The 125,116-nt window shown below is 43.9% G+C and overlaps 2 protein-coding genes and 1 long non-coding RNA gene across 5 annotated transcripts; 2 read left to right on the top strand and 1 right to left on the bottom strand.

Moving 5' to 3' along the window:
- The first annotated feature begins 13,784 nt into the window (after window positions 1-13,784).
- LOC116356537 (uncharacterized) lies at window positions 13,785-21,007 on the top strand. The gene is made up of 3 exons (XR_004204938.1): window positions 13,785-14,286; window positions 15,694-15,885; window positions 20,668-21,007. It is a non-coding gene; the product is annotated as an uncharacterized LOC116356537 (long non-coding RNA).
- A 10,581-nt stretch (window positions 21,008-31,588) lies between these two features.
- snx18b (sorting nexin 18b) lies at window positions 31,589-39,224 on the bottom strand. Its single transcript, XM_020457941.2, has 2 exons — window positions 37,295-39,224; window positions 31,589-35,414 (listed from the first exon to the last, which is right to left on the bottom strand). Exons 1-2 carry the CDS (start codon window positions 38,775-38,777, stop codon window positions 35,176-35,178), a joined length of 1,722 nt encoding a protein of 573 aa, XP_020313530.1. The 5' UTR covers window positions 38,778-39,224; the 3' UTR covers window positions 31,589-35,175.
- A 2,880-nt stretch (window positions 39,225-42,104) lies between these two features.
- arl15b (ADP-ribosylation factor-like 15b) lies at window positions 42,105-112,079 on the top strand. Of its 3 annotated transcripts, none has more exons than XM_020457942.2 (6): window positions 42,121-42,512; window positions 54,837-55,091; window positions 73,393-73,537; window positions 73,829-73,888; window positions 80,996-81,204; window positions 109,526-112,079. In XM_020457942.2, exons 2-6 carry the CDS (start codon window positions 55,038-55,040, stop codon window positions 109,676-109,678), a joined length of 621 nt encoding a protein of 206 aa, XP_020313531.1. In that variant the 5' UTR covers window positions 42,121-42,512; window positions 54,837-55,037; the 3' UTR covers window positions 109,679-112,079. The 3 variants fall into 3 exon arrangements, with proteins under 3 accessions (XP_020313533.1, XP_020313531.1, XP_020313532.1); XM_020457943.2 differs by lacking the exon at window positions 42,121-42,512 and adding an exon at window positions 54,388-54,446; XM_020457944.2 differs by lacking the exon at window positions 54,837-55,091 and having other exon boundaries at window positions 42,105-42,512.
- The last annotated feature ends 13,037 nt before the right edge of the window (window positions 112,080-125,116 follow it).

Genomic DNA, 125,116 nt, shown 5'->3' with positions numbered 1-125,116 from the left:
GGAGGGAACACTTGGTCTATAACGGACACACACTGGTCTCTCTCTCTATCACAGGATACAGCTGAGGCCTGCCTTACGTTGTGTTAAGTTTGAATAAGTCAACGGTCGCGCTGGTCTTAACCTCCTGTGCAGTGCAGTGGCCTGTTTAAGCTGTTCTCTCCCACACTCTCGTTTTGAAATGTGCCAGGCTACTTTGAGTCAACACAAATGAAAATGCCCCTCTGTTACAAAACACAAACATGTTTAAGATTATATTATGGGATTAAAATAGATTTTCTCCCCAAATCTACTGTTGTTTTGTATGTCCCTAAATTGTATAATACCTCAAAACATCAAATACCTGTTATATTTTTCAAATATAAAGTGTTTCACCTGCTGTAGAAGACTTAATATTACAGTATATCCAGTTGTCTTGTACAGTGTAACATACGTGAATGACCATGGAGTTAATGATTGAACAGCACTCTCTGATGGCCATATGTGGAATTGTCAGAGCAATGTGAATTTCTTGAACTACACAGATGTCGGATCTTAATTTGAACTCTCTCGTCGAAGGAGGAAAATAATCCTGCAGCAAGATGATTTGAATATCGAAACATATTTTTTAAATCTCTGCCAGGGGCCAGCTGGAAGCGGCGTTTGTAGGCTACATTCAGGTTACAGGGCATCTTGTGTGAATTCATATTTGCAGGTGGTAGATGTATTTTTGGGCACAGGCACTATGGCGTATGGGCAGTATTGTGCTGTTAGTGCTATACTATTAGTCTTAGTCCTGTATTGACACTTTGCCTGTTTGATTTTATTTTATTTTATTAGGATCTCTTTTAGTCCCCATTTGGACTAATCTTCCAAGAGTCCTTAACATTAAAATACAATTTATAATACAAACACACTTTCACATATAACACACTATTACAAACATACATAATACACTAGCATAATGTTTGATGGTTCGTCGGAGGGCATAGTGGGATTTCTTATAAGCTTCCGGGTTAGAGTCCCGCTCCTTCAAAGCAGCAACTCTGCTTAGCTCAGTAGGGTTGTTGCCTGTAATCCATGGCTTCTGGTTGGGGTATGTACGTACGGTCACGGTGGGGACGACGTCATTGATGTACTTATTGATGAAGTCAATGACAGATGTGGTGTACTCCTCAATGCCATTGGAATCCCAGAACATATTCCAGTCTGTGCTAGCAAAACAGTCCTGTAGCTTATCAGATCTGCTTCATCTGACCACTTTTTTATTGATCTAGTCACGGGTGCTTCCTGCTTTAATTTTTGGTTGTAAGCAGGAATCAGGAGGATGGAATTATGGGCAGATTTGCCAAATGGAGGGCGAGGGAGAGCTTTGTATGCATCTCTGTGTGAGGAGTATAGGTGGTCCAGAGTTCTTTTCCCTCTGGTTGCAAATTTAACATGCTGATAGAAATTTGGTAAAACTGCATTACAGTCCCCGGCTACTAGGAGCGCCGCCTCTGGGTGAGCGCTTTCTTGTTTGCTTATGGTGGAATACAGCTCATTCAATGCTATCTTAGTGCCAGCCTCTGACTGAGATGGTATGTTGGGGCGGCAGGGTAGCCTAGTGGTTAGAGTGTTGGACTAGTAACCGGAAGGTTGCAAGTTCAAATCCCTGAGCTGACAAGGTACAAATCTGTCATTCTACCCCTGAACAGGCAGTTAACCCACTGTTCCTAGGCTGTCATTGAAAATAAGAATTTGTTCTTAACTGACTTGCCTAGTTAAAAAAAAAACATGTAAACAGCTACAAAGAGTATAGATGAAAACTCTCTCGGTAGGTAATGTGGTCTACAGCTTATCATGAGAAACTCAACCTCAGGCGAGCAATAGCTCAAGACTTCCTTAGATATTGTGCACCAGCTGCATGTTGATATTGTCGTCGTTCAGCCACGACTCTGTGAAGCATAAGCTGTTACAGTTTTTAATGTCCCGTTGGTAGTTTAATCTTCCCAATAACTCATCCATTTTATTGTCCAAAGATTGCATGTTTGCTAGCAGAATTGAGGGGAGTGGGGGTTTATTCAAATGCCTCAGACTCCTCAGAAGGCAGCCTGCCCTCCGGTCTCTCTTTCTCCGCCTTCTCTTCACACAGATCACTGGGGGTCGGGGCCTGTTCCCGAGGGAGCCGTATATCTTCCCGCCTCGTCAGAGTCTTGAAAGAAGAAAAAGGATTCTGCTAGTCCGTGGTGAGTAATCGCAGTCCTGATGTCTAGAAGTTATTTTCGGTCATAAGAGATGGTAGCGGCAACATTATGTACAAAAATAAGATACAAACAACGCAGATAAATGAACACAATCGGTTTGGAGGCATGTAAAACGTCTGCCTTCTGCTTCGGTGCCATCTTACTATTAATGATGACAGTTGTTGATGCCTATCTACTGTACATAAAATGACGGTTGTTGATGTGTATGGCTGCATTTCAGATACATTTTTGTACATTTGAATGTTGCAGTAATAGGACCTAGGCCTAGCTTTTGAGCAAGTGAGCAAGAGAAAATCATTTTGATTGCAAGCCATTATCCCTACGACTCGACTGCCCCCGCTTGGAGAGAAAAATAACTGTTAATTTTCAGGGACTAATGAGGCTTATTTGAATTTCCTGATGCAGCAGGAAAATTCTCAGTGACAAAAGAGCGATCAAGTTAAGATTAGACACCTGTAGTAGGCTGATGTACACTACTGCATCTTTTACCACAATAATGTTCATGGCTGAGTGATTATGCAGTATATGTCACTGGTGAAAACTGAATAGCAGTAGGCTAATTTGCATGTCTACCGGTATGTAATAACAAAATTAATGTGTTTCAAGGGCGGGATTTTTCAAATGAGTTGTATTTAGTGCAATAATGTTGTCCATGTATCAGTGGACTGCACTACACCAGTGCCTAGCAATTTATATTTACTGTCTATGGTCTAGCCCTAGGTGAAGTAGCAGGGCGGGACTATAGTCTATGTCCCTCCCCCGATGTTGTTTTGCATGATAGACGCACAGGTAGGCTACACAGTGCACTCTGCCATTAAAAGTTGTGAATGAGGGGATGAATTGTAGTGCCACTTAGTGAAAACAATGGAGTTTTATCAAGTATCCAGAATTGTCCAGAAAATAATGAAAGAATAAACTATGGGGACCTTCCTAATTTTATTGATATTATTATTATTATTATTATATGATTATTATCAAGCTTTTTCTTCTGTTTCTCTCCAGGGGATAAGTCCGCGAAGGCAAAGTGCAGAAAACCTGTGGTTTTTTTTTGTTGCCTTATCAAAACATTATCTCGAATTTTCCATGACTATTATTATGGTATATAATGTGATTTGCATCTATCTATTTCATTGTTGACTCACTTGTATGTTGCAATGTAGGCCAACTGTAGAAGCGATGTAATCTTTGTTTGCATGCGATTGCTTGCATTTAGGAATTTCGATGTTTAGATCAAACCACGTTCATTTGTCAGATTGTAATAATACATTGCATTATCCGTTATTGTTATGCTGCCGTTATAACAGTAGGAGAATACGCTTATAATTCAATATGGGGTTAAAGTAGACAGATTAGAACTTCTTAGGGATCAGGCTCCTTTTTTCTCAAAGGAAACTGCCTGTTGTTCAGGCCCTGAAGCCAGCATATGCATATAATAATTGGTACCATTGGAAAGAAAACACTTAGAAGTTTGTAGAAATGTTAAAATAATGTAGGAGAATATAACACAATAGATATGGTAGGAGAACATCCTAAGAAAAACCAACTGGAATTGTCTTTTTCTGAGAGACCATCCTCTTAGAAATGCAAGAGAATGATAGCATTTTGTAAAATATGGTGCAATTCCTATGGCTTCCACTGGGTGTCAGCAGTCTATGTTCAAGGATTCAGGCTTGTATCTTCAAAAAACGAATAAGAAATAACAGTTTTTGTGAGGACACCGTCTTGGAAATCCGTTTCATGGCGTGCCAAGATGAAGTTGCGCACCAGCTAAAATTGGTTTCCTATTGAACATACTTCTTTCCGAAATAAATATTCTAGTTTGATTACATTTTAGGGTGTCTGAGGAGTAAAATACAAACGTATTTTGACTTGTTGAAACAAAATTTAGGGGTAGATTTTCGGATTTCTTTCTCTGCAATTTGAATGAGTGGATTACTCAAATCGATGGTGCCAACTAAACTGACTTTTTGGGATATAAAACATTATTTTATCTAACAAAACGACACTACATGTCATTGCTGGGACCCTCTGGATGATAAATCAGAGGAAGATGTGAATGTATGAAACTTGTGCCGGGGGAAAAATATTTTGATGTGGGGCGCAGTCCTCAAACAATCGCATGACATGTTTTTTTTCTCGCTGTGATAGCTACTGTAAATCGGACAGTGCAGTTAGATTAACAAGAATTTAAGCTTTCAGCCGATATAAGACTGGATTTAGGTACCTATAAGTGTATGTTCCTAAATGTTTAATCGCTATAATAACTATTAGAATTTATTTTAATTATGTGCCCTCCAGTTTCAACAGAAGTTGTCCCGCTATCGGAACACCGATCCTTATATGAATCCAATTAATTAGGATCTATAGACAAGGTAGGAGGACAACTCTGACACCGACCCTGTCAAGAGCATGGCACATTATTTCTGTATGCATAAGTCTCCATCCTCTGAAAACATTGTATGAATTTGAAAACTGGACAGATGGTAACTAATAATAAACTGTTTATAAACTAATGTAAAGTGTTATCCTTCTGCTGTTTCAATAATAACAGATGTAGGCTATAGTGTCAGTGAGTTGCAACTGTCTGATAGTGTTTCCCCAAATAGACCTAGAATAGTCAATCAAATGGGTGCTTTTTTTATGATGCTAATGTGCTGCCAATGACTAACTCGTGAAAAACATGCAGTTCTGACTTAGACTACATGTTTTAGGTCAGCGTTTGCAAAGTTGTACTGTCTGACCTTATTAAATGGCACATTTCCACTATTCAGTGTGCAATCATCAAATACCAGTTGTCACCATTAGTCTGGCCTTACCTGATCCTTTTACCTCATGGGGACTGGGTGGGGAGCATACTGTAGGTCGTCCACAAATGTTCTCTACACACTCTCACGTTCCTACCATGAGTACTTAGTGTCACATATGCTCTCTCTCCGGCCTCTAGGTCACCAGGCTGCTCGTTATGGAGCACACCTGTCACCATCGTAACCCGCACCTGCGTGTCATCAGAATCACCTGGACTATCACTTCCCTGATTAACTTCCCTATATATCCCTTTGGTTCAATACCCAGGTGTTATTGTTTATGTCTCAGTTTCCTGTCTGTTGTTTGTGTTTCTTGTTTTGTTCATTTGTTTATTAAATGATACACTCCTTGAACTTGCTTCCTGACTCCCAGCTCACTCGTTACACTTCAATTCTTCCATCCATTGGCCTACTGCTCCAGATATTCAGAATCTGAATGATGTCTGGTCAGCACAAGATGTCAAGTTTTCCAGTTAGGCCCCAGTTAGAATAACACTCAGGGCACGAGAGCTTACATTCATTTAATTCAGATACAGGCGACAAAGGTCACATGCACAACAGTAGCGAGCACTTAGTCCTTCTAGCAAAGAGATCAATACTGTTAAATGCAACCTGGTATCAGAGCATTTCGTATCATTATGTACGTAAACCAAGACCCTCCATTTAGTGTGGTATGTGTAGGCCGTCATTGTAAATAAGAATTTGTTCATATCTGACTTGCCTAGTTAAATAAAGGTTAAATAAAAACATGTTATATTTCATATTAATTTGTCCATCGTCCATTTCATATGAAATGTTACGAATTACAATTCATATATGTTACCAGTTGCAATTTCTAAAATGTGTTACTAATTTGAGAAATGTACAATATGTTACGAATTTGCAAACGTAGCCTGTGATATGTTACAAATTCCAATTTGCTGTTGCTAACGTTAGCTAGGTGGATAACGCTAACGTTAGCTAGCTTTAGGTGTTAGTACCTAAAAAGTACCTAAAAAGTAGTAAGTAGATGCAAAGTAGCTAAAGTTGTCCACGAGATTCAAACATTCAACCTTTGGGTTGCTAGACATTCATGTTATATGCCGACCCATCCACCCCACCCTTCTTTCGTTATTGCCTCATGTAACCATACCAAACTAATTTGAGTGTCCAGGATTTACATTTACTATGTTTTTTTATTTAAAAGGCAAGTCATTTAAGAACAAATTCTTATTTACAATGACGGCCTGAGAACAGTGGGTTAACTGCCTTGCTCAGGGGCAGAATGGCAGATTTGTACTTTGTCAGCTCGGGGATTCAATCTAACCTTTTGGTTACTGTCCCAACACTCTAACCACTAGGCTACCTGCCGCCCATGTTGGCTCTAGTCTATGAGACCAGGCTGTTAAATGGGATGCTGCAGAAGAGCATACCTAATTTTGCTGGCTGCAGTAAGCTAAATGTTTGTTGTTAGCATTCACATGTGCTTTAACAAAGGGAAAAATAAACTTGGACTAAATTGCTACACTTGCATACAGTGTTTTATGCAATAATTATGAATATTTAGATATTATTTTTTACCCCTTTTTCTCCCCAATTGGTAGTTACAGTCCTGTCCCATTGCTGCAACTCTTGTACAGACATGCATCCTCTGAAACACAAACCAGCCAAGCCACACTTTTTCTTGACACAGTGCCTGCTTAGCCTGGAAGCCAGCTACACCAATGTGTCAGCAGAAACACTATGTCATCATGCATTTCATCTGTCTGGCCTGCCACAGGCGTCACAATGGGACAGGAACATCCCTGCTGGCCAAACCCTCCCCTAACCCAGATGATGCTGGGCCATTTGTGTGCTGCCTCATGGGTCTCCCGGTCTCAGCTGGCTATAACAGAGCCTGGACTCACACCAGGTTCTACTAGTGGCACAGCTAGCACTGCGATACAGTGCCTTGGACCACTGCGCCATTCGGGAGGCCCCCAGGCTGGAATACCTTCTGAATGGTTATTATGGACAGGTCTCTTTTTCAAATGGTTATATTAATTTATATTAGACATTTTTTGAGTGCGGACCAATCACACCTTTAATTCGTCTGAATTCATGTGTTTACACACCAGCCAAACTTCTGGGAGAGCACGACGGTCCCCTTTTGATGATCTTTTTAAAATGGTACCACCAAAATGGTGGCACAGTGGTCTAAGACACTGCAGCTCGGTGGTTGAGGCTTCACTACAGACACCCTGGTTTGAACCCAGGCTGTACACAACCCGGTTGTGATTAGGTGTCCCATAAGCGGCGTACAATTGACCCAGTGTCGTCTGGGTTTGGCCGGTGTAGGCCGTCAATGAAAATAAGAACTGACTTGCCAAATAAAATATTTTAAAATGATCTTCAAAGGAAAAATAATGAAATCAACGTAGGCCGTAGTGCAGATGAACCGTAGTTCACGTGAAGAATGGTCCGTGGCAATCGTTCAGAGTTCTAGGGGAGTCGCGTCAAGGCTACCCACAACATCTGCATAAGAAGAGCCAGAGAAAACTGGTGACAGTATGATGTCTGAATCATGAATAGCTTTGTCTGTCAGTCTATGTTAAATTTGTGGTATTTGTCCGTAGGTCTACTTAGGCTCAAAAAGTCCAGGGCCGCTATTTTTAGGGGTAACAACACTGAAATGGGCCTTCTGCCACTTGGGTTGAAAGCAGTTTGCACTTATCAGTACAGAGCTTCAGGCCATGTTTCCAGTCTTTCAAACACCTCCTCGCACTGCTGCAAGTGAGAGTCAATATCTAGGGAGAACACAATTATATCGTCATGGTAAACCAGTAGAGACTGCAATTTATCCACTCAGGAAATGTTGCATTAACCCAGTCCTTCTCAAATAGTGGGGCGCTCGGAGCGATGCCAAGGGAATGCGTGTGACCCCGGGGAACATGCTTTTTTTTGCAGCAGGGAGTAGAGTTTTTTTGCACTGAACAAGAGCACACAGCACAGAGCAGGAAATAAGAAGTGCAGATAACAAACCCTTAAGAGACACCATGGAAAAATATTGAACAGGGATAAAAAGAAAGGCGGAGAGAGACGGAGATAATGAGACAAACGTAAGTCTCCCGAAAGCTAAGACGAGGAGATATGAGGAAGTGTATGTAGCGCTTGGCTTCACTGTGACTACGGTGGGAGACGAGGAGATATGACGAAGCGTATGTAGCGCTTGGCCTCACTGTGACTACAGTGGGAGACGAGGAGATATGAGGAAGTTTATGTAGCGCTTGGCTTCACTGTGACTACGGTGGGAGACGAGGAGATATGAGGAAGCGCTTTGCTTCACTGTGACTACGGTGGGAGAGGAGGAGATATGAGGAAGCGCTTGTCTTCACTGTGACTACGGTGGGAGATGAGGAGATATGAGGAAGCGCTTGTCTTCACTGTGACTACGGTGGGAGAGGAGGAGATATGAGGACGCGTATGTAGCGCTTGGCTTCACTGTGACTACGGTGGGAGACGAGGAGATATGATGAAGCGCTTGGCTTCACTGTGACTACGGTGGGAGATGAGGAGATATGAGGAAGCGCTTGTCTTCACTGTGACTACGGTGGGAGAGGAGGAGATATGAGGAAGCGTATGTAGCGCTTGGCTTCACTGTGACTATGGTGGGAGACGAGGAGATATGATGAAGCGCTTGGCTTCACTGTGACTACGGTGGGAGAGGAGGAGATATGAGGAAGTGTATGTAGCGCTTGGCTTCACTGTGACTACGGTGGGAGACGAGGAGATATGATGAAGCGCTTGGCTTCACTGTGACTACGGTGGGAGACGAGGAGATATGATGAAGTGTATGTAGCGCTTGGCTTCACTGTGACTACGGTGGGAGACGAGGAGATATGATGAAGCGTATGTAGCGCTTGGCTTCACTGTGACTACGGTGGGAGACGAGGAGATATGAGGAAGTGTATGTAGCGCTTGGCTTCACTGTGACTACGGTGGGAGACGAGGAGATATGATGAAGCGTATGTAGCGCTTGGCTTCACTGTGACTACGGTGGGAGACGAGAAGATATGATGAAGCGTATGTAGCGCTTGGCTTCACTGTGACTACGGTGGGAGAAGAGGAGATATGATGAAGCGTATGTAGCGCTTGGCTTCACTGTGACTATGGTGTGAGACGAGGAGATATGATGAAGCGTATGTAGCGCTTGGCTTCACTGTGACTATGGTGGGGGACGAGGAGATATGAGGAAGCGCTTGGCTTCACTGTGACTACGGTGGGAGATGAGGAGATATGATGAAGTGTATGTAGCGCTTGGCTTCACTGTGACTACGGTGGGAGACGAGGAGATATGATGAAACGCTTGGCTTCATTGTGACTACGGTGGGAGACGAGGAGATATGATGAAACGCTTGGCTTCACTGTGACTACGGTGGGGGACGAGGAGATCTGATGAAGCGCTTGGCTTCACTGTGACTACGGTGGGAGACGAGGAGATATGATGAAGCGTATGGAGCGCTTGGCTTCACTGTGACTACGGTGGGAGACGAGGAGATATGATGAAGCGCTTGGCTTCACTGTGACTACGGTGGGAGACGAGGAGATATGATGAAGCGTATGGAGCGCTTGGCTTCACTGTGACTACGGTGGGAGACGAGGAGATATGACGAAGCGTATGTAGCGCTTGGCTTCACTGTGACTACGGTGGGAGACGAGGAGATATGATAAAGCGTATGTAGCGCTTGGCTTCATTGTGACTACGGTGGGAGACGAGGAGATATGAGGAAGCGCTTGGCTTCACTGTGACTACGGTGGGAGACGAGGAGATATGATGAAACGCTTGGCTTCACTGTGACTACGGTGGGGGACGAGGAGATCTGATGAAGCGCTTGGCTTCACTGTGACTACGGTGGGAGACGAGGAGATATGATAAAGCGTATGTAGCGCTTGGCTTCACTGTGACTACGGTGGGAGACGAGGAGATATGATGAAGCGTATGTAGCGCTTGGCTTCACTGTGACTACGGTGGGAGACGAGGAGATATGATAAAGCGTATGTAGCGCTTGGCTTCATTGTGACTACGGTGGGAGACGAGGAGATATGAGGAAGCGCTTGGCTTCACTGTGACTACGGTGGGAGACGAGGAGATATGATGAAACGCTTGGCTTCACAGTGACTACGGTGGGGGACGAGGAGATCTGATGAAGCGCTTGGCTTCACTGTGACTACGGTGGGAGACGAGGAGATATGATGAAGCGTATGGAGCGCTTGGCTTCACTGTGACTACGGTGGGAGACGAGGAGATATGATAAAGCGTATGTAGCGCTTGGCTTCATTGTGACTACAGTGGGAGACGAGGAGATATGAGGAAGCGCTTGGCTTCACTGTGACTACGGTGGGAGACGAGGAGATATGATGAAACGCTTGGCTTCACTGTGACTACGGTGGGAGACGAGGAGATATGAGGACGCGTATGTAGCGCTTGGCTTCACTGTGACTACGGTGGGAGACGAGGAGATATGATGAAGCGCTTGGCTTCACTGTGACTACGGTGGGAGACGAGGAGATATGAGGAAGCGCTTGGCTTCACTGTGACTACGGTGGGAGACGAGGAGATATGATGAAACGCTTGGCTTCACTGTGACTACGGTGGGGGACGAGGAGATATGATGAAGCGCTTGGCTTCACTGTGACTACGGTGGGAGACGAGGAAATATGATAAAGCGTATGTAGCGCTTGGCTTCACTGTGACTACGGTGGGAGACGAGGAGATATGATGAAGCGTATGTAGCGCTTGGCTTCACTGTGACTACGGTGGGAGACGAGGAGATATGATAAAGCGTATGTAGCGCTTGGCTTCACTGTGACTACGGTGGGAGACGAGGAGATATGATGAAGCGTATGTAGCGCTTGGCTTCACTGTGACTACGGTGGGAGACGAGGAAAGACTGGTATGTTTACTGTGTCTAAAAATGTTGTCAGCGGACAGCATGAAGCCAAATAAATTAAGGCGTCACTTAAAGACATTACACCTCAATCACGCTGATAAGCCGCTTGAGTTTTTTTGGCGAAAACGTGCCGAATATTGCCAACAATCGTCCCGCTTTGTGAATGCTACTTCAGTAAACCAGCGAGCACTGTTAGCATCATATAAGGTGGCGTACCAAATTGCTCAGTGCAACAAAAAAAACACTCCATAGCAGAGGAGCTGATACTGCCTGCAGCATTAGACATGGTCTCTGTCATGCTGGATGACGCAAGTGCTGCAAAAATAAAAACTATCCCTCTGTCCAATGACACTTTCGCCAGACGTATAAATGACTTGCTAACGATCTTAAAGAACAGCTGGCAGATAAACTCAAAGACAAACGTTTTGCCTTACAGTTCGATGAAGCAACTGACAGCAACAAAGACTGTTTGTTTGTCGCTTATGTACGTTTTGACATGACAAACTCCCTGTGTGAGGATCTACTTTTTTGTAAATATGTCAGAGACAGAGCCACAGCTGAAGAGCAATTCAAAATGCTGGACTGCTTCCTGACTGAGAATGGGCTAAAGTGGGAGAACTGCATTGGTGTTTGCAGTGATGGTGCACAGACCATGGCAGGGATGAGAAAAGGACTTTGGGCACTCATCAAGAAGGCCTCGCCTAATGCTGAGTGGACACACTGTGTTATACACAGAGAAGCACGGGCATCAAGGCACCTTTCCTCTGAATTAAGTGAGGTTATGACTGACATTGCAGGTGTAGGCAATTTTATAAAGACCAGACCTCTAAAAACAAGAGTCTTCTCTGCTATCTGTGAGGAAATGGGAGCTGAACATCAAGCTGTGCTGTTTCACAGTGAAGCAAGGTGGCTGTCACGAGGAAAAGTCTTGTCCCGAGTTTTTCAAGCTCAGAGAGCAGATAAGAATGTTTTCGGAGCAGGAGCACAAGTATGACCTCACAGAAAAATGGCAAAACTGGCCTACCTGAGTGACATATTTGGAAAGCTAAATGAACTAAATCTCCAGCTTCAAGGGGAACATAAACACCTCCCTCAGGTCACAGACAAGATCAGCTCTTTCACTCGAAAGCTTGCAATGTGGGGCAGGCGACTTGATGAAGGAAATACTGATTCATTTGAGAACCTGCATGAATTTGTTGACACTACTGACTATGATGCCACCTCAGTGATTCCATATATTAAGGAGCATATTTCATCACTGATGGGATTCTTTAAAAAGTACTTCCCTGAAAACAGTTCCCAATATGACTGGGTGAGAGATCCTTTCAATGCACCAGCTCCAACTGGTTTCAGCTCTGCAGAGGAGGACCAGTTCATTGATATGACGTCTGACTCCACATTGAGACTGAGGTTCACATCACAGACACTGAATGAATTCTGTCTGAGTGCCATGGGCATTCTTCTTCCTTTTGCAACATCTAATCTTTGTGAGACTGGCTTCTCTGCTGTTGCTTCACTGAAGACCAAGTACAGGTCCCAGTTAAACATTGAGCAGGAGCTGAGAGTTGCAGTATCATGCTTCGAACCCCGCTTCGAAAAGCTGTGCTCTGCAAAACGTGCTCATTGTAGCCATTAATCCTCACTTCCTCATTTTGATTTTTAAAAATCAGCACAAATTGTTTTATTCATTTTTGTTTTATAGGTCAAAGTGTTTCATATATTGTGCTCCTGAGTTAATGCTGATCAATTTGAATTTATTATATTTAATTGTATTTTTCAGTATCAAATGGTCAAAAAATGTTTACAGTTTAAATACATTTCAGGCAAATTGATGCACTTGAAGTCTTTCCTGTTACAGACTAAAACCAATGTTAATAAAGTTATTCTTTGTTGTAAAGTTGATCTATATTTCTTTCTTCTTTCTTTTCTTTAATGTTAATAAGGACACAATGTTATGCAGAAGTGTACTTATAACAATTTTATAGACAAATGATACTATTTACAAATCCTATACTATTTACAAGTCTCGTCTGATGGCCATTCTGACAGTAGTGGACCGGTTTTCCAAAGCCGCCGACTTCATTCCTCTCACCAAGCTACCCTCTGTCAAAGAGACGGTGCAGCACGTATTCCGGATCCATGGTTTCCCAGTGGACATGTTCTCCGACCGGGGTCCTCAGTTCTCGTCCCGTGTCTGGAAGGCGTTCTGCACACTCATTGGGTCATCAGTTAGCCTGTCCCAGTCCAACGGCCAGTTGGAGCGAGTCAACCAAGACCTGGAGACGACTCTTCACTGCCTGGTCTCCGCCAACCCCACCACCTGGAGCCAGCAACTAGTGTGGGTGGAATATGCCCCCAACACCCTTCCATGCTCTGCCACGGGTCTCTCGCCCTTTGAGTGTTCCCTGGGGTATCAGCCCCCGCTCTTCCTGGAGCAAGAGGAAGAGGTCGGCATACCCTCGACCCAGATGTTTGTCCATCGCTGTCGTCGTACCTGGAAGAGAGCTCCGTTGCGTCTTCTCAAGACCACCTCCAGGTGTCGACGACAAGCAGACCGCCACCGGACCCCGGCTCCCGGGTCTCGTCTCAGGCAGAGGATATGGCTGTCCACCCGAGATCTGCCCCTCCGGGTAGAGTCCCGCTGACTTTCCCCCTGGTTTATCGGCCCTTTCTCCAAGATCCTTATCCCCTCTGCTGTTCGTCTTCTGTTGCCCCGTACCCTCCGTATACATCCCACTTTTCATGTGTCTAGGCTCAAACCCATGTCTCACAGCCCTTTGTCTCCTGTTTTCAGTTCGTTTTGTTTGTCAAGCCTACCAGCTTTACCCCCTTGCTCCTGTCTTTTTGATTTAGCCCACTGCAGTAAAAGGAAAACAGGAAAACAGATCATGTCTTGCAGAGGAGAGCTAGTTAGAACTCTTCTGTGAGGAAGATACAGTAGGTGAGAATGATCAGAGGGCAGGCAAATTGTTTGTATGAGGGGAGAGGCTCTCTCATTCGCCACTCGACCTGTCTGTCTCCAACAGATGTGTATGATTGGTTCTTAGAGCTATTTAGATAATCTAGTGAATCCCACTGGCGAGATGTCTAAACTAATAACTGAAAGATACTACTTTTTGCTATTGTAAAACGCCAAACTTCCCAAATACCACCAAATAACTGAAGTAATCTCACCTCTTTTCTCCAGGTAACCAGAATCAGCCTCCCCTCTGAGATAGTGTTCACGGTGAAGATGGCTCCATTCCATGGTTTCCTGGATAGGTCAACACCTGTGAGAAGATCACCACTACCAGGGGACCAGAGAGTTTCTCCCAGGAGCATGTCAACACTGGCCACATCCAGCACCTCCAGGTAATGGATTATATGACCAATGAGGACCACTCTGGCCACATCCAGCACCTCCAGGTAATGGATTATATGACCAATGAGGACCACTCTGGCCACATCCAGCACCTCCAGGTAATGAATTATATGACCAATGAGGACCACTCTGGCCACATGCAGCACCTCCAGGTAATGGATTATATGACCAATGAGGACCACTCTGGCCACATCCAGCACCTCCAGGTAATGGATTATATGACCAATGAGGACCACTCTGGCCACATCCAGCACCTCCAGGTAATGGATTATATGACCAATGAGGACCACTCTGGCCACATCCAGCACCTCCAGGTAATGGATTATATGACCAATGAGGACCACTCTGGCCACATCCAGCACCTCCAGGTAATGGATTAAATGACCAATGAGGACCACTCTGGCCACATCCAGCACCTCCAGGTAATGGATTATATGACCAATGAGGACCACTCTGGCCACATCCAGCACCTCCAGGTAATGGATTATATGACCAATGAGGACCACTCTGGCCACATCCAGCACCTCCAGGTAATGGATTATATGACCAATGAGGACCACTCTGGCCACATCCAGCACCTCCAGGTAATGGATTATATGACCAATGAGGACCACTCTGGCCACATCCAGCACCTCCAGGTAATGGATTATATGACCAATGAGGACCACTCTGGCCACATCCAGCACCTCCAGGTAATGGATTATATGACCAATGAGGACCACCCTGGCCACATCCAGCACCTCCAGGTAATGGAATTACCTGTAATAACAGAGATGGAAGAACTGAAATCCGCATTAGAAGGAACTTGAGAAACTGGCCCAAAACAGAGTGGAGAATGTATTACCTAAAAGTTGCTTTAGTCATGGTTTTGTGGATGCGATTTATGAGGAAAATGTGTCATTGGATTCTATCTTTAGGTGAGTTGAGGAAACTGTGTCACTGGATACTTAGCAACATCTTTTACTTTTTACTTCTGTCATGGAAAACCATTGTGTAAGTGCAGAGTGTTAGAGTTTAAAGTTTGCCCTAATTGATCAAATACTTCACATTCTCACAGCTACACCTCTTTAGAGTAGCTGAGTATGATAATAAGAATGATCTATGGAGTATAGCGATCTGGGAAAGGAGATAATCCTAGATTTTTTGTTCACATTTCTGAGCCACCATCCAACAGTTCAATCTGTGTTAATGAAGTGCCCAAAATGTCCACCAGGAGGCGCACATGAGCCACATTTATTTCCACCTACAGATCATTCAAGGGCATCATAGCACTCTACCCACACAGATATAATTGTGTCACCATTACCTCCAGGTGTGTGTTATGTTATGCCATGTTTTGTCAGGGTTTGGGTAATGCTTTAACCCTCTGTCCTCTACTGTACCTTTCCCCCATACAGGTGTGGGTGAACTCAGTCACAGAGATCTGCGTAGATGACCTGAGTGTTAAGGACAGTGACTCTCCTCCTGAGGACCTAGAGTTCACCGTAACCCCGCCTAGCAACATACACCGGGCACTGAAGAGCTCCCCCTCCAGGCACATCCTGAACTTCACCCAGACACACATCCTTTGGGGACAGCTGTGCACAGTGGTGAGAATGCTACAGTAGATAAATATCATTAAGGGTGTAGCTTTGCCCTGAGACATGGCTGTAGATTCTACAGTCTTAGAACCTGTGTAACGGCTTTCTTCCGTGGAAGGAGAGGAGGACCAAAATGCAGCGTAGTTCGTGTTCAACATGTTTAATAAAAGACGATAACGTGAACACTATACAAATACAAAATAACAAACGTGGCAAAACCCGAAACAGTCCTATCTGGTGCAGAGAACACAAAGACAGGAAACACAAAAGAACTATGGTCAGAACGTGACAACCTGGAATTAAAATATATATATTTTTTTTATGGGGGGGGGGTTGTATCATTTGATTTACACGACATGCCTACCACTTTGAAGAGGCTACAAAAAACAGAACTTGAGCGTGCATAACTATTCACTCCCCCCAAAGTCAATACTTTGTAGAGCCACCTTTTGCAGCAATTGTAGCTACAAGTCTCTTGGGGTATGTCTATAAGCTTGGCACATCTAGCCCCTGGGATTTCTGCCCATTCTTCAAGGCAAAACTGCTCCTTCAAGTTGGATGGGTTCCGCTGGGGTACAGCAATCTTTAAGTCATACCACAGATTCTCAATTGGATTGAGTTCTGGGCTTTGACTAGGCCATTCCAAGACATTTAAACGTTTCTCCTTAAACCACCCATGTGTTGCTTCAGCAGTATGCTTAGGGTCATTGTCCTGCTGGAAGGTCCCAGTCTCAAATCTCTGGAAGAATTTCCCTGTATTTTGCAGCATCCATCATTCCTTCATTTCTGACCAGTTTCCCAGTTCCTGCCAATGAAATACATCCCCACAGCATGATGTTGCCACCACTATGCTTCACTGTGGGGATGGTGTTCTCTGGGTGATGGGAGGTATTGGGTTTGCGCCAGATATAGCATTTTCCTTGATGGCCTAAAAGCTAAATTTGAATCTCATCTGACCAGAGTACCTTCTTCCATATGTTTGGGGAGTTGCCCACATGCCTTCTGGCGAACACCAAACGTGCTTGCTTATTTTTTTCTTTAAGCAATGGCTTTTTTTTGGACACTCTTCTGTAAAGCCTAGCTCTGTGGAGTACAGCTTAAAGTGGTCCTATGGACAGATACTCCAGTCTCCGATGTGGAGCTTTGCAGCTCCTTCAGGGTTATCTTTTGTCTTTTTGTTGCCTATCTGATTAATTCCCTCCTTGCCTGGTCCATGAGATTTGGTGGGTGGCCCTCTCTTGGCAGGTTTGTTGTGGTGACATATTCTTTCCATTTCTTAATAATGGATTTAACGGTGCTCTGTGGGATGTTCAAAGTTTATGATTTTTTTATAACCCAACTCTGATCTGTACTTCTCCACAACTTTGTCCCTGACCTGTTAGGAGAGCTACTTGGTCTTCATGGTGTCGTTTGCTTGGTGGTGCCCCTTGCTTAGTGGTGTTGCAAATTCTGGGGCCTTTCAGAACATGTGTAAATGTACTGAGATCATGTGACAGATCATGTGACACTTAGATTGCTCACAGCTGGACTTTATTTAACTAATTATGTGACTACTGAAGTTAATTGGTTGCACCAGATCTTATTTTGGGGCTTCCCAGCGAAGGGGGTGAATGCATATGCATGCACCACTTTTCAGTTTTTTATTTTAGATAATATTTTGAAACAAGTAATTTTTTTCCATTTCATTTCACTAATTTGGTCTATTTTGTGTATGTCCATTACATGAAACCCAAAGAAAAATCAATTCAAATGACATGTTGTAATACAACAAAATAGTAAAAACGGGGGATGAATACTTTGCAGGGCACTGTATGTTTGATAGTGAAATATATCACACCTGAGAAGACTTACAATGGTTTGGGATTGTTTCACCATAAATTAATAAAGATTGATTATTAATGCAGGTCCCCTGTCAGGATGGGGTGAACTTTACCCGCGTCAGATCTTCAGTGGTTCTCAGTCTGGAGAGTAACCACGCCCTCACGGTGTTCCCAGGTAACACAACAGGAAATGGATATATAGACCTTGAACCAGACACTTAAGGTATTCCCAGGTAACATAATAGGAAATCGAATCTCATTCTCTAGCCTGGTCCCAGATCTGTTTGTGCTGTCTTGTCAACTCGCGTGACAGTGACCATAGGTGTTGGCAAGACAGCACGTACAGATCTGGGACCAGTTTAGTAAAGCCTTAGTCTTTCTGCTGCATAATAGAGTCATTCTCAGCCTGTCAAATGATCATGGTGCGAGCGGCCAGCCTGTACCAGCTGGTAATGTGGTAGACTACTAAATAACTTAACCATAATCAAACTTAATGTTTCAGTAACTACGGCTACTGGTCAGAGTTCTGGTTTATTAAGGTTGGACGATAAAGAAGGGGGCATAGTCCTACATTATACAGTAAAGCAGTCCAATCACCCTTGAAACCATTCTAATAGTGATACAGTATGTGATGCTTCCTGTTATCTATGCATACTTCAACAACAAGGCTTATCACATGATATTCTCAGTTTGTCTGCCTCCTGTTTATGTTTTCAATAGTGTAATCTTCCTAGATATCCTGCCTAGCAGATGAGGCTTGTGGGAGGAGCTATACAGTGAGGGAAAACAGTATTTGATCCCCTGCTGATTTTGTACGTTTGCCCACTGACAAGGAAATGGTCGGTCTATAATTTTAATGGTAGGTTTATTTGAACAGTGAGAGACAGAATAACAACAACAACAATCCAGAAAAATGCATGTCAAAAATATTATAAATTGATTAGCATTTTAATGCTAACACTGCATCTCACAAAGACATGGTGGTTGGAACCAAAAATCAATTTTGGACTCATCAGACCAAAGGACAGAGTTCCACCGGTCTTATGTCCATTGCTTGTGTTTCTTAGCCCAAACAAGTCTCTTCTTCTTATTGGTGTCCTTTAGTAGTGGTTTCATTGCAGCAATTCGAACATTAATTACATTATTCATGCTGACTCCTCTGAACAGTTGATGTTGAGATGTGTCTGTTACTTGAACTCTGTGAAGCATCTATTTGGGCTGCAATATAAGGTGCAGTTAACTCTAATGAACTTGTCCCCTGCAGCAGAGGCAACTCAGGGTCTTTCTTTCCTGTGGCGGTCCTCATGAGCGACAGATTCATGATAGCGCTTGATGGTTTTTGCGACTGCACTTGAAGAAACTTTCAAAGATCTTGAAATGTTCCATATTGACTCATCTTCATGTCTTAAAGTATTAATGGACTGTAGTTTCTCTTTGTTTATTTGAGCTGTTCTTGCCATAATATGGACTTGGTCTTTTACCAAATAGGGCTGTCTTCTGTATACCACTCCTACCTTGTCACAACACAACTGATTGGTTATCTTCTGTATACCACCCCTCCCTTATCACAGAACTGATTGGCTCAAACGCATTAAGAAGGAAAGACATTCCAAAATTTTTTCTTTTAACAAGGCACACCAGTTAATTGAAATGCATTCCAGGTGACTACCTCATGAAGATGGTTGAGAGAATGCCAAGAGTGTGCAAAGCTGTCATCAAGGCAAAAGGTGGCTACTTTGAAGCATCTCAAATATAAAATATATTTTGATTTTGTTTAACACTTGTTTGGTTACTACATGATTTCATATGTGTTATTTCATAGTTCTGATGTCTTCACTATTATTCTACAATGTAGAATATAGTAAAAATAAAGAAAAACCCTTAAATGAGTAGGTGTGTCCAAACTATTGACTGGTACTGTGTATCCACACAATGAGGTTGGAATAATACTGTGAAATTGTGGTAATACCCTTTAAGTGTAAGAACATTTATTGAAATTTCAGCTTGTTTTCCATGGGTGGAGTTTTGGCCTGGCTGGTGACATCAGGCCGGTATAAGTTAATAGACCGATAACAAAGAGTTTCAAACCTCTCTGCCAATAACATCAAGTTTTCAGGTTACATATCCCTCCCATTAATTAGCCTCTTTTCTTTTTTGAATTGTACCCCCTTTTCACCCCAATTTCGTGGTATCCAATTGTTAGTAGTTACTATCTTGTCTCATCGCTACAACTCCCGTACGGGCTCGGGAGAGACGCAGGTCGAAACACAACCCAACCAAGCTGCACTGCTTCTAAACACAGCGCGCAGCCAACCCGGAAGCCAGCCGCACCAATGTGTCGGAGGAAACACCATGCACCTGGTGACCTGGTTAGCGTGCTCTACGCCCGGCCCGCCCCTGGAGTTGCTAGTGCGCGGACAAGGATATCCCTACCGGCCAAACCCTCCCTAACCCTAGGCCAATTGTGTCATGGGCCTCCCGGTCGCAGCCGGCTGCGACAGAACCTGGGTTCGAACCCAGAGTCTCTGGTGGCCTTAGACCACTGCGCCACCCGGGAGCCATTAGCCTCTTCTAATTAGGCCCCTCACTCAGACCACTTCTATACAATCCTTCCAACATTATTGCTTGAGAAATTGCTTTGTGCTAAGATGCTATATGTTTAATTTCAACCATTTTGATAAAAATAAAAAATCAGACTAAGATACTTAACTGTTACCCAAAATGATTTAATATTGAGATAAAGAAAGCTGCATTGGACCTTTAAGAGAGAGAGAAACCACTGTATTTATGCCTGGAATGGGTGTTTTCTTTATCATATTTAGTCATGTTGATTACAGTGACTATAATAGCCACTTGGGTGCTTCTACAGGTAAAATGTACATGATGCATTTATAGTGTACTTGTAACTGCCCCTTGCATTTTGAAGTTACAATATCCCTCTCTTTCTCTGTTCTATTGTTATTTTGATTAGTTATGAGCCATCCTGAATCGGTGGGATGGACTACTACAGACTCCTCCACATTCACAATGTGGTTACCACCTGCCCCTCTTCAACCCCACATCTTCAGGATCCATGTTTCCTATGAACCCTCTCCCGCAACATCATCCTCGCTGCTAACACTGGCGAGTTCTGTATTCTGTGCTGTCAGACAGAGGGTTTGTTATAACGCAGAATTCCTGTAGGGGAAAAGTCCATATTAAAAGTCCTTAATAGCAGAATTCCTCCTTTGCAGAATTCTATTGCGTGTGCATTCATTGTCCAAATACATCTAAATCTATTGTTTATTTATTTGTTTATGTAGCCATTTATTTCCCACATTTAAAATATAAAATCTGATTAGCAATGACAAATCGGATGTTGATGGATGTTAAAATAAAGCTGTGTGTTCTATTCTGTCTCGCCAGGTGCAGTGGTGACTGAGGGTGGTTGCGTTGTGATAGACCAGATGAAGCAGCATTCCCCAAGAGAGGACGGCTTTCACTTCAGCAGTGAAGTCATAAACTTCTTTGAGGAAAAGCTCATGATCATTGGAAAGCTAATTTTGGACTCCTCTTTAAAATCTGCGTATTCCTCCAAAGCTCAGCTGAGTCTGCACAACTCTGCCAGGACCTAGGATCAAGGCAGACGCTCAAGTTTTTTAATACTATATCGCTTGACACATTTATGAAAATAGTCATGGCCCCTAAACCTTCAAGCTGCATACTGGACCCTATTCCAACTAAAAAACTACTGAAAGAGTTGCTTCCTGTGCTTGGCCCTCCTATGTTGAACATAATAAACGGCTCTCTATCCACCGGATGTTTACCAAACTCACTAAAAGTGGCAGTAATAAAGCCTCTCTTGAAAAAGCCCAACCTTGACCCAGAAAATATAAAAAACTATCGGCCAATATCGAATCTCCCATTCCTCTCAAAAGTTAGAAAAAGCGGTTGCGTAGTAACTCACTGCCTTCCTGAAGACTAACAATGTATATGAAACGCTTCAGTCTGGTTTTAGACCCCATCATAGCACTGAGACTGCACTTGTGAAGGTGGTAAATGACCTTTTAATGGCGTCAGACCGAGGCTCTGCATCTATCCTCGTGCTTCTAGACCTTAGTGCTGCTTTTGATACCATCGATCACCACATTCTTCTGGAGAGATTGGAAACCCAAATTTGTCTACACGGACAAGTTCTGGACTGGTTTAGATATTATCTGTCAGAGAGATATCAGTTTGTCTCTGTGGATGGTTTGTCCTCTGACAAATCAACTGTAAAATGTTGGTGTTCCTCAAGGTTCCGTTTTAGGACCACTATTGTTTTCACTATATATTTTACCACTTTACCACTTAACTTTCACTGCTGTGTGGATGACTCACAGCTGTACATTTAGATGAAACATGGTGAAGCCCCAAAATTGCCTTCCCTGGAAGCCTGTTACAGACATAAGGAAGTGGATGGCTGCAAATGTTCTACTTTTAAACTCAAACAAAAAAGAGATGCTTGTTCTAGGTCCCAAGAAACAGAGAGATCTTATGTTGAATCTGACAATTAATCTTGATGATTGTACAGTTGTCTCAAATAAAACTGTGTAGGACCTTGGCGTTACTCTGGACCCTGATCTTTCTTTTGACTAACATATCAAGACTGTTTTTTTCCATCTAGAAAAATTCTAGGTTAGACTACTGCAATGCTCTACTTTCCGGCTACCCGGATAAAGCACTAAATAAACCTCAGTTAGTGCTAAACACAGCTGCTAGAATCTTGACTAGAACCAAAAAAATGTGTTCATACTACTCCAGTGCTAGCCTCTCTACACTGGCTTCCTGTTAAGGCAAGGGCTTATTTCAAGGTTTTACTGCTAACCTACAAAGCATTACATGGGCTTGCTCCTACCTCTCTTTCCAATTTGGTCCTGCCATACATACCTACACGTACCCTATGGTCACAAGACGCAGGCCTCCTTACTGTCCCTAGAATTTATAGGCAAACAGCTGGAGGCAGGGCTTTCTCCTCCAGAGCTAAGTTTTTATGGAATGGTCTGCCTACCCATGTGAGAGACGCAAACTCGGTCTTAACCTTTAAGTCTTTATTGAAGACTCATCTCTTCAGTAGGTCCTATGATTGAGCGTAGTCTGGCCCAGGAGTGTGAAGGTGAACGGAAAGGCCCTGGAGCAACAACCCGCCCTTGCTGTCTTTGCCTGGCCGGTTCCCCTCTCTCCACTGGGATTCTCTGCCTCTAACCCTATTACAGGGGCTGAGTCACTAGCTTACTGGTGCTCTTCCTTGCCGTCCCTAGGAGGGGAGCGTCACTTGAGTGGGTTGAGTCACTGACGTGATCTTCCTGTCTGGGTTGGCGCCCCCCCTTGGGTTGTGCCATGGCGGAGATCTTTGTGGGCAATACCCGGCCTTGTCTCAGGATGGTAGGTTGGTGGTTGATGATATCCCTCTAGTGGTGTGGGGGCTGTGATTTGGCAAAGTGGGTGGGGTTATATCCTGCCTGTTTGGCCCTGTCCGGGGGTATCGTCAGATGGGGACACAGTGTCAGCCTCCAGTATTTATGTTGCAGTAGTTTATGTGTCGGGGGGCTAGAGTCAGTCTGTTATTTGGAGTATTTATCCTGTCTTATCCAGTGTCCTGTGTGAATTTAAGTATGCTCTCTCTGATTCTCTTTTACTCGCGCTTTCTATCTTTCTTTCTCTCTCCCGGAGGACCTGAGCCCTAGGACTATGCCTCAGGACAACCTGGCCTGATGACTCCTTGCTGTCCCCAGTCCACCTGGCTGTGCTGCTGCTCCATTTTCAACTGTTCTGCCTGTGGCAATGGAACCCTGACCTGTTCACTGGACGTGCTACCTGTCCCAGACCTGCTGTTTTCAACTCTCTAGAGACAGCAGGAGCGGTAGAGATACTTTGAATGATCGGCTATGAAAAGCCAACTTCCATTTACTCCTGAGGTGCTGAACTGTTGCACCCTCGACAACTACTGTGATTATTATTATTTGACCCTGCTGGTCAAATGAACATTTGAACATCTTGGCCATTTGAACATCTTGGCCATGTTCTGTTATAATCTCCACCCAGCACAGCCAGAAGAGGACTGGCCACCCCAGCCTGGTTCCTCTTTAGGTTTCTTCCTAGGTTCCGGCCTTTCTAGGGAGTTTTTCCTAGCCACTGTGCTTCTAAACCTGCATTGCGTGCTGTTTGTGGTTTTAGGCTGGGTTTCTGTACAGCACTTTGAGATATCAGCTGATGTAAGAAGGGCTTTATAAATACATTTGATTGATTCCTCTAACCTGCTGGATAAGCTATTGGAACCCCAGCAACATTCTTATGAGGTCTGGTCACCTTTCTACCCCAGCACGGAGTCATTATTGTGGGGGTAACAACCTGACCAGCACCAAACCCAAATTATTTTAGTTCATCCTGGATAAGTTCGGCATTGCATACCAGCATGACGACTCCGAGACGATCCAAGACGTGTTCACCTTCGATGCTTGACTGAACAGCATAGGCCGTCCTCCCCAGGGACCCTCAGACCACAGCCTGATAGTCCTTTGACCTCACGGTGACCCCTGTCAATGACCAGCCACCCATGCTCCAGACCAAAGCCCCCAGTCTGAGGTTGGTGCAGGGGGACACACGGTGGTCTTCCAAGTGGAGGATCTGGATGCCCCTCCAGAGGAGATCCACTTCAAAGGTCTATACTCGTTTTTATTTTCCCTTCTTTCTTTTCCGTCATATGCTTTGTGCCTTGCTTTACACCCGCCCGTGCATTATTTATACAGGACTCACAGCCCCTCGTTGTTTATACCCTACTTATTATTGTTGTCATTATTACAGTGATTTTATTTTCACCCGTGTCGTTTACACTATCAATGTTTGTGATCGAATCAACGTAATATTAGCTCCTTTAAATGTGCGGTCGAGTGTAGATGCGCTTGTTTTGAGATCAAAGCGCAGATCCACGTGGAGTCGCGTGTGCACCTTTGTTAGTTAGTGAACTATTAGCCCGGTTATAGCCCCTTTCTGGATAGCAATGGGGGAGTGATTGCTTCCTACGAGAGCACAAAACGTGTACATTTCTAGCCATCTTTGAAAAGCTTTATGTCTTAAAGAGGCAGTGTTGTATTTTGAGACAGGCTTGAATAAGCTAAGAAGCCAATAGGCAGAGGGTAGCATAGAGAACCGTACAAAAATGTAGGCTGTCATATTAATGGCATGGAAATAATAATATATTTTATTTTGTAAAGAGGTTTCTTGCGTCACACAGCATTTTCAGTCACCTACTTGTCTGTAGAACAAATCGATAAAAAGGTTGTCAAGCCCAATGTTTTTAAAAAGTCTTATGGAATTAGGCCTACATTGAACACATGGCTGCGTCTAAAGGCTGTATCATAGAAGAGCTATCTATTTCCATGTGAAAATGTCATGGGATGAATAAATGGTAGGCCACTCTGATAGGCCTTCATTATGATCAAATAGCCTCAGTAGCCAACTTGGCCACTGTTAAAACGAACTTAAAGCGTGTTCACAGTAAACGCTCGCCAGAAGTTGCACAGAATTTTCACAATGTTTAAGTTTCCACTCGGCCTGAAATCAGTGACGAAAAAAAGGAACATTGTTTTCCCTCCCTCCTCTTGCTGTGAAGTGTGTTGCGACGTCTGTGAAATGCACTTGAAATAAGTGTACATTCGTTGTGATTTTATTTAGGTGATCAACAAACCCACCAATGGCTACCTGGGTCTTGGAGAGCACCTGAAAGAGACGGTCTCGGCCTTCTCCTAGGCGGACATCCACGAAGGTAGGGACCATTTCATCCAGGACGGGAAGTCATCTTTAGGAGTGTTTATCGGCCTCTCTACAAGCTCTTCAACCTGGAAGTCGCTGTGGCAACCGTATCCATGGTGAACAACACGGGCGTGAAGCTAGTTCAGGGTCAGACCACCGCTACCTTGACAGCAGAACATGTGGTTGTAGAGACCAATGGGAGACAGCGTGACCATCCACTACACAGTGACCACACTGCCACACTATGGCTTTCTCCTCATGTCTGACCTGCCAGTCAGTGAGTTTAACCAGGAGGATCTCCACTCAGATTGTCCTACCACATGATAGACCTCACTTCCTCCTCGGATAGCTTTGAGTTCACGGTCTCAACCCCGGAAAGTAACCTAACTGCTGTGACGGCAGTCCCGGTTCGACCGCTCATCCATCTCAGCAAAGCGCCTCCTGATCCCCAGCTGCATCGCCGTAAAGCCGAGGAAAAACGCTATGGACACCACAGAGCTTGCCACACTCAGCGGCAGCGACCCAGTCTTCCACAACTTGCCACCTCCCAAACACGGCAAGCTGGTCAAGGTGACCTTTGACCTCTTGGATGGATCCAATTACTCTGTGGAGAGCTTTACCTTCCGGGACATGGTCCAGGGCAGGGTGGCCATGGAGGAGGCCCTGGTACACAACAACAACACTGCCAATCAACATCTTTCCTTTCCCAATTAGGATATTTTGCCGACCACAACATAACAGAGGTCCATGTGTCCATGCTCAATTACTCATTCACATACCTTCTGAGGGCAGATAATGTCCAGCCATCTGTGGGAGAGTTTCTGTTTAGCATCGTGCCATTTGACGAGAGTTTAAACCTCACGACCAGGTCACCACACACAATCAAACCACAGGCGACACAGGGACTAAAATGCACTCTGCTACCCACCCTCACAACACGAACCACAAAACCCATAACAAAAATACCCTAGAGAAGCAGTTCAAAGGAAACCAGACAGAGGTTTAACCTCAGCTTGTTCCCAATGTGACTATTGACACATTCCACATTTGTGACCCGTTTCAGGAAACTAGGTGTATGTGTTAAGTCACGACTTCACAGGAGAGCCATTTTAAAATGTTTCTTCTTTTATCAAAATGCGTTTTTTGGCAGAAATACCTTCTGGAACATGTGAACTTTCATGTGCTTTAATAACAAACATGATTAACAAACTCTGTAAATATGACTAAAATTGTTAAATTACGACAGCAACTTTCCCACTAGCAATGATTGGCTGAGATAATGAGTGGGCTGGACATGTCGACAGAGGAGTTTGGATTGGTCTGCCATATAGAGGGCTTCTGTCTATTTGAGCTGGTCAGTCTGTGTTGGTGATCCTGTCGAACACAGCTTTTTTTAATGTAGGAAATGTGTCTTGTAGTGGAGCTGCATAAGTGTTGCTCTCCACTTTCTGGAGGATCAAGTCAGTGGACTTAGAGTATGATAGCTAAAGAGGTGGAGAAAACACTTGCCTCCGGATTACATCTTCAAACTAAGGGCTAGTGTTAGCTGGCTGACTCCCTATTCGTATCCCAGAGTTGTTTGCTTTGCTAGTTAGAGCCTAATGTTAGCTAGCTAACATTGAACCTGGTTGATTAGCTCCCAGCATATTCATGCAGTGTAGTAACGACATGATGTGGCACTATGTTCATTGTAGTTTAACTAGCTAACATTAGTTGGATGGCTCGTTAGCTAACATTATATGACGTGTGTGTGATCTTACACGTTGCTTACCTAGCTAGGTTCATTGTTTACCTAGCTAGATAGCTACATGTCTTAAGCTAAAGTGTACTGTTAGCTAGCTAGTTAACGTTAGCTGGCTGTGCTCCCTAGCTGACATTATTATTCGTAACCCAGAGCTGTTTGCTTTGCTAGTTAGAGCCTAATGTTAGCTAGCTAACATTGAACCTGGTTGGTTAGCTCCCAGCATATTCATGCAGTGTAGTCCCAAATCATGTTTTTACTATGTTCATTGTTGTTTAACTAGCTAACGTTAGCTGGCTGGCTCGTTAGCTAACGTTACATAACATGTGTGATCTTACATATTGTTTACCTAGCTAGGTTAATTGTTTACCACCTAGCTAGCTAGCTACATGTCTGAAGCTAAAGTGTACAACACCCACTGAATGTGGCCCGTGTCAGCAAACGTCTGCAAAAAGGCAGAATCATGTTGTTGCCAGCAGAGCTGGTTAGGCTGTTTTCATGTTATCCATAGGTAAACAAATCATCGGCCAGGGTGTCAAGTGTGGGCTCTGAACGCTCCGAGAGCAAAACGAGATGGGTGGGGGCTAAAGCTTAAGAGGGTGTCAACGATGTTGAATGGGTGTAGACTAGATACCAAAACATTCAAAGGCCATTTTCTCAGTTTATCAACTTAAAGTTTATCAACATTCAAAGCAGAATTACTTTCCCATTGTTACTCAGAAATGCGGTGTATGATATACCATTTTGTATTTCTGAGTCTTTACTTTTATCCAATGTAAAAAATACAATTTCAGATTTTGCTACATAAGACCGAATCCAGGTGGTGAGTCACATTTTGACATTTTCAATGCTGCTGCTGCCTGCTGTTAGCTGGCAGCAGGGCTCTTGTTCCCAAGGTGTTGTTGTTAAACCTGCTTCAATGACCCATTTTGTGTGAATAGGGCAATTTCTTATATGGAAAGTTCTAAGTTGGTTCTACTATTCGCCCTTTGTTACAATGTTTTACTTATGGTCGGACTTAGGCTTGATTACCAACAATAACGAGATAGCCTACAGGGAGGAGGTAAGGGCTCTGGGAGTGTGGTGTCAGAAAAATGACCTCTCACTCAACGTCAACAAAACAAAGGAGCTGATCGTGGACATCAGCAAACAGCAGAGGGAGCACCCCCCTATCCACATCGACATGACCGCAGTGGAGAAGGTGGAAAGCTTCAAGTTTCTCTACGTACACATCACTGACAAACTGAAATGGTCCACCCACACAGACAGTGTGGTGAGGAAGGCGCAACAGTGCCTCTTCAACCACAGGATGCTCAAGAAATGTGGTTGTCACCAAAAACACAAACTTTTATAGATGCACAATCGAGAGCATCCTGGCGGGCTGTATCACCCCCTGGTACGGCAACTGCTCCGCCCACAACCGTAAGGCTCTCCAGAGGGTAGTGAGGACTGCACAATGCATCACCGGGGGAAAACTACCTGCCCTCCAGGACACCTACACCACACAATGTCACAGGAAAGCCAAAAAGATCATCAAGGACAACGACCACCTGAGCCACTGCCTGTTCACCCCGCTATCATCCAGAAGGTGAGCTCAGTACAGGTGCATCAAAGCAGGGACCGAGAGACTGAAAAACAGCTTCTATCTCAAGGCCATCAGACTGTTAAACAGCCATCACTAACATTGAGTGGCTGCTGCCAACATACTGACACAAATCTCTAGCCACTTAATCATAAAAAATTGGATGTAATAAATGTCTCACTAGTCATTTTAAACAATGCCACTTTATATAATGTTTACATTACTCATCTCATATGTATATACTGTACTCTATACCATCTACTGCGTCTTGCCTATGCCGTTCGGCCATATATTTATATGTACATATTCTTATTCATTCCTTTACACTTGTGTGTATAAGGTAGTTATAAGGTAGTTGTGAAATTGTTAGATTACTTGTTAGATATTACTGCATGGTCGGAACTAGAAGCACAAGCATTTCGCTACACTCACATCTACTAACCATGTGTATGTGACCAGTAAAATTTGATTTGCTCAATTCAACCTGTCAGTGGTTAGAATGACAGACCACAGGAATAGTTGTAGCAAGAGCCATATGCAGTATATACATACACACACACACACACACACACACATACTTATTTTCCACCATAATTTGCAAATAAATGCATAAAAAATCCTACAATGTGATTTTCTGGATTTTTTTTCCTCATTTTGTCTGTCATAGTTGAAGTGTACCTATGATGAAAATTACAGGCCTCTCTCATCTTTTTAAGAGGGAGAACTTGCACAATTGGTGGCTGACTAAATACTTTTTTGCCCCACTGTATATGGCTCTGTTTTTAGACTACAGTAGATCTGCCTTCAAGGTGTCTTTTAGTTTAAATGCAGTCAGCCAGCCATCATGTGTTAATGATACACGTCTTGTTAGGAACAATAGACTTGACTAACACACTCTTTTGTTTGGAAATAATAATACATCCAGTATTTTAATGAAATGATAACTGTATCATGCCTGTGATTCGCCATACCCGAATCAGTGTTTTAAATGACTGAATGCATAGTAGCCTACTGTACATACAAGTAAATACAGTCTGCGGTCCACTATTCCTATGGAAATTAATATACAGCATTTGATAAGTATTACGTCTGTACTGAGATCAGATCTACACCCTCGAGGATAGCTAGGATGAGAACACCCAGTGTCTTTTCACACGTACTCCACCCCCGTCGATGAGCATTCTGTGCTGCAGCTTGCAGAAATCACATTGTCATTTCAGAAGTTCTGCGTATATTGCAAAAGACACAGATATCCTATACATTATATACGGAATTATATGGCAAAAGCTCTGTGTATTTTTTCAAATTAAATATACATGATATATACAAAAGTATGTGGACACCTCTTCAAATGAGTGGATCTGTCTATTTCAGCCACACCCGTTGCTGACAGGTGTATAAAATAAGCACACAGCCAAGCAATCTCCATAGACAAACATTGGCAGTAGAATGGCCTTACTGAAGAGCTCAGTCATAGGATGCCACCTTTCCAACAGGTCAGTTTGTCAAATGTCTGCCTTGCTAGGGCTGCCCCGGTTAACTGTAAGTGTTGTTATTGTGAAGTGGATATGTCTGGGAGCAACAACAGCTCAACCACGAAGTGTTAAGCCACACAAGCTTACAGAACTGGACCGCTGAAGCGCGTAGCGCATAGAAATCGCCTGTCCACGGTTGCAACACTCACTACCAAGTTCCAAACTGCCTCTGGAAGCAATGTCAGCACAATAAAAGTTTTTGGGAGCTTTATGAAATTGGTTTACATGGCCGAGCAGCCGCACACAAGCCTAAGATCACCTTGTGCAATGGTTGGTAGTAGTGTAAAGCTCACCGCCATTGGACTCTGGAGCAGTGGAAACATGTTCTGTGAAACACCATCTGGCAGCACGGCGGACAAATCTGGGTTTGGCGGATGCCAGGAGGAAGCTACCTGCCCGAATGCATAGTGCCAACTGTAAAGTTTGGTGGAGGAGGAATAATGGTCTGGGGCTGTTTTTCATGGTTCGGGCCCCTTTAGTTCCAGTGAAGGTAAATCTTACGCTACAGCATACAACGACATTCTAGACGATTATGTGCTTCCAACTTTGGGGGAGGCCCTTTCCTGTTTCAGTATGACAATGAGATACTGTCATATTGAAATGGTTTGTTGAGATTGGTGTGGAAGAACTTGACTGGCCTGCACAGAGCCCTGACCTCAACTCCATAAAACACCTTTGGGATGAATTGGAATGCTGACTGCGAGCCAGGCCTAATCGCCCAACATCAGCGCCCGACCTCACTAATGCTCTTGTGTTTGAATGGAAGCAAGTCCCCGCATCATTGTTCCAACATGTAGTGGAAAGCCTTCCCAGAAGAGTGGAGGCTGTTATAGCAGCAAAGGTTGGGACCAACTCCGTATTAAGTCCCATGATTTTGGAACGAGATGGTCAATGAGGTCATGTAGTGTAGGTTATGTTGATGTTTTATCCTTTGCATGTTGTTTATTTTGTAACTTGTGCCAACCCAGTATTGTATACCTTTAACATCATCTTAAATGAGTAGCCTATGTTGGTCTTGACTGACCTTTTTAGTTTCCTTAAAGACTTTAGTACATCTTTTGTTTCTTTATATCCTTCCATTAAGCACTACACTTTTCCACCAGACAAGTTCATGGGGGTGATGTGGGCTGGACTGGGGAAGAGTGAGGTACACACGAGGGGGAGGATATGATTTCACATACACAAACTCTGTTTAAAGGGAACTCAACAAGGTTTAAGGAAGATTCAAAAGTAACATTCCACAAACATTGCAATATGCTTTTGATTACTATCAGAAAGGACATCGGGCCCATTTTGTTTTATTTTACAGTTAGGAATATTATTTAAATCAAGTTCTAACAGGCTTAGTCTGTTTCCACAGAGAGGGACAACCCAAGAGCCCCAGCCAGTGGAAATGAAATGTCTTCCTTTGTTCTGGGTAATGAATGGACTTATACTTCTTTGTGAGCATGAACAGTAACTTCAAAAAGGTGTCGCCACAAAACAGTCTTCAATGATTGTGGACTGTGGACATTACATAAACTGTAAGTTCGGATCACATTAATAATTAAACAGGTATGATGGTAGCGGAAATCCCTCCAACTGTATAGAGAGACCGTGTGTTTGACATTGATGCCATTGCAGTTTGGCTGCACAGTTCAGAAGATAGTCTATAATAGTCTGAATTTCACATTTAGAAACACCCTTCACAGCCGGACTGCAATGTAGTCGATCTCAAACATGCAGTCCTTCTGAGAGAGAGGAACAACCAGCCTGTGTAGCAATGAGTCATGACTGAATCAGCTGGTTGTGCTGTGAACTTTGCTCTGAGAGAGAGAGCGTATGACCAAAAGCTGTTTGGTTGCTGCTTTTCCGGACTAACTTAACCCACCCAGGTGTTTGTGAATGTGAACTTCCATGAGGATAGACTTGAATAGGGATCTGGAGGATGACTGTTTCCCTCTATAAAACAAAGTAGCCCATCACCAGCCCAGAGCCTGGACTTTAACAAATTTTTCTCTGCAGATCCTCTCATGCTCTGTCAGGTTGGAAGGGGAGCGTTGCTGCTATTTTCAGGCCTCTCCAGAGATATTCGATCGGGTTCAAGTCCGGGCTCTGTCAGGGCCACTCAAGGACATTCAGAGATGTGTCCCAAAGCCACTCATGTATTGTCTTGACTGTGTGTTTATGGTTATTGTCCTATTGGAAGGTGAACCTTCGCCCCAGTCTGAGGTCCTGAGCACTCTGGAGCAGGTTTTCATCAAGGATCTCTCTGTACTTTGCTCCGTTCATCTTTGCCTCGATCCTGACTAGTCTCCCAGTCCCTGCCACTGAAAAACATCACCACAGCATGATGCAACCACCCCCATGCTTCACCGTAGAGATGGTGTCAGGTTTCCTCCAGAAGTGACGCTTGGCATTCAGGCCAAAGAGTTCAATCTTGGTTTCATCAGAACAGAGAATCTTGTTTCTCATAGTCTGAGAGTTTAGGTGCCTTTTGGCAAACTCCAAGCGGGCTGTCATGTGCCTTTTACTGAGGAGTGGCTTCCATCTGGCCCCTCTACCTTAAAGGCCTGATTGGTGGAGTGCTGCAGAGATGGTTGTCCTTCTGGAAGTTTCTCCCATCTCCACAGAGGAACTTTAGAGCTCTGTCAAAGTGACCATCGGGTTCTTGGTCACTTCCTTGACCAAGACCCTTCTCCCCCGATTGCTCAGTTTGGCCGGGCCCACAGCTCTAGGGAGAGGCTTGGTGATGGAGGCCACTGTGTTCTTGGGGACCTTCAATGCTGCAGAAATGTTTTGGTACCCTTCCCCAGATCTGTGCCTCAACATAATCCTGTCTCGGAGCTCTACGGACAATTCCTTCGACCTCATGGCTTGGTTTTTGCTCTGACTGTCAACTGTGGAACCTTATATACTGTAGGGAAAGGAAAAGGGGCTACCTAGTCAGTTGTACAACTGAATGCTTTCAACTGAAATGTATCTTCCGCATTTAACCCAACCCCTCTGAATCAGAGAGGGGGGGGGGGGGGCTGTCTTAATCGACATCTACGTCTTTGGCGCCCGGGGAACAGTGGGTTAACTGCCTTGTTCAGGGGCAGAACGACATATTTTTACCTTGTCAGTATTTATTATAGATCCACTCTTCCTGGGGTCCGGTAAAATGAAGGCAGTTATACTTTACAATACATTCATTACATAATACTTTACTATTTACATTTTTGACAACTTTTACTTCAACTACATTCCTCAAGAAAATAATGTAATTTTTAATGTACATTTTTTTCTTTAGGAATGTAATGGAGTAAAATTTGTCAAAAATGTAAATAGTAAAGTACAGATACCCCAAAAAACAACTTAAGTAGTACTTAAAAATATTTTCACTTAAGTACTTTACACCACTGAACTTCGGTAAACATAATCTAATGGATGGACTTGGGAAAAGACAGCTCCTGCACTTCTTTCATCCCGAGTCAAGCACTGGACATGGGTGAGCAAACACAACAAACCCAGTTCAGCAAGATAGCTGTATGTTAACAAGAACAACAAACCATTTAAATTCCCTTCAAGTGTTTCAGATGTAACTTGACCCAGAGCTAGTGGAAAAGGAATCTGGTCTAAATAATGGACGCATTGGAGGTGGAGTAACTTGACCTATTGGGAGAGGAGAAGAGATGGTGTCCTATATCAATAACAGTGGGCCTGGTAGTAGTACCTGAATTGCAGCCATGCTGTCTGCTAAATGTAGACCAGGCAAACATGAGAAAAAGGACTACACAGTGTTCCTTGTGTGATCAAGTGAATATACTGTGATAAAGGTCCCTTCTACATGTATTAGGCTGTTCAGGGGCGATGTGTGTCAAGCCATCTAGCACTACCCTAATCAACCGGGTAAAATAACTTACATGCATTAGACTTTTGGCTGTCATCCGACAACTGTGTTTTGGGAGGATACCAATCAATGGTCCTTCAATCGTCAAATTCACATGCAGAGTACATGTGTAGGAGGAAGGATTTAATTTCAACAATGTCCTTCGACACCAGGGAATCCCACAGAGACATCATTTGCAGTATTATTCTGGCTGAGTTATTTGTGCCTCCCTCCTCCCTCTCCATTGGGAACAATAAGAAGGAATAGAAAATCAGGTGTTCTGTTCTTCTCCAGTGTTCTACAATCTTAAAGCTTGTTCCTTGCACAGAGCTCTCTGGGAGGTCTCAAATAATGAGGTTCAGAAACTACAACAGAATATTGAAATACCAACCCCCCCTTGGTTGCCCCCTCTATGATAAGATACACACACACACACACACACACACACACACACACACACACACACACACACACACACACACACACACACACACACACACGTCATTCATATTTGCCATGAAACTGAAATTGTTACATTTGTTCAGAGAAAAAGGCAAATAAGGGGGATTCAATGCAACAGGTTAAACATGTATTTTAAAAGATGTCTTTGCAATTCTATACAGTTCCTTATGGAAGACATCCCACTCATTTCATGAAGTGACACGTCTTGTATGTGATGACTTAACATATCCCGTCAAGCTAGACTACGCGATCAGGTTTTGCGGACAACAACGTCAACGAAGGAGTGTCTTCAGTATCTTTCTACCCCATTTTCCTCCATCCGTCACTGCATCACCTGCATAGATCCACTCACTTCCGACTGTAGAATGGATGAATAATCTGGTCACGGAGAACTGAACAAGTCATTCAAGTGCCCCATCTCCTCCGGGCACTTTATTTATCATCTCTAGCCATCTTTCTTTCTCTCCCTCCTCTCTCTCCCTCTGTCCCCACCATCCTCTCTCCATCCCTCTGTAGCCACCCTCCTTTCCTCAGGTCCCTTATATTATGTATTCGTCGTACTTCTGCAGTGCCTCCTCTAACTTCCCAGTGATCTTCTGGAAGAAGCTGATCTGCTGCTGGAGGTGATGTTGCATCTGGCTCTTGAAGTCACGTACGCGCGTACGGTGGAAGTGCTGGATCTCAGCCAGCGTGGCGCAGGAAATGATGTTACAACGCTCGTTGATGGTTGATCCCTCCCCTTCCTGCTTCTGGCACTCCTTCACTTTGGTAAGGGCACCTGAGGAGAGAGGTGGCGGAGAGGGGGAGGGGGAAAAACATGGGTGGGAAAGGGGGCATGGAAAGGGTTTCGAGAGAAGGGGTGTCAAAACTATTCCTTAAAGTGGGGGAAAGGAAAAAAGGATATCTTTTGTCATGCAAACTCTAGTTGAATCCTACATTTGTCTCTGAAAAGTTTTTACATGACTCAGGGAAAAGAGTTGACCGTGGTTTCATGCCCTTTCTGGCCAATAGAGTAGTAGACTGAATCAAATGTTCTACTGTCCCACTCACACAGAGTTATAATCGTCTAACTACAAGCAGTCTGTCTAATTTACAACTTATTGCACTGTGGAGTATTCAGGCTAAGAGGTTCTCCAAGGCCGCAAACACAGAGCAACCTTTTTCTAAGTGAATAGCTAAGAGCAGCGATAGTTTTACAAGTTGTAAATGAGATATGAACCGTACAAATGTTGCAGTGAAGGACACATACTTGAGCTTTGAATGTGTAAGTGGAAGATCTGACTTAAGACTTGGCCGCTGCCTTACTGAAATAACCTTCTCTACAGCCATTAGAATAGACCCTTATCTGGGGAATACAAAATACCACACACACGTCACACTCACGCAGGCAGTCTCCCACACAAACGTGGATGAATAGACATACTGGTGATGTGAAATGAACTTGGTTATTTTCAGCGCTCGCATGCGATTACAGTTCCAAAGCACCAATAAGTTGAACTGTTTCACCGGTGCCAGTGGGAAGAGATTTGCCCAGGCATATTGTGGAGCAGCTCCCCAGATCCCCACCCTTGGAGAGGAAAATAATTTAATCCTGAGGCTGCTTCCATTCCGACATTCCGACATTCCCAGGGCAACGCCGGACAAGGGGCCCCGGAATCTCCTCCTTCTCATTCTATTCAGATGTAGGATAACCTAACCTTCGACGTCTCAATTGAACTTGGACTGCATAGCGTGTAACAAACAGTTCCCCGTATTTATGTATCTCCTGTGTGATAAATCAAAGTGACAAATCAGAGAATGTTGTCTTACTTGGTAAAAAACGAGAATGAGAGAGTTCCGTTGAACCGTGTGTCCTTCCATGAGGACTAGGCCTATCTGCAGTATCTTCGAGCCCTGCGCTCTGATTGTAGGCTCCTTTATCAGAGTTCTATTCAAAAAGTTACTCCAGCATTTGGCAGATGTCCGTGGTTTATGTGCCAAAGCCCCAACCTCTGATCTCACTCTCTAGAGTGGGTGTGAGACAAAATTTCTGCAAGGACAGGTAATTACATATCATGCCTTCCAGTCATGTTCGAGTGCATTACTCAACAGCATAAACTGTAACAGCAAACTTTTGCCAGCAAGCACAAAAGATGAACATAATACAAAACATATGTGCATCAATCTCCCGAGTGGTGCAGCGGTCTAAGGCACTGCATTGCAGTGGTAGACGTGTCACTACAGACCCTGGTTCGATCCCGGGCTGTATCACAACTGGCCGTGATCAGGAGTCCCATAGGGCGGCGCACAATTGGCCCAGTGTCGTCCGGGTTAGGGGAGGGTTTGGCCGGGGCAGGCCGTCATTGTAAATAACAATTTGTTCTTCACTGACTTGCCTAGTTAAAGAAAGGTTAAATAAATAAATGTCACATGAACTGACGTAACATTAAAAACATAAAGGATCTCGATGCAAGGGATTTCACGGAATGCCAGGGCAACATTTGTTTTTGCTCAACATTAACATAACATCCGCGTGACATGACCCCTATGAGGGTAGTGACCAAAGAAATCAAATACCTATGAGGCTACACTCAAATGGCCATGGTCAGAGGGGACTGGTCTATGGACTATGGCATTTATATGGCATAGACCAGAGACAGCTGTGACACCATACTGTACCTTTCTGAACATGGATGATATCAGGGTAGTTGGCCAGGTGTCCCTTGTACAGGTCCAGCAGGTCCGATATGGGGTCCAAATCCTGTCTGGGCTGCTCGGCAAAGTAGTCTCCTATAACCTCGTAGGCCTCTCCTGTGAATGCTATGGCACGGTTCAGTCCTACGGAATAGGCCTGTTGGTCCATCTCAAAGGCTTGGCCCAGCAGTTTGAAGGACTGGCCCACTTTCTGATACTCTTTCTTGAAGCCGGTGATCTGCTTCCTGGCGAACTCGTTGATGGTAGCGTTGACTAACAGACAATTCTCATCCATCTTCTTGGTGAAGGCTTTGAAACCGTCTATTTTGCTCTCCACCTCCTGTAGGTCCAGTGGAACGGCCGGGGTGGAGATGGTCAGGAAGAAGTTAGCGCCAGTCAACTCATCCTTCTCCGCCTTTCGCTTGCCCATCTTCCACGTCTTCTCGTCTGTGCTGGGGCAGGTGAGGAAGTGCTGGAAGACGTCACACCTGGCCAGGACAGGATGGCTCGTCATGTGATTCATCCACCATATTAAACCTTTTCTGCGCTTGGAGACAAAGTCCTGTTCGAAGCGCCCCGTGGCCTGTTTCTCGGGCAGATGGGGGACTGATATGACAGGGAATCGTTCCACTAGGCGGGCATAGAGCCAGTCAAAGTGCTTGTACCTTCTATTCACCTGGCTCTGGGTATGAGAGGGAGTTAGTCTGTATGACATGTAACTCTTCATGCCTTTGAATTTAGTCTGTTTGGTGGGGTCATCGATAGAGCAGGCAAATGGATATGGGTCTTCTTGCCACTCTGGCCCATACTGGCCCATGACAACACAGATCTTGTCCCCGTCCTTGACAAAGGCAGCCGCCTCGCCCAACACAAAAGCCTCTCCACCTGATTTCACAAAGGTTGAAAACCTGTTGAGGTTTTTACTCACTGTGGCTGAACTTTTGGCTTGGGCACTGCTACGTCTCTCAGGTAAACTGGTAGTGACCGTGTATGCTGTGGAACTAGTTCCATCATTGTCATGTATCGTTCCAGGTTCATCCGCCACAGTCGAGCTGTCATCCCAGTCATCATCCCAGTCGTCATCGCTACCTTGACTGGTTGGGTAACTGTGGTGCTGTGGAGTTTGCACAGGATAAGCAGAGTGGGAAGGGTTCGGGACTGTAATGCTCTCAGCACGAGAGTGGGACTGGGAATGGTATGATGAATCATATCCACTTGATGGCAACTCGGCTTGACCATGATCTGCCGACATGCCATTGTTGTTGGAGGAGATGTCAGATGAATCATTTGTGAGAATCTCCACATATGAGGCTGGAAAAAGACCAGTCTCCCCTCTGCTGTTAGTCCCCTCTAACCATCCCTCGACATCTTGTTCGCTGTACAAAGTAACAACTTCGTTCTCAGTAATCGATATCTCTCCTGGATTTTCGGAACTAAAGTCGTACAACGCTCTCGCTCTAAACGCCATAGTTTATATTGAAAAAATAGGAGCGCGCGAGACTGAGTACTGATATTAATTAGTCATGCGAGCGAAACATGGGATCACCGTGTCACTTTGTATTCAGCACCAACCTCTTTAGTTTTTAGTTTTAGTCCTTTGCAATCAATGCGGCTGTAGAATCTCGTCCGAAAATAAGTTTCGAGTTGTAAAGCATGCGCCTGTAGTCTTTAAATTCATGCGTAAAAAAAAAGAACAATGTCTTATTTTTCTTCATGAATAGGTAGGAGGGAGAAAGTCTTATTCCAGATGCTTCAGGCTCGTAACAGGACTAGTCCTCACACGTAATAAGCCTGAATAGTCGAGGGTGGAGCTAGTTCTAGGTTACATTCAAACTGGTTTTAATGTCTATGCATCCAACAGGCAACACAGCAGCAGTCACCAACAGATTTGGTCAAGTTGCCATATTGTTGCCGTATTGTTACAATGTTGCCATATTGTTATGACGTCGTTATAATTATTACTATTGCACTATGCATGCAGTGTGCATTGGGATTTTGGCAAAATAAACGTAACCATTTCATGCAACTGGAGTCTGTCTGTTTTACTATTCTGAGAAGTTTTAGGCATTTACAACATCTAGGTAGCCTCTACTGCGAGATTTTCCCTGTCCCCGTATTTGTTATATCATTCAAATTAACCAAGAATAATCTAAACCTAAAATTATACCAATAATGTACCAATAATGTAACATAGGTCTGTGAAGTGTGGCCTAACATTGGTTGTTTCTCTGTTATCTCTGTTATCCCATAAGGTACACCTCATATTCATCGTTTATATATTGTACATTTTCATTAGGCTACAATGCAGGAGTGTAAAGTACTTAAGTAAAAATATGCCAAATCAAATGTATTTATAATTAAGCAATAACGCAGAGGGGATGTGGTATGTGGCCAATATACCACAGCTAAGTGCTGTTCTTATGTATGACGCAACGTGGAGTGCCTGGATATAGTGTTCTACAAGCTGTACCATCGAGAGCATCCTGACCACTTGCATCACCGCCATGTATGGCAACGGCTCGGCATCTGATGGCCATACAGAGGGTAGTGTGTACGGCCCAGTACATATATACTAAGGGGTGTCAGAGGAAGGCCCAAAAAATTGTCAAAAACTCCAGTCACCCAAGTCATAGACTGTTTTCTCTGCTACCGCACGACAAGCGGTACCGGAGCGCCAAGTCTAGGTCCAAAAGGCTCCTTAACAGCTTCTACTCCCAAGCCATAAGACTGCTGAACAATTAATCAAATGGCCACCCCAGGACATTGACTCGGTACTGGTACCCCCTGTATACAGTCTCGTAATTGTTATTTTATTACTGTTTACTTTAGTTTATTTAGTAAATATTTTATTAACTCTATTTCTCGAACTGCATTGTTGGTTAAGGGCTTGTAATTAAGCATTTTACGGTAAGGCCTTTAAAATATTTTTAAACCTTTATTTACTAGGCAAGTCAGTTAAGAACAAATGCTTATTTACAATTACAGCCTAGGAACAGTGGGTTAACTGCCTTGTTCAGGGGCAGAATGACAGATTTTTACCTTGTCAGCTCGGGGATTCGATCTAGCAACCTTTCGCTTACAGGCCCAACGCTGGAACCACTGCTGGTCTACACCTGTTTTAATTGGCTCATGTGACAAACACAATTTGATTGGATTTATTGCTATTAAAAACTGGTTACCAATGTAATTATAAATGTTTTGTAATACCCGTGGTATACCATGGCTGTCAGCCAATCAGCATTCAGGGCTCGAACCACCCAGTTAATAAAGCAATTTTTACATCAGTAGATGTCACAAAGTGCTTACACAGAAACCCAGCCTAAAACCCCAAACAGCAAGCAGAAGCATGGTGGATAGGGAAAAACTCCATAGAAAGGAAGGAACCTAGGAACAAACCTAGAGAGGAACCAGGCTCTGAGGGGTACCAATTAAGTCGTTTTTGAGGGTATCTGTACTTCACTATTTATATGTTTGACAACTTTTACTCCACTACATTCCAAAAGAAAATAATGTACTTTTCACTCCATACATTTTCCCTGACACCCAAAAGTACTCGTTACATTTTGAATGCTTAGCAGCACAGGGAAATGGCCCAATTCGTGCACTTATCAAGATATCATCCCTGGTCATCAATCTGCTGCCTCTGATATGGCAGACTCACTAATCAAAATTGCTTCATTTGTAAATTATACTGAACAAAAATATATACGCAACATGTAAAGCGTTGGTCCCATGTTTCATGAGCTGAAATAAAAGATCCCAGAAATGTTCCATAAGCACAAAAAGCTTAATTCTCTAAAATGTTGCACACACATTTGTTTACATCTGTTATTGAGCCTTTCTTCTTTATCAAGATAATCCATCCACCTGACAGGTGTGGCATATCAAGAACTGTGCAATGGGTGTGCTGACTGCAGGAATGTCCATCAGAGCTGTTGCCAGAGAATGTAATGTTAATTCCTCTAGAGAATTTGGCTGTACATCCAACCTGCCTCACAACCGCAAACCACCTGTATCACATCATGTGATCGAGCGGTTTGCTGATATTAACATTGTGAAGAGAGTGCCCCATGAACAGAGTGCCCCAAACACAACTTGTATCGTCACGTATAAACCACTAGAGGTCAAGACACGCACATTATTGGAGGGGGGAAATTCTCTTACTTTGATGATACAGTTAATTGTCATGTTTTTCAAATAATAAAACCCAGATGTAACGATGGTGACTGGTTTAGTGTAGCAAATGGGACAGCCTTGCAAAAATGTTTAATCGTTCAAGTAAATGAAGCAAATACTGTACAAAGGTCACGCGACGTCCAATGACGAGTGGGGGAGGTCATAAAATTCAAGAAAACCAACTTAAGTACGTTTCCGGGTTTCGACCAAGTTCCAAAACGGTGGTTGAGGTTTTGATTTGAACCCATCCAACTTTAATCGCTGGTATAGCATCAACAACATTTATTTTGATGTATAGGGTTTCAAATGTCTGCGATATATCATATAGTCAGGTGTATCCAAATTAAGACTATAGCCGGATATCACCGTTTCGCTCGAATATCTTTCATAATGCTACGCCTGATAAAGGGCTATCACTAGTTACCACAGCTACAAAATGGCTATATAAAATGGCTATATCGTAAAAATCCATGAAAACACAAACGTGATTTTTGGTCTTAATATAAGGGTAGTGTTAGCAATAAGATTAGCAGTGTGGTTAATGTTAGGTTTAGAATAGGATTTTACGAAAATAAATTATAGAAATGGGCGGGTTTAGCCATAATTACGAATTTGTGTCTGTGGTAACTAGTGAAGACCCTGAAAAAACTATCCATACTTCCTGCAACATATCCTGTACAGCCCAAAATCGGATTCTTGCTAGGGAATAAAGACCAAAACAAAGCCAGGTGAAAAGAAGGCCGTGCATAGAATATCATGTTTAGATTTATGTTAGCTAGTCTATAAGAAAATAGCAATTGCATAACCCACAGAGCTTCAACGCGTCGAAACCAACACGCTCTGCACACATTGATTATACTGCTGTTTTTGGCCAAGGTGGGGAATACAAAGGCTAAATAGTTTACACCAAAACAAGATTTGAATGCATCCATTTTACCTGGAATACGCCGACCCCAACCAACTTCGTAGTTGAAATCTCTCTTTTTTTGAAGAGCACGTCAAACTGAAGAATTTCATGGATTATCTGGTATGGTATATTCCTCTGCTTTTCATGCTGCCATGTGTGACTTTAGTTTCCCTTAACTTCAGACAATTAGCCAGTTTTGGTGTTTTGTAATTGATTAATTGAACACCGTATAAAGGCTTTTGGGGTCAGTCTATCGATCTGATCTGCTTGGAGGAGCGCTAGTTTATAGACTATTTTACACCAACAAAAATTGCACCCATTAAAACTGGGCCAACAAACAATCTTGGACTGCCTGTAGTTTTAGCCATAATAGGCTAGTAGCCTAGTCATAATGGCTATTAGACCAGCTGTTTAAAGCTTGAGCTCATTCTAATATTTTTTTATCACATTATATGGTCCTCATCGTAATGTATGTATATATGTATGTACACTACCATTCAAAAGTTTGGTGTCACTTAGAGATGTCCTTGTTTTTGAAAGAAAGCACTTTTTTTGGTCCATTAAAAGAACATAAAAATGATCAGAAGTACAGTGTAGACATTGTTAATGTTGTAAATGACTATTGTAGCTGGAAACGGCTTATTTTTAATGGAATATCTACATAGGTGTACAGAGGCCCATTATCAGCAACCATCACTCCTGTGTTCCAATGGCACGTTGTGTTCGCTAATCGAAGTTCATTTTAAAAGGCTAATTGATCATTAGAAAACCGTTTTGCAATTATGTTAGCACAGCTGAAAACTGTTGTTCTGATTTAAAGAAGCAATTAAACTTGCCTTTAGACTAGTTAAGAATCTGGAACATCAGCGTTTGTGTGTTCAATTACAGGCTCAAAATGGCCAGAAACAAAGAACTTTCTTCGGAAACTCGTCAGTCTATTCTTGTTCTGAGAAATTAAGGCTATTCCATGCAAGAAATTGCAGAGAAACTGAAGATCTCGTACACAGAACAGCGCAAACTGGCCCTAACCAGAATAGAAAGAGGAGTGGGAGGCCCCGGTGCACAACTGAGCAAGAGGACAAGTACATTAGTGTCTAGTTTGAGACAGATGTCTCACAAGTCCTCAACTGGCAGCTTCATTAAATAGTACCCGCAAAACACCAGTCTCGACGTCAACAGTGAAGAATAGGCGACTCCGGGATGCTAGCCTTCTATGCACACCTGGAATTGTGTAACATTTGCCTATTTACTCTTTTCAAAATTCTTCAAGCTCTGTCAAATTGATTCTTTATCATTGCTAGACAACCATTTTCAGGTCTTGCCATATATTTTCTAGTAAATTTCATTTCTCATTTCTCTCAACTTGGCCACTCAGAAATGCACTTCTTGGTAAGCAACTCCAATGTCAAATCTAATTTTATTTGTCACCTGCACTGAATACAACAAGTGTAGACCTTACTGTGAAATGCCAAATGTGCATTTGGCCATGTGTTTTAGGACATTGTCGTGCTGAAAGGTGTATCCATATCCCAGTGTCTGGTGGAAAGCAGACTGAACCAGATTTTCCTCTAAGAGTTTACCTGTGCTTAGCTCCATTCTGTTTCTTTTTTATCCTAAAAAAACCTCCCCAGTTCTTAATGATTACAAGAATACCCATAACATGATGCAGTCATTACTTGGCTTGACAATATGGAGAGTGGTACTCAGTAATGGGTTTTATTGGATTTGCGTCAAACCAAGCACTTTCTATTCAGGACCAAAGCTTAATTGCTTTGCCACATTTTTGTAGTATTACTTTAGTGCCTTGTTGCAAACAGGATCCATGTTGTACAATAAAAAATGATATTCAATGTCAGCTTTTTAATTTTTTCATCTACCAATAGGTGCCTGCCTTTGTGAGGCATTGTAAAACCTCTGGTGTTTGCTGTTGAATGTGTTTTTGAAATGCACTACTTGACTGAAGGACCTTACAGACAGTTGTATGTGTACAGAGGTGAGGTAGTCGTTCAAAAATAATGTTAAACACTATTATTGCAACTTAATATGTGAGTTGTAAAGCACATTTTTATTCCTGAACTAATGTAGAGTTGTCATAACAAAGGGGTTGAATACTTATTGACTCAATACATTTAAACTCTTCTTTTTTTAAATTCATTTGTGACGTTTTTGAAAAACATAATTCCACTTTGACATTCTGGAGTATTGTGTGTAGGCCAGTGACAAATCTAAATGTAATCTATTTTAAATTGTCTGTAACCCAACAAAATGTGGAACAAGTCCAGGGGTATGAATACTTAATGAAGGCACTATTTCCAAATATGTATGAAAGTTAGCTGGCTGACTCATTGATTCTGCTTTGTCGAAGGAGATGGCCACCCATAAGGTAAGCTCATGTAAATGTCTGAAGACATTCTAGGGGTCAGAATGGGGTATGGTGGACATCGCAAGATTGTGGCCATCGAGGGGGCTGTCTATACCAGCCCTGTTTGTGTTTAGGGGCTATATGGCTAATGCTTTTGACCTGTCTGTCGGTATGACTGTCTTTTTCTTAGTTTACAGGCATAGCCACGAAGTTCAGTACTCCTGCATGAATGCAGAATCATTCATTAGCTCGTTGTCCCTTGAACTGTAAAGGTCCTTGTGTTTTCTCCCATGGGAAGAACTGATAAGAAGTTGTCGTAGGATGGAGCTCTTCCTGAAGAAGTAACTAGGCTGAAAATATCACTGCAAATGTTGGCTGCAAACCAACCAAGGGAGGGAGAAAGATAATGGGCTTGCAGTGAAATCAAATCCATTAAACAACAGGTGTGGACAACAGGGGCCCTTCCCAACAATGCAATAATAGATACACAATGAGTAACAATAACTTTGCGATGTGCAGGGGAACCAGGTAATTGTGCAGGGGAACCAGGTAATTGTGCAGGGGAACCAGGTAATTGAGGTAGATGTATATATTTTTATTGAACCTTTATTTAACTAGGCAAGTCAGTTGAGAACAAATTCGTATTTACAATGACTGACGACGCTGGGTCAATTGTGCGCCGCCCTATGGGACTCCCAATCATGGCCAGTTGTGATACAGCCTGGAATCGAACCAGGGTCTGTAGTGACTCCTCTAGCACTGAGATGTGGTACCTTAGACCGCTGCGCCACTCGGGAGCCATACATATAACTACGAATAATGTGACCGATAGTAAACTGTAGCAGTAGTAAACTGTAGCAGTAGTGTATGTGATGAGGCAAAAAAGTTAGTGCAAAATGGGTCAATTCCGATAGTTAAATAGCTACCCGGACTAACTATTTAGCCATTTTATGGCTTGGGTAGAAGCTGCTCAGGGTCCTGTTGCGGCAGCAGAGATAACATTATATGACTAGGGTGGCTGGAGTCTTTGATCATTTTTAGGGCCTTCATCTGACACCGCCTGGTATAGAGGTCCTGGATGGCAGGGAGCTCGGCCCCAGTGATGTACTGAGCCGTCCGCAGTACCCTCTGTAGTGCCTCACTGTTGGATGCCATGTGGGTGAAAATGGAGTACAGGAGGGGACTAGGCACGCACCGCTGATGGGCCCCCCATGTTGAAGGGTCAGCGTGGTGGATGTGTTGTTGCCTATCTTGTCAGGAAGTCTAGGATGCAGTTTCATAGGGAGGTGTTCAGTCCCAGGGTCCTTAGCTTAGTGATGAGATCGGAGGGCACTATGGTGTTGAACACTGAGCTGTAGTCAATGAACAGCATTCTCGCATAGGAGTTGCTTTGTCCAAGTGTGAAAGGACAGTGTGGAGTGCAAGAGAGATTGCGTCATCTGTGGATCTGTTGGGGTGGTATGCGAATTGGAGTGGGTCTGGGGTGATGGTGTTGATGTGAGCCATGACCAGCCTTTCAAAGCATTTCATGGCTACAGAAGTAAGTGCGACGGGGCAATAGTAATTTAGACAGGTTACCTTTGTGTTCTTGGGCACACGGACTATGGTGGTCAGCTTGAAACGTAGGTATTACAGACTGGGTCAGGTAGAGGTTGAAAATGTCAGTGAAAACAGTTGCCAGCTGGTCAGCACATGCTCTTGAGTACACATCCTGTTAATCTGTATGGTCCTGCAGCCTTGTGAATGTTAACCTGTTTAAAGGTCTTACTCAAATCGTCTACGGAAAGAGTGATCACACAGTCGTCCGGAACAGCTGGTGATCTCACGCATGGTTCAGTGTTGATTGCCTCGAAGCTAGCTTTGAAGGTATTTCACTTGTCTGGTAGGCTCATGTCACTGGCATGTCACTGGCATCTCGCGGCTGAGTTTTCCTTTGTAATCCATAGTAGTTTGCAAGCCCTGTAACATCCGATGTGCTTCAGAGCCGGTGTAGTAGGATTCGATCTTAGGCCTGTATTGACGCTTTGCCTGTTTGATGTTTTTTTGGAGGGCATAGCAGGATTTCTTATAAGCGTTCGGGTTAGTGTCCTGCTTCCTGAAACCTTAAGCTTTTCGCCTTTAGCTCAGTGCGGATGTTGCCTGTAATCCATGGCTTCTGGTTGGGATATGTACGTACAGTCACTGTGGGGACAACGTCGTTGATAGACTTATTAATGAAGCCTGTGACTGATTGGTAAACTCCTTTAATGCCATCGGATGAGTCCCGGAACATATTCCAGTCTGTGCTAGCAAAATCGTCCTGTAGCTTAGCTACTGCTTCATCAGGCCACTTTCATATTGAACGCGTCAATGTTACTTCCTGTTTTAAGTTTTTACTTGTAAGCAGTAATCGGGAGGATAGAGTTATTGTCAGATTTGCCAAATGGAGGGTGAGAGAGAGCTTTGTATGCGTCACTGTGTGTGGAGTAAAGATGATCTAGTTGCACAGGTGACATGCTGGTAGAAATGACATAAGACTGATTTCAGTTTTCTGCGTTAAAATCATCGGCCACTAGGAGCGCCGCCTCTGGATGAGAATTTTTGGTTTTGCCTATGACCCTATACAGCTTGTTGATTGCGGTCTTAGTGCCAGCATCGGTTTGTGGTGGTAAATAGACAGCTACAAAAAATCTAGATGAAAACTCTCTTGGTAAATGTTAGGGATGCATGATATATCGGTGAACATATCGGAATCTGCCAATATTAACTAAAAATGCCAACATCGGTATCGGCCCGATGTCTAGTTTAACACCAATGTGAAAAACCGATGTCAAAGCTGACGTGAATACCTATAGAACGTAGGTACATGACGTAATGACGCCACATAAAATGTAGCGCTACATGTGCAACACAGCATTCCTAACCTAGCACACAACGTCTGCTGTGTGGCTCGAGCAGTCAACAAGTCGAGCAGACATTTGAAAGAGTAAGAACATTTCAGAGAGACAACTCAAAGGCGAAATCCATTAACGTCAAGATACTGGAATCCATTGCGCTTGACAATCAATCGGTCTCTGTTGTGGGGGATGTTGGCTTTCGCCGACTGGCCGAACACCGGTACACACTACCAAGTGCGCTATTTTTCAGATGTTATCCTACCGGAGTTACACAGTACTAGCATCACTGTTATTAACTTCACAAAATAAATACTATGGAACACCGTTTTGAGCTTTGCTTGTGTCAAAAATACAGTAGCACTGTCAAAGCTGTACAAAAAAGTCTGCAAACACCAGCCACAAACGATGTGTTTACAATACCGTGTTGGTAGTAAAGCATCATTTGCTCGACCTAAACTTCTGGGGTAGCTAGCTTTAGCTGGATAACGTTACCTAGCTAGCACCAATACAACCAGCCTGAAAACAATGACCAATAGAAACTGCAGTCATTTTCATTATTCTTAGCAATGATTTAGGTAACCTTGTGAGTAAGTATTAGCTAGGTTGCCGCTTGTTATTCGCCTATTGAAATTGAACTTCAGTTCACTAAAATAAATAGCTAGACAGCTACTTAACCCTGTTTCCCAAAGCTAATGTTATAAGCAGCCAGCTAGCTTCATCTGTCTAGTGAGGCTCAACCGGAGTTTGCCTTCAAAATAAGTGTCATTGACAGTGATGCAAATTAATACAAATGGTAGAATTGTGCCATACTTTTATTTTGAAGGCTAACTGCAAAGTCCACTATTTTGGCTAATCCTTATTGTGGCTAGCTTCACATCGATGGGTCCGACAACCATTAATCAAATAAGAACTGTGTTATAGATTAGGGTATTTTAGATGTTGACACCAAGCTATATAGTTAGCTAGCTAACTATAGCTACTGGAACAGATTTTTGCTTTTGGGGAAGAACATTGTTTGCATCCATCAGCTAGCTAGCTTTTTTAAAATGACCAGCACTGTAGGGTCTTTACCAGCATCATAGCTTTACCAGCATCACAACATCATAGCTTTACACTATCACAACTTTACCAACTTTACCAGCATCATAGCATACGTATCGATGAATCCTTGTGACATATGAAATACGAGTGATAGTGTAATCAATGTGTAATAACTACGTAAAAAAATGTTTGAACGAGTTAAATTATTATGTGACGTGCAGTCATATTCAGGTCCTGATTGGTCAACAAGCTTATTTCACACGTCAAATAGTGTTATTTGACATGTATCTTTTCTGACACGCAAAGACCCAAACGGCATTCCATAGAAACCCTGTTTGACAATGAAACGACTGAACAATTGAACAACGAAACAGCACAGCAAGTAAGTGAAAGAAATAGGTTTTGATTATGTTTTACAGGTAATGGGGACATACGTAAATGCCAACAAAATAACTTTTTGGTCAGTGTGGTGTGCGTGTAACCTTTTTAACTAGGCAAGTCAGTTAAGAACATATATTTATTTACATTGACGGCCTATTTATTTACATTAACGCTGGGCCAATTTTGCGCCGTCTTATGGGACTCCCAATCACGGCCGGATGTGATACAGCATGGATTCGAACCAGGGACTGTAGTGACTCCTCTTGCACTGAGATGCAGTGCCTTAGACCACTGCGTCCGTGTGTGTGTGTTAACTATTTAACTGTGCTAAAATGCTTAAAAGGCCGCAACATTTTTAAATATCGGTATCAGGTTTATTTGGCAAGGAAAATATCGGATATCGGTATCGGTGTATCACTAGTAAGTAGTATGGTCTACAGCACGTGCCAAACTCGCTCCACGGATGGCAGAGTGTCTGCGAGTTTTCGTTCCTCCCTTTTACTTGATTGATGAATTTTAAGGTCACTGATTAGTAAGGAACTAGGGCTGAGCGATATATCGAATTAATTTGATGAATCCTAATATATGTTTTTTGCGCGATATTCCAAGAGCGTTTATGTCCGCTTGTTCTCATGTTGTATTTTTGGTCTCGTTTCTCGCTCCTTTTTGTCCTGTGTGCATCTCCCCAATGGGAGTCATTGTCCCAAAGGTGGGAAGGCAGGTGACAAGCTTAGAAAAAAGGGATTGTTTGGGTAGGCCTTCTCTTATTACTGTTACAGATGATGAGGTTTTATCTTTGGTGTTGTGGTATGGGCAATTCCACGTTCACTTAAAATGTATGCCAAACAAAAAAACATTGATTTCACAGTTTAACAAACCATACAGTTCTATGCACAATGACTACTTTTAACAATTTACACTGAACATTTGACAAAAAACACCATTTACTGGAAGAACTGTTCAGATGCCAACAGAGTTTTGGTAAAATCTCCTTCAGTTTTTTTTTATTTTTATTGTTTCCACATTTTTCAAAAACACTGTTAAATATCTGCTCCGAATTAAGATTCAACGATGTCTGCAGAAAAGAATGGGGTGTCAGCGATGACGTGACACTGACTAAATGTATGTAGATCATTGAACTACAGTGTAGTGGATTTACACCCTGTAACTCCTGATCTGTGCAACACAGAAATGCATAATTATGGATATGGTGATGAAGCCTAAATAGGAACACAAATGTATAAATATGCAATATCCACCTTTGCATATTTGAGGTATTATTTTACGCACTGGCTATTATTTGCCCCCAAGCATGACGACATTTGGTTGCGCCGGACCAAATCTGAACGTAGACGTCTGTTTCACAAGATTATATTATTATTTGCCCCCAAGCATGACGACATTTGGTTGCGCCGGACCAAATCTGAACGTAGACGTCTGTTTCACAAGATTATATTATTATTTGCCCCCAAGCATGACGACATTTGGTTGCGCCGGACCAAATCTGAACGTAGACGTCTGTTTCACAAATTTGGACGTCAAAGCACAGCTAAGTAGAGTACAGCACATAACAGTACAGTTCAGTTCAGTAGGGTATACTAGTGTACAGTAGAGTAGGGCTGGGCGATATGGCCTAAAACTCATATCTCTATTTTTTTTCTAACCTTTGGGCGATTCACGATATGCATCTCGATTTAAAACAAATTAGAATTATCTAAATCAACTTTGTACAATTTTCAAAGTCAAATATACTGCATTTTAAACAGCAATAATCTAATTAATTCAGAGTTTGAAATTATACCTAGGCTGAAATATATGCCTTCCACAACCGTAAGACCCCACTAATCAGTAAACACTGATCTGGCTTTCAGGTCTGTGTATAAAAACCACGCATAATGCACATTCAGTAATAATCTAGCAGGCATTATAGAAAATGAACACCGGCCTCATTAACAATCTTTCAAGCACAAGCCCACGTGCTAGTGAGTAGCCAGCTAATATTTATAAATCAAGTTTAGCCAAGTTGGATCTAGGTATAATTTCACAAGCTCTGAATTCAGCTAACAAGGTAAAACAGTTTAATTGTAACGAACACACCCTTCTGTCCGTCTCCAACAGCATGCTAGCCTGTCCACTTTGTTCAGATGATGAAATAAAGTGGCCTACCTTATTTCTCGGGATGAGAAGCAGTTGCCAATTCCTTATATAATTGTTTTATCCTTATTGCACATGTATAAAACACAGACTAAACCGCTAGTATAACAATCTTTATTTGATTAAAATGTTGCTAGCGATACGTGGTACCGTAATTGTGCACGAAACAGAGTGTTAATTTTCCAGAATGAATGTTCATTGGTACATGCGTTTTATTATTGTCTATTATGATTGAAATTTGAGGAGTTGAAGCATATACAAGGAAGGGTTAACTTCTCCTCTATTACAGTCAAAATGATGTTTCGGTGTCCAAATTGCGAGTTGAAGCTGTTTGTCAGAGAGGAAGAAGTGATCTCTCATCTTTGTTGTTGTGAGTGGTAGAGGGAGGGGCTTGGGAGAAAGAGGCGAAGAGAGAAGTTTCAATCTCCTAAAAATTTGTCCCAAAATAAGCCCAGTGCGCTTATTTTGAACCTAAGCTTGTCGCCTGTCGGGGTGTAAATGGGAAGGTGCCCAGCACAGAAGGAGCAGACGAGACCAAAAAGACAACATGAGAACAAGTGGAAATGAACGCTCATAAAAACTAAATTTACAAACAACCTCGATTCTGCGATACAGACATTTGGAATATCGCACAAAAACATACATAGGAATGAATCAGCTTCATTCGAAATATCTCTCAGCCCTACAGTAGAGTTCAGTGCAGTAGAGTATAGTTCAGTACTCTACTCTAATGTATAGTACTGTACCGAACTATACTTACTTACTGCGCTCTACTGTGCTGTACTGTATAGTATTGTGCTGTCCAAACTTATGAACTCAACTGTGGTTTGTAACTACTTTAATTTCCCATTGTAGCCAATGAATTTGCAGAAGAATTGATAAACAAAATTGATATCAGTAAAAACACTACAACTAACTGATAAGTCTACTTTTACCTGTTACTTGTGTGAACTTTCATTATCCTCCTTCCTTATGATGGAGAGAAATGAGCAAATATCTTAAAGATACAGTCAGTGCCTTGAGAAAGTATTCAGGCCCTTCTCCACATTTTGTTGTTTTACAAAGTGAGGTTAAAATGGATTGAATTGTCAAATTGTTTTGGCAACAATTGTACACAAAATACTCTTAATGTCAAAGTGGACGGAAAAATGTAAAAAAATAAATAATGTAACTAATAAAAAATAATACACTATGTTTTGATTAGATAAGTACCCCACACGCAGATCTGGCATCAGGATAGTGATATTACTGTGCATGGAGAGGGACTAAACCCCACTAGACTGGATCACAGGCAATAAACAGTTAAATTAAAGATTAGCTACTCGCTCTCCACTCTCCAGTCCACTCTCTACTTAACCTCAAGGATTACAATTTTCCATAGAATTTGTTGAGGGAAAACATTATTGGAGCCCTGCAGTGCATCACAGCTGTTATGATGGAAAAAAAACCATCCACGGGAGATTTTCAGCTTACATGGAATGGGTGGACCCCTTGCCCTTAGCGGTTGGCACGGAGACGAGTGTTCTTTCAACTGCCAGTTGTGTTTTTTCAGAGAGTTTGGCTTCCTCCACTGTGTGAGGTGGAGGAGAGGGTGGGCGCTTCTTTTATTGTTATTTTATTCACATTTTACAACTTCTGTCTTTTCCCATCACCACAGTCCTTTCATTTGTTGTATTATGGACACGGATTCATTTCTGGATTTGGCCTGACATTGTCAAATTCATTTTTTTGGAATGGCACAACGTTATCTGCTCTTAACTCACAGAAGGAACAGGTCACCTCCATGAAAGAGGCTGTTGATTCGGGTCAAGAAATTTATATAGTGCACTACTTTTGACTAGAGCCCTTTGAGCTCTGGTCAAAAGTAGTGCACTTTATAGGGAATAGCATGCTATTTGGGATGCAGCACCACCTGTTTAATGCAGATGATCAGATGGTGACCTTTGATCACTGAAGAGATTTGAATGTCCACAACGCCTGAACAGGGCAATAGGACGAAATATCCACGAAATATCCACGCAGTTCAGTTGACGTCATGGCCACACTTCATGCTAGAAGCCAGGCCTAGTTTTGTTACCCGGATCTTGGGAAAGATCAGCGATATCACAAAGGCTGCGTTCACACCAGCAGCCCAATACTGATCTTTTTTCCCCACTAATTGGTCTTTTGACCAGTTACCTCAGATCTTTTCACAGCAGATCTTTTTCTGAGCTGATTGGTCTCTGGGCGATTTCCACGCCAGCATAATCTAGTCTCACGTTGAAACATCATTGGGAGGAAGGATGTTGTATCACATATTATTTTATATTGTTCTAAGCAATATGTTAAAAAAAAAGTGTTTTTTAAAAGAAATAACAAAAAGGGTACTTTGAGCTATTAATAATAATATATTTAATCTTAAATAAATGAACGGGAGAAGTTATATTTCACAATCTAAACACAGTCCTTATTTTAAAGCATGCTATGAGGAGTATAACGACACCAAGATGTCGTCTGTACCATGTAGCAATCACAGATCACTAACTTTTTTGCTTACGCTGGTGGGGAATCGCCCATATGGCCTATTTAGATATAATTTAGATTACATTTATGTAGGCTGTTATCTGAATATACTGTATGGGTCTGATAGTTTTAGCATGTGGGGAATTAGTCACCCTGTATCATCGTTATTATATAAAAATACGTCTGTGTACAGAAGGCTACATTATCTCGAGCTGCCTACTCATCGGATAAACTAGGCCTACATCCTCTTAAGGAAGTGAGGTCATTTTGGATCTAGAAGTCTTAATTTCAACTCTCTTTCTTTGGATGGGATTTAGAACCACAGGTGAAAAACAGTTCAGTTCTAGAGTCTCAAACATTCCACTCTCACTTTCTGTCCTCTCAATGATTTTCTAGGCCTATTACAATAATAAGTAACTTTTCTTGACTAGTGAGTTTTGAGTCAAGTATCTGTCCTTTTTTTATGTCTTCTGTTTTTCACAAGTCAGTCTTAGTAAGACATCCTTATAATAATGACGTGTGGACTTTTCCAAGTGCCTCTGCCTCCTTTCATCCAACAGTGTAGCTTGCAGTCCAAGAGTCACTGAAGAACTCTGAGAAATTGGTTATTGGTGAGCGGTGTGGAAACCAGTTTGTAAAACATTACCAAGACAGGAGTGGAAGACTAGCCTATTGGTTCACATTCATAGGGAAAGGTTTTGAGGATAGGAGTGTGACACAGACCGTGAGAGAACAGAGGTACCTTTTCCAGATCTGCTTCTAATAAACTCTTCTGCAGGGCCTTTACAGACTTGACCAGCTTACTGTAGCTCAGTGGAATCAGGTTTTGGAAGGCCGGAGGACGGTAGATGTTTTTTTGCATGTTGACTGTATTATAAGGATTTTTTTTTTTAAACTGGACATGCTGACTGTATTGTGAAGACCTGTTAATCTTCAAACTGGACATCGAGTTGACGGGACCGGTTATGTGGGATCCGCTAGTCTAACCCTTTGTAGATCAGACATAGCCTAGCGGCCATAGGCCTCGTATAGTCTGCTGAATCACCAGTGTCATAACTGTCGTTTGATCGAAATTAGTGTGAACAGATTTCCTGTCTCTCTCTCTCCTCTCTCTCTCTCTCTCTCTAGCCTCTACTTCCCAGATGAAGTTGCTGAGAGCTGGCGATGGGCTTCGTTGGATCATAACTCTGACTAGAGTCCTGTCGCTTTCCTCCTGCTGCTGCTCTGTCTCACTCTGTTCTGTCTCCCTCTCTGACTGTGTCCTCTTGTCTGTTGCTGTCGGTGGCTCGTTAAGTTGTTGAGGAAAGCGCTTGCCTTTAGCCGTGGACAATGTCTGAGTGCATGCATCTCACCCTATGCATTTGCAGGATTGGCGCCTATACGGTAAGGACAACAGCATGTGTCTTTAGCATAATAGCTTTGAGTGCACCTTCCTCCGTCTCCTCTGTCCTGTCTGTTGTTACGTTGGTGATAAGTCTCATGTCGGTTGATAGGATTGTGTGATCTTCCAAGACCCCCCCCCCCCCCCCCCCCATGAAATGTATATGAACTATTTCCTTCCACTCCACCCTTGGAATGTGCGTTGATTGTATACTTGGCCTATTTTGTGCTTGTCCTGTAGCTAGAGAGAGCAGCTAGTGCTGTGGGCAGAGAACCACCTCTGCTCCAAGGCCTCCTCTCACCCTCTAGGCAGGATTCCAGAAGAGAACTCTGATCAGGCATGTCCAGTCGTGCCTTCCTTCAGGAATGCTCTGCTCTGGTCTGTCTGGCACAGAGTGATCAGCTGGTACCCACCTGATCTCTGACATTCCAGCTGTGCTGGGAACATATCTTTTGATCCCAGAAGTCGGGTGGCAACGCTTCCCCTGCTGCTGGACTGAAGTACATCAGATGTGTGTTAAAGGAGCTAGAGTAATATGAGTGTGGTGGTTTGCTGGGCTTGTCTGTTTATGTTCAGTACGAGGTTGCAGTATGACATGGAATCCAACCACTGCCAGAGTGTGGAAATGTCTTAGATGTTGTGCTTGGACTCGAGTCAGTTGTTTATCACGTGTGTTTTATCAGATGTTCCTGGGCCAGTTGACCTTTTGAAAGATGATGACCTATCAGCAAGCCATCCGATGGAAAAAATGTTATGACGCTGTTATTACAGTACACTGGCTGCTTCGTTTAACACTTTTCAGCAGTTATGTTTGAGTGGTTTCGAGCAATTTTTCTTTTGGGGGGGGGGGGGGGGCTCTGGTTAGGCCTAGGCCGTGTGATAATAGGTAGGTTTGGTTGAGTGGCCAGCGCTCGTGGCTGTGGGTGTTAATGTCTGTCATTAGAGCTCACTGGTCTTTAGTGGAAGTGGTAATTGCTTTTATCGGCCTGATCTCTCCCTAAAGGGGGAAACGGGTTAACCGGAACCTTGTTCTAGAAGTTCACAGATATCATCATTATTCAACAGCCTCGGGGAACTGTGCTCATTGAACTGTGAAAAAACAGACATATTAGGCTACTTCGAAGACGTGTCACATGCAGTAGGCAACTAGGCCTATTATTATTAGTATTATTTGACCCTGCTTGTCATCTATGAACACTTGAACATCTTGGCCATGTTCTGTTAGAAGAGCCAGAAGAGGACTGGCCACCCCTTATAGCCTGGTTCCCCTCTAGGTTTCTTCCTAGGTTCCGGCCTTTCTAGGGAGTTTTTCCTAGCCACTGTGCTTCTACACATGCATTGCTTGCTGTTTTTGGGGGTTTAGGCTGGGTTTCTGTACAGCACTTTGTGACATCAGCTGCACATCTCAAGTTTCCTACGACAGGGAATTTGTAAAGGCCTGAAAGCTGTCAGTTCAAGCTTGAATGGTGAGACTTAGGCCTATGGTGATTATTAAATATTTATGTGGTCTCAAAACCCAACCCCTGTTATGTGTTGGTATACAGTTGATGGGTCATACAGTGGAGTGGAGATAGGTGAAGTCTGGACTCTGGAGGGAGGGGGATGCTGAATATAGGCTACTGGGCTCCACCCAGCTCACTGCACTTCCTCACTTTGATAAAGCAGGATGTGGCAGGCCGGCCTGTCGGTCGTTCCACCCCACCAAGGGGAATATCCCACGGTTCAGTTATTCAGCTGAGATTGACCCTGCCCGTTATGCGGCCAAGGCAACCACCCCTATGGCCTTCTGGGAAATGAGGGCCTTAACAAGCCCAAACAGGAAGCTATTGGAGAAAAACATCCACTGAATGGGCTGTTTGAGTTAGGGGAAACAAAGATTGACGTCTGCTTTGTGCTTCTCACGGGTCTGGAACATTAACCCATAGGCCATGGTGGAGGCAGCCTTGTTTGCCAGATGTGAGACAGGGTGGCTGCGGGAAGAGACGTTGGTGGAGGAGGTAGACTGACCAGTCAGTTACCCAACATACTGACTGGCCATTCTACACTTAATCAAATGTTTATCCAACCCCTCTCGTGAACAGATTCTATCCATCCCCTCTCGTGAACAGATTCTATCCAACCCCTCTCGTGAACAGATTCTATCCAACCCCTCTCGTGAACAGATTCTATCCAACCCCTCTCGTGAACAGATTCTATCCAACCCCTCTTGTGAACAGATTCTATCCAACCCCTCTCGTGAACAGATTCTGATTTACTCAGCTGATGATTTACAGATTTAGCTCATGATTTACCCTCTCAACAGCTTTTTCTGTTTTGCTCAGAATTTGAGTTCCGATCATGCACTGTGTGTACAAAACAGTAAGGACACCTGCTCTTTCCATGACAGAATGACCAGGTGAACGCTATGATCTCTTATTGAGGCCACTTGTTAAATACACTTCAATCAGTGTAGATTAAGGGGAGGAGGCAGGTTAAGAAGGATTTTTAAGCTTTGAGACAATTGAGACATGGATTGTGTATGTGTACCACTCAGAGGGTGAATGGACAAGACATCATATTGAAGTGCCTTTGAACGGGGCATAGTAGTAGGTGCCAGGTACACCGGTTTGTGTCAAGAACTGCAACGCGGCGGCGTTTTTTCACACTCAACAGTTTCCCGTTTTGTATCGAGAATGGTCCACCACCCAAAGGACATCCAGACAACTTGGCACAACTGTGGGAAGCATTGGAGTGCAACTCAATTAGGACGGTGTCCTTAATGTTTTGTACACTCAGTGTAGATTAGCCAGAGCTCTGAGCCTTAGCAAGACTGTCTGAATGCAGGGCCAGCCAGGGAGAAAAAATGCAATGCTTCCCAAATGGCACCCTAGTTTCTCTAGTCAAAAATAGTGCAATATATAGGGAATAGGTTGCCATTTGGGATTCACACTAGCTTTCTCTGCCAAACCGAACGAACGGATGGCATGTGAATGATACTGGGCTATAGACAGCAGGGGACCACCTCACAGTTTAGCTCTTAGCAGGAGCTTTGTGGAGTCTGACACTAGTCGTAACATCCTGAAATATGAATACAGAAACATCCCTCTGTTGCATCATGTAGCACTCTACTTCACCACTGAGTGGAGAGAGAGTACGTACTGGAGAGGGCTAATGTCCTCATGTACACTTCTCCAGGTCTATTGGATGATATGGCATCTATACTGTACAGATTTCCTGATTTCCTTGGGGTAGGGTATCTCAAAGACATATATAATCTCTTTCAGACATGTCGTGTGAAAAGAAAGGGACCCAACTTCTTTCTCGTAAAGGTGCGTCTATAGATCAGCATTGATGATATGTCCATTCACAGCAGACAGGGATTTATAGACCAAATATAGTTTGAAGTGATTTAAGCATCTCTGCTATGTGTTTGTGTGCTGTTAATGTGTATTTCTGTAGCCTTCTGAATGTTTTCAATTCCAATTCTGCACTTCCTCAGTTCAGTTGAGTCCCAGTCTTTATAACCTCCAATTCAAAGTCCCTTTCCTGTTTCCTGTTGTTCCCCCGGCCCCGTCCAGTTGTCAAACTGGCCGGATTCTCTGGCCTTGGCCTGGCACTGCCCACGGTTACCATGGTGACCAGAATAGGAAAACTCACTTCACGCTGCGGGCTACTTCCTGTTGTGATTCTGTACCTGTGGTTTTGCATTAGGTCTAGCCTCGTGGTCCAGCCTGTTTGTGCTTTAGTGGCCAGCCAACGTTCGTTCATTGCATGATGATGATGATGTATCATAAATAGCTGTATGTTACAGCTAAGAGCCAGGCTAGTTTTGCATTAGGTCTAGCCTCGTGGTCCAGCCTGTTTGTGCTTTAGTGGCCAGCCAACGTTCGTTCATTGCATGATGATGATGATGTATCATAAATAGCTGTATGTTACAGCTAAGAGCCAGGCTAGTTTTGCATTAGGTCTAGCCTCGTGGTCCAGCCTGTTTGTGCTTTAGTGGCCAGCCAACGTTCGTTCATTGCATGATGATGATGATGTATCATAAATAGCTGTATGTTACAGCTAAGAGCCAGGCTAGTTTTGCATTAGCGAAGCTCTTCCCCCATGTGCAATACAGGATGTTTGTTCAGTCTGAATCATTTAGTGTGTTTGTAACCAGGGTTCCATCCAACCTTTTTATGCAACTGAATTACATGTCGGATAAATAAAAACTGTCACGGCAGGCCTGGATGGAAACAGCAAATTTTGTTGGATAAATAAAAACTGTCACGGCAGGCCTGGATGGAAACAGCTAATTTTGTCGGTAAGCTTTCCAAATGTCTTTTCTATTTTATTTGGAATATGCTAGACAAGGTCTGCTCTTTTTGTCTCGGCAATATTAATTCTGCGAGAAATGGCAGTGGAAAGGACATGTCGTGTGGACCTCCCACTTACGCCTCAGGAAAGCATGCAGTTTATTAGGCTACAGATGAAATACATTATGATGCAAGTGCAAGGGGGGGAGCTTGATGCTCCTTTCCAATAAATATTGAGGGTCTTATTCTGGTTCATCTCCCAGTGGCTGGTAGAAAGCAGATTGAACCATGTTTTACTCTGGGATTTTGCCCGTGCTTCGCTCCATTCCGTTTATTTTTATCCTGGAAAAACTCCCTAGTCCTTAACAATTACAAGCATACCCATAACATGGTGCTGTCAATTAGGTTAGTATTGTGGAGTAGCTACAATGTTTTTGATCCGTCCTCAGTTTTCTCCTATCGTAGACATTAAACACTGTAACTGTTTAATAGTCAACATTGGCCTCACGGTGAATTCCCTGAGCGGTTTCCTTCCTCTCCGGCAACTGAGTTAGTCTGCTTTTTAAAATGTTTTACCCATATGGTACACCCAGTTAAACATCTGTCTCCTTGTTCTGTCTGTGGCTATACAAGTATGGTTGCAACACACATTGCTGTTGTGTTATCAATAGACATTGTTTGATATGACAATGTTGAATCTTGGTTTTGTATAGCTCTGTAGCTAATGAGTGTATGCATTCACAGGGGAAAGCTACAGAAGCCTGTCCTACCTGTTCTGTGCTGGGGGTTTTTAATTACATTTTTATTTAACAAGGTTTGTATAGCTATCATTCAAGTAATTGTCCTTGAAACCGGTTAATTTTTTTTATATAGTTGGACTTAAGACTGTCAAAATACCAGCAAATCAGCTACAAGTGATTTAATTTATTAAATCTGTTCCAAAGTATTCCCACGCATAATAAAGAGATGTTATCATATACAAATGTAAGCAAGGCTTGAAATGATTGTGTTTTAGTCAAATAGTATAACTGTTTGAGCTTCTTGCAGGCCAATTTGCAGTCTACAAATGATTTGTAATTATGTTCCAGCCCCCAGACCATCTGCTCAAGAAAAAGTCAGCCCTGTTTTGCTCAGTGCCTATAGAAAGTCTACACCCTTGAACTTTTTTCACAATTATATATTTGTTCCAACAGATCTACACAACCTACTCACCATTTTTTTTCGAAGTTAAAAGAAGAAGAAGAAGTTTAAAATTGAAATAAAGTTATTCAACGTATTTGGTTGGAAGCACCTTTGGCAGCCATTAAAGCTGTGAATCATGTTGAATAAAACTCTTTGCACAACTCACTTCTGTCATCATGAAGTGCTTTCCGAGGCTAGTCAAAGACCACATCACCTCCTCCCTCACAGACACACTCAACCCGCTCCAATTTGTCTAATGCTCGACAAATCCACGGACAACGCAGTCGCCATTGCACTGTACACTGCTCTTACCCACCCGGACAAGGAATGCATATATGAGGATGTTGTTCTTTGACTACAGCTTGGCCTTCAATACCATAGTGCCCTTTAAACTCACAACAAAGCTCACAGCCCGGGTTTAATTTCACAAGCCCTGAATTCATTAGATTATTATTGACTGTTTGAAATGCAGTGTATTTTACCTTTAACCTCTACGGGATCGGTGTCGCCCCCCGCGGGACGGTTGAGCTAACGTAGGCTAATGTGATTAGCATGAGGTTGTAATTAACAAGAACATTTCCCAGGACATAGACATGTCTTATATGGGCTGAAAGCTTACAATCTTGTTAATCTAACTGCACTGCCCAATTTACAGTAGCTATTACAGTGAAATAATACCATGCTATTGTTTGAGGAGAGTGCACAGTTATGAACTTGAAAATGTATTAATAAACCAATTAGTCACATTTGGGCAGTATTGATATAACATTTTGAACAGATATGTAATGGTTCATTGGATAAGTCTAAAACTTTGCACATACACTGCTGTCATCTAGTGGCCAAAATATAAATTGTGCCTGGGCTGGAATAATACATTATGGCCTTTCTCTTGCATCTCAAAGATCAGATCTAATGTGTTATATTCTCCTACATTAATTTCACATTTCCATAAACTTCAAAGTGCTTCCTTTCAACAGGTATCAAGAATATGCATATCCTTTCTTCAGGTCCTGAGCTACAGGCAGTTAGATTTGGGTATGTCATTTGTAGGCGGGAAAAAAAGTGTCCGATCCTTAGGGGATTTTTGTTGTTGTTGAGATATATATATTGTTTATTGTCCATACGCTTTTGAAAAAATTGAGATATGAGTTTTAGGCTATATCGCCCAGTGACTGAACTTCTCCCTATGCAACTGGGTCCTGAACTTCCTGACCGGCTGTCTTCAGGTGGTGAAGGTAGGCAACATTACCTACTCCAAACTGATCCTCAACATGGGGGCCCCACAAGGGTGCATCCTAGGGCTGTTACGTTGTCAGTATCACCACCACACCGGCGGTCACGAGTAATGATGTCAGTCAAATTCCACGTCACCGTTTAGTCACGAAATTAGGCTCTGATGCCGCTGATGATCATTAGTAGCCTACCAAACTGCCTGGTAATCAGGCTCCTCCAAGCTCTGATGCCGCTGATGATCATTAGTAGCCTACCAAACTGTCTGGTAATCAGGCTCCTCCAAGCTCTGATGCCGCTGAGGATCATTAGTAGCCTACCAAACTGCCTGGTAATCAGGCTTCTCCAAGCTCTGATGCCACTGATGATCATTAGTAGCCTACCGAACTGATAATCACCACTATATTGTCCCTCTAATCACTCTGACTTTCCTTGCTTTGTCTAACAACTTCCTTGCTTTGTCTAACAACAAATAAGTTGTGTGGGTCAGAGTGCAGTATTTCTTTAGTTGAATAGAAAAACTGTTGTTGCCTATCAACTTGACTCGGAGGGAGAACTTCTTCATGTCTCGACAAATTCCCATGATTTGTGAATCTGTTTTCGAACCGAACAGCTAGCGCTAAGATTTCTAATGCTTCCCCTGTCTGGACGACCTGGAATGATAAAGAGTCGATTTCTAATGCTCACTAGCTTCGTCCTCCTCCTCAGAATCACGTTCATTGCGCTAAATAGCTCAACTGGCTAGTTTGCCTGTCTGTAAAGAGGAATGGTGAGCTGTATGCCTCTGATTGGATAGAGCAAATTTAGGAATAAAAAGGTAACCGCTGTTTGTTGGAGTTTAGAGTGACAACATGGCTAGATAACGCCAGCTAACGGCTCTCCCTGTCATCATTGAGCAGCCCAAACGGAGCTGTTGCTATGTATACTCAGACGCAGAGGGCAAAAATTATGACCAGGGTGAAGAGTGACTACAATTACTTAACACAACTACTGACCGCAATTACTGACCACAACCACACAACTACTAACCACAATAACGCAACTACTTACCATAACACAACCACAGACCACAACTACTGACCACAATCACACAACTACTGACAACAAGCACACAACTACTGCCCACACAACTACTGACCACACAACTCTTCACTTCAACCACTGACCACAACTATTGACCACAACCACCGACCACAACCACACAAATATTGACCACACAATTACTGACCACAACTACTGACGACAAACACAACTACTGTCCAAAAATACTGACCACAACCACACAACTTCTGACCACAACCACACAACTGCTGACCACACAACTACTGACCACACATTAAATCACTATAACTACTGACCACACAACCACTGACCTAAGCTTCTGACCACAACCAAACTACTGACTACAAATTACAACTACTAACCACAACCACACAACTACTGACCACTACTACTGATAAACTAAAGACCACTGCTGACTAGGGATGGGCATATGAAATGATTTCACTATTCTAGTAATATAATTATTAGTACAACTTTTTGTTTTACTTCTTCCACTACCACAAAAATTATTTTAAAAAGCTTTAGCAAGCCCCACAACTTTACTTGTAAAATTACCATCTAGTTCAGAGTAGATATTTAAGAGTTTTTGGAAAACTGAGGGAGCTTTTTACCGTCATTCTGTCACCAAACTTTACATCTGCACTTTGAATAAATATGTATTTTTTGTGTGTGTTTAAAAAAAACTTTCAGTGTAAATTCTTAAAAGTAGTCCTTGTTCATAGAATTGTATGATTTGTTTAACTTACAATCAATGGTTTTTGTTTGGCGTACTTTTATAGTGAAAAATGAGTCCGCCTCATTCTGTTACCGTGGAATTGCCCTCCTTGATCATCTTCTTTACCTATCATCTTTACTATCAACACAAAGCAAAAACAAACCTTTACATACTAAGATGAGGCATTACAGTTATTGTGTATATCTGACAAAGGTATTTTCCACATTCAGAGAATGTGACCCACAGCCGCTTGTATTCAGTCAGGTTGATGCTGACTAACAAGGTGTCAATATTTTAATAACAGAAGGATAAAGTCCATTCTTCACATTTTTTGTGTTTCCATGGCATTGATTTCTTAAGTTTACAGCAATTGGGGGCATGGGATAGGATGGGTAGTTTTTAACCCCTGTTTTGAAAAGCCTGCCTTCGAGGGTGGGAACAAGGATGTATGGCTCCCTTCAGGCTGTAGTCTTTACAAAGCCAGGGAAAATGAGTTAACCTAGATATCCTGCAATGTCCTGGCAGAGAGGAACATCATTGAGACAAATCCAATGGCTCTATTGGACAAGGACAGCCATATCTACTCGCGTGATCGGCGAAACAAAGGCCACAAAAATTGATACAATACATGACTCCATTCATTTTTAGATCAGACAGCAATCTCAATCAACCAATGACATCATTGGTTGAACTCTCCCGGCACGAAAATTCAAAAATACAGCTATTGTGCATATTAATGTCTGAAACGCCCTCTCATCATTCATAATTATGTAGGGAGACTGGAACAACACCCCAGATTGTCTAGCTGTGAAGTTTCCCTTTGAAAAAATGCAATGTCATTGTTTGAAAAGATTTTATGACCTATTTTGATGTTGATTGTGAAGGGTTGGAGAGTGAGCTCGGCCCAGTCCCTACCTACAGTTGATTGTGCTTCAGTCTATGGAACATACAGGATATATATATATTTAAAAAAGATTTTAAGCACTAGGCCTATTTTGATGTTGATTGTTAAGTTTTGAAGAGGGCTTTGCCCCTACCTACACTTTACTAAGTTTGTCATGGACCAGGCTTTTCCCACAGCCATTATGCCTTTGACACTCAGGGGGTGGGTGTGCCATGAGTCTGGCAAGGGAGTCTTTCCTGGACCCTGTGTGTCCTCAAGGCAGCATTTTTCTGTCAGTGAGGAGGTAAAAATGCTTCCTTAACAAAGCCTGGTGTCATCCGCTCCGATGACATGGAAGCAATCTCACACGCCTCAATTTCCTTCTTTCTGGGATATTTTCAGTCGGCTAAGAATAGGCCAGAGAAATCTCTCCGGTCACAGCAAGCAGCCTACACAACGTCTATTATTACACGATTAAGGCAGCCTTTGTTGTTGTGTAGTACTGTGGACTCAATGCATGTGGTTCATCACCTAGGTAACCACATTGGCTGGATGTCCTTTTCGGTGGTTGACCATTCTTGACAGACACAGGAACGTGTTGAGTGTGAAAAACCCAACAGCGTTGCAGGGTGACTTCCGGCGCCGACAGAGATGGCCGCCTCGCTTCGCGTTCCTAGGAAACTATGCAGTTTTTTTTGTTTTTTTACGTGTTATTTCTTACATTAGTACCCCAGGTCATCTTAGGTTTCATTACATACAGTCGAGAAGAACTACTGAATATAAGATCAGCGTCAACTCACCATCAGTACGACCAAGAATATGTTTTTCGCGACGCGGATCCTGTGTTCTGCCTTACAAACAGTACAACGGAGCGGATCCTATGCAGCGACCCAAAAAAACGACTCCGAAAGAGAGGGAAACGAGGTGGTCTTCTGGTCAGACTCTGGAGACGGGCACACCGTGCACCACTCCCTAGCATTCTTCTTGCCAATGTCCAGTCTCTTGACAACAAGGTTGATGAAATCCGAGCAAGGGTAGCATTCCAGAGGGACATCAGAGACTGTAATGTTCTTTGCTTCACGGAAACGTGGCTCACCGGAGAGACGCTATCCGAAGTGGTGCAGCCAACGGGTTTCTCCACGCATCGCGCCGACAGAAACAAACATCTTTCTGGTAAGAAGAGGGGTGGGGGCGTATGCCTTATGGCCAACGTGACATGGTGTGATGAAAGAAACATACAGGAACTCAAATCCTTCTGTTCACCTGATTTTAGAATTCCTCACAATTAAATGTAGACCGCATTATCTGCCAAGAGAATTCTCTTCGATTATAATCACAGCCGTATATATCCCCCCCCAAGCAGACACATCGATGGCTCTGAACGAACTTTATTTAACTCTGCAAACTGGAAACAATTTATCCGGAGGCTGCATTCATTGTAGCTGGGGATTTTAACAAGGCTAATCTGAAAACAAGACTCCCTAAATTTTATCAGCATATCGATTGCACAACCAGGGGTGGAAAGACCTTGGATCATTGTTACTCTAACTTCCGCGACGCATATAAGGCCCTGCCCCGCCCCCCTTTCGGAAAAGCTGACCACGACTCCATTTTGTTGATCCCTGCCTACAGACAGAAACTAAAACAAGAGGCTCCCACGCTGAGGTCTGTCCAACGCTGGTCCGACCAAGCTGACTCCACACTCCAAGACTGCTTCCATCACGTGGACTGGGAGATGTTTCGTATTGCGTCAGATAACAACATTGACGAATTCGGTGTGCGAGTTCATTAGAACGTGCGTTGAAGATGTCGTTCCCATAGCAACGATTAAAACATTCCCTAACCAGAAACCGTGGATTGATGGCAGCATTCGTGTGAAACTGAAAGCGCGAACCACTGCTTTTAATCAGGGCAAGGTGTCTGGTAACATGACCGAATACAAACAGTGCAGCTATTCCCTCCGCAAGGCTATCAAACAAGCTAAGCGCCAGTACAGAGACAAAGTAGAATCTCAATTCAACGGCTCAGACACAAGAGGCATGTGGCAGGGTCTACAGTCAATCACGGACTACAGGAAGAAATCCAGCCCAGTCACGGACCAGGATGTCTTGCTCCCAGGCAGACTAAATAACTTTTTTGCCCGCTTTGAGGACAATACTGTGCCACTGACACGGCCTGCAACGAAAACATGCGGTCTCTCCTTCACTGCAGCCGAGGTGAGCAAGACATTTAAACGTGTTAACCCTCGCAAGGCTGCAGGCCCAGACGGCATCCCCAGCCGCGCCCTCAGAGCATGCGCAGACCAGCTGGCCGGTGTGTTTACGGACATATTCAATCAATCCCTATACCAGTCTGCTGTTCCCACATGCTTCAAGAGGGCCACCATTGTTCCTGTTCCCAAGAAAGCTAAGGTAACTGAGCTAAACGACTATATCACTAGCACTCACATCCGTCATCATGAAGTGCTTTGAGAGACTAGTCAAGGACCATATCACCTCCACCCTACCTGACACCCTAGACCCACTCCAATATGCTTACCGCCCAAATAGGTCCACAGACGATGCAATCTCAACCACACTACACACTGCCCTAACCCATCTGGACAAGAGGAATACCTATGTGAGAATGCTGTTCATCGACTACAGCTCGGCATTCAACACCATAGTACCCTCCAAGCTCGTCATCAAGCTCGAGACCCTGGGTCTCGACCCCGCCCTGTGCAACTGGGTACTGGACTTCCTGACGGGCCGCCCCCAGGTGGTGAGGGTAGGCAACAACATCTCCACCCCTCTGATCCACAACACTGGGGCCCCACAAGGGTGCGTTCTGAGCCCTCTCCTGTACTCCCTGTTTACCCACGACTGCGTGGCCACGCACGCCTCCAACTCAATCATCAAGTTTGCGGACGACACAACAGTGGTAGGCTTGATTACCAACAACGACGAGACGGCCTACAGGGAGGAGGTGAGGGCCCTCGGAGTGTGGTGTCAGGAAAATAACCTCACACTCAACGTCAACAAAACTAAGGAGATGATTGTGGACTTCAGGAAACAGCAGAGGGAACACCCCCCTATCCACATCGATGGAACAGTAGTGGAGAGGGTAGCAAGTTTTAAGTTCCTTGGCATACACATCACAGACAAACTGAATTGGTCCACTCACACAGACAGCATCGTGAAGAAGGCGCAGCAGCGCCTCTTCAACCTCAGGAGGCTGAAGAAATTCGGCTTGTCACCAAAAGCACTCACAAACTTCTACAGATGCACAATCGAGAGCATCCTGGCGGGGTGTATCACCGCCTGGTATGGCAACTGCACCGCCCTCAACCGTAAGGCTATCCAGAGGGTAGTGAGGTCTGCACAACGCATCACCGGGGGCAAACTACCTGCCCTCCAGGACACCTACACCACCCGATGCTACAGGAAGGCCATAAAGATCATCAAGGACATCAACCACCCGAGCCACTGCCTGTTCACCCCGCTGTCATCCAGAAGGCGAGGTCAGTACAGGTGCATCAAAGCTGGGACCGAGAGACTGAAAAACAGCTTCTATCTCAAGGCCATCAGACTGTTAAACAGCCACCACTAACATTGAGTGGCTACTGCCAACACACTGTCAACGACACTGACTCTACTCCAGCCACTTTAATAATGGGAATTGATGGGAAATTATGTAAATATATCACTAGCCACTTTAAACAATGCTACCTTATATAATGTTACTTACCCTACATTATTCATCTCATATGCATATGTATATACTGTACTCTATATCATCGACTGCATCCTTATGTAATACATGTATCACTAGCCACTTTAACTATGCCACTTTGTTTACATACTCATCTCATATGTTATACTGTACTCGATATCATCTACTGTATCTTGCCTATGCTGCTTTGTACCATCACTCATTCATATATCCTTATGTACATATTCCTTATCCCCTTACACTGTGTATAAGACAGTAGTTTTTTTGGAATTGTTAGTTAGATTACTTGTTCGTTATTACTGCATTGTCGGAACTAGAAGCACAAGCATTTCGCTACACTCGCATTAACATCTGCTAACCATGTGTATGTGACAAATAAAATTTGATTTGATTTGATTTTGTTCTTGACACACTCAAACCGGTACGCCTGGCACCTACTACCATACACCATTCAAAGGCACTGAAATATTTTGTCTTGCACATTCACCTTCTGAATGGCACACATACACAATCCATGACTCAATTGTCTAATATCTTTCACCTGGATTACCTTGGTCAGTCTGTCATGGAAAAAGCATGTTCCTAATGTTTTGTACACTCAGTTTATGTTTATGTTAGTGTGGGTGTGTCTTGTTGCTCCTGACCACCTCTTATAGCAAGCCCGTAGTAGGGGTCTGCAAGGACTTCCTCAGGTATGACTCATTGGCTTAGATCAGCTGGTTCAACCTGTTGTTCATGCTCCTAAAACCCCCACAACCCACGGGAGCCCAACTACAAACAAACTAGTCAAGTTGTCTGTTTGTTCTTAGACTTGCCTGTCTGTTATAGGACTGCTAGAGCTTTGTCATCTGATCTTGAAATTCTCAGTAATGGAATAACTTGCTGGCACATGCCACCTGGTGTTGGAGTTGAAATAATAAACTACACTGAACAAAAATATAAACACAACATGTAAAATGTTGGTCCCATGTTTCATGAGCTGAAATAAAAGATCCCTGAAATGTTCTATACGCACAAAAAGCTGATTTGTGCCGGGGACAATAAAAGGATGTGCAGTTTTGTCACAACTCAATGCCACAGATGTCTCAAGTTTTGAGGGAGCGTGCAATTGGCATGCTGACTGTAGGAATGTCCACCAGAGCTGTTGCCAGATAATTGAATGTTCATTTCTCTACCATAAGCCGCCTCCATCGTTTTAGAGAATTTGGCAGTACGTTCAACCAGCCTCACATTAGCAGACCATATGTAACTACGCCAGCCCAGGACCGGCTTATTTACCTGCGGGATGTTCTGAGACCAGCCAACCAGACGGCTCATGAAATTGTGGGTTTGCACAACTGAATAATTTCTGCTGAAACTGTCTCAGGGACGCCCGTCTGCGTGCTCGCCGTCCTCACCAGTGTCTTAAACCTGACTGCAGTTTGGCATCGTAACCTACTTCCGTGGGCAAATGCTCACCTTCAATGGCAAGCTGGAGACGTGCTCTTCATGGATGAATACCAGTTTCAACTGTACTGGGCAGATGGCAGACAGCGTGTATGGCGTCATGTGGGTGAGCAGTTTGCTGATGTTAACATTGTGAACAGAGTGCCCCATGGTGGCAGTGGGGTTATGGTATGGGCAGGCATATGATACGGACAATGAACACAATTGCATTTTATCGATGGGAATTTGAATGGTCAGAGATATCGTGATGAGGTCCTGAGGCCGGCCCATTCATTCACCTCATGTTTCAGCATGATAAAGTATTCTCCTGCATTGACGTATACGACAGCGTGTTCCAGTTCCCACCAATATCCAGCAACTTCGCACAGCCATTGAAGAGTGGGACAACATTCCACAGGCTACAATCAACAGCCTGATCAACTTTAATGCGAAGGAGGTGTCTCGCTGCATGAGGCAAAGGGTCACACCAGATACTGACTGGTTTTCTGATCCATGCCCCAACTTTTTGTTTGTAAAGATATCTGTGACCAACATATGCATATCTGTACTATCACATTTACATAAGTATTCAGACCCTTTACTCAGTACTTTCTTGTACCACTGTTGGCTGCGATTACAGCATTGAGTCTTCTTGTGTATGATGCTACAAGCTTGTCACACCTGTATTGGCGGAGTTTCTTCCATTTTTCTCTGCAGATCCTCTTAAGCTCTCTCAGGTTGAATGGGGAGCGTTGCTGCAAAGCTATTTTCTTCAGGTCTCTCCGGAGATTTTCGATCGGGTTCAAGTCTGGGCTCTGGCTAGTCCACTCAAGGACATTCAGAGACTTGTCCGAAGCCACTCCTGTGTTGTCTTTGCTATGTGCTTAGGGTCGTTAACCTGCTCCAGAGCGTAACAGGATTTCATCAAGGATCTTTCTGTACTTTACTCTGTTCATCTTTGCCTTGATCCTGACTAGTCTCCCAGTCCCTGCTGCTGAAAAACATCACCAAAGCCTGATTCTTCCACCACCATGCTTCACCGTAGGGATGATGCCAGGTTTCCTCCAGACCTGACTCTTGGCATTCAGGCCAAAGAGTTCAATCTTGATTTCATCAGACCAGAAAATCTGGTTTCTCATGGTCTGGGAGTCTTTCGGTGCCTTTTGGCAAACTCCAAGAGGGCTGTCATGTGCCTTTTTACTGAGGAGTGGCTTCTGTCTGGCCACTCTACCACAAAGGCCTGATTGGTGGAGTGCTGCAGAGATGGTTGTCCTGGAAGGTTCTCTCATCTCCACAGAGGAACTCTAGGGCTCTGTCAGAATGACCATCAGGTTCTTGGTCACCTCCCTGACCTAGGCCCTTCTCTCCCGATTGCTCAGTTTGGTCGGGCGCCTAGCTCTAGGAAGAGTCTTGGTGGTTCCAAACATCTTCCATTTAAGAATGATGGAGGCCACTGTGTTCTTGGGGACCTTCAATGCTGCAGACATGTTTTGGTACCCTTCCCCAGATCTGTGCCTTGACACAATCCTGTCTCAGCGCTCTACGGACAGTTCCGACCTCATGCCTTTGTTTTTGCTCTGACATGTACTGCCTTATATAGACAGGCGTGTGCCTTTCCAAATGATGTCCAAACAATTGAATTTACCACAGGTGGACTCCAATCACGTTGTAGAAACATCTCAAGGATGATCAACGGATACAGGATGCACCTGAGTTCAATTTCGACTCTGGGGTCTGAATACTTATGTAAATAAAAACCTGTTTTCGCTTTGTCATTATTGGGTGTTGTGTGTAGATTGTTGAGGAAAAACATGAATTTAATCCATGGTAGAATAAGGCTGTAACGTAACAAAATGTGGGAAAAGTCAAGGGGTCTGAATACTTTCCGAAAGCACTGTACATTTTTTGTTCAGTGTAATTCACAAGCTGAACATTTTATTTGGGGTAGTTGAGGATCATCATTCTTTAGTATTTCTGAAAATGGTATTATTTTCAACCTTTTGATTAGGTATATTTATGTATACTACATGAGCCTGCCATCTCTTTCAGATGTTTCTTTTTTCTTTTAGATATTCTATTCCAGACTGATCCTGCCATAACCATATCTCATAATAGTGATGTGAGAGAATGAGCGTTTGGCCTTTCATCAATTAGATTTGCTCACTCTCGCCCTCTCACTCTCGCCCTCTCTCCTCCACTCTGACCTCCCTCGCCTCCTGAAAAAGTTCAAAGATAATCGAGGAGAGTTGATGTGAATGGAAACGCACTTGAAATGAAACGGTCGTTCTCCACTCGCGCATCATTAGCCAAATTTTACGTTTGCAAGTGCTCATAACGGGGACGACACTCATGCATAAAGCCTACTAACGAATTGACACACTCCTCAACCACTTATAGGGTTCTGGGTTATGGAGGAGAGAGGATGGAGGAGACCAGACAGAGAACGGTCTTTTACCCAAAAGAGAATCTCCCATATGTTCAGTGTAGGTTGGCGCAGTTCCTATAATCTCCACCAGAGCGCAGTCTCGTCCCTTGTAATGGTAGCCAACAGTTACGGAGCATTGATTACACTGTCCCTGTGTTGTTATCAATCATATACTGATGTAGACTTTCAAAATCTCAACCTGACCTACTTTTTAATCCTTTCCTGTATATGTTATGTTACATTTTAAGTTGTTATTTCAGACTCTGGTAGACACGCAGGTCTGTAAGTGGGTATGTACCAGTGATGCACGTGCTTATCTGGTGCAGCATCTGTGCATCATGAAAGGTTTGCCTTGTCTTATCTCGTAGCACAAAAAGGAGGTCAGTGGGGCTGCCGTTTTTTTACAGAGCAGAGCATGCTTCTGGTTTGGGTTTCTGTGTTTGACCTGCGTTGTCTGCTGAGAGACCCTGCGGAGAGTCCACAGTAAATCTACAGAGTCTGACCCATGTCATGTCCTTTATCAGCACCCAGAGAAAGGTGAGGGACCTGGGATCTGTTTATACTGAACAAACCGGAGACTGGAGGACGATTTTGCTTGTTGTGTAGGAAGAAACATGACATCACCTCTATCGGGGCCCTTACTGTCCCTGTGTATGCTCTGTGCGCGTGCGTGAGACCGTGGCCAGCGTCCCTGGCTTCTATTTCAATAGGAGGCCCCCCTTTCTCTTTGATCTTCCGTGTTGACGGAGTAGCAGTCCCTCAGTCCCTTGACCATGTTGCATACCACATCTTGAGGTTTACTTCACTCACAACATCCTGGGCCCCTACACAAGTATCAATGTGTCCACTCTTACTATGCACAGGGTGCCTGTAGTGTGCATTCTATAGGCTATTTACGACTCAAAGTTTCCTTATATCACAGTGGTTATGTGAGTTCAAAGGACATGTCGTGTGGCTGAGCACATCTCAATTGAAATGAAATTGGAGAGAGAGAGAGAGGACACAGTGTTTTTTCCTCTCCAAATCTTACAGTATCTTTGGCTGGAAACAGATGGCGTTAACAGATGTGATCCTGCCCGGCGTCTCCAGAGTGGCGAGTGGCGTGCTCAGTGACAGAGCAGACGTCAGTAGTGTCACAGAGTCGATCAGTGGGTGACGTGGGTGCAGTGTCCAAACGCCAAAACACGGACTCGCTGTGCACTAGCGCTGGCCATCACACCTCTCACGACTGTCCTCTGACTCTGTGTCCCTTCTCTCCGTCCCTCTTCTCCCCCCGCTCTCGATCACCTCTTTTCTCTCTCTTTCTCTCTCTCCGTCCCTCTTCTCCCCCCGCTCTCGATCACCTCTTTTCTCTCTTTCTCTCTCTCTGTCCCCCTCTCCCTCCTACCTCCAGTGTTTCAGGACACTCTGCTGTAAAGGACAGCCCCCTCCCAGACCAGAGTATGACCTGGTGTGTATTGGACTCACAGGCTCTGGGAAGACCAGCCTACTGTCAAGACTCTGCAGTGAAGCCACAGACAACATTGGGCCAACCACGGGTGAGGTTCGACTCCACCTGATGAAGTCACAGTCCAAATGCTCCTTGTACAGTTCTCTTTACTCTGCATAAAGTTTTTTTTTTGCAGTAGAGCAGTCAAGTATCCTATGCATTGAATTAATTTAGTGTCCGTAGTTAAGTGGTGAGCTTTCGGGACCTATTCCCTACCTGCAGAAAAGAGCACGATATGAGTATTTTCCAGCACTTATACATGTACTTTCTCTTGCCTCTTTTTAAGCAATGTCTGCCACGTCTTCCTGTGTGAAGCCTTACATTTAATTCTCCTTTCTAGGTTTCAGCATCAAAGCTGTTCCATTCCAGAATGCCATTCTGAACGTGAAAGAGCTCGGAGGTATTTATTTTCACCTACTTTCCATCATGATGCGAACACAATGTCCCGTTGTCAGGGTACTCAAGTTTTGTAGTTCAGTGGGCAAATAATTTTTTTGTTGTTGCACTTATTGAGTCTTCTTATTGGACAAGTGTCAATGGGACTCCCATTCCGTGCCAACTGAACATGACCCTAGCTGTGCACAGTCCAAGAATATCTGCAAAATCTAAACGTATAGGAAACCCTAAAGGTCCTAAAACAATGGTAAGGAACTTTTCCTTTGCTAGCTAAATGTTAGAATCCCCTAAGATAGTAAATGTTATTGAGGCCTCGAATGACACACATCCTCTGTGAAGATGAGTCATAGTTATCTCTCAACTGATGATCTTGGGCATCAGAAAGCAACGTGTCAGACAGACAACACGCAAATGAAGTAGCTAACACATCCCCTCAAATGTCACTCGCCCGCTGGGCGTGCAACTGTGTGTCAGAGAGGTAGTAATGCGTAAGTCCTTTCTGTGATGTGGGTGGGGTGGGGTGGGGTGGGGGGGCGCTGTATGACATCATTGGTGTGGACAGGGACTCTCCCTTATTTCCAGACAGGGATCACCTAGCTGCTGTTCTCTGAAACTGTATCCCAAATGGCACCCTATTCCTTATTTAGGGCACTACTTTTGACCAGGACCCATAGGGCTCTGGTGGACAATATAGGGGGATAGGGTGTCATTTTGGGATGCACCCTGAAGTTGGGAACATTCAGCCTCTCATCCTACAGTTAAGCTGGAGACACACACCCCAAAATGTTGACAAGGTGCAGAGTAACAGTTCGTAAACCTGGGGGGAAAATAACAATGATCGCCGCACCCTCTAATCAGTTTAATGTAATAGGCTTACTCCCTTATTCTTTAGGGACCAAAGAAAGCATTTGTGTGCTGAAATGTTAAGGACACACCATAACGAATGCCGGGCCTTGTGCAATAGATCACCTGCTGGGCGTCGACGAATGGTGGTAATTCAACATGTAGAATTGTCGGTAAATGAATAATGGCCGACGATGCTTTTAGCCATTTCGTCGGCACTGTCTATTTTGTCATTTAGTCCATCACTAAAAGAATGAATCATTGGGTGTCTGGTGTAGTTCGGGAGACAGTACTGTAATGTTTTTCTAGGTTATCTGTGGGGTGTTTGGAGGTCAACAGGTCAAACAGTATTGTAATGTTTCTGTTTGGGTTTCACTCTCTATCTCCATGACTGTAGTCTTGTCTGTCTGCTACGGGTTTTAGTGTTGTTGGTTCGTCTGCCCCCTGGCTGGGATGTTTTTGGTTTGTCTATGTGTGTGTCTGTGTGTGTGTGTGTGTGTGTCTGTGTTTATGAGAGATGAGATAGGAGTTCAAAGCCAGTTTCCCATCAATGGGATGGTGACACCATACTGTGTGTGTGTGTGATACCTCTGTCTGTAGCCAGGTTTCCATCCAATTGGCAACAGATTTTCTTGGGTTCTTAAAAAAATCTGTATACAAAATATATGCACATTTTCCCACAAGGTATGTTTCCATCGAAATGACTTGTTGAGAATCAAATGAATTCTGTGCATGACGATTTAGTCTATATAAAAGCTTGTTTGCACTTTCAACCTGTTATAGTTGGCGGCCCTTTTTTCCCAGCGCCAGGACTAGTAATTTACCTGTCTTATATGAGCTCGCTTGCGCCTAGGTTATTCAAAGATCACGTTTGGGAGCAAGAAAACATTGAGAGGACGTCTACTTAAAAAAAAAAAAAACCTTCTATGTAGGCTACTGTACGTTATTTTAGCCAGCTCTTATTGTTATTTTGGACGTGTGTTAAAAACGTGTACAGTAGGCCATATGCCCATCATGAAATCGGCGATGCGATAATCCTGTGACGTTCCTAAATGTAACATATCGACGTGATGCTATTAGGTCAATATTTACACCCAAATACATTTTGTTCATTTATTTAATCTATTTTTCTGACTTTTTTGTTGTTGTTGATGTTGCCCACCTTGTCGATGTTTTGTCGTTGGCCTTTTAATATGCGCCATCTCTCCTCCCTTCTTTCCCCATGATGCTTTGGAGAAGTGACAAGGGGGGGGACCTTCCCACTGGCAACACACTGGTTGACTCAATGTTGTTTCTACGTCATTTCAATTCAATTAACAACGAAAACGAACGTGGAATTAGATGTTGAATTGACGTCTGTGCCCAGTTGGTTGGACCTTCGGCAATAAGGTTGAGAACAAGGTGAGGAACTAGAATGTGAGGAATCGTTGAAAGATGGAATTGAGTTCGAGCCCGTCTACCTGGTCGGTTGGCAGATCGCTCCGGGAAGATGCTCTGAATGCCCAGATGCTCCGGTTTAGAGTAGACCAGTGTGTAGCAGTCAGTCAGTTAGTGTGTAGCCCAGGCATCTGAAACCACTTATCTCACACTCTCTTTATTTTCCTCAGAAACCAAGCATGATGTAATGCCATTTTGTGGAAAGTGTGGTTTCTGTTACTGTCACACGTGATTGTAACACAATATGTTTTCTGGTAAACTGGCTTGTGGTCATGTTTTTGTTACACTAAAGCTACATCGAAGTAGAGAGTGAGATAAACACAATAGCCAATAACCTACATTGTTACAGGAATGAATGGAGACTTGTTGCTATAATAGTCTGTAAAACATCACTCAGCAGGATGACGTTTGAACATTGGTTTCGATATTCATCCTCAGATTCATGTTGTAAATTCCTCTAAAGCCTCGGAGCACAACCACCGAAGTCGCTTTTGGTTTTTGTAGCTAGAACCAGGAGGAGGCAGAATTGAACAGGCCGGGCTACAATAGTGATGGATAGCCTAGCTCTTATGCTTGGCAGATTTTTCAGCATCTGTTCTTGAGCAATACATTAGTCCTTGATAATATGGCCTGGTTGAGACTTAACTTCCTTCCTTCCTCCCCTCTAACCCGCATCCCCCTCACACAATTATTGGAGGTGTTTTGAAACTTAATAGTCAATCTGTAAGCTGTTTCAGCTCATAATACTACTGCCACGCAATATTACTTCATTTTAGAGCAGGCATATTGGTCAAGTGTTTAGGGGTAGAGTTGTTCATGGATTCCCACAGGGTCGTAGTAGGCTAATCGCCTGTAAACACTTGTAACCAGGGGCGGCGTTTCACCGTAAAATAGCCTGGGTCGTGTTCATTAGGGCCCTTTTTGTACGAAATGTTTCAATGTGGTTTGCAATGGAAAAGGAAAACAAGCCCAGGTAGTCCCTCCCTGTTTCAGAAATGTTTCCTCCATTTGATGCCCTAAGGACTGCCACCGAGATGAGGAACCTTTTTTACTAGCGATGATGGTGGGCGTGGTCAAATTGCAGTCAGGTCCACTTTTACCATAGCCCCAAAGATGGAAGAGTTCAACCATGGCTTCCTCCTCCTCTTCCTCTTTAGATTTCAGAAAAAAATAAGTGGTTGTTTTTCCAGCCACACTCAGGGAGAGTAATTTAACTGACACAACTGACCCTTTTCCTATGGGTTTCTGGTTCTATTCCACCACTCTGTCACTCACGCTAACCAAAGCCATGCCCTGCCTTGTGAGCCTTGGTGGCCACATTTTTGTACCCCCAAATTGCTGTGCAGAAAAGGAACCATATGTTCATTGTAAAAGAAGAAGGTTCATTTGAACTGTGCTGTAGAGTGGCCAGCATAGGAAACTGCTTTTAATGTCTTCTCTGAGTTGTTTCTGCTTTAAAGAGAATCTTGGGATGCCTCCCAACTGGCACACTATTCCATTTAGAGTGCACTACTTTTGACCAGGCCCCTGTTGGGCGCTGGTCAAAAGTAGTGCACTATAAAGGGAATAGGTTGTCATTGGGCCACAGGTTTTGTGTGTTGAACACACTTCATTTAGACAGACATGTCGTTTTCCCCACCGGCCCCCCAGCGCAGTGCAGAAGGCTAAAAGTTGGCATGAAGTCCTGAAGTCTGAAGAATATATAATGCAATATCCGCAAAGATTTTATGAAAGGAGGGTGGAAGCATTTGCAAAATGCACTCCAGACGTGCTCCGATTTGAAACGATGTTGAAATTCGATGCATTTTTACCCTTTCTTGCTGGAGGTCTCCATTACTCATAGGTATTCATTTGTACCCTTTCTTGCTGGAGGTCTCCATTACTCATAGGTATTCATTTGTACCCTTTCTTGCTGGAGGTCTCCATTACTCATAGGTATTCATTTGTACCCTTTCTTGCTGGAGGTCTCCATTACTCATAGGTATTCATTTGTACCCTTTCTTGCTGGAGGTCTCCATTACTCATAGGTATTCATTTGTACCCTTTCTTGCTGGAGGTCTCCATTACTCATAGGTATTCATTTGTACCCTTTCTTGCTGGAGGTCTCCATTACTCATAGGTATTCATTTGTACCCTTTCTTGCTGGAGGTCTCCATTACTCATAGGTATTCATTTGTACCCTTTCTTGCTGGAGGTCTCCATTACTCATAGGTATTCATTTGTACCCTTTCTTGCTGGAGGTCTCCATTACTCATAGGTATTCATTTGTACCCTTTCTTGCTGGAGGTCTCCATTACTCATAGGTATTCATTTGTACCCTTTCTTGCTGGAGGTCTCCATTACTCATAGGTATTCATTTGTACCCTTTCTTGCTGGAGGTCTCCATTACTCATAGGTATTCATTTGTACCCTTTCTTGCTGGAGGTCTCCATTACTCATAGGTATTCATTTGTACCCTTTCTTGCTGGAGGTCTCCATTACTCATAGGTATTCATTTGTACCCTTTCTTGCTGGAGGTCTCCATTACTCATAGGTATTCATTTGTACCCTTTCTTGCTGGAGGTCTCCATTACTCATAGGTATTCATTTGTACCCTTTCTTGCTGGAGGTCTCCATTACTCATAGGTATTCATTTGTACCCTTTCTTGCTGGAGGTCTCCATTACTCATAGGTATTCATTTGTACCCTTTCTTGCTGGAGGTCTCCATTACTCATAGGTATTCATTTGTACCCTTTCTTGCTGGAGGTCTCCATTACTCATAGGTATTCATTTGTACCCTTTCTTGCTGGAGGTCTCCATTACTCATAGGTATTCATTTGTACCCTTTCTTGCTGGAGGTCTCCATTACTCATAGGTATTCATTTGTACCCTTTCTTGCTGGAGGTCTCCATTACTCATAGGTATTCATTTGTACCCTTTCTTGCTGGAGGTCTCCATTACTCATAGGTATTCATTTGTACCCTTTCTTGCTGGAGGTCTCCATTACTCATAGGTATTCATTTTTATTTGCTGGATTATCAATGTACAATTGAATTAGGTGGAATGATCCCCTGGAAGTATGAGGTTGAAAAGCCAGTTTAGTTTCAGAAAAATGTGACAGGCACTGAAATAAACTATTTGAATGGTTTTTGACAGTGTTAACTTTGATAGGAATGCTGCAGCCAGGGCCAATAGTGTGTGTGTGCAGTGCTGTGCTTTCAGAAAGTGTTCAGACCCCTTGACTTTTCTCACATTTTGGTTACGCTACAGCCTTATTCTACCATGGATTACATTTTCTGTTTTTCCTCAACAATCTACACACAACACCCCATAATGACAAAGCGAAAACAGGTTTTTATTTACATAAGTATTCAGACCCTTTGCTATGAGACTCCAAATTAAGATCAGGTGCATCCTGTTTCCATTGATCACCCTTGAGATGTTTCTACAACTTGGAGTCCACCTGTGGTAAATTTAATTGATTGGACATGATTTGGAAAGGCACACGCCTGTCTATATAAGGTCCCACAGTTGTCAGTGCATGTCAGAGCAAAAAACAAGCCATGAGGTGGAAGGAATTGTCTGTAGAGCTCTGAGACAGGATTGTATCGAGGCACAGATCTGGAATGTCTCCAGATCAAAAAATGTCTCCAGCATTGAAGTTCCCCAAGAACACAGTGGCCATCATTCTTAAATGGAAGAGGTTTGGAACCAACAAGATTCTTCCTAGAGCTGGCCACTCAGCCAAACTGAGCAATCAGGGAAGAAGGGCCTTGGTCAGGGAGGTGACCGAGAACGCATTGATCACTGATAGTGCTCCAGAGTTTGTCTGTGGAGATGGGGAGAACCTTACAGAAGGACAATCATCTCTGCAGAACTCCACCAATCAGGCCTTTATGTTAGAGTGGCTATACGGAAGCCATTCCTCAGTATAAGGCACATGACAGCCCGCTTGGAGTTTGCCAAAAAGCACCTAGACTCTCAGACCATGAGAAACAAGATTCTCTGGACTGATGAAACCAAGATTGAAGTCTTTGGCCTGAATGCCAAGTGTCAGGTCTGGAAAAAACCTGGCACCATCCCTACAGTGAAGCATGGTGGTGGCAGCATCATGCTGTGGGGATGTTTTTCAGCGGTAGGGACGGAGACTAGTCAGGATTGAGGCAAAGATGAACGTAGCAAAGTACGGAGAGATCCTTGATGAAAACCTGCTCCAGAGGGCTCAGGACCTCAGACTGCAGTGAAGCTCCCCATCCAACCTGACAGAGCTTGAGAGGATCTACAGAGAATAATATAGATGTGCCAAGTTTGTAGCGTCATACCCAAGAAGACTCGAGGCTGTAATAACTGCCAAAGGTGCTTCAAAAAAGTACTGTGTTAAGGGTCTGAATACTTATGTCATTTTTATTATTATTATTATTTTATTTTTTGCAAAAATGTCTAAACCTGCTTTTTCTTTGTCATTATGAGGTATTGCTTGTAGATTGATTGGGGGGGGGGGGGGAAACAAATTAATACATTTATATTAAGGCTTTAACATAACAAACTGTGGAAAAAGTTAAGGGGTCTGAAACTTTTCCGAATGCACTGTAAATACAGTATATATATATGTGTGCGTGTTGGTATAGTTTGCATAGGGGGCCTGTATCGATTTTTGAAGGGGCTGATTAAATTAAGAGATACTGGAACTGGTTCTGTGTGTGTGCCTTACTGTCCATGTGTGCGTTGCCAGGAGTGAACTCCATTTACAAGTACTGTCCTGGTACTAACTGTGTGTGTACGTGTGCCTGCATTGCTGTGTGTATATGTGTACATGTCTGTGTCTGACTGCCTGTTCGCCGCTGTCTCCAGGAGCGGACTCGATAAAGAAGTACTGGTCGCGGTACTACCAGGGTTCCCAGGGGGTGGTGTTTGTCCTGGACAGCGCCTCCACAGACGAGGATCTGGAGATGGCCCGAACTGAGCTTCACTCTGCCCTGCAGCACCCCCAGCTCTGTACCCTGCCCTTCCTCATACTGGCCAACCACCAGGACAAACCAGCTGCACGCACCACACAAGAGGTAGGCTGAACGCGCACACCGGTGCACACACACACACACCTGCTACACGTTCTGAACAGGTAGAAACAACCAATGATGCATATCAACGCTATAGATTATGGTATACGGTAATATATATGTAGTAGAATATGCACACTGAGTGGATAAAACATTAGGAACACCTTCCTAGTATTGAGTTGCACCCCCATGTGCCCTCAGAACAGCCTCAATTAGTTGGGGAATGGACTCTACAAGGTGTCGAAAGCGTTCCACAGGGACGCTGGCCCATGTTGACTCCAATGCTTCTCATAGCTGTGTCAAGTTGGGTGGTGGACCATTCTTGATACAGATAGGAGACGGTTGAGCGTGAAAAACCCAGCAGCGATGCAGTTCTTGACACACTTACTATCATACCCCGTTCAAAGGCACTTCAATCTTTTGTCTTGCTCATTCTCCCCCTGAATTGCACACATACACAATCAATGAGTCATTTGTCTCGAGGCTTAAAAATCCTTCTTTAACTTGTCTCCTCCCCTTCACCTACACTAGTTGAAGTCGATTTAACACGTGACATCAATAAGGGGTCATAGCTTTCACCTGGATTCGCCTGGTCAGTCTGTCATGGGCACTCAGTGTATATCTATGGTAACGATAGCTACCTATCGAGGGGGTGTACTTGTACATCAAGCTGCCTCAGGGATGTTCTGGCCCAGACAAGGCAATTTATGGCAACACTGACATACAAACGAACAGCTTCACACTCAAGTAGATCAATTATGGTAACATAACGCTCAGACAGTGGGCTTTTTACGCACCTCTTTTTGCACATCTGGAATTCAAACAGACGACGAACACTAAAAACCATACCTAAGCAGGCATAATTTGGCACATTACGGTCAGGTAAAGACGTCTTCAACCAGTATACGACCTGCCAATGGAGTCATGAAAGACATTGTCATGATGCCACTCTAACCAGTTATAGATGGTGGTTATAGGCCAGTAGACACCATATAGAGTTTTAACTTACAGAGCCTTGCAAAAGTATTCAGGCCCCTTTGATTTCTTCACATTATAAACTCAGCAAAAAAAAGAAACGTCCCTTTTTCAGGACCCTGTCTTTCAAAGATAATTCGTAAAAATCCAAATAACTTCAGATCTTCATTGTAAAGGGTTTAAATACTGTTTCCCATGCTTGTTCAATGAACCATACACAATTAATGAACATGCACCTGTGGAACGGTTGAAGACACTAACAGCTTACAGACGGTAGGCAATTAAGGTCAGAGTTATGAAAACTTAGGATACTAAAAGAGGCCTTTCTACTGATTCTGAAAAACACCAAAAGAAAGATGCCCAGGGTCCCAGCTCATCTGCGAGGCATGCTGCAAGGAGGCACGAGGACTGCAGATGTTGCCAGGGCAATACATTACAATGTCCGTACTGTGAGACGCCTAAGACAGCACTACAGCTGATCGTCCTCGCAGTGGCAGCCCACGTGTAACAACACCTGCACAGGATCGGTACATCCGAACATCACACCTGTGGGACAGGTACAGGATGGTAACAACAACTGCCCGAGTTACACCAGGAATGCACAATCCCTCCATCAGTGCTCAGACTGTCTTCAATAGGCTGAGAGAGGCTGGACTGATGGCTTGTAGGCCTGTTGTAGGCCTGTTGTAAGGCAGGTCCTCACCAGACATCGCCGGCAACAATGTCGCCTGTTTTCAACAGGACAATGACCCAACATATCTCCAGGCTGTGTAAGGGCTATTTGACCAAGAAGGAGAGTGATGGTGCTACATCAGATGACCTGGCCTCCACAATCACCCAACCTCAACCCAATTGAGATGGTTTGGGATGAGTTGGACCGCAGAGTGAAGGAAAAGCAGCCAACAAGTGCTCTGCATATGTGGGAACTCATTCAAGACTGTTGGTGACGCATTCCAGGTATAGCTGGTTGAGAGAATGCCAAGAGTGTCTAAAGCTGTCAAGGCAAGGGGGGCTACTTTGAAGAATCTTAACAGATTTTTTTGCTTACAACATGATTCCATATGTGTTATTTCATAGTTGTGATGTCTACACTATTATTCTACAATGTAGAAAATAGTAAAAAATAAAGAGAAACCCTGGATTGAGAAGATGTGTCTAGTCTTTTGACCGGTACTCTAAGTATTCACACCCATGAGTAAATACATGTTAGAATCACCTTTGGCAGTGATTACAGCTGTGAGTCTTTTTGGGTAAGTCTCTAAGAGCTTTGCACACCTGGATTGTACAATATTTGCCCACTATTATTTAAAAAATTCTTCGCTCTGTCAAGTGGGTTGTAGGTCATCAGCCATTTTCACGACTTGCCATATATTTTCAAGCCGATTTGAACCTTTTCACATGTACCAACAAACGGGTGTGATCATTCTAGTGGTCCCTGCAGCGTACCCTCCAATCGGTGTGACTAGAACGCTTATTTAGAAAGTACAGCATAAGTCAGCATTTGAGCTAGCCACACTGTTTTTTCACAGAAACATTTAGCAGAAACACAGTCCTTACAAAGCTACAGTTAAAGTCGGAGGTTTACATACACCTTAGCCAAATACATTTAAACTCAGTTTTTCACAATTCATGACATTAAATCCTAGTAAAAATTCCCTGTTTTAAGTCATTTAGGATCACCACTTTATTTTAAATGTGAAATGTCAGAATAATAGTAGATATTTATTTCAGCTTTTATTTCTTTCATCACATTCCCAGTGGGTCAGAAGTTCACATACACTCAATTAGTATTTGGTAGCATTGCCTTGAAATTGTTTAACTTGGGTCAAACGTTTCGGGTAGCCTTCCACAAGCTTCCTGCAATAAGTTGGGTGAATTTTGGCCTGTTCCTCCTGACAGAGCTGGTGTAACTGAATCAGGTTTGTAGGCCTCCCTGCTCGCACATGCTTTTTCAGTTCTGCCCACAAATTTTCTATAGGATTGAGGTCAGGGCTTTGTGATGGCCACTCCAATACTTTGACTTTGTTGTCTTTAAGCCAATTAGCCACAACTTTGGAAGTATGCTTGGGGTCAAGCAAAGAGGCACTGAATTTCAAAGCCTACCTTCAAACACATCCACAGGTACACCTCCAATTGACTCAAATGATGTCAATTGGCCTATCAGAAGCTTCTAAAGCCATGGCGTTGTTTTCTGGAATTTTCCAAGCTGTTTAAAGGTACAGTCAACTTAGTGTATGTAAACTTCTGACCCACTGGAATTGTGATACAGTGAAATAATCTGTCTGTTAACAATTGTTGGAAAAATGACTTGTCATGCACAAAGTAGATGCTCTAATTGCCCAATAGCAATTACTGTTTAATTCATCACATCACGGGTGAGCTCAACATTGATCTAAATAATTCAGTTTAAAAAAAAAATGAAATCGAAATTAATGCGACGATGGGTAGTTTGTGCGCGCCACCATGTTTGTTTTTCTCGTCAAACATAGATGATGATAAGAGGAGACAAGATGAGTTTGGTCTGTTTGCAGTATGCATGTTGAAGGGTTTGTGCCGTCTATGATCATTCACTTCCAGAAGTTTACCCTTCACATCATTATCACAGGTCTGACAGATGTTTACGTGATACCCAGAATGCATTGTATAATGTCAGCAAACATTGCGCCACACATAGGTGGCAAATTAGCTTAGCACTAGCTCATTATAATAGTAGAATGTTCCAGAAAGTATTTTACACACATCATAGGTGCCCTTTACATTCTATGCAATAATCAGAGTGCATTATTTGTCAGCAATACTTGAAAACGTGAATAACAGTAAATACATTATGCTCCATACATTCATACTGTATGCTACAATGGAAATGACAACACAATATGCAGAAAATAAGGCACTTACTTTGATAGGAATGCACACATGTCCAGTTATTATTTGTACGGAAAACAACAAGGCAGGCAATGCGAGCGCCAGCCAGAAAATGTGCCAATTCGTGCAAGACCGTGCAAATTTTTGCATACTTGATCTGCGGAAACATTGTTAAAGTGCTTGGGCTGTCCTCGAAGAGAGAAGTTTGTCCTGCTCAGTAAAGCCTCAAACATAAATGTCCGCAACACTGAAATGGGCTCCTTCTATGTGAATTAATGAGGTGGCACACACCTCAATTCAAACTGTTGTTAGAAAGTAAAACTTGGTAGAAAATCATTTGAAATTGACAAGTTGAAACGTAACCCTAATTATCAAGGCTAACTGTCCTGTTGCGTAACAATCCCATTTTGGAACAGTGAGTGCATTCTGACATTACGTGCATAAAACAACTCACGCTTTGGAACTCAAATAATGGGTTAAGTAAAAACTGTAACTTGGCCACTCAGGAACATATAAAATTATGTTTTGGTAAGTGTATTTTTGGACTTGTATTTTAGGTTATTGTTCTGCTGAAAGATGCATTTGTCTCCCAGTGTCTGGTGGAAAGCAGACTGAACCAGGTTTTCCTCTAGGATTCAGCCTGTGCTTAGCTCTATTGTTTCTTTTTATCCTAAATACAACTCCCTAGACCTTGCTGATGACAAACATACCCATAACAGGATACAGCCACAACCATGCTTGAAAAATGGACAGTGGTACTCAGTGATGGTGTGTTTGATTTGCCCCAAACATACCGCTTTGTATTTAGGACTTAGTTAATTTCTTTGCCCCATTTTTTTGCAGTTTTACTTTCGTGCCTGCCTTATTGCAAACAGGATGCATGTTTTGGAAAATTGTATTATGTATAGGCTTACTTCTTTTCACTGTCATTTAGGTTAGTATTGTGAAGTAACTACAATGCTGTTGATCCATCCACAGTTTTCTCCCATCACGGCCATTAAACTCTGCAACTGTTTTAAAGATTCCGGTAACTTTGCAACCTTCTTCATGACCTGCAGTCTGCCTGTCTCGATGCACTAACCAGAGGTGCAGATGTTTTCTGTCATCTTTAACACTGTATCATCTCTCATTGCTTTTTGTCATAATGTACTTTTTCACATTGCCATTTTTCGGAGTCTCGGGGTGTGTGTGTCCCCCCCCCCCCCCCATTTTGTGGTGGAAGTAGATCAGGTTTGAATGGAATGTTTTCTAGGTGCGCAGTTTGTAGTGAGCATGGAAATTGTGTGTGTGTGTGTCTGCTTGCACTCGTGTGCGTGCTTGTGTATTCGTTTGCTCGAATGCGTGTGTTCGGCACTGCAGGTCATGGTGAAATGGGTCTGTATCAAGCTGGGGCTATAGAAGGCTCCAGGGGGGAAGTGAAAACCCAGAGCTCTAATGACCTGGCTGAGCAGTAGTCCTAGGTGGGTAGTAAATATCAGCCCCTTATAGAGTATCACCTCACCTCCCAATGCGTGCGTGTGCATGCGCCTCTCTTTCTTTATACACTGTGTGTGCACTTTCTTGGGCAGTGTTGCACTCAGATTTGTCTCAGATCAGCTACAGGAGGCTTGCATATGATACCAACAGCTGATGATGTGCAATGAAACTAACATGGAAAAACTTCAATCGGCCACCGTAATCGAGACTCCCATCTGATTTATAACCCTGCATGTGCACACTGCTAGAGAGGGGAGATTAGCACACCATGCACAATGTATCTAACTTTTAAAGGTAGCTGAACCAGAATCGTTACAATGGCCTCCTTCTCAATGAGGTAAATGCAACTTTATTGTGCTTTCTCTATAGAAGTGCACAGTATGTATCCTGTGGTTCAGCTGGACTCGGCTCAGTGCAGTCAGCCAAATGTATGGTGCAAAAATGTGCGACTCACTTGCATGAAATACAATTCCCCTATTCTAGCGTTCCTGTGAGGTGATACTTTTCTTCCGAAATACTGCCCTCAAATATTTCACCTTTGCAATTCACACACCTCTGGGATGCGGGCAGTAACGGATGGAGTATCCATCCGATACATTAGAAGCGATGGGGATGTGTGTGTGTTTGCGTGGGTGTGTGTATGTTTGTATGGTGTGTGTGCGCGTGTGCGTGCATGTACTTGTGTGTGTACATGATGAGCGAGGATGTGGGGGCCAGTGGCCTGTTCCATGTGATACTGAAGGGGGATAATGATGATGGATTATCTGGCTGGCTCGGAACACGTTGACTTGGAACGACCATTTGATAATGTGTTTTTGTCCAACAGTACTCCCTGCTGTGTTTTGGGCAGTAATATTGTATTGTTTAGCGCTGCTGTGGTTGCCTGACAGGCAAGGCAAGCGCTTCATTGAATTATGGTCCTCTTGGTTGACTTTTGTAACTTGATTTGTTGTAGCGAAACATTTGTTCAGCATTAGAGGTCAAATGAGCTCGAGTCAGCTTTCTTTCACTACCTGTCTTTGTTCTGGGAACATCAAAGCCCATAACAGTTTGACGACTAGTAGTTTTGTATGGGGAATGTAGTCTGTAGGTTTTGATGTATGCTGTAGGTTAAGCTATAGAGAGGGTTTCACTCGGTCCGGGGCCTCATTCTGCCTCTAGCAGGTAGGATAGCCTTTGTCCAGGGGTAGCCTATTTCTCAATAGTCTAAAGTCTCTTTCTAGTGTAGCCTCATCCCTGACCAGGTGAAAGCCAGTCTTATGATGAGCCTTCACCTGTGTGATCTTGCTTTAAAAGGCTGCAGCATGAAACACATCAAGAGCATTATCCCAGACACCCTGGACCCACTCCAGTTTCGCATACCGCACCAACAGATTCACAGATGAAGCAATCTCAATTGCACTTCACACTTCCCTCTCCCAACTGGACAATAAATAAAATAACTATGTGAGAATGCTGTTCATAGACTACAGCTCAGCGTTCAACACCATAGTCCCCTCCCAAGCGCATCACAAGCAAGGGACCCTAGGACTGAACACCTCCCTCTGCAACTGGATCCTGGACTTCCTCTGCCACGTTGACCTTCAACATGGGGGGCACCTCAAGGATGTGTGCTTAGTCCCCTCCTGTACTCCTTGTTCACCTACGACTCCATGGCCACGCACGACTACAACACCATCATCAAGTTTGCTGACAACACAATGGTGGTAGGCCTGATCACCGACAGCGATGAGACAACCAATAGGGAGGAGGTCAGAGACCTGGAAGTGAGGTGCCAGAATAACAACCTCTCCCTTAACATCAGCAAGACAAAGGAGCTGATCGTGGACTACAGGAAAGAGGGCCAAGAACGTCCACATCAACGGGGCAGTAGTGAAGCTGGTCGATAGCTTCAGGTTCCTTGGTGTCCACAAGGACTTAACATGATCACACACCCGCACAGCCGTGAAGAGGACACGACAGTGCCTCTTGCTCCTCAAGAGACTGAAAAAAATTGTTGACTGGCTGTATCATCGCTTGGTGTGGCAAATGCACCGTCCCCAACCGCAAAGCACTAAGGAGGGTGGTGTGGGCATCCCAGGATATCACGGGGGCCGAGCTCCCTGCCATCAACGACCACTATATCAGGCGGTATCAAATGAAGGCCCGAAAAATTGCCAAAGACTTCAGCCACCCAAGCCATAGACTGGTCACTCGGCTACCGCCCGGCAAACAGTACTGGGGAATCGCCACTCAGACCAACAGGCTCCTGGACAGCTTCTACCCCCAAGCCATAAGACTGCTAAAGAGCCATAAAACTGCTAAATAGTTCATTAAATGGTTACTGGGACTATCTGCATTGGCCTTATCTTGCACTGACTCACATACTAGACTATATACACTGAGTGTACAAAACATGGTGTGGGGGTGCTTTGCTGATGACACTTTTGGTGATTTATTTAGAATTCAAGGGACACTTAACCAGCATGGCTAACACAGCATTCTGCAGCGATACGGAAGCAGAAGCAGTGCTCAGCATATGTGGGAACACACCTAATCTTGAATGAGTAAGTTTGTCCAAAACTTTTGACGGGTACTATAACATATATATATATATATATATACACACACACACTAAAGTTTGGGGTCACTTAGAAATATCCTTGTTTTTGAAATAAATAGAATGTAGACATTGTTAATGTTGTAAATGATTATTTTAGCTGGAAACTGCTGATATTTAATGGAATATCTAATTTGGTGTACAGAGGCCCATTTTATCAGCAACAATCACTGTTCCAATGGCACGTTGTGTTAGTTAATCCAAGTTTATCATTTTAAAAAGGCTAATTGATCATTAGAAAACCATTTTGCAATTATGTTCGCACAGCTAAAACTGTTGTTCTGATTAAAGAAGCAATAAAACTGTCCTTCAGACTAGTTGAGTATCTGGAACATCAGCAATTGTGGGTTTGATTACAGGCTCAAAATGGCCAGAAACAAAGACCTTCCTTCTAAAACTGGTCAGTCTATTCTTGTTCTGAGAAATGAAAGCTATTCAATGTGAGAAATTGCCAAGAAACTCAAGATCTCGTACAACACTGTGTACTACTCCCTTCACAGAACAGCTCAAACTGGCTCTAACCAGAATAGAAAGAGTGGGAGGCCCGGTGCACAACTGACCAAGAGGGCAAGTACATTAGTGTCTACACCTCACAAGTCCTCAACTGGCAGATTCATTAAATAGTACCCGCAGAACACCAGTCTCAACGTCAAATATCTATTTTCTACATTGTAGAATTAATAGTGAAAATTATGAAATAACATATGGAATCATGTAGTAACCAAAAAAAGTGTTAAACAAATCAAAATATATTTTACAATCTTCAAAGTGGCCCCCCTTTGCCTTGACAGCTTTGCACATTCTTGGTATTCTCTCAACCAGCTTCACCTGGAATGCTTTTCCAACAGTCTTGAAGGAGTTCCCACATATGTTGACCACTTGTTGGCTGCTTTTCCTTCGCTCTGCGGTCCAACTCATTCCAAGCCATCTCAATTGGGTTGAGGTCGGGTGATTGTGGAGGCCAGGTCATCTGATGGCCAGGTCATCACTCTCCAGCTTGGTCAAATAGCCCTTACACAGCCTGGAGCTGTGTTGGGTAATTGTCCTGTTGAAAACAAATTATAGTCCTAAGTGCACACCAGATGGGATGGCGTATCGCTGCAGAATGCTGTGGTAGCCATGCTGGTTAAGTGTGCCTTGAATTCTAAATAAATCACAGACAGTGTCACCATCAAAGCACCATCACACCACCTCCTTCATGCTTCACGGTGGGAACCACGCATGCAGAGATCATCCATTCACCTACTCTGCGTCTCACAAAGACACGGCGGTTGGAAGCAAAAGTCTCATTTGGACTTTCCACTGATCTAATGTCCATTGCTCATGTTTCTTGGCCCAAGCAAGTCAGTTCTTCTTATTGGTGTCCTTTAGTAGTAGTTTCTTTGCAGCAATTCGACCATGAAGGCAAGATTCACGTAGTCTCCTCTAAACATGTTGAAATGTCTGTTACCTGAACTATTGGGAGCATTTATTTGGGCTGCAATTTCTGAGGCTGGTAAATCTAACGAATGTATCCTCTGCAGCAGAGGAAACTCTGGGTCTTCCTTTCTGTGGCTGTAACAAAGACGCTGTGAGTTGAGGCAGGTGAAACGTTTAGTAAAACAACAAACATGGAACGAGACAACATAACAGTATCGTCTACGCGTAAACACATGAACAATACTGACTGGAGAAAGAATACAGGGGAGGTAATAAGTGAGGTAATGGAGTCCAGGTGTGCCTAATGATGATGTGCAGGTGCGCGTAATGATTGATGCCAGGTGTGCGTAATGATGGATCTCAGGATAGGTGGTTAGTATTCCGGAGGAGCGGGAGTAGACGTGACAGTGGCGGTCCTCATGAGAGCCAGTTTCATCATAGAGATTGATGGTTTTTGCGACTGCACTTGAAGAAACTTTCAAAGTTCTTGAAATGTTTCGCGTTGACTGACCTTCATGACTTAAAGTAATGATGGGCTGTTGTTTCTCTTTGCTTATTTGACCTATTCTTGCCATAATATGGGCTTAGCCCTATTTGGTAAAAGACCATCTTCTGTATACCACCCCTACCTTGTCACAACACAACTTATTGGCTCAAATGCATAAAGAAGGAAAGAAATTCCACAAATTAACTTTTAACCAGTCTAGGACACGGGTTCAGCTAACGGACCCCCCCCCCCCCCAACATTCCGCTGAAAAGGCAGCGCGGGAAATTCAATAATATTTTGGGGAAATATTTAACTTACACACATTAACAAGTCAAATACAGCAAATGAAAGATAAGCATCTTGTTAATCTAACCATCGTGTCCGATTAAAAAATATATAATAAAAAAAAATAATAATAATAATAATAATGTTTTACAGTGAAAACACAACATACAGTATACACTGCTCAAAAAAATAAAGGGAACACTTAAACAACACAACACCAGGTCAATCACACTTCTGTGAAATCAAACTGTCCACTTAGGAAGCAACACTGATTGATAATACATTTCACATGTTGTTGTGCAAATGGAATAGACAACAGGTGGAAATTATAGGCAATTAGCAAGACACCCCCAATAAAGGAGTGGATCTGCAGGTGGTGACCACAGACCACTTCTCAGTTCCTATTCTTCCTGGTTGATGTTTTGGTCACTTTTGAATGCTGGCGGTGCTTTCACTCTAGTGGTAGCACGAGACTGAGTCTACAACCCACACAAGTGGCTCAGGTAGTGCAGCTCATCCAGGATGGCACATCAATGCGAGCTGTGGCAAGAAGGTTTGCTGTGTCTGTCAGCGTAGTGTCCAGAGCATGGAGGCTCTACCAGGAGACAGGCCAGTACATCAGGAGACGTGGAGGAGGCCGTAGGAGGGTAACCACCCAGCAGCAGGACCGCTACTCCGCCTTTGTGCAAGGAGGAGCAGGAGGAGCACTGCCAGAGCCCTGCAAAATGACCTCCAGCAGGCCACAAATGTGCATGTGTCTGTTTCTGACCATTTGAGCAGACTCCAGGAGGGTGGTATGAGGACCCGACGTCCACAGGTAGGGGTTGTGCTTACAGCCCAACACCGTGCGGGACGTTTGGCATTTGCCAGAGAACACCAAGATTGGCAAATTCGACACTGGCGCCCTGTGCTCTTCACAGATGAAAGCAGATTCACACTGAGCACATGTGACAGATGGGACAGAGTCTGGAGACGCTGTGGAGAACGTTCTGCTGCCTGCAACATCCTCCAGCATGACCGGTTTGGCGGTGGGTCAGTCATGGTGTGGGGTGGCAGTTCTTTGGGGGGCCGCAGAGCCCTCCATGTGCTCGCCAGAGGTAGCCTGACTGCCATTAGGTACCGAGATGAGATCCTCAGACTCTTTGTGATACCATATGCTGGTGTGGTTGGCCCTGGGTTCCTCCTAATGCAAGACAATGCTAGACCTCATGTGGCTGGAGTGTGTCAGCAGTTCCTGCAAGAGGAAGGCATTGATGCTATGGACTGGCCCGCTCGTTCCCCAGACCTGAATCCAATTGAGCACACATCTGGGACATCATGTCTCGCTCCATCCACCAACGCCACGCTGCACCACAGACTGTCCAGGAGTTGGTGGATGCTTTAGTCCAGGTCTGGGAGGAGACGCAGGCGTTGTAGGGAGGTCATACAAGCACGTGGAGGCCACACAAACTACTGAGCCTCATTTTGACTTGTTTTAAGGACATTACATTTAAGGACATTGGATCTGCCTGTAGTGTGGTTTCCCACTTTAACTTTGAGTGACTCCAAATCCAGACCTCCATGGGTTGATAAATTTGATTTCCATTGATAATTTGTGTGATTTTGTTGTCAGCACATTCAACTATGTAAAGAAAAAAGTATTTAATAAGAATATTTCATTCATTCAGATCTAGGATGTGTTATTTTAGTGTTCCCTTTATTTTTTGAGCAGTGTATTTGTTAGATCACCACCAAATCCAAAAAAACACCCAGCCGTTTTTCCCAGCCAAAGATAGTCACAAAAGCAGAATTAGAGATAAAATTAATCACTAACCTTTGATCATCTTCATCAGATGACACTCATATGACATCATGTTACACAATACATTTATGTTTTGTTCGATAATATGCATATTTATATCCACAAATCTCGGTTTACATTGGCGCCATGTTCAGAAATGCCTCCAAAATATCCGGAGTAATTACAGAGAGCTACGCCAGATAACAGAAATACTCATCATAAACTTTGACGAAAGATACATGTTTTACATATAATTAAAGATACACTGGTTCTTAATGCAACCGCTATGTCAGATACATTTAAAAAAACGTTACGAAAAACGCTGCCCCCTAAAAGGTAACAAGGCACACCTGTTAATTTAAATGCATTCCAGGTGACTACCTCATGAAGCTGGTTGAGCGAATGCCAAGAGGGTGCAAAGCTGTCATCAAGGCAAAGGGTGGCTACTTTAAAGAACTCAAATATAAATATATTTTGATTTGTTTAATACTTTTTTGGTTGCTACATGATTCCATATGTGTTATTTCATTGTGTTGACGTCTTCAATATAATTCTACATGTAGAAAATAGTAAAAATAAAGAAAAACCCATGAATGCTTAGCTGACTGGTTGTGTGTGTATCTCACACATCCACATACACTACATGTGCTAACGCACATGACACAACACGTACAGTGGGGCAAAAAAGTATTTAGTCAGCCACCAATTGTGCAAGTTCTCCCACCTAAAAAGATGAGAGGCCAGTAATTTTAATCATAGGTACACTTCAACTATGACAGACAAAATGAGAAAAAAAAATCCAGAAAATCACATTGTAGGATTTTTAATGAATTTATTTGCAAATTATGGTGGAAAATAAGTATTTGGTCACCTACAAACAAGCAAGATTTCTGGCTCTCACAGACCTGTAACTTCTTCTTTAAGAGGCTCCTCTGTCCTCCACTCGTTATCTGTATTAATGGCACTTGTTTGAACTTGTTATCAGTATAAAACATGTCCACAACCAGTCACACTACAAACTCCACTATGGCCAAGACCAAAGAGCTGTCAAAGGACACCAGAAACAAACTTGTAGACCTGCACCAGGCTGGGAAGACTGAATCTGCAATAGGTAAGCAGCTTGGTTTGAAGAAATCAACTGTGGGAGCAATTATTAGGAAATGGAAGACATACAAGACCACTGATAATCTCCCTCGATCTGGGGCTCTACGCAAGATCTCGCCCCATGGGGTGAAAATGATCACAAGAACAGTGAGCAAAAACCTAGTGAATGACCTGCAGAGAGCTGGGACCAAAGTAACAAAGCCTACCATCAGTAACACACTACGCCGCCAGGGACTCAAATCCTGCTGTGCCCCCCTGCTTAAGCCAGTACATGTCCAGGCCCGTCTGAAGATTGCTAGAGAGCATTTGGATGATCCAGAAGAAGATTGGGAGAATGTCATATGGTCAGATGAAACCAAAATCTAACTTTTTGGTAAAAACTCAACTCCTCGTGTTTGGAGGACAAAGAATGCTGAGTTGCATCCAAAGAACACCATGCCTACTGTGAAGCATGGGGGTGGAAACATCATGCTTTGGGGCTGTTTTTCTGCAAAGGGACCAGGATTACTGATCCGTATAAAGGAAAGAATGAATGGGGCCATATATCGTGAGATTTTGAGTTAAAACCTCCTTCCATCAGCAAGGGCATTGAAGATGAAACGTGGCTGGGTCTTTCAGCATGACAATGATCCCAAACACACCGCCCGGGCAACGAAGGAGTGGCTTCGTAAGAAGCATTTCAAGGTCCTGGCGTGGCCTAGCCAGTCTCCAGATCTCAACCCCATAGAAAATCTTTGGAAGTTGAAAGTCTGTGTTGCCCAGCAACAGCCCCAAAACATCACTGCTCTAGAGGAGATCTGCAAAATAGCAGCAACAGTGTGTGCAAACCTTGTGAAGACTTACAGTAAACGTTTGACCTCTGTCATTGCCAACAAAGGGTATATAACAAAGTATTGAGAAACTTTTGTTATTGACCAAATACTTATTTTCCACCATAATTTGCTAATAAATTCATAAAAAATCCTACAATGTCATTTTCTGGATTTTGTTTTTCTCATTTTGTCTGTCATAGTTGAAGTGTTTCAACTTCCACCTGACTGTGCTGCTGCTCCAGTTTCAACTGTTCTGCCTTATTATTATTCGACCATGCTGGTCATTTATGAACATTTGAACATCTTGGCCATGTTCTGTTATAATCTCCACCCGGCACAGCCAGAAGAGGACTGGCCACCCCACATAGCCTGGTTCCTCTCTAGGTTTCTTCCTAGGTATTGGCCTTTCTAGGGAGTTTTTCCTAGCCACCGTGCTTCTACACCTGCATTGCTTGCTGTTTGGGGTTTTAGGCTGGGTTTCTGTACAGCACTTTGAGATATCAGCTGATGTACGAATTTGATTTGATTACAGGCCTCTCTCATCTTTTTAAGTGGGAGAACTTGCACAATTGGTGGCTGACTAAATACTTTTTTTTGCCTAGTCACTTTACCCTGCCTTCATGTACATATCTTCCTCAAATACCTCGTACCCCTGCACATTGGTCTGGTGCTCCCTGTCTATAGCTTAATACCTCGTACCCCTGCACATTGGTCTGGTACTGGTGCTCCCTGTCTATAGCTTAATACCTCGTACCCCTGCACATTGGTCTGGTACTGGTGCTCCCTGTCTATAGCTTAATACCTCGTACCCCTGCACATTGGTCTGGTACTGGTGCTCCCTGTCTATAGCTTAATACCTCGTACCCCTGCACATTGGTCTGGTACTGGTGCTCCCTGTCTATAGCTTAATACCTCGTACCCCTGCACATTGGTCTGGTACTGGTGTTCCCTGTCTATAGCTTAATTATTGTGCATGTTATTCCTCATGTGTTTAATATTTTTCTTTGTTAGAATTCTTTTACTCCGCGTTGTTTGGAAAGTGCTCTTAAGAAAGCATTTCACGGTCAAGTCTACATCCGTTGTTTGGAAAGTGCTCTTAAGAAAGCATTTTTTCCAATCAGTGCAAATTACGGTAAAGAGACAAGGAGAGGAAGAAGCTGTAGACTATTGAGATGGAGCCCAGGTCTAAGAGGACTGACGGGGAAGGCTTAAGCTAAGGGAAGGAGACAATGTGGAGCTTATGAGATGTGCCCTTAGCAGAACTGACAGGCAGACCCAAGCAAGACCCATCTGGATGGAAGGCTTGTTGTGGACACTAGGAAGCACTTATCTACGTGTGGCTGCAACCTGCATGGTCTGGGTAACTAGGGCTCTACGGGTGAAAAATGAAAAATAGTTTGTTGGAATTTTCATTTTGATATTACCGCAGATCAGAAACAAATATGATATGCCACAGTCTGCACCACGGGCGGTAGGCGTAGTAGGTTGGTATTTGGGTCTGGAATCAACCTGCTCTTGTTCCCTCCTGAAACTTAAGTGGAATGTTCTGGATTCTATATTCCAGTGGGCCAACAACGCTGTGGAGGGAGGCAGACATGGGTTCAAATACTATTTGAAATTGTTCAGATACTTTGTGTGTTTGCTTTAGCCTGCTTGGTGTTCCCGGTAGGCTGGTTTGGCACTTTTGGGACTTTTCTATTACAGCAGGCAAGCTCAATCGAGCACAGCAAAAGTAGAACAAATTATTTTGAATAGTACTTGAACTCCGGTCTGGGGGGGAGGGCCCACCCAGGAGGGCCCACCCAGAGTCTGTGGAGTCTGTTGGACCAGAGTCTGTGGAGTCTGTTGGACCATAGTCTGTGGAGTCTGTTGGACCATAGTCTGTGGAGTCTGTTGGACCAGAGTCTGTGGAGTCTGTTGGACCAGAGTCTGTGGAGTCTGTTGGACCAGAGTCTGTGGAGTCTGTTGGACCAGAGTCTGTGGAGTCTGTTGGACCAGAGTCTGTGGAGTCTGTTGGACCAGAGTCTGTGGAGTCTGTTGGACCAGAGTCTGTGGAGTCTGTTGGACCAGAGTCTGTGGAGTCTGTTGGAATCTGTGTTTGTGTCCTTGTTTGTCCCTGTGTTCAGCAACTCTGACAGACGGCACGCCCTCCTCTCTCCGCTCCGACCACAACGGGCCCGTTTGTTTTCTGCAGAGGGATGGGAATTCACTCAGGCGACGTTGGCATCGATGCCTAATATGGGTGCCAAGGCCAGTGTCTGATCAGCAGAAGGAACACCAAACCACAGCAACAACCCCCGTCCTCCCTCCCTCTGTCTGTTAGGAACCCCCCTCATCCTTCTCCTATGACACTTCCTAGTGTGGGGAAGAACCACCATGGATGGTAATACCGCAGGAAGCACACACAGGCACAGTGACACCCCTTTCTCTGTCTGAAGCCCAAGACAACAAGGCAAGGCAACATGTCTTGGCAGTTCCGTTTTATAAAGAACATTTTCACTCATAGCTTTAGGTAGAACGGATGCCAATATTTTGGGGTAAGAAAGACAATCACCTCAGCTGCCTCCTCAACGTACTCCTGTGTGTATGCATCCCCCCCCCATGCACATCATGAGCACACATGCACAGTCGGTGAGTAAACCTCTGTGCTCTTATCCTCATTATAAAACTACGGCTTTTGCTCTTTTGATTATTGATGTGCGGTGCCCTTAAGCCTCCACTCTCTCCATAACTAAACCCCCATGGCAGCTGAAACTCTACCCAGCCCAGGCTTGACTATCTGGGGTAATTTACTGCCCACGCCCCCCCCCCCCCCCCCCCCCCCCCCGGTCTGGGGAGGCTGCCCTCCCTCTGTGCAGTAATGGGGGTCAATGCCTTTCCTTTAAAATAATCTGCTGGGGTCTCACCCCTCCTCCCCATCTCCCTTCCTCCTGTCCCTGATCTGGCTGGTCATTTCGAACAATAATAGAATTACTTCAGCTTGAGAGATTAGACAGAGCATCCCTACCCAGCATCTGCACCTAATAGAGTTATGACTGACTGATAGAGACGGATGCCTAGGAAACGCACAGCACGTGGGGCCGCTAGTAGAGGAAGACCTCGTCCAGATCTCTCAATCTCTCTCGTGACCTTCTGGTGTGTACTCTGTCCCGAGGTCGCTCGTACCGCAAGTGTAGCGTAAACCGCTCGTATTCCCTTTGATACGTGTTGCAGGGGAGTGATTTTTACCCGTAAAGATACAGCCTGGTCAGTGTAGGTGTAAATGCACTGCTCAATGTGAACAGTACCCACGCTTTAGATGTAAAAAGAGAGGGGAGGGGGGAGAGGAGAGAAGTAAAAGAACGAGAGAGCTTTTCATTGCGTTCAGGCTCGATCATTTAGACAATTTGGGGGGGGGGGGGGGGCTGTAGATTTTCTTTTCTACTTATTGAAAGATGCGTTTGAGAGGCGGCAGACAAAGGCCATGTTGTGTGTCTCACAGACAGACAGAGGCGGGACTGTGACAGTGGCATGTCCTGGGGTGTGTTACATTCTGTCTGCCCTGAGAGAGGGAGAGCGGCAGAAAGAGAGCGAGAGAGAGAGGGGGGAGAAGGAGAGAGGGGGGAAAAAGAGAGTTTAAGGGAGAGCTAGAGAAGGGAAGAGGAGTCCAGACACCATTGTGTGGCGCTCCCATTCTTGGAGAAAGGTCGCCTTGCCAGTCGGTCACACAGAGAGGGGTTGTCATGACTGGCCAGGTCCATGCACGCACGCACACACTGTCTGGTGGCATTGGCCAGGTCTGCTGAACCCACTGGCTCCTTTTGTTGCTGTCCCCAACGCCACCTGTGTTACGTCTACCTTGTAACAGCTAGTACTGTCTAGACTGCTGCTGTCACACAGGCTGGACGTGGCGTGCGTGCGTGCGTGCGTGCGTGCGTGCGTGCGTGCGCCTCTGACATGCATTTACAGACATATACACACACATTTCGTATTGGCCTTCACTGTCATTAAAGGATGCAGTCATACATATGTGTGGATACATGGCTGATGTAAACGTCTCGACCGATAATTATATAGGCATTCAAACCAACATCGTGCATAATATTTCCTCCCACCAGGCTTAATGTACCTACATATTGCATACAGCCACTCAAACCAACCGCATTGGGCTAAATGTAAACTTCACCTATTGCAGAGTGACAGTTCCACATTCTTTACCCACGATGCTCGAGTAACAGGAACAACACGGGCCCTCTGTCCCCCCTGTTCCCCTCGACCCTGTCTTCACCGGCCAGACAGCCCCAGACAGCCTGCTGACATCTATCTCACTATGCCGTTTGTGTGTGTGTGTGTGTGCGCGTGCGTGTGTCTGGCCAGATCCCATTTGGCCAGAGCATGCAGACTAATCACATTAACTGCTAGCTAGACTTCTTCTCATGGCAGTAGAGTAGACAACTTTCACCAATGGGTATTTTTATCCAATTAGATTTCCAGGTCTGTATGTCTGAGTGGGAAGTCTGGTTTTGTGAGTGTGTGTGTTACTGGGTGCACGGCATTGTGTGTGCATGAATCGATGGATGAATTGAACGTGTACATGGGTGCTTATATCGATTTAGTCATTTATTAGGATCCCCATCAGCTACTGCTGATGCTGCAGCTACTCTTGCTGGGGTCCACACAAAACATGACATAATAGTTAACATTAATAGACAGGTACATCACAAGGATAGAACTACATGCGTTTATAATTGAGGTCTGCAATAGCTCCTGTGTTCCCAGGGGCCTCTCTGTCTGATGGCCAACCCTGGAGGGAGTGTGTTACTGTGGCTGTGGCATGTGGAGGAGCCTCCTCTGCGCCAAGATGTGTGTCTAACTGGACTAGGTTGTGTCCCAAATGGCTCCGGTCAAAAGCATTGCATTATATCGGGAATAGGATGCCGTTCGGTGCACACCCCTAGACTGTGGCCCCCGACCTATGGAGGCTCCTGCCGCAGCCCGATGTGTTTCAGTTGTTCTGGCCCTCTGGCGCTGAAGCCTCTGAGGGCCCCAACCAGCCGGACCCAGTCTACTACACCGTGTGTGAGTTATGGACTACCAACCCCAGCCCCAGCCACCCACTCCACTCAGCAGCCAAAACTCACACACCAGCCTTGCGTAATGGAGTGTCGTCACTAGTCATGACGTGAGGAGAGATTCATCACACAGATGAATGATGGCACCAGATGGGGCCTTTTATCTCAGGTGGGCTTATGTTGGCCACTGTTGCTCACGGGCTATCACAGCCTCTCAACCCCACTCGCACATAACATTTCACTGTAGACTCCGGCTGCATTCCAAATGGCGCACAGCGCCATATAGGGAATTAGGGACGCCATTCGGGACCCTCAATCTGCCATTTTTTATTTTTTTGGAAAGGGGAGACTGGGACCGAAGGAATGCGAGAGGAAAAGAGGTAAGTTCCTCAGAAGCCGTTAGATTTGACATGGCTCATAAGTGGTGTGCGAGCGCAGCGTTTTATCTACGCATGTGTAGGTACTCGTACATAGTACCTACATACGTGGGCTACCTAGGTGAATACCTCATCCAGGCCTTGTTCTCCGTGCTCATACATAGTACCTACATACGTGGGCTACCTAGGTTAATACCTCATCCAGGCCTTGTTCTCCGTGCTCATACATAGTACCTACATACGTGGGCTACCTAGGTTAATACCTCATCCAGGCCTTGTTCTCCGTGCTCGTACATAGTACCTACATACGTGGGCTACGTAAACAAACCGACAGAAACAAACATCTCTCTGGTAAGAAGAGGGGCGGGGGCGTATGCCTTATGACTAACGTGACATGGTGTGATGAATGAAACATACAGGAACTCAAATCCTTCTGTTCACCTGATTTAGAATTCCTCACAATCAAATGTAGACCGCATTATCTACCAAGAGAATTCTCTTCGATTATAATCACAGCCGTATATATCCCCCCCCAAGCAGACACATCGATGGCTCTGAACGAACTTTATTTAACTCTCTGCAAACTGGAAACGATTTATCCGGAGGCTGCATTCATTGTAGCTGGGGATTTTAACAAGGCTAATCTGAAAACAAGACTCCCAAAATTTTATCAGCACATCGATTGCGCAACCAGGGGTGGAAAGACCCTGGATCATTGTTACTCTAACTTCCGCGATGCATATAAGGCCCTGCCCCGCCCCCCTTTCGGTAAAGCCGACCACGACTCCATTTTGTTGATCCCTGCCTACAGACAGAAACTAAAACAAGAAGCTCCCACGCTGAGGTCTGTCCAACGCTGGTCTGACCAAGCTGACTCCACACTCCAAGACTGCTTCCATCACGTGGACTGGGAGATGTTTCGTATTGCCTCAGACAACAACATTGACGAATACGCTGATTCGGTGTGCGAGTTCATTAGAACGTGCGTTGAAGATGTCGTTCCCATAGCAACGATTAAAACATTCCCTAACCAGAAACCGTGGATTGATGGCAGCATTCGTGTGGAACTGAAGGCGCGAACCACTGCTTTTAATCATAGCAAGGTGTCTGGTAACATGACTGAATACAAACAGTGCAGCTATTCCCTCCGCAAGGCTATCAAACAAGCTAAGTGCCAGTACAGAGACAAAGTAGAATCTCAATTCAACGGCTCAGACACAAGAGGCATGTGGCAGGGTCTACAGTCAATCACGGACTACAGGAAGAAACCCAGCCCAGTCACGGACCAGGATGTCTTGCTCCCAGGCAGACTAAATAACTTTTTTGCCCGCTTTGAGGACAATACAGTGCCACTGACACGGCCTGCAACGAAAACATGCGGCCTCTCCTTCACTGCAGCCGAAGTGAGTAAGACATTTAAACGTGTTAACCCTCGCAAGGCTGCAGGCCCAGACGGCATCCCCAGCCGCGCCCTCAGAGCATGCGCAGACCAGCTGGCCGGTGTGTTTACGGACATATTCAATCAATCCCTATACCAGTCTGCTGTTCCCACATGCTTCAAGAGGGCCACCATTGTTCCTGTTCCCAAGAAAGCTAAGGTAACTGAGCTAAACGACTACCGCCCCGTAGCACACACATCCGTCATCATGAAGTGCTTTGAGAGACTAGTCAAGGACCATATCACCTCCACCCTACCTGACACCCTAGACCCACTCCAATTTGCTTACCGCCCAAATAGGTCCACAGACGATGCAATCTCAACCACACTGCACACTGCCCTAACCCATCTGGACGAGAGGAATACCTATGTGAGAATGCTGTTCATCGACTACAGCTCGGCATTTAACACCATAGTACCCTCCAAGCTCGTCATCAAGCTCGAGACCCTGGGTCTCGACCCCGCCCTGTGCAACTGGGTACTGGACTTCCTGACGGGCCGCCCCCAGGTGGTGAGGGTAGGCAACAACATCTCCTCCCCGCTGATCCTCAACACTGGGGCCCCACAAGGGTGCGTTCTGAGCCCTCTCCTGTACTCCCTGTTCACCCACGACTGCGTGGCCACGCACGCCTCCAACTCAATCATCAAGTTTGCGGACGACACAACAGTGGTAGGCTTGATTACCAACAACGACGAGACGGCCTACAGGGAGGAGGTGAGGGCCCTCGGAGTGTGGTGTCAGGAAAATAACCTCACACTCAACGTCAACAAAACTAAGGAGATGATTGTGGACTTCAGGAAACAGCAGAGGGAACACCCCCCCCATCCACATCGATGGAACAGTAGTGGAGAGGGTAGCAAGTTTTAAGTTCCTTGGCATACACATCACAGACAAACTGAATTGGTCCACTCACACAGACAGCATCGTGAGGAAGGTGCAGCAGCGCCTCTTCAACCTCAGGAGGCTGAAGAAATTCGGCTTGTCACCAAAAGCACTCACAAACTTCTACAGATGCACAATCGAGAGCATCCTGGCGGGCTGTATCACCGCCTGGTATGGCAACTGCACCGCCCTCAACCGTAAGGCTCTCCAGAGGGTAGTGAGGTCTGCACAACGCATCACCGGGGGCAAACTACCTGCCCTCCAGGACACCTACACCACCCGATGCTACAGGAAGGCCATAAAGATCATCAAGGACATCAACCACCCGAGCCACTGCCTGTTCACCCCGCTGTCATCCAGAAGGCGAGGTCAGTACAGGTGCATCAAAGCTGGGACCGAGAGACTGAAAAACAGCTTCTATCTCAAGGCCATCAGACTGTTAAACAGCCACCACTAACATTGAGTGGCTACTGCCAACACACTGTCAACGACACTGACTCTACTCCAGCCACTTTAATAATGGGAATTGATGGGAAATGATGTAAATATATCACTAGCCACTTTAAACAATGCTACCTTATATAATGTTACTTACCCTACATTATTCATTTCATATGCATACGTAGATACTGTACTCTATATCATCGACTGCATCCTTATGTAATACATGTATCACTAGCCACTTTAACTATGCCACTTTGTTTACATACTCATCTCATATGTATATACTGTACTCGATACCATCTACTGTATCTTGCCTATGCTCCTCTGTACCATCACTCATTCATATATCCTTATGTACATATTCTTTATGCCCTTACACTGTGTATAAGACAGTAGTTTTTTGGAATTGTTAGTTAGATTACTTGTTCGTTATTACTGCATTGTCGGAACTAGAAGCACAAGCATTTCGCTACACTCGCATTAACATCTGCTAACCATGTGTATGTGACAAATAAAATTTGATTTGATTTAATACCTCATCCAGGCCTTGTTCTCTGTGCTCGTACATAGTACCTACATACGTGGGCTACCTAGGTTAATTCCTCATCCAGGCCTTGTTCTCCGTGCTCGTACATAGTACCTACATACGTGGGCTACCTAGGTGAATACCTCATCCAGGCCTTGTTCTCCGTGCTCGTACATAGTACCTACATACGTGGGCTACCTAGGTTAATACCTCATCCAGGCCTTGTTCTCCGTGCTCGTACATAGTACCTACATACGTGGGCTACCTAGGTTAATACCTCATCCAGGCCTTGTTCTCAGTGCTCGTACATAGTACCTACATACGTGGGCTACCTAGGTTAATACCTCATCCAGGCCTTGTTCTCCGTGCTCGTACATAGTACCTACATACGTGGGCTACCTAGGTTAATACCTCATCCAGGCCTTGTTCTCCGTGCTCGTACATAGTACCTACATACGTGGGCTACCTAGGTTAATACCTCATCCAGGCCTTGTTCTCCGTGCTCGTACATAGTACCTACATACGTGGGCTACCTAGGTTAATACCTCATCCAGGCCTTGTTCTCCGTGCTCGTACATAGTACCTACATACGTGGGCTACCTAGGTTAATACCTCATCCAGGCCTTGTTCTCCGTGCTCGTACCTACATACGTGGGCTACCTAGGTTAATACCTCATCCAGGCCTTGTTCTCCGTGCTCGTACCTACATACGTGGGCTACCTAGGTTAATACCTCATCCAGGCCTTGTTCTCCGTGCTCGTACATAGTACCTACATACGTGGGCTACCTAGGTGAATACCTCATCCAGGCCTTGTTCTCCGTGCTCGTACATAGTACCTACATACGTGGGCTACCTAGGTGAATACCTCATCCAGGCCTTGTTCTCCGTGCTCGTACATAGTACCTACATACGTGGACTACCTAGGTTAATACCTCATCCAGGCCTTGTTCTCCGTGCTCGTACATAGTACCTACATACGTGGGCTACCTAGGTTAATACCTCATCCAGGCCTTGTTCTCCGTGCTCGTACATAGTACACAAGAACGCCAATGTACATACAGAGCAATTTCATGGAACACACACAGGCCGTGTTCGGGAATATTATGTGTGCGTGTCTGCCGTTTTTAAAATGTGAATCGGGGGTCTTGGCTCAGCGTTGGTTACTGAGCTATGTTTTTACCGCTGAGGAATCCCCAGTGCTTGGCCCTCCTACTGCTCCACCATGAAATATTACTCCCTCCACTGCTGTGGGGAAATAGCAGGGATGATCCCAAGGCTTGTTTGTGGAGGTTTACAGGTCTAACAGGCGGTTTGGGTTTTTGGAACGGTCCGGATTTTCCACCGATTTTATACTAAACTGGAGCTACCCCCAAAAGATCCGACCTTGGTCTGAAATATGAGAGGCACGTCGGGCCATCTCAATTGAATCTCACTTTTCAGATGGAGCCGTTGTTGTTGTTTGGCGTGCTGAAGTTCTTTTTCTGAGATGTTTTCAGTATTACGGATTTACATGATCTTCCTGGCTACATTCCCTCCAATCAGTGAGATATTTAGTCAAATATTGCATGTTACTGTGGCTGTCATCAGCCTCCACTTAATAAGAACGGTCCTGGAAAGGTCTCCCATGACTATGAAAGTTATGTGGAATGTAAACCATTAAAAAGACATCAGTTTTACCTCTTGTGTGTGTAAATCCCCTTCAGATTGATTGGTAGATTTCAGAGTATCTTGGTGTTAAAGTATTGGGTCACCTGTCAATCAATGAGTTGTTTTCTTTGTGAAGCCTTGCGTGGATTTCTCAATGTATGGATGAATAGATGGATGGACAGGGCGGGGAGGGAGGAAGGGAAGGCGGGAGACCTGTGAGGGCTGGAGTCTGGGGCCCTCTCCTTTCCACTGATACTGCTGATGACATGGCATGTTGCCAGCTCCCCAGCTCCAGCCTCAGGACCAGATGTTTGCTGTCAGCCCGTTCAGGCGGCTCGTAGGCCCCCCTGTAAAATGGAGTTACTGTAAATCTACCAGGGGTGTTTCGCTGCCTCCTCCACATCCCCTCGAGGCCTGTTGGGAAACAGGTCTCCTTTTTAGAGGGAGGCCCCTGTTTCTACACAGGGGGTTATACAGGAGTCACTCAGCAGCACCCTGTGGTACCAATATGGTCTGTCAAAGTGTTTTAAGAGGTCAAATCCTTGATTTCTCCTGTCTTTGATTCCTCATCTCCCTCTCAAGGTGCATTGGAGGAAAGGCTTAAACAGTCAGTCAGCACCCTGTTTCATACCTATAACCATATAAAATCTACCATACTCTCTGAGCAGAACAGGAAGTTACTAGCTACTTCAGGGTCATATTTAGTAGGGCACAAGGAAAAACAAAACAAGCATTTCTTATGGAACAGCTTTAGGTAATACCTTACTGTTTCAAAACATTTTGTCTACTAGACATGACCCAGTTGTCTTCCAGATGCAGGTCTGGATTTGCGCAGTTGCGAACTGTCACCACGGGAGGAACAATCATGTTTTGGAAGAGTTTAGTTTTTCTTTCCTCAAATGAACTCTTACCACTTTGATCATTATGTTTAAAGCACATGGCCCTTCCTCAGGCTAACACCATCTTACTGTGGTTTCAGCTCCCAGCCTCCCACCGTTTTTCAACAGACTTGATCTTGATCAGATTAGATCTCGTCAGCCCTGGAAACACATATCCTATTGATCCCAGCTTTGAGCGGGTTCTTCTGGGGCTGTGTGACCTATACGTCACACCACCACAGTACGTAGAGTCACACAATAGAAATGTAATGAATAAAAGAGGAGTCCCCGTTCAAGTCGACGATGGCATAATGGGTGGACTGGTGGACATTGGGATTCTACCCATAGAAGCAAAGCAGGAAGTAACATCGGGGAAGTCTACACATCAGTCTGTGCTGTGATTTGTTGAATCGACTCATCTGACATTACAGCAAGTACATTCCATTGCATGAGCCACATCAGTTAGCACAATGTTAATTAACATTCTACAGGTACCATGGTAATCCAGCATCAGTTGCTGGAACATTCTGCATTACCATGGAAAATATTGCATCACAATTCGAGGCAGCCGTTGCGAGTGTACCCATGAGTTTACCAGTCAAAATTGCCAGGGTTAGAGGTTCCAAGCCCGTTCTAAATCATTCTATTTCTATGCCTTCAACCCTTTATCTGCTGTTCACACTGAATGACCTTCCCACATCCAATTCATCTTATTAGCCTCGCACCCTATACTTTCTGTGTCAGCTAGCTCCGCCTACATTTAAGGCAGGCTAAGCGAAGCGCGCCAGCTTGCCTATCATCATGACGCTGCTGAGACGTCAAGCAGAGAGAAACTCATGTACCTGACAGGTAACTTTGTCCCCAGGCTAATTGTCTGGTGCACAAGACTAGTTGATAGGTAAACCCCGGTTTGTAAAGAGAAACCCTCTGGTCTTACTGATTTGTCCCACCAACATCTCTCCTCCGGCTTGTTAGCAAAGTCTTTCGTTAGCTAGCTCAGCCTACACGTGGGCTAAGTTGGGCCAAGCGAGGCTACCAGCTTGCCCATCTTGACCCCGTTGAGATGTCCGGCAAAGAGAGACTTGTGAATGGGAAGGTTTCTGCTGTGTCAGCCTTTTCCACCAGACAGTGGATTGTTGTACTGTATCAGGCCAGCCTCGGACCCCTCTGACCCCTAACCTCTCTTAACCTCGCCTTCATCGACCTGTTGCTTTCTCCATGTTGAATTTCATCAACATTCTTCCCACTGTTACACACACACACACACACACACACACACACACACACACACACACACACACACACACACACACACAGTACACACACAAAAATAAAAACAATAGACAAAAGCTGCGGCTCCTTCTAAGCCTGTTCTCTCTTTCTCTCGCTCTCGCTCTCGCTCGCTCTCGGAGGAGGAGGATTGTGTAATTTCATAGCAGCGAGCGATGAAGTCCCAGACAGGGAAATCTTAATCAGCATTCTTGGCATGCTATGGGAGCTTTGGCTCAAAGGATGTTTTGTTTGATTATTTATTTATTCTCTTTCTCTCTGCTCTGAAAGGAAAAGGGCAAGAGCAGCTCCAGCACTTTCTGTAGAGCTTTTTACAGCCTGTCAGTGCAGATTCTAGTCTCTCTTGTTCCTGTCGGTTTGGCCATCAGTGCAGTGTGGTGTCCTAGGGTATCCTATGATATCCTCCCTAGTCCTATTCTCTGAATGGGTTTGAACATGATACCCCCCCCCCCCCTCCCTAGTCTGCACAGAGAAGAGGAAGTTGTCCCTACTGACTGGCACTGACAGACACACCGGCACACACAGCCAAACACTGGACTCTCCTCTTTAAACACAGATGGACAGGATCTGTTGGAAAAGTTCACCGTTAAGACTCTGTTTACTCAAATAGTTGTATTTATTTGACCTAATTTCCTATTCTTTTTATCCAAGTGCTGAGTCATGTTCCTTAAGGCACAACGTAGCAAAACATTTTTCCGTAACCCCCCCCCGAAAACCAGCATTTAGCAGCGCCTCATTTCGCTCCGTTTCTAACCGTTTTCTTGCCCTACTTACCACGACCCTGCTATAGTATCCACTATCCAGGCCAGTTGTATTCCAAATGTGAAAAATGACTCCTCCGAGTACTGGCCTGACACTCGGGTGAGGCTTTGCCAGGTATTTATTCTTGGCCTGTGCGGGGTCAAGGTTCTCCAGACACTACTCTGCTCTCTCAGATCATTATTACCCGGAGAGGGCAACACGTAGCATTCCGTCACCACACTGTCTGATGACCAGGAGACCAGCATGGCCTTACATCACCTTGGTAGTAAACTCTCACTGAAACAGTCTGATGCCCTACTTAATATAGAAATATAATTCTATTTATATGGTAATGGCCTGGTTGGCCATGTCTCATCACCCCCCTCTGGTTGTAAACCACCACAGAGACTGACCACTATGGCCTTAGGCTTACGGATTCATATATAAGTGGTCCTGTATATGTGGTTCCCATATATTCCTGGGATGCCTGGTCCCAGAAACGGTCTGCTATGATGGCTTGACCACCAGTCAAGTGTTTGCGCAGAAGTTTTTTAAAGTGTTGAGCGAATCGTAGCCGTGTTTTATGTTGTTTTTTTCCCCACATTTTTGACATAGCTGGACACTGTTCTTGTTTTCAAAAGTGTGTGTATTTCAGCTCAACTGGGAGTCAGTGGAAACCACAAGGGTAACCTTTCTCCCATTTGATTCCTGGATTGATTGTTATTGTTTTGCTCGCGTGCAGACTTTCAACATGGGACCCGCTTCCATGGTTGGACGTAGTTGCTTAATTTCTTTAGGCTTTTTAAGTACAACTTTGGCCTAGTTTGTGGTCTCCACTTGGCTCTTGTTAGATGGAATGCAAAGCTTTTGGCAGATATTGGTGTAATTACATGGGAATGAAAACTATTTATTCAAAATCAGCTATCTTATACTATGCCGTACACCCGCGCATCAAGAAGGAAATACCAAATGAGATAATGTTACAGGTAGTTATTCACTGTTATGTGTTTTTCAATGTGTCCAAACCGCTGATCTCTCTTTCTCTCTTTCTTTCTCTCTTTCTCTCTTTCTCTCTCTCTCTTCTCTCTCTCTTCTCTCTCTCTTCTCTTTCTCTCTCTTCTGTCTCTCTTTCTCCATCTCTCTTCTGTCTCTCTCTCTCTCTCTCTCTCTCTCTTGTTGAAATGTTACTTGAAATGATGGTGTTAAACCTCTGTCCTCTCTCCTTCTATGTCTACTTCTCTGCTAGATAAAGAAGTATTTTGAGCTGGAGCCTCTGGCCCGAGGGAAGAGCTGGATTCTAGAGGGCAGCTCAGTGGACAACATTGATGCCGTGAAGCAGAGCTTCACTCAGCTTATTGAGCTGCTGGAGGACAAGGACCAAGACACTGGCAGGATATGAGCCGGGATGTGCACATCTACTAGGAACTACAAATCCCACAGGAACTACAGACTCCACATAACCTGCACATCTACAGGGAACTACAAATCCCAGAAGACATGCCGAGTACATGAACTACAATCCCCATAGGTCCTGTACATCTACTGGGTACTACGAAACCAACAGGTCCCACAGGACCTGCTGAGCTACAGAGACTACAAATCCCACAGATCTCACAGGACGTGCTGAGCCACAAGAACTACAAACCCCACACGGTCCTGTTAACCATAGGAACTATAAACCCCACGTCAGTCTGTAGTCGGACCGAACAGGAGCTACATCATAGCTACAAAGCCAACGGGATGGCAAACCACAATGGAGAAACCTGATCCCAGAGGAGTCATAGAGCATGGAGTCATTCCCCGCCACCGAGAACCTATGAGCCTCCAGGGTTTTCATGGTGAGAGGAGGAAAATTCTACTACGGTTTTCTAGCTGCAGAGACCTAGTGGACTGCACGAAAGAAGGACCACATTTCGTGTTGGAAAATGCATTGCCTCCACTCAAAATAAATATCCCTATTTAAGACTTAAGCGAACACCAGTGAGACACTATCTGTGTTATTATCATGTTTGTTATTCACTCGACACTGTTCTTGTGCTCTTGGATGACTGATAGTTGCACATTGAGACTGTCTGTAGGAAGTGAACACGTCTGCGGGGCGTTTAGAGTCACTGGAATAGGCTTCATCTCTGTAGCACATTTCTTACAGAGAACGCATTTCGGTGTGCTTGACAAATACAGTAACGAAAGGGGAGAGATAAGAACGCAAGTATGGTTTCTCTACAAATATACACTGAGTGCACAAAACATTAGGAACACCTGCTCTTTCCATGACACGGACTGACCAGGAGAATCCCGGCGAAAGCTATGGTCCCCTTTTTATGAATCCACTTCAATCCGTGTGGGAGAGGAGACGGGTTAAATAATGCTTTTTAAGCCTTGAGAAATTTGAGACATGGATTGTGTGTGTGTGCCATTCAGAGGGTGAATGGGCAGACAAAAGATTGAAGTGCCTTTTGACCTGGGTATGGTAGTAGGTGCCAGGCCCAGTGGTTTGTGTTAAGAACTGCAATGCTGCAGGGTTTTTCACACTCAAACAGATTCCTATCTATATCAAGAATGATCCACCACCCAAAGGACATCCAGACAACTTGATACAACTGTGGGAAGCATTGGAGTCAACATGGGCCAGCCTCCCTGACGAATTCAGGCTGTTCTGAGGGCAAAAGGGATGCAACTCTGTATTAGGAAGGTGTAATATTTTGTACACTCAGTGTATCAATAGTGATTTGTCCCACAACACTTTCTGGTCTGTAACAAATGTTTCTACTTCACTGCCTTAATGTGTTTTAAAGCCAAACCTTTTACAAGTGTCTTCACAAACAAGTGTTGGTTAGAATTTGCTGGACGCAGATGGAGGTGAGACGAGGCTTTTAATTCAAACTGAAATGTTCTCCCACTGTTTTCACTGAAATACATATTGTGTAGAATTAACTTTAGATGTTATGTTTTAAGTATTTGAGTAATTTGATAGTCTTGTTACTGAGGGGGGAAAGCTCCTGCCCCTCTTGTGTTTTTAAGAGAAAGTGTAGTGTGCGATTGGATGCAGTTTGCACGGCACAGCCAATTCAATTTAAATCAGGATGAAGATTTTCAAAGAATAGCACAGAGTCTTCACAGTGGACGGTGTGTTTCATGTACAGTGACGATGTTGCTACTGTCACTTGGATGTAAGAAAAACACTCCTGTTACCTGAGCGTGTCAACACCAAATGTTGTCAATTAGTGCCTCAATGCTGTCGATCATTCATTATTATAACCAATGTTGTCAATCATCTGCGACTGCTGTTCCCTGCTGATGACGTCATGTGTTTGGTCGCTCCGCCCCCCCCCCCCCCCGAACCTTTGAGATGACCCACCTGGTTTCCGTGGTTACCAGACCAGCCGTGTGCCACAGGTGTGTATCAAGAGTGCTAGATCTAGGATACCTGGTATATGTTTAGTCTTTGTAGAGCGAAGTATACCAATATCTAAACATGTTGTTGTATTTATAGTAACGTATCGATCAAATGTTTATACCCTGATAGCCAAACTCTTCAAACGGCCTATTTTCTAATTCATTTATATCTATATCAAGATCAATTTGTACATTTTGTTACAGATGGTTTTGTTATAATCTGCAAGGGCAGGCACGTGTCTGTGTTTATACTGGAAGAAGAAATTGACATTTAGCAGTTTGCTTTACTGGCTTAGTCTATTCTGAAGGTCTGCTGTGTATATACATAATTTATGCATAACTCCACTTGGCAACATGGACAATAAAGGCAACAACAACAATAAAAAGGACATTTGTGTTCACTCCATCAATTATTTCATTGTGTCAGGTTGCTAGGATACCTTAAGTATCAAGAATCAGGGCCGTATAAAGAGATATGGCTCTATCAAGAACTATCTAATACTCTATTTCAGACCCTCTTTTGAATGGTGTACTGTAGATGTACTGTAGTATGGCTGCAGTTTACCAGATTTAAAATAAAAACTAAAATCCTAAGAAAGATATATTCAAACCTCAAGATGAATAGTATAATTTCATAAATTCTATTTTGTCACCATATAATTAGTTGTTGTCTTTCTTTGAGCCCTGAAACATAACGGAGAATATGTGAAATGATTACTGCTTACGGCTACCCATTGATGATGATGTGTCACTGTAAAATGGAGCACCCCAATTCACCCCAGACCTCGAGGAATTTGACATTTACAAGTACGTTAACATGCAACTTAAATATGAATTGTTATTCTGGAGTCATTGATAGGATGTTTTTATTATTCTCTCGATCAGATTTAGTTTGACATTTGAAAAAGCATGATTTTTTAATTATTATTCTGTTGCATTTATTTCTTCCCCTGGACTAGACTGAGCCTCTTGTGAGTAGGAACAAGGAAACCCTCTCCCCGTAGCCTGCTACACTGAGGCCACAAACCCTCTCCCCGTAGCCTGCTACACTGAGGCCACAAACCCTCTCCCCGCAGCCTGCTACACTAAGGCCACAAAACCTCTCTCCGCAGCCTGCTACATACACTGAGGCCACAAACCCTCTGCCGGCAGCCTGCTACACTGAGGCCACAAACCCTCTGCCGGCAGCCTGCTACACTGAGGCCACAAACCCTCTGCCGGCAGCCTGCTACACTGAGGCCACAAACCCTCTGCCGGCAGCCTGCTACACTTAGAGCCATAAGCAAGAGGAACTGCTCATAGTATTTCTCTAATGGTGACTCATTCAGTACAGTTTACGGTCAGGGCTTACCCCAAGCGTGTGTGTGTACATGCATGCGTGTGTGTGTGTTGTGTACAGTGATGAGTCATACAGTAGACAAGTATACAGTCAGGGCTTACCCCAAACAAACATATCTTAATTGTCCTGGCATTCAGATCAAAGAATATAAAAAGATAGAGACATCATATCCAAATAAGGACTTCCTGACAGAAAACTACCCTGTGACGTCAACACGGTATTCACTCGGCACGAAACGGAAGAAGATATGACGAAACGCTAAGGTACTATCTGAACTCTATCCAATAAACACTCATTTTAGTTTTCCGTTGCACAGCGGTTTGCAACATTTTGCTACTATGTGCCCTGTGAATACGACCCATGTTTGTCAAGCTAAACAATGACATGGTACATGTAATAGAGACTTCCTGACTAAAAACGAACACCTGTGATATCTTGTCTGGCACGAGATAAATAGTGGGCTCCGAAATGATTGACACCCTTGATAAAGATGAGCAAAAATAACTGTAAAATAATTAAATCAATACTGAGCTGTATTTGTATTTAATTATATAATTATGTTTTTTAAAAAGTAAGTGATTGTGTTTAAGGTAGGGGTATAAATTGACACCCCTGCTTTCAACACCTTTCAATACCTCACTTTATGAGGATAACGGCACTGAGCCTTTTTCTCAGATGTTTGATTAGATTGGGATCTTAGACCATTCCTCCACACAGAAAATTTCCAGATCCTTGATAGCCTTCGTCTATTCTTACGGACTTCCCCTCTTCAATTCAAACCACAGGTTTTCAAATCAAATCAGATCAAAGGTATTAGTCACATGAGACAACAGGTGTTGACTGTACAGTGAAATGCTGACTTACGAGCCCCTAACCAACAGGTGTTGACTGTACAGTGAAATGCTGACTTGCGAGCCCCTAACCAACAGGTGTTGACTGTACAGTGAAATGCTGACTTACGAGCCCCTAACCAACAGGTGTTGACTGTACAGTGAAATGCTGACTTACGAGCCCCTAACCAACAGGTGTTGACTGTACAGTGAAATGCTGACTTACGAGCCCCTAACCAACAGGTGTTGACTGTACAGTGAAATGCTGACTTACGAGCCCCTAACCAACAGGTGTTGACTGTACAGTGAAATGCTGACTTACGAGCCCCTAACCAACAGGTGTTGACTGTACAGTGAAATGCTGACTTACGAGCCCCTAACCAACAGGTGTTGACTGTACAGTGAAATGCTGACTTACGAGCCCCTAACCAACAGGTGTTGACTGTACAGTGAAATGCTGACTTACGAGCCCCTAACCAACAGGTGTTGACTGTACAGTGAAATGCTGACTTACGAGCCCCTAACCAACAGGTGTTGACTGTACAGTGAAATGCTGACTTACGAGCCCCTAACCAACAGGTGTTGACTGTACAGTGAAATGCTGACTCACGAGCCCCTAACCAACAGGTGTTGACTGTACAGTGAAATGCTGACTCACGAGCCCCTAACCAACAGGTGTTGACTGTACAGTGAAATGCTGACTCACGAGCCCCTAACCAACAGGTGTTGACTGTACAGTGAAATGCTGACTTACGAGCCCCTAACCAACAGGTGTTGACTGTACAGTGAAATGCTGACTTACGAGCCCCTAACCAACAGGTGTTGACTGTACAGTGAAATGCTGACTTACGAGCCCCTAACCAACAGGTGTTGACTGTACAGTGAAATGCTGACTTACGAGCCCCTAACCAACAGGTGTTGACTGTACAGTGAAATGCTGACTTACGAGCCCCTAACCAACAGGTGTTGACTGTACAGTGAAATGCTGACTTACGAGCCCCTAACCAACAGGTGTTGACTGTGCAGTGAAATGCTGACTTACGAGCCCCTAACCAACAGGTGTTGACTGTACAGTGAAATGCTGACTTACGAGCCCCTAACCAACAGGTGTTGACTGTACAGTGAAATGCTGACTTACGAGCCCCTAACCAACAGGTGTTGACTGTACAGTGAAATGCTGACTTACGAGCCCCTAACCAACAGGTGTTGACTGTACAGTGAAATGCTGACTTACGAGCCCCTAACCAACAGGTGTTGACTGTACAGTGAAATGCTGACTTACGAGCCCCTAACCAACAGGTGTTGACTGTACAGTGAAATGCTGACTTACGAGCCCCTAACCAACAGGTGTTGACTGTACAGTGAAATGCTGACTTACGAGCCCCTAACCAACAGGTGTTGACTGTACAGTGAAATGCTGACTTACGAGCCCCTAACCAACAGGTGTTGACTGTACAGTGAAATGCTGACTTACGAGCCCCTAACCAACAGGTGTTGACTGTACAGTGAAATGCTGACTTACGAGCCCCTAACCAACAGGTGTTGACTGTACAGTGAAATGCTGACTTACGAGCCCCTAACCAACAGGTGTTGACTGTACAGTGAAATGCTGACTTACGAGCCCCTAACCAACAGGTGTTGACTGTACAGTGAAATGCTGACTTACGAGCCCCTAACCAACAGGTGTTGACTGTACAGTGAAATGCTGACTTACGAGCCCCTAACCAACAGGTGTTGACTGTACAGTGAAATGCTGACTTACGAGCCCCTAACCAACAGGTGTTGACTGTACAGTGAAATGCTGACTTACGAGCCCCTAACCAACAGGTGTTGACTGTACAGTGAAATGCTGACTTACGAGCCCCTAACCAACAGGTGTTGACTGTACAGTGAAATGCTGACTTACGAGCCCCTAACCAACAGGTGTTGACTGTACAGTGAAATGCTGACTCACGAGCCCCTAACCAACAGGTGTTGACTGTACAGTGAAATGCTGACTCACGAGCCCCTAACCAACAGGTGTTGACTGTACAGTGAAATGCTGACTCACGAGCCCCTAACCAACAGGTGTTGACTGTACAGTGAAATGCTGACTTACGAGCCCCTAACCAACAGGTGTTGACTGTACAGTGAAATGCTGACTTACGAGCCCCTAACCAACAGGTGTTGACTGTACAGTGAAATGCTGACTTACGAGCCCCTAACCAACAGGTGTTGACTGTACAGTGAAATGCTGACTTACGAGCCCCTAACCAACAGGTGTTGACTGTACAGTGAAATGCTGACTTACGAGCCCCTAACCAACAGGTGTTGACTGTACAGTGAAATGCTGACTTACGAGCCCCTAACCAACAGGTGTTGACTGTACAGTGAAATGCTGACTTACGAGCCCCTAACCAACAGGTGTTGACTGTACAGTGAAATGCTGACTTACGAGCCCCTAACCAACAGGTGTTGACTGTACAGTGAAATGCTGACTTACGAGCCCCTAACCAACAGGTGTTGACTGTACAGTGAAATGCTGACTTACGAGCCCCTAACCAACAGGTGTTGACTGTACAGTGAAATGCTGACTTACGAGCCCCTAACCAACAGGTGTTGACTGTACAGTGAAATGCTGACTTACGAGCCCCTAACCAACAGGTGTTGACTGTACAGTGAAATGCTGACTCACGAGCCCCTAACCAACAGGTGTTGACTGTACAGTGAAATGCTGACTTACGAGCCCCTAACCAACAGGTGTTGACTGTACAGTGAAATGCTGACTTACGAGCCCCTAACCAACAGGTGTTGACTGTACAGTGAAATGCTGACTTACGAGCCCCTAACCAACAGGTGTTGACTGTACAGTGAAATGCTGACTCACGAGCCCCTAACCAACAGGTGTTGACTGTACAGTGAAATGCTGACTTACGAGCCCCTAACCAACAGGTGTTGACTGTACAGTGAAATGCTGACTCACGAGCCCCTAACCAACAGGTTTAAAAAAGAAAAAGAATAAGAGATGAAAGTAACAAGTAATTAAAGCAGCAATAAAAGATCACAATATATACAGGGGGAGGGGGGGGGGGGGGGGATGCCGGTAAGTTGAGGTAGTATGTACATGTAGGTAGAGTTAATTAAAGTGACTATGCATAGATGACAACAGAGAGTGGCAGTGGTGGGGGGGCAATGCAAATAGTCTGGGTAGCCATTTAATTAGATGTTCAGGAGTCTTATGGCTTGGGGATAGAAGCTATTTAGAAGCCACTTGGACCAAGACTTGGCACTCCGGTACCACTTTTGCACGGGTTTCAAGTCCGGAGAGATGGCCATTGCAAAATATAGATTTTGTGGCCAATTGATGTGTGCTTGGGGTTAATGTCTTTTTGGAAGATCCACTTCGGGCCAATTTTCAGCCTCTTGGCAGATGCAACCAGGTTTTCGACTAAAATGTCCTGGGTACTGTCCAAAGTTCATGATGCTGTTGAGTGTTGACCTTAACAAGGCCCCCAGGACCAGTGGAAGCAAAATTTCCCCGTTACATGAAATATCCACCACCATATTTTACATTAGGAATGGGGTTCTTTTCTGCTTCCAAGGGTCTTTTTCTTTTTGCTTCCAAGAATCCCGGGACCCTTGTTAAGGTCAACGGCATCATGAACTTTACCCAGTACAAGGACATTTTAGCCAAAAACCTGGTTGCCTCTGCTAGGAGGCTAGAACTTGGTCAAAAGTATATCTTCAAGCAAGACAATAACCCCAAGCACACATTAAAACCCACAAAGAAATGGTTAATTGGCCTCAAAATCAACATTTTGTCTCTGGATTTGAAACCCATTAAAGACCTGTGTTTTGAATTGAAGAGGGCAGGCAAGTCCATAAGTGCAGACGAAGGATATCTGTAATCTGGAAGGATTCTGTATGGATCTAAGGTCCCTCCGAATGGGTTCTCCCTCATAAAACATTTGAGAAAAAGGCTCAGTGCAGTTATCCTCGCAAGGTGAGGAATTGAAACAGAGGTGTCAATCATTTTTACTCCAACCTTTAAAAAAATGTATGCTATCACTTGTTGAACAAAAATCTATTTTCTCTGAGCAATTGTGTTAGTATAAAATATAATTATATAATTAAATAACAGTATAGTTCGGTATTTGAATTATTTATTTTATACAGTTATTTTTGCTCATCTTTATCAAGGGTGTCAATAATTTCTGAGCCCACTATTTATCTCGTGCCAGACAAGACGTCACAGGGGTTCGTTTTTAGTCAGGAAGTCCCTATTACATGTACCATATCATAGCTTGACAAACATGGGTCGTATTCACAGGGCACATAGTAGCAAAATGTTGCAAACCGCTGTGCAACAGAAAACTAAAATGAGTGTTTCTTATTGGATAGAGTTCAGATAGTACCTAACCGTTTCAACATATCTTCTTCCGTTTCGTGCCGAGTGAATACCGTGTTGACGTCACAGGGTAGTTTTCTGTCAGGAAGTCTTTATTTGGATATGTTGTCTCTTATCTTTTTACATTCTTTGATCTGAATGCCAGGACAATGGAGAGATGTTTGTTTGGGGTAGCCCTGACTGTGTATAACACTGTGTTCTATATTCAGTGCTATGTTCTTGCATGTCTAAATGGTGACATTCATACATGTAGGAGTTCACACTGCTTGGTTGATGACCATTTGATGGAGATCTATATGATATGTGTGTCAGACTAAGTAAAGTGTTCATGGTTGAAATTACATACATTAATTGGCCTTGGTGTTGCATGGATTGATGGATCGAATCAATATATTTTAATATATTTTATAATACTGTACATGGGATATATAATCAATGCTACTGAACAGAATATAAACCTTCCCAAAATATGCAGTCTAGAACCACAGTTTGAAGGACAGGATAGAGAAATTCTTTCCTCATTTGTGCTTAAAGTCATTCTCTTTGTTTCTAGCTTAACGGAGCTTGAAACCGTTCTCTCACTGCTGTGAAATGAAACAATGGTACTTTTACTTTCTTTCATCATTTTTATAACAACACGTATTCTGTCTCGGGCGAGAAACTATATTTAAAAAGGAGTTAAGTCCATTTCCAATTGCTCTGACTGTCTCTGTCCCTGTCTGTCCCAGACAAATATTAGTATGCAGACAGATGAACACTTGGGATTCATCTGAGAACTTAGACCATGTCTGAACAACTTTACAAAGCCGTCTGCAAGACAGAAACTTTAAATCTGTTCTCTCTTTTATCCATGCGAGGGTCTGGCTAGACAGTGTTACACTAATCTTCTTTAAAAAGTCTAATCCTCCATTTCCAATACACCTGGACATTAGCACATCATTTCCCAGGAAAGTTTCTCAGCAAACAAGACTAAAGAATGACTCTCACCCAGAATCACTTACTTTTCTGACACATCTCGCAACCCTGAGAAAAATATCAATCATAATGCCGTAATGTAACATTTCATATGTTCACAGGTTAGAAAACGTATTATACTTCTATAGACAATGGAATATTTCACGTATAGGTTATAAAATAACATTAATAATGTAAATGACAAAAAAGTGATCCATGGGGTGTTATGGAATTGTGCTCTGTGTTCGCTCACTTCAGACACCTTATAAACAAGATTTAAAACTGGGTGGTTCGAGCCCTGAATGCTGATTGGCTGACAGCTGTGGTATATCAGAACGGATACCACGGCTATTTACGTTGGTAACCAGTTCATAATAACAATAAGGAACCTCGGGAGTTTGTGATATATGGCCAATATAACACGGCTAAAGGCTGCGTTGCGTCATGCGTAATTGCTTAAGTATAGTACATTTATGCCTAAAACCCAAGTTACCAGCTTTAAATAAAGAAATAGATATCGCTGTGGCCCCTACCACAGTACAACACTGACATCCTTGTTGCAAAACTTTGGGTCAACGTGACCCAACTAACTGTCCATGTCGTACTAGACGTTTGCTCAACTAATGGCCCTAATGAAGGAGGAGCAGCTTTCATCTCTTCATTTAGAGAGGCTGATTGTATATGGGATCAGTGAGGCATGCACGCACACTCACTCTTATGGGACATGTTAGTCCGTATTCACAAAGTGTCTCAGGATCCGCTTTGCTTTTTAGATCATCATTATGTGGACAGCGGGAACCTGATGTTCTGATCCTAGATCAGTGCTCGTACTCTGGGGGGCGCTTTCTGAATGCGAAGGTTTATTGTCATGACTCTTGCCCTGGAGAAAGAACTGAGCGATTCCCGCGAGATGGTACAGCTGCAAAATCCAAATTGGCAATATTCAAAACATGTATTAAAAATGCTGGTCTAGATTTAAGGTTAGGATTAGGCAATAGGGTTAGCAGTGTGGTTAAAGTTAGGGTTTGATGACTTTGTGGCTGTGCCAGCTGGGGACCACTCTACAGAGCTGCCTCCAGTGTAAGATGCATGACAAGAAATGCCAACCTGATCTGAATACGGGCCATTGTGTGCACTTTGAAACGTGATCATAGGGAAGGGAAGTCAGAGATGGGATTTTCAGCTCATTTTAAACATCCTTTTCACATTTCCAGAGGATACCTTTTCTCGTTCCCTTTCAGATATAAAAGGCCAATGGGAAAAGTGTCTGTCGGGCCAAAGACTGCGGCCGGAGACTACTGCCAGTCCGCTGATCTACTAATTGATGAATGCTTTTTTGCTGCATGTTGAGTTTTGCTTTCAAAGTAAATTTTGGCCCCATGGTGCGGTTATGTATGGGCAGGCATAAGCTACAGACGATGAATCCAATTGCATTTTATCAATGGCAGTTTGAATGCACGGAAACGTGACAAGATCCTGAGGCCCATTTTCATGCCACTCATCCGCCACCATCACCTCATGTTTCAGCATAATAATGCACGGCCCCATGTCGCAAGGATCTGTACACAATTCCTGGAAGCTGAACATTTCCCAGTTCTTCCATGGTCTGCATACTTACCAGACATGTCACCCATTGAGCATGTTTGGGGAAACTCTGGATCGATGTGTTCGACAGCGTGTTCCAGTTCCCGCCAATATCCAGCAACTTTGCACAGCCATTGAAGAGGAGTGGGACAACATTCCACAGGCCACGATCAACAGCCTGATCGACTCTATGTGAAGGAGATGTGTCACGCTGCATGAGGCAAAATGGTGGTCACACCAGAAACGGACTGGTTTTCTGATTCACGCCACTATCCTTTTTAAAGTTATCTGTGACCAACAGATGCATATCTGTAATCCCAGTCATGTGAAATCCATAGATTTAGAGTTTAATGAATCTATTTCAATTGACTGATTTCCTTTTAATGAACTATAACTCAGTAAAATAATTTTTTGATTTATATTGATTTAACTGGACTAACAGGTTGTTACATCTAATTTCAACATATTCATCAGAACTACAGTACCAGTCAAAAGTTTGAACACACCTACTCATTCAAGGGTTTTTCTTTATTTTTACTATTTTCTACATTGTAGAATAATAATGAAGACATCAAAACTATGAAATAAAACATATGGAATCATGTAGTAACCAAAAAAGTGTCAACCAAATCAAAATATATTTTAGATGATAGATTCTTAAAGTAGCCACCCTTTGCCTTGATGACAGCTTTGCACACTCTTCATAATATACACTATCCAAGCAGAAGATACACCTTCAATTGTTGATATTTGGTTGCGTTCAATATCCAGTTTGTTTACAAATGAATGCTTGATTTGTTGCATTCCCGTCTCCATCTCAACCAAAAATGAAAGTTAAAGAATAGTACTAAATCAAATCCAACTTTAAATGCGCTTCAAATAAAGTTTATTTCGATTTAGTCCTATTCTTCAAGTTAGAGTTTTGGTGGAGCTGAATCCATAATATTAATAATTTATAGATGTACAAGACAACATCCAAAGGTAAAATGATATTATTAATATAATGAATTTGGCATCTTAAGGGCTAATGCTAACTACTTCTAAACTTCCAAAGATCAAACCAGCCATGGATGAATGATAGTATACCTACTATACCTACTAAGCTTCCCTTTGAGTTGATGGTGTCCATGTAGCCTACATAAACCCAACCTCACTCCGAATTGACTCTGACATACAGCTTGTGTCAGAAAAGTTAAAGGACTTTACTTTCAACTATTCAATGTTAATTAGGTTGTCTACGCAAATAAGTATGGAACCTGGTCAATGTCTAAATGTGGTGGGATGATAGCTCAGCTGAAACGAACATAAGCAGGAAGAGTGTATTACCCCTCATATACCAGTAGGAGTCACTGTTCGAGTAGAACTCGTTGGACTGTGGCTTCTTATTTTACTTCATATTTATCTTTATTTCAGCTGATAGCATTACGCTGAAACATTGACGTTGATTCAAACATACCATTTTACTATCAACATTGACACAAGGTCAAATAAAATATGTCTACTCAAATATGAAATTCCACCATTCAATGTACAGTATATTGAATATAGGATTTTAATGTTTCTACGTGGAATTTTTATTGCAATTTTAACATATACACTTCCGTTCAAAAGTTTGGGGTCGCTTAGAAATGTCCTTGTTTTTGAAAGGAAAGCAACATTTGTTAGTCCATTAAAATAATGTCAAATTGAACAGAAATACAGTGTAGACATTGTTAATGTTGTAAATGACTATTGTAGCTGGAAATGGCAGATTTTTTATAAATATAAATTTAATATTAAGATGGGCAAAATAATAGACATTGGACAGAGGAACTCTGCCTAGAAGACCAGAATCCCGGAATCGCCTGTACTGCACTGTTGACGTTGAGGTGTTTTGCAGGTACTATTTAATGAAGCTAGTTCACAGCGTTGTATGAGATCTTCAGCGTCGTGGCAATTTCTATCATGGAAATTTCTCAGAACAAAAATAGACTGACGGGTTTCAGAAGAAAGGTCTTTGTTTCTGGCCATTTTGAGCCTGTAATCGAACCCACAAATGCTGATGCTCCAGATACTCAACTAGTCTAAAGAAGGCCAGTTGTATTGCTTCTTTAATCAGGACAACAGTTTACAGCTGTGCTAACATAATTTCAAAAAGGTTTTCTAATGATCAATTAGCCTTTTAAAATGAACTTGGATTAGCTAACACAACGTGCCATTGGAACACCAGAGTGATGGTTGCTGATAATGGGCCTCTGTAAGCCTATTTAGATATTCCATTTAAAAAAATCTGCCGTTTCCAGCTGCAATAGTCATTTATTATATCAATTTTATGTTATTATAATGAACAAAAGATGTGCTTTTCTTTAAAAAGAACTATCCGGTTTCAGGTAAGACCCAAGTGCAGACTGTGTTGAAGTAACAATGTTTATTGTAACAACTGGGGCAGGCAAACGACAGGTCAAGGCAGGCAGGGGTCGATAATCCAGAGTAGTGGGGCCAAGATACAGGACGGCAGGCAGGCCCAGGGTCAGGTCAGGAATCCAGAGTAGGGGCAAAGGCACAGCATCAGGACAGGCAAGGGTCAAAACCGGGAGGACGAGGAAAAAGAGAGACTTGGGAAAAGCAGGAGCTGAGACAATCCGCTGGTTGACTTGAACAAACAAGACAAACTGGCAACAGACAGACAGAAAACACAGGTTTAAATACACAAGGGATAATGGGGAAGATAGGCGACACCTGGAGGTGGGTGGAGACGAGCACAGAGACAGGTGAAACAGATCAGGGCGTGACAAAAACAAGGACATTTCAAAGTGACCCCAAACTTTTTAACGGTAGTGTACATCTGATGATTATGTTGAAATTAAATTGATGTAACAACCTGTTAGTCAGGTTAACTCAAAGTATTATTTTAAAGTTCTACCCTAATTTCAAATCCAGTGTATCCAGATTCCATTTCACAATACATCGACAAATTGCGTTGATTCAACCAGTGTGTGCCCATTGGGACTGTACTGTTTCAATTTCAATAGATCCCCAGTGTTAGTTCATTCCTTTTTCAGAGTGTATAAGTGGTAGCGTACACGCTGTGTTGTGATGTGCTCCCAGCTCCCAGCCAGCCCCCTGCCCTGCAGAGACCTGCTGTGACTGACTTGATACAGTCCTTTTCCACAGAAAGCTACACATTTTCACACGTTTCTATTGAACTCCTAAGAGGAGCTCAGCAGGGCTCTGTGGCGTGTCCGGTTGGGTCTGTCTGCCAGGGCTAGTGGGGTCGGGTCTAGTCTGTCAGGGCTACAGGGGTCTGTCTGTGAACAGGAAAGAGGAAAGGATTCATATAACATGCTCATCCGGTCCATCTAACTAGACTAGTCCAAAATGGTCCCCAGTTTCTGGCAGACGGCATTGTGTGTGGGCAGCACTTTGAGCACCCCGTCAAGCACTGTTACCGTCTAACACTTTTCATATGAAACTTCAGCAACACCTCCTTTTTCGAGTCATTGGTTCACTCACTTCTCTCTCTCTGTCTCTCTCTCTCTCTATGCCTGTCTGTCTCTCTGGCTATCTGTCTCTCTCTCTGTCTGCCTCTCTTTCTCCCCTATCTATCTCCCTCCCTCCCTCAAAATGTCCTCTTCTCCTATTAAAAACAGGCTTGACATTCTGCAATCCTGTTTCAATGTCTACTGTATGTGCAATCATTTCTAGGACTTTATAATCTATTAAAGTAACTTTAGTGATGAGGCACTGGTTCTCAGTGCAACCTTCCAGGTTTTGCCTTTCATGCTATGCCAAGGTCAGGACAGGAGAGAAGAGAGAGAGAGTAACCTCACCTCTGATGACCATGGGAAATGCTCCCACTCAGCTCAGCCTCGGCTCAGACTGTCGCATCAGCATTTCCATAATGTTGTTATATTAGCAGTGTGGACTCCCAGGCCCAGACAGCATTTTCCAAAAAAAGACAGACAAGGACCAGTCACGGCACACAGTACGATTAGGATCGCATTTACTGCTGCTGAAATGTGATTAGATGAGAGTCTCGGGTTCAGATCCAAGGCAGAGCAGGGAGAGGGATGGTGAGGAAGAGAGCTGCTGGGTTGGTTCATGTCTGCTGGACCCTGATGCCTCCGATCTCTTTCTCTCTCTCTTTCTCTCGTTCTCTCCTTCTCTCTCGTTCTCTCTTTCTCTCTCGTTCTCTCTCTTTCTCTCTTTCTCTCTTTCTCTCTCGTTCTCTCTTTCTCTCTCTCTCTCTCTCTCAGGACAGGACAGGACAGGACAGGACAGGACCGGACCGGACCGGACCGGACCACTTAGCACAGAAGCTAAGTCAGCTTTTCACACGGCTGGGGAAACGATGCCAAACAAGCTTCA

This window comes from Oncorhynchus kisutch, linkage group LG23 (assembly GCF_002021735.2).
Source record: "Oncorhynchus kisutch isolate 150728-3 linkage group LG23, Okis_V2, whole genome shotgun sequence".
Taxonomy (NCBI): Eukaryota; Metazoa; Chordata; class Actinopteri; order Salmoniformes; family Salmonidae; genus Oncorhynchus; species Oncorhynchus kisutch.
Note: the sequence above shows the minus strand (reverse complement) of the source record. Positions and strands in the feature narration are given on the sequence as shown.

Bases quoted from the DNA above. Each gene is read 5' to 3' on its own strand.
- snx18b (XM_020457941.2), bottom strand. From the start codon at position 38,777: ATGGCGTTTAGAGCGAGAGCGTTGTACGACTTTAGTTCCGAAAATCCA. The intron at 35,415-37,294 runs GTACAGTATGGT...CTCTCTCCTCAG, and splicing joins TATCATCCATGTTCAGAAAG to GTGCCCTTACCAAAGTGAAG.
- arl15b (XM_020457942.2), top strand. From the start codon at position 55,038: ATGTCTGAGTGCATGCATCTCACCCTATGCATTTGCAGGATTGGCGCC. The intron at 55,092-73,392 runs GTAAGGACAACA...TCCTACCTCCAG, and splicing joins GCAGGATTGGCGCCTATACG to TGTTTCAGGACACTCTGCTG. The intron at 81,205-109,525 runs GTAGGCTGAACG...CTTCTCTGCTAG, and splicing joins CTGCACGCACCACACAAGAG to ATAAAGAAGTATTTTGAGCT.